At 45.7% G+C, this 138,681-nt stretch overlaps 1 protein-coding gene across 1 annotated transcript; it reads right to left on the reverse strand.

Moving 5' to 3' along the window:
- Positions 1-8,365: 8,365 nt before the first annotated feature.
- LOC103007287 (WD repeat-containing protein 49-like) lies at positions 8,366-119,081 on the reverse strand. Its single transcript, XM_057532717.1, is given in 25 exon segments — positions 8,366-8,375; positions 8,533-8,667; positions 8,834-9,014; positions 10,164-10,302; positions 17,656-17,846; positions 18,873-18,961; positions 19,570-19,632; positions 21,375-21,520; positions 22,516-22,667; positions 23,338-23,395; positions 23,398-23,435; positions 27,814-27,979; positions 30,429-30,488; positions 32,126-32,174; positions 32,898-32,949; positions 33,933-34,012; positions 34,432-34,578; positions 35,494-35,503; positions 37,811-37,884; positions 40,257-40,314; positions 40,317-40,407; positions 49,347-49,452; positions 51,229-51,321; positions 104,136-104,218; positions 118,827-119,081. Coding segments are annotated over 25 exon segments (2,526 nt in total).
- Between the last annotated feature and the right edge of the window lie 19,600 nt (positions 119,082-138,681).

The raw sequence follows: 138,681 nt of genomic DNA on the forward strand, positions 1-138,681 counted from the left end.
GGACATGAACCAGTTTGGATAAATGCTGTTTCACAAAAGACTGAATTTTGTATTTAATTTTCCCTTAGATTGTCACGTTATGACAATATTTCCAAAAATGTCTAGTCATTTTAGTAATTGAACTTCGAAAATTAAACCTTGAGTCTAGTTCATCATAAACACTGGTAAAGCCTGAGCAACAATTAACTTAATTTCTTGGGTAAAATCCCCAAAGTTGACTTGATTTCTATTTGTCCTTGATTCCTCATCAGAAAGAAGTGTAATATGCCCATCTCCAAAATAGCCTACGGAGAGTTACTTTCTGAAAGGCCAAAAAATAAATTTCACATTCAGTTAACGTGATCAATGAGCACTCACTTTTATCAGCAGCTTTCAAGGTATTTTCCCCTGTTACCACTTGTCAATTTATGTATATCCAGACTTCTGTCTTGCCTGTGGTATTTGCTGTGGAGGAATGTCTCACTATATGTAATCATAGCACAAAACAGTTGTGTCATACTTTTATGGGGGAGACTGAGTCTTAATATTTGGAGAAAGATTCCTTTTCTCAAAGTATTGAGTCGGTTTGGTTTGGTTAAGCTCTCCTGGTGGGCAGGATGATGAGGAAGTTTCCCTATGCTGTTGCTACTTGGCTGCAGCAGATGTGCGATGGTTCTGTGGTAGTGGTCTAACTTTGCTAGCTCTGGGTACTTCCTAAAAGACAACCAGTCAAAATTAGTTATTTTTGAGTCTATTTGCATATATATATATATATATTTTAAGTTTTTAAACAATATAAGCGTGTATAGCATAACTGAAAACTTTAGGATAAATTTAGCTTTTCTAGTAACTAGTGGTTTTGCTTTCCCAGAATTGTTCTGCTTAAGGACCGGTGGCAGTACGGTATAGTGGAAAGAGCACATTTTGGGGTAGGAAAAGATCTGGTTTCTTATCCAAGGGTCCAAGCTGTGCGCCCCGCCACTCCCCCCCAGCACTGTGGTTTTTAAGGCAGATCACCTAACTTTTCTAATCTCCATTTCCTTATCCAAATCTATAGAACATAACTGACCGAGTCCGTCTCTGATGTTGTGGATTCCTCTAAGGTAGGGTTTCTCAACCTTAGTTCTATTGACATTTTGGGCTGGATAATTTTTTTTTTTTAATTTAACACAGATTGTTTCTATGTAAAAATTGGGTATTTTGTTCATCATGGATTTTTTACTTGAATTTTTTTTTTTTTGGTCTGTGTGGCATGCTGATCTTAGTTCCCCAACCAGGGATCAAACCTGTGCCCCCTGCAGTGGAAGTGCAGAGTCCCAACCACTGGACCACCAGGGAAGTCCCTACTTGAATTTTTTAATTAAAGTATAGTTGATTTACAATATTATATTAGTTTCAGGTGTACAACATAGTGATTCAAAAATTTTATAGATTACACTCCATTTAAAGTTACTATAACATTTTGGCTGTATTCCCTGTGCTGTACAAGGTATCCTTGTGGCTTATTTATTTTATACGTAGTAGTTTGTATGGGCTGGGTAATTGTGGTGGGCCACGCTGTACACTGAAGAATGTTTACCAGCATCCCTGACCTCTACCCACTGGAAGGCCTTGTTGTGACAACCAGAAATGACCCCTGCCCCTTGAGGACTTCTGCTGTAGGAAAAGTGACTTTGAACTTCAAAGAGAAAGAAGTAAACCGGCACTTAACTGAATGCCTTCTAGTGAGCTTGGCTGTGCTCTGTGCTCTTAGGTTCACAATAATCCTCTCACTGTTTCATAGATGGCAAAATGAGGCGAAAGACCATGTGACCAAGTTAAAAGGTTAATCAGAACTTCGATCTGACTCCAAAGCCCGTGTTCTCCCCGTGGTAGTAAAGTGACCACAGCATGCACTTACCCAGGCGTAGAAGTTGATCACTGTCAAAATACACTTTCATCCTCACTGAAAACTGTTAATGGGAGGACTCAAAATCTGTTTTCTGAAATGATCCACAAAGTTCAATCATGGTAGGATCTGCGGTGTTTTCACCAGGCTGTATCCAGTTTTGTAACCCCATGATTATACGAAACACCAAAGCTTTTCTTTACCAAATACAGATTCTTAATCCAGTGTTTTCAAACCTGGTCAAGACCACTATTTTTCTTTAAAAACAGAAAGAGAGTAAAACAAAATAGCAGTGCATCAGAAGCAGGTGAGGTATTATTTCTTGATGCTTTTGTTAGACAGTTGCAATTGTTCATTTAAAAAACAAGAAACAAGCTTGGCTTTTCTTTGAGCGCTGGATTAGAAACAATGATTCACAACACTGGCTGCCTTTTAGCATTTCTCAGGGGCTTTTAAAAAAAATACACCCCCCCCCCACAAGGTCCTGATGGGACCTGGGCATCAGGAAAGCTTCCCAGGTGAGTGTAATGTATAAACTGAAGAACCACTGGACTTGACTATATGTGAACTGTCCTACGTGATAACTTTGTTATCTCAGCCTTAAGAACTTGCGGTTTCACTTTCTGAGCAACGATGCTGTATTCTGTAGATACTGATGCATGCTCACCCATTTACATTTTTCTGTACTTAGCCTTTTCTCACTGGCTATAGATGTTCACCACCCCTCACCTCAACAACCTCTGCACAAACATGCTCCATCCCAGAGGTTTCCTACAAATGTGCTTTTGTCTTTTATTATTAAAAATAAGTAAAGTACAGAGAATCGGGGAACAACCCCCTCTGTACTGAGTCCTGGCTTCAGCTGAGTTGGGGGCTTTACTGATAGTAAAGTAAGTGCTTGCGTGGCTTTTCCGTCAAACATACGTGGGTTTACATTCCGGCTCCACGTTTTACGATCGGCATGGCCTTGGCGTTGACCTCCCCTGGCCAGTTTCCTCTGTTAAGATGGGTTTGTCCCTCCACAAAGTAGTTGTGGGGATTAAAGGTGATGCTGGTGCAGAGAAGTGTTTGGTGACGCTGGCGCAGAGCAGACACCCAGTGAAGGGCGCCGTTAACGATGACTGAAGGGCTCCATCGTCTGTCTCCTTCTCGCTAGTTTTCTTCTCTGCCGTCAGCGTATCCTGTTTACTCCTCACCTCCCACCACTACACACACACAAACACACTGAGTTTTTTAAAAAATGTCTTCCCTTTCATGTTTTCTGTGGAAAGTGTGGCTTTTTAAATAGACACAGGCAGTCAGATCATGCCTTTCTTCCAGCTCGGTGAATGAACCAGCCACTATGGGTTTAGTGGAAACTCAGCATCTGCTTTTATTGCCCAGGGCTACCTCTTTGCTAACCACTTCCAGGCCGGGGAATGTTCTGAAAGCCAGATGGGGCCAGAAACATCTCTGGAGAATCTCGACTTGACAGTCCATAAGCAGGGAACACTATCTTCCCAGTTCCAAAGATGTGGTGATTGTCAGAATTGGTGAATTGTCTTGTTTACTAATGTAGAAGGCCTCTCTGCAAGAGTCGTTTTAATAATATCCTTTTCCCTTCAAACGACAACAATCCCAGAGTAGCATTCTTTTTTTTTTTTAATGCCCCACCTTTTAATTTAGAAAAGTTGAAAGCATAGTGCAATGAACACAGGACCAGTCGCTGCAACACCCCTACATCTTCACCACGACGCTTCTCAGCACAGGGACCTCCGCTTCCCAGCGCCAAGTCCGTCTTCACATCCAAGAGCCCTCCTGTGGGCACGATAGTATTATCAGGTCCAATGTCCCCAAAATGTCCTTTTCAGCTATTTTTCGGATTCAAGTACAATCAAGGATTATATGCTTCATTCGGTTGTCATAATCTGCCCAACACTTTTTAAATGGTATAAGTTTTGTTTGAGAATTTTGGGCATTTTACAGCAATACTATACATAAGCGTTTTGCCTAAAGGATAGCTTTTTTAGAGGAATTGGAAGATGGCTCCTTATCAGTCAAGTAATTTTTGTTAGACAGTACTTGTATCCACTTATATACAAAAAAAGCAGCCTTAAATGTGGCTCGTCAACCAAAAGGTTTATATAAATTTTGTAGAATGTACTTATTAAATTACATCTTTATGAAAGCTACTGGGGTGATCTAGTGATAGGGTCATAAACTTTCTTCCATTAGTACGCAATACACATCCAGGCATAAGCAGTCCCAATGCTTAACAGCCACAAAAATAAAATCTAGACCAACAAGGACTTACTGTATAGCACAGGAAACTCTGCTCAATTTTCTGTAATAACCTACATGGGAAAAGAATTTGAAAAAGAATAGATACATGCATATGTATAACTGAATCACTTGCTGTACACCTGAAACTAACACAACATTGTTAATCAACTATACTCCAATATAAAATGAAAAAGTTTTTAATTATTTAAAAAAAACTAGATTAGGAGATCTCTACTTTACAGTTGCTATGTTTTAATGGAACGTAAGTGTGTGTCCTGCACATAATTGGTCTACACACTTTCCACACACAGCTGATGAGTTCTGGTCACGCTCACCAGGAGTGGTTGTCTGGCTGGAATTCCTCTGCCCAGCAGCCCTGGGTCCTCAGGCGGGACCATCGTCTTCACAGCACTAACCAGGCCTCCCAGTTGGTGGCATGTGATTAAAGAGTTTGCAGGACACAGGACACAAAGCCCCATGCCCTTCCCCACCGTCCGTGCTGAAGTCTTGCTTCCTGGGCAGGGCAGGAAGCCCCCAGCAGATGTGCTGACACACATCTCCCTGTGTCAAAGAGTCCAGAGAAAACTTGTGATGGGTGCCCTCCTGGGGACAAAAATATGCCCAGAAGTGAGCTCTGTAAGAGCTTGGCCACTTCCATTCAAGCCATGGGTGGAGTGGAGGGAGGGGCATTTCTCAGAACAGGGGGCTGCAGCTCCCAGAAGAGTACACACACACACACACACACACACACACACACACACACACACACACACACACCACCGCCCGCCCCACCTCCATGGCCCTGCCCTGTATCTTCCCTGCCCAGGCCTCCCCAGGAATCTTGGCCAAATTTCCTGACAACATCCATTAACTCCCCCTGGGGAGCTCCCTTTATGTCTCTCCTGTTGTATTTAAAGCATTTATAGTGATCTCTTTATATTTCTTTCTCCCACTAGACTGTGCACTCCTTGAGGACAGTAACAGTTTCTTAATCCCATCTGTGTCCCCAGAGCTTAGCGTAGAGTCTGATACATAGATGAAATGTTAACTAAACGAATAAATGAAATAATTAATGGACAGGTGCTGGCCAGATCCCACTTTCTTTTCTTTTTAATTAAAAACATTTATTTATTTATTTATTATTTATTGAGGCTGCCCCGGTTTTAGTTGTGGCACATGGGATCTTTAGTTGTGGCATGCGGGTTCTAGTTCCCTGACCAGGGATCAAACCCGGGCCCCAACCCAGGCCCCCTGCTTTGGGAGACCGGAGTCTTACCCACTGGACCACCAGGGAAGTCCCAGATCCCACATTCTTGAGAAGGAAAACCATGCCCCATTCTAGAAACCATAGTGTCTGTATTCATTTCCTGAGGCTGGTGTAACTAGTAAACATAAACTGGGTGGCTTAAAACGACAGAAATTTATTCTCTTATAGATCTGGAGGCCAAAAGTCTGAAATCAAGTTGTTGGCAGGGCTGGCCTCCCTCTGAGGGCTCTCAGGGAGAATCCTCCCTTGCCTCTTCCAGCTTCTGGTAGCTCCAGGCATTCCTGGGCTTGTGGTCACATCTTCCTCTGTTTCTCCCTCACCCTTTCCCTTATGTGCCCCTGTCATCTCCTTTTGCATCTCATAAAGACCATTGCGATGGCATTTAGGACCCACCCAAAAAAAATCCATGGTTATCTCCCTATGTCATGATGCTGAACTTAATCACATCTGCAAAGACCCACTTCCCAATAGGGTCACATTCACAGCTTCTGGGGATTAGAACTTGCTGTCTGTGGCTGACTGTGATTCAGCCCATACAGCGCTCCACAGTGAATGAAAAAAGTATTGCCTACATCTTTCTTGCAATTTTTTCCTGTCTGTGCTTCACCAGAGAGAAATCGCCCAGATAAAATATGCTTGCTTTGTTTTGGTCTAGGAAAATTAAACGAGTAAGTTGAAACGTTAAGCCTTTAGTATTACCTCTGATGGTGATAAAGATGCACACAAATGACATCATTCTTCGTGAGAGTCCCCACGAGCAGGAGGTAGAAGGAAGAGGGGAGGCTGATAGGTGCGTTTCAGGATGGGAGGTCAGGGAAGGTGTGACATGTCAAACCACCCAAATTATTTCAGACTAGCAGATAAACTACAAAATATTCTCTTGGGGATCTTGAAACCGAGGAGAGGGGGGACCCAGGTTTCACCTGAGCTCAGCAAGGGCAGGGGCTGGTGTGAGGGATGGCGGGTAGAGGGATGGCCTCAGGGAGGGACCCCGAGTAGTCAGGGTTCAGGAAGCACAGAGTGGCCTCCAGGGTCTAGAAGAATGATCCTGGCTCCACCCTGAATCTCAGAGGGACCTGACCAAGCTTCCAGGAGCTGTAGCCAGCCTCCCCCCTGAGCACCTGGGGTGGAGAAAAGACCACAGTCCCTCCTTGATGGGCCCCTATTTTCTACCAAAGCATCCTAAAAAAACAAACAACTTGTGTTCTGAGGCTTAGCCAAGCCGTGCTCCTTTGGGTTGTCCAGGCAAGAGGAGAGAAGAGAGCCTCATCCTCTAATCCACTGCTTAGAGACCGGGGTCCTGACTAGACTTCATTAGTGATGGCAGGCCACTCGCACCAGGGTCGTCAGGCTCACGGACCCTGTCGGTCAGATCTGGGTAGGAGGAGGGAAGAGACGGCTCAGGAGCCAGGTCGGAGAAAAGTCCGATGTTTCACTCCTTTGTTTCATGACTTTGCCCCACTTTCTTCTAACCAGGCCAGACCAATTGGAAGGTGGTACCTGGAAGTATCTGGAACCCTGCTTGGCTTGATTTATAAGATGGGTTTTGTCCTCAACACTGCTGATGGTGATAAAGATGCACACAAATGACATCATTCTTCATGTTCTGAGGCTTAGCCAAGCCGAGGCTAATCCGATAATGGCATCATTTCCTCAGGGGATTAGTTAATAGAGAGGACACTGCCCTCAGCAACACAATGCTAATGCAGAGCTCCCGGTTTAAAACAGTACCAAGTAGGCAGTCTGGGACCCCGAGGATTAAACTCTAAATGTTTGGTCCCAAAATCAAGGATTAAAAATGAATACTTAATTTAAATAGAGAGAAATCCACTGTTGAAAGGTTTATAGAAAGCAGGGTGGAAAAAGAGGTCTGGACAAGTTAGGCTGACTGCTCAGAGGTCTAGAAACAGAGGTGGGGACGCCTGTTTGGGGAGCAAAGTTCTCCCCACTCCCTTATTAACAGCTGAGGAAATAAAGGCCCAGGGAATAAAGCAATAAAATGCTCTGGCCCGTCAGCAAGTTGGCGGCAGAGCTGGGACCGGGGTTCCCTCTCTGCCACTGGAGGCTGGATTCAGTGGGAAGGAGAAAACTCCGGAATCAAACCCAGGTCAGGAAGGAAGGAAGGAGAAGTGGGGAGGGAAGGAGGGGTGGGGGAAGGCGAAGGCAGGCAGACAGACAGGCACAGTCTGATAGTTTGAGGCAATGAGAATCGACCGTAGACCTTACGGGACAGGCAGAGGATTGTCTGTGTACCTAGCGTCCTCCTCTTCTCCCGGTGACAGTGACCACAGGGCCTTTGCATCTCTGTGGCTCTAGGAGAACAGCCATTTTCAAAGGACCCAGCCCCAGACTTCAGTTGGTTGGGCCGAGGTAAGTGCTGACCCAAGGTTTGTCAGCAAGTCCCTTTGCTAGGGATTTGGGACTTGGAACCCAAGAGAACTCGAAGTCCATCTCTCTCTGGAGCTAAAGCTGCAGATTAAACCTGAAGACTGTTGTGGCCATGCTTCCTGCAACACAGAGGGAACTGGTCTGCAGAGAGAGAACAGGCAGCATTCAGGGTCAAGAGCTGGAAGGACAGTCCTGATGGGGTTTTTAGGTTCCTGGTCATCGTTTTCCCCACAGTTCTAGGAGCCAATAAACTTTTTTTGCCTAAGCTTGTTTAACTTTGATTTCCTCTTGGGTAAGTCCTCACTGATGCGAGCATTCTGCGCAAGCACGAGCTGGAGGTGCCCAGGTCTGGGTTTCCGGCTGGCTGGGTCAGAGAAATCCTGGGGGGAAATCAGACAATTTAACTCGGTAGCGGAGCAGCCTCTCCCACGGAGCTGCTGGCAGTTCAGACACGTGTGGAATGTCAGTCATGGTGGAAGGTGAGGGCAGGGCTCCTGAAAAGCGCCTGGTGAAGATCCAGCCGTCTTGGCAAGGATGGTCTGTGAAGAGGGAGTGAGGCCCTGGGGCCTCGATGTGTGGGGCTAGAGGAGCCTGAGAAGCGAAAAGGAAGTCAGGGCAGGCTCACCCCTAATATTTGGGGGGTCCAGGGCAAGAGTGCAAATGGAGGCCCAGGTTTCAAAAGTTAAGTATCAAGTTAACAAACTGTGAAATACAATATTTAACACATGGTGAGTGTTTGTCTTCCTACCTTGGCCACTCCACGAGGCCCCGGAAGGCCGGTTTGGATGTAGAATTCTTGGCGTCCTCGTAGATCGGTGGTGAATGTGGCAATGTGGTGAGAGCCAGCGCCTGGCTCCCAGCCCCTGGCTTGCCCTCCTTCTCCCTGCACCCCAAGGTCCTCAACGTGCTTATGCATGCTCCCCCAGCCAGCATGTCCCATATCTGTCTGCGCCCGGCAAGCACCGCCCCTCAGCCACCTGGAGGGGCTGGGACCGTGTGGTCCCCCCTGTGGATGAACAGATCCCAGGGAAGCTGCACGGGCTCTGAACCTGGACCCGTGGCCACCTGGGCACAGGATCTCCAGGTCCTGGGACCTGCCGCATGGTCTAGAAGGGGGTGCAGCCTTTGGGGGGACGCTTTCTCCTTGGTCCTGCAGACCCCCAGCCCCGTGGGAGGGGAATGACCAGGACAGCGCCCTCTCGCCCCTCTGGGAAGGATACTGGTCGTGGGCTGACTCGAGAAGGGGTGAGCTGGTCTTAGAAAGTGCTGGACTGGGGATGTCAGGAGACTTCCTAGCTTGGCAGCATGGGCTCTCTTTACCGCAAGGTCTTTGTAAAATGATGGCTCTGAGTCAGAGGCAGAGATTAATAACCCAGTGTTTGGGGCCAAAGTAAGGTTCGAATTTTGAGGGTTTTTTTCCCCTTTGCTGTATGACTTTGGGCAAAATATTTAATTTCTCTGAGAACCGGTTTTCTCATCTGTAAAGTAGGGATGTACCCTCTCTAGGCTGCTTTGAGGATTAGATGATGTCCAGGAGGAGGTTAGCATAGTAGGTGCTCTATAACCAGCAGCTGCATTGTTATTCTTTTTCTGCTATTGTTGGGACCTCTGAGATGGCCTACAGCTTTTCAATGACTGCTCTAGGGCCATGCTTGGAAGGGAGAGGCCCACTGGCCTTCTGATTTTATTCCCTCTTTTCTGAGAGTCACTGCTGTTGGTAGTTAGGAGTGTGGGCTCTGATTTCCTCACGCCCTTACTTAACTGTGAACCATCGGCAAGTCACTTAGCTTCCTGGGGCCTCAGCGTCCTTGTTGGCGAAATGGGACCATAATAGCATCCATCCCTAAGGATGCCATTAGGAGTAAGTGAGATGATCCATCTAAGAGCTTAACCAAAGCTTGCCTGGCACAAAGCAAACTTTCAAAACTGTCTGCTATTTTTTTACCAACACCTCCTTTCTCTCTCCTGCTGTCCTAGGCCCAGACGTGGGCAGCCGCTGTTGTGATATTTGGGCTTCTGCAGAGTTGCTTTAGGACCCATCGGCCCTGTGCAATCTTCACTCAATGGAATAATGGCTTCCGAGGAAGAAAAACCTCAAATCCAATTTGTTTTCTTAAATCCAAGCTCTAACTGCTTTGGGAAGAAGCCCACGTTGGCTGAAATCATTTCTTGTTTCGTTCTTTTCTTGCCCCTGTGGGGCAAAGCTTAATCTCAGTCAGACTTTTTGATTAACCGGGGAAGAAGAATTTGCCAAGAAAAGAAAATGGCAGCCTGATTTCTTCCGAACTCAAACGAGGAAACTGCTGTGTGATCAGTATTCCTTTCGAGCAGCTTCACGTCCTTCTTTTTCTTGTGTAAGAAAACCTAAATGAAACCAACCTGCGCCGAGGATGGACAAATGCGGCTTCTCCCTGAGAGCTGACACGCGGGCAACCTTGTGGCACCAGAGGATCTGGTGATGCTGGGCACCCCCAGCGCAGGTGCCCCCCGGGCAGGCGTGCTCTGCTCCAAGGGCAGCCTGGAAGAAAAGAACCAGGTGAGTGTGGATTCCTCGGGCACCTGGAGGCTCTCTGCTACCTCCTGTCTACGTGTAAGCCCCGGATGGAGCCCTGGCATCACAGCACGTGGTCCACTAGCAGAGACATGTATACGCTCATCCTTTCTACTTGACCCTCTATCACCACCTCTGTCCTCCTGTTCATTTCCGAGCACCTTGGAAAGCCAGCTACTTCCACCCCTCAAACGCCTTCCTTTCATGGCCGAGTCGTTGCCACTGTCACCTCCCCCCAGCTCTGTGCTAACCAAACTCAACATTTCCCAGAGCCTCCCTTTCCTGCCTTGCCTGGGGCCTTGCCTCATGCCCCTCCTTTATTTCCCTCTTTCTGTCTCTCTTTATTATTATTATTTTTTTTGCTGCGCTGTGCAGCTTGCGGGATCTTAGTTCCCCGACCAGGGACTGAACCCGTGCCCTTGGCAGTGAAAGCGTGGAGTCCCAACCACCGGACCGCCAGGGAATTCCCTCTCTTGCTCTCTTTAATTTTTAATTGTGGTAAAACACACATAGCATAAAATTTACCATCTTAGCCACTTTAAGTGTGCAGCTCTGTGGCATCAAGTCCATTCGCATCGTCGTGCAACCATCACCACTGTCCATCCCTGGAAGTCTTGTCATCTTGCAGAACTGAAACTCTGTACCCCATAAAAAAAGAACTCCTCCTTCCCCTCTCCCCCAGCCTCTGGCAACCACCGTTCTACTTTCTATGAATTTGACGACTCTAGGAACCTCATGTAAGTGGAATCACAGCATTTGTCCTTTTACAATTAGCTTATTTCACTGAGCATAATGTCCTCATGGCTCATCTATGCTGTAGCAGCTGTTCCTCCTCTTAACGTTCCCTTTGAAGTGGCTGTGTCCTATCCGTCTTCCAGGTCTGAGTATGAATTCCTGTCCTCCAGGAAGCCCCGCGTCGACCCCCGCTGCTGGTGCTTCCACCGTGCTTGGCGCCCTCCTTCAGGGGAGAGCCAGGCAGAGAAGGGACGGAGCCCAGAGACCCCTCTGCCCCCACCGAGCATAGCTCCTTGGGGTACAGACGCCTCCTCATTCCCAGCTGTACCCCAGTGTTGCATCACAGCCCCATGCCCAGCAGAGAGGACTCAACAAATACTGCAGCGTAAATGTTGAACAAACTTTTGCTGACAATTTCCAGCACAAACCTTGAGGCCAAATCTGCACGTACTTGATCTATCAGGGGTACGAGGAATCTTAACCTTTGCTGGAGCATGGGGTTTGTCTCTAAGGCGTGGCTCTCCATCCGATTGCTTACCTTCTGGCCTCTCCTGCAACCCCACGTCATCAGGTCAGCACCCGCTGTCTCTTGGGGAGCCCAGCGGTGTCTCCAGCCCCTGTGCTGCATGCACTGACCCCGCCATCCTCTGGCCTCCTGGCGTCATGTCTCTGGACGTGGTTTCCCAGTCTGCCTGTCCCGGCCTCACTTCACCCTGCACAGCCTGAGAAGTGCCTACTCCTGGCCACCTCTCCACCCCTTTCCACTTAAGGAACCTCAGCCATTGTGCGTCTCAGCAAGTAACACCGGCGCCATCACTCAGGCCTGCATTCCGGGGAGGATTCCTGATTCCACAATAATCTGCCCACTGTCAATAGCTTCTACTTCTTTCCTTCCGATGCTCAAACAAAAGCCCTTCTCCAAGGCCCGGTCCTTTCACTGTTGGGGAATGGACAGAGGGTGGGACCATGTTCTTGCCTTACCACTGACCAGTGGCTTGACTTTGGGCAAATCACAAATCCCCCTAAGCCTCATTTTCCCCATCTGTATGTGGAGATAACAAGGAGTGTGTCCCCAGGAAGCTGTGAGAATGAACGAAGTAACGTAGCAATTCCCTACGTCAATGTCAGCAGTGGCCCTCGGTGGAAGACCCTCGACAGTGGTTGACGTTGAATGAGGCCTGTGCTATTGCAGGAGGATGGGCCTCACCTCAGTGGGGTGAGGTAACACTAACCTGGGTAGACTAATGCCAAGAGCCTCACCTTCCCCCTTCGCACTTTCTCCCTCCCCGTCCTCGGTGCTACAGCCAAGCTGCCAGGGAAAGCACCGATCTGATTTCCAGAGAATCCGTGTTGCTCAAAGAATCACATGTGGTAGACACTCTCTTAACTGAACTGATGGATTGACTGACTGTCTGTAAACACCCTGCCAAATGCCCACAGAATGTTCTAGACGTTCATGTCTGGTAGATGGCACTTCTGCTCCCAGTGGCTGAGGGGTTGAGTCGTATACTTAACAAGAATCAGCTGTATTTGTTCCCAAATTTGTGTGTGCCAGTTGTACATTTTATTGTGATTATAAATGTATTTAAACAAAATGAAAATTGATAAAATTAGTGTGAAAGAACTTTGTGAAAACTAAGATGAGTACTTGGAAAAGACTAGATTAAGGGTCATGTTGAATTGAGGATACATGAGACAACAGTTAAAGCTTGGGGGAAATTATAAAAAAACTAAAAGTATAGTACTCTCTCATTGCTTTGCAAATATCTTTAAGTTCTTGTTCTACTTTAAAAAAGCAGAAACTGAATATAATGAATAATGCATTTATGGCAGACTGTGCTGAACTTGATTCTGACTTGAAGAAAAAGCCTTGGCCCGACATCAAAAGATTGGGGATGAATTCTACTCTTGAGAATTGAACTAAAATGTTTATAGGGTGTACATACAATTTTTTAATGGTTCCTTGCCTTCAAATGTACATTTTTAAATTAACCCAACGATCACTGGTATTGATCCAGCTGGATGAAGGGGCTTCTGCTGTTCAACCTCCTGTTTGGGACCCTCTAAGCAGCCCCATTCTGGTCTCGTTCACTGCTCACATCTTCTACTTTCCGTTCCACTCATTTAGCCACTCACCAAAAAGTGAATAAGAATCAGAACCACCTCTGAGTTCAGAGATGACTTCCTGTGCTGCCTCTACTTGGAGCGGATGAAAGCAAGAGAGTATGAGCATCTGCTGTGGCCGCCTCCTGCTGTGTGTTTATGTGGTTGGGAAGCCTTTTCCCACCTTACATCCCATAGCAGTTTCAGTGCTTTGGATCAAACTGTGTCCCCTGCACCCCGACCCCCCCGCCAAATTCATATGTCGAAGCCCTACCCCCCAGTGTGATGGTCTTTAGAGATGGGGCCTTTGGAAGGTAATTAGGGTTGGTGAGGTCATGAGGGTGGGGCCCTTCGGATAGGATTAGTGGCTTTATAGGAAGAGGAGTGGATAGAGTTTGCTCTCTCTCTACCCATGAGGACACAGAGAGAAAGTGCTGGCCTGCAAGCCAGGATGAAGGCCCACCTGTGCTTGGAATTGAATTGGTGGAGACCTTGATCTCGGACTTCCAGCCTCCAGGACTGTGAGAAATAAATGTCTGTTGCTTGAGCCATCTAGTCTATGGTATTCTGTCACAGCAGCCTGGGCAGACTCACACTCTGAGGCAACTAAAGAGAGGCAACTAAGACCACAGCAGATCCTGGGAAGGTGTATAGAGGATGGCACTCATTCTGCTGCCGCCAACCAGGAAGATGCCGATGATGTCAAACCCTCAAACCCCAGACCCCGACACCAGCTGGGGTGAACAGAGGAGCCCCCTCCATTCCCAGTCTCAGACTCTAGCACACGGACACATTCACCATCTCATGAGATTGCAGACCCACCTGGGAGATCTCCAGGTGTACAGACAGGGAGTTTACATGACTCGCCTGAGGTCACACTGCTTTCTTTTTATTTTGGCCGCACCACGCGGCATGCGGGATCTTAGTTCCCCGACCAGGGATCGAACCCACGCCCCATGCCGTGGAAGCACGGGGTCTTAACCTCTGGACCGCCAGGGAAGTCCCCCACGCTGTTTTCAAAGACAGACCTCTGACCATAACCAAAGCCCATGACACGTTCTAATAAGCCTAGTGTTCTCCCAAACCAAACTTTGTTTGTGGCTCTCTGCCTCTTTCTTGCATGAAATGCATGATGCATGGTGTTTCTATGTGTGATACCCTCTGACTTTGATGGCATCTGAAGCATTTCACTATCTGACCTCCCAGAACAGAGATTGCTAGTTTTCTACCCCCAATCCATTCCTACCTTCCTCCTTAGTTACAGAACTCCCAGCCTCTCTTGCAGGGAGGTGTGGCCGTGTGACTAAGTTCTGGCCACCAAGATGTGAGCAGAAGTGTGCAGGACCTCCTGGAAAAGTCTGTAAAGGGAGATGGTCTGGCCGGAAGGTGCACCCCCTTTGTCCTGGACCCCTGTTCTGCAAGCCCCTGTTTATCCGCGCTGCCTGGAGTGCGGGTGGAAGCAGGAGGCCCCAGCAGCCGTCTGTACCTCCAGGCACCGTGAAGACAGAAGCCAGAGCTGAGATGGGGCAGAAGTGTGCACAAGCGGCCTGGGCTCATGGCCATGGAGCTGCTGCACTGAGAAACCGGGGAAGTTGGGGTGGCAGGAACATCATTGCTCATGCAGCCCCACGACCTAGATCTAAGTCTCATGATGAGAGGAGGGGCAGGGGACACTGAAGGGGCCGTGTCTATAGTTGTCTTGGTGACTGGGACTCAGGAAGGCTGGTGTCGGGGTCTGGGGAACAAAACTCCTTACAGAACTGGAGCGAGAGGCAGTATTCACTCACCCTACTTCTCTGTAGAACCCAAGCCCCAGTGCAGGGAGACGGCGGTACCCCGGACGCTCCCAGCTTTGGGAGCCCCAGGCCCTGGCCCCCAGCCCAACCCCTCAGGAGGTCACAGGGGCTGCACTGGACTCCTGTGGGAGGAACGGCGAGGTGGTCCTGCCTCAAACAGCTTGGTGGGCAGTAATGATAGCCACGGAGCTCAAGGGAAAGGACCTGAGAGGTAGCCCTTGACCACATGGGATGGCCAGACAAAATGGGGTCTCCTTAGAGAATCCCGAGCCAAGCAGGCAGGACATTAAACTGGTGAGATCTGAGCTGTGACCTCGCCATACTCACAGGCTGTGGGGCTTAGGGACAAGGGACTCATGCTGATTACAGGGTGGCCTGGGATACCTCAGCCAGGAAAGTCTGCCTTTTATTTCAGGAGGGCTCTTGCTTCAACCTGGGCGTTTCTTTTAGGCTGACCTGTCACTGCAAAATGTGTCCCATCCATGTGTGTCTTCTTTCACTTCAAGGATGGCGTCTTCTGGAGAGAGGGTTAGAGGTCTCTTCAGGCTGGAAGGAGATGGAACAGGTATGGGAAGAGGAACCCAGGATCACACTGGTGACAGGGAGCAAGGATAACTCGTCAGTTACATGGATTTTCTGTGTTAGAACAAAACCCCAGGCTGGCTGAATCCGTTAGATAACAGGAACATTTTCCCCTGAGCTTTCACTCAACTCTCAAACTACCAACTCATCTGTGATGTTTTCCAGGTGAATGGCTTTCTGCATTCAGTCAGCTTATGTTAGTTGTGGTTGTGTTTGATAGGCTGGCATCCTGGAAGAATCACTCCTGACATCCAGAATCCAATCAACACGTTCAGTTGTGCAAAACTGATGTGCAGAGAAGGATAACATTTTTAGGGCTGAAATGAAACTGAAAGATCAGCCAGCCCCACCCCTCATTTTATAAATCGGTGGAAGCCATTGCTGGAGGTCACACAGCTAATGAAGGCGAACTTCAGATTAGACCTCAGTTAACCCTAACTCGTAAACAGAGCTGCAAACACATTGTGTTTTAGGTTTTGTTTGTCTGTTTGTTTGGTTTTTTTTTGTTTGGCTGCGCCTCGCGGCATGTGGGATTTTAGTGCCCTGACCAGGGATCAAACCCATGCTCCCTGCATTGGAAGCGCAGAGTCCTAACCACTGGACCACCAGGGAAGTCCGGTCCAGATACACTACATAAGGGCTCCTCAGTTTCTTTGTGTGTGTGTGTATTTTTCTTGGAAAGAATTGACAGACTGCTTCCTGGGGTATTTGGAGTCAAGTTGGACAGAATTACAAACATGGAAGCACCTAATGGTTTCCCTACACAAGATCAAGGTCACTCATGAAGTCTGTTGCATCACCCTCTTTTACCTGTGGAGAGCGAACATCACGTGAGTTAGGTGTTTGGATTGTGTTGAAGTGAGTATCCTTCCTCCCCTCCTGCTCCCCTCCCCTTCCCCTCCCCTCCCCCTCCCCTCCCCTCCCCTCCCCCTCCCCCTCCCCCCTCCCCCCTCCCTCCATCCAGCCCTCCCTCTGCTCCCTCCTTCCTGCATCTGAATCACAGTCTGATTTTTCTCCGGGTCTGGTGTGGAGCCTAGCGTTGGACCTGGGCTTTCGGGCAGATCAGCACATTTTCCCCATTTGCTCCTTCCTTCCTCTCTTCCCACCTCCCCCTGTGCTTTTGTTTTCCAAATTACGGGCCTATCAAAATTAATGAACTCCTTTATTTTCTCTCTATTGAATGCTCACCAAAAACGATTATATGTCTAAATAGGCCGATGGCGCCAAGTGGATGCACCTGAGCCTCCTGGGAGCTACCAAAGCACGTGTTACAACCTTGGGAACCCTTGTGAGAACAAGATGGGGAAATGTGAGAGAGCCCTGACAAGACAGGAGGTTGTCTTGCCCGATGCTTGCCTGGTTCCTTTATTCCCCATTCTGAGCATGTCGGGACTCCACGAGGATGTCAGTGATGAGGATACACTGTGTGGTCAGTATTCCAAGGGGCTACCAAGGCAAAATCTAAGACACATGATTTTGCTGGCAAAGCAGGTGTCCTGCTTTGAGTTGTAACATAACCAGTGAGCAATAGCTCATGAAATGACCTTCTTTTCAATTTATTAAAGGGCAAGCCTTTCCTGGAAATCCATCTACTTCACTGAGCTCTAAATCAAGACTGCCTCTACCAGGGCCCTTTCAACATCTCTTGTCCCGACATTGACTTTCACAGACTCAGGCACTAAACCGACCCTTCCTTCCTTTCACTCGCCAGGAAGCCCAGCGTTAAAATGTATTTCCTAACGGTGAGCGTGTGCCGCGGGCTGGATTTTCATGTCTGTCTCTCTGATGTGACAGTGGGTCAAGCATGATGTCAAGTCTCTCTGTGTTCCAAGGCCACAGACAACAGCCTTTTTGCTGGTGAAAAGGAGGACAAAGTCAAGTGATGCTGGGAGATCAGCTCCCACTCCCCCCCCCCAACCCCCGAGGGACCAGGAAGCCCCCTGACCCTGGTCAGTAGCACGATCTTGGGACATATTTTTATTCCTGTGTTGACTTGGTTCTCTGGGTCATGCCTTGATCCTTTCAGGGTGCACTTTATAACCCGTGCTGATCTGCCTGGAAGCTACAAAGTAAGCCCAGGGGAACTGAATGTGCCAGGACCGGCCTTAGCACTGGCCTTGCCCTTCACCACTTTGTCTTCCTCCTCTTCTCCTGTGTGCGTGACAGGAGCATCTCCTTCCAGCGCTGGGTGAGCAGGCAGGCTCTGGGGATCTGTCAGAACTTCCCAGGGCACTCCAGGGTATCTCCAGGAGACAGGAGTGAAAATCTCCCAGGGGCTACCCTGCCCAAAGGTCCCTGGAAGAACAGAGATAAATTAATAGATAGTAAGCATAGGATGGGAGGTAACCTGTCTTCTCATCAGAGTGAAGCTTGGCTAGGTCTCCTTAACCCTTGCTAGGTCCACGTAATCAAATTCAGTTCTGCTCCTGTAGTTTCATAAGAAACGATTCCACGGCCATTGGCCCTGGAGACTCAAGCCAGAACGCCTCCTACAAAATGTATCACATTGGGGCGCAAGCAACTCAGCATGTACTAAGAACCTGCAGGATAAATCCAAAATCATTCTGGCACCTTCTTCAAGAAATATCAGCTAGGGAGACGAGAACCTGCTGAAACAGGTACAGAGTCTCTCTGAGCAGTAAGTCGGGTTCATTTCATCACCCCAGCTCACTCAGGCCAGGCCTTTCCCATTACACAGCTCCCCCAGTCTTGAATCTTTCCTAGCAAAACGTGATCACATGCTTCCGTACCAAATTCACAGCCTCCAGCCTCGCCGAGTTCTCTAAATGTAAATGTCTCTGATTTTGATAGTTTCTGTGAAAGTAAACTGACTTTAAGGTATACACTGGATTTTGTCCCCCTCCCCCAAATTCTTATGTGGAAACCCTAAACCCTAGTGTGACTGTATTTGGAGAGCAGGCTTTTATGGAAGTAATTAAGGTTAAATGATGTCATAAGAGAAGGACCTTGATCCAATAAGATCAGTGTTCTTAGAAGGAGGGACACCAGAGTATTTGCATTTCCTCTCTCTCTCTCTTTCTCTCCACCCCTCCCCCTACTCCCTGGGCCATATAAGGACTCAACAATTGGCGTCCATAAAAGGAGTCCCTCTGCAAGAACATATGAGAAACACACACACGTGAGAACACACGTGAGAAATGCAGTTCTGTGGCTTAAGCTGCCCAGTCTATGGTAGGTATTTTGTTATGTCAGCCTGAGGTGACTAATACACTTGACCTCGGAGAATCCACGACCCGATGGAGGCTCCGCCTGAGGCCCTGAACCGGGACTGAGCAGCTGGCCAGGTAGGGCGGTCCTTACCGAAGTACTCCCCGTCTGTGCTCCACAGGTGCACGGTACGGTCCAGGGAGGATGACAGCAGAACCTTTTCTTCTTCTATCAGCTCCAAACTAATGAGATAAAGGAGAGAGGAGAGATGCCCCAGGGTTGCTCCAGCATGAAAGGGACATCGGCTCAATGTGTCAATACTCCATTAACTAAAGTGGGAATATAGAAGGAAGCCGGGTTAATCTCCTGAATGACCCTTGGCAGCATCTTCCCCCTGTCTCCTACCATGCCACTCCCCCTCCACAGTCCCCAACTCCAGACCCAAGACATCAGACAAGATATACTGGAAACATCTTATGGACGATGCGGCGAAGATCAAGAGGTTGGAAAGAAACTTCCGGCCAGGGTTCAGGTCCCGCTCCAGCACTGACTCCTTTTAACTCCAGTGAAAAAAATCTAAAACTTACTAAGCTTTGAAACTTACCCTAAGATACCAGATCAATTCAAGGAGAACAATCATCCATTTACAAGAAAAATGAAGACTTCAGTCTCTTCCTTTACTCTGTGTCGGTAGCGTACACATCCTGTTCTCATCAAGAGCAGAATTACAGCACTGCTCTCCTCCTTTGGCTAATTCGGAGGGCTCCTGAGAGAATCCATTTGATCCAAGCTGTGAGAAGTAGTTGAACTCTTTTACATATTCTTGAGCTCTAAGACGGATGGTACTCACGATGTCACCATGCTGATGTGGACCCGCCAGAACATCACATCTAAATCAGAGGAAAGAGCACACCTGAGTATGGTGGGAGAGGTACCACCCTCATGCTAGATGCCGTATAACAGTCCCTACAGGATGGGGTCGGATCTGGATGAGCGTCCAGCAGGGAGAGAGGTACTGGTGTAGCAAGTCATTGGTCTTGCTACATTAATTTGATACATGTTTGTCAAGCACCTACTATGTGCAAGACCCCATGCCAGCTCCAAAGACATATGAAACGGGGCCTGTGCAAGGTCCTTACCCTATGGTTTCCTTTAGCACTTAGGGGTTGGTAAGCATGCAGGAGTACGTAAGTAATCAAATACGATTTTTAAAACAGCTTGGTGAAAGCTACGTTCCCAGTACTTGGAGCAAAGACCAACGTAAGGCTGATCACTCTTACTTCTAAATTCCCATTTCTCATACTTTAGCATTTAAACTTCTCCTGTGGTGGAACAGGAAAAAGTGAATAAAGGGAGGTATGTGAGGGAATTCCCTGGCGGCCCAGTGGTTAGGACTCCGTGCTTTCACTGCCGAGGGCTCAGGTTCCATCCCTGGTTTGGGGAACTAAGACCCCACAAGCTGTGCGGTGTGGCCAAAAGAGAAAAAAAGAAAAAAAAGGGCGGGGGGATGTATGTGAATATTTACTTCTAAATTGGCTTCACAGAAATGTAATGAAATATTACATAGCCATTTAAATATGTTAAATGTTAAATATGCTAAATAGACCTAAATATGCTTATATGGAAAGCTGGCCAAGAGATACAAAGAAAAAAACAAGTCCTGAAAATGATGTATTGTAGGTGTGTGTGTATGTGTTCCTGTATATGCATATATTCATGCATAGAAACTTTCTGGAAGGAAGTTGAAATTCATTAACAGTGTTGCTAGGATGCAGAAAAGGCAAGTTAGGGTGGTAGAGGAGGTCAGAGAAACAACTACTGCTTTTCATTTTACATTCTTTCACGCTGTTAGATTTTTTTTCTAAACATGAACACTTCCATAATTGTATGAAAGGGTTTTAACATTTTAAACATATTTTTGTTATTACCAAAGCACTATATTTCCAGAAAAATTAGAAAAGACAGATTTCTAAAAAGAAGAAAATAAAACATATCTATAACCTCATGTATAAAGAGATAACATTTGTTAAATCCTTGATGTATATATCTTTCCAGACTTTCAATCTTCCATATACTTCTTCATTTTAACAAGGGTAGAATCGTATTGCAATATTGTTTTGTGATCTGATTTTTTTTCATTTAACAATTTTATCATGAATATTTTCCCTGTGAATACATTTTCATATACAGCTTCCATATTTAATGACTAAATGATATTCCAGTGTATTATACCATCATATATTTAATCAATTCCCCTTATGTGGGACATCTAGGTTTCTCCATTATTTTCCTCTCTCTCATAAACAATATGTTGATTCACAACCTTATAACTAAATCTTTGTGCACGTTTCCTATTCTTTCTTTAGGCCAAATCCTTAGAAGTAGAATTGCTGGTTCAAAGCTTTAATGCACATGGGCAACTTGCCCTTCAGATAGTATACACCAATTTACCCTCCATCCAAGAGTGTATGAGTGCCATTTTCCTGTTGCCTTGCCAACACTGAATACTTTCATGAAAATATTCTTCTCTGATCTGTTCTTAAAGGGTTTTAAGAGACCCCTTCCTCACTGGTACAATTTAACTTTATCAACCAGAATATTTAACTAAAACTGAAGCTGTGCTCATCATAGCGTCTTACGTGGAGAGCTCATTACCTGCTCTTGGGAGGCTGCGGCTCTGGCCCCTGCAGACCATACTCCTCGATGTCGTAGACGTGTACAAAGCCGTCCTGGTCAGACACGTAGGCGCAGGCGTCCCCTGTTGTCACCGCCATGCTGCTGACCCAGGCTTTGTCTCTGGACTGAAAGACACACGCACAGGGATCATTACACACACACAGAGGGCCCGTTACATACACACACACAGGGTCCATCACACACATACACGTACACACACACATACACACACACACACACACACGGTCCATCACAGGTAAAGCTTATGTGTCAGACAATGGCAAGTGAAATGTTGTCTTCCGTTTATAGTTCTATTTATAGTAGAACTATAAATGGGAGACAGAACTAGTCACCGTGCCTGTATTAAACTTCCAGCGAGGTAGAAATACAGACAATAAAGCTAAGGGCTTAGAGCCCAGCCCAGCTGTTGTGTCACATAGGCTAGTGTCAAAAAACAAAACAAAACAAAACCCCAAACCTGAAGCATGGAACTTATTTCCAATCCACAGCCCAACTTCCAGGAGTGAAGTTTGCACTATTCGGCCCCGCCGAATAGCCTCCAGAAGGTGACAGAACCCGGAAGGAGGGGAGCGGGAGGAAGGGTCCCTGGGCGTTTGCGTTTTGTGGTTCCTGAGCTCCCTGGGGCTGAGTGTGGGAGCCTCTGCTCAGAGGCCCTGCAACCTCAGAACTCCAGGGCAGCTGCTGTGTCCCTTGGCTTAATCTGACCAGTTAGAACCATCAATTGGTGTATATTGGGGCAGGGGGTCCTCTTGGTGGGTTTTGGATTAAATGGCTCAATAGCTTCTCCCTTCTCCACTATCCTGGGCAGGCTTCCTGACGGAGGAGGCTTCCTTGGGCTGTGGAGGGAAGGTATGGAAGTTTGTGCTATGGTGATACTTAATGTGCGTGTGCGTGCGTGTGCGTGCGTGTGCGTGTGCGTGTAAGCACTTCCTTTAAACCCACTGTGGAACTTGCCTAGTCCAAGGAATTCTCCGGCACTTCCTTTCGGCCTGTCAGTCGTAGTTCTTGACCGGTTGGCATGTGAGTGTTCACAGCAAGCCTGTGAAGTAGGGGCCCCATGCATACCTCTTCCTCTCGGGAGCTCCCTAAATCTCCAGACTGTGGGATCCTCCTCTTCTCCCAGGGGGGGCGGCCCTGTGCTCCCACCAGGGAAAGCAGAAGCGAGGAACGCCCAGGGTGGAGGGTGGACAGAGGCGTCCGAGGGCACTGGGTGCTGACAGGCCTGAAGCTTCAGGGCTGGGCCGGGTCGGGCTGCGGGAGGAGGCGGGCCCCCTTGGGCGTGCGAGCAGACAGAGGAGGGGGTCCCCTCTCTAGCGAGGAGAATGCAGACAACCGAGCGCCCCGGGCTCCGTGCTCACGGCCCCAGCCTGCTCTTGCAACCAGAACAGCACAGGTGGCTGCTTTTACGCTGCAATTTAAAACAAAACCCTAGCGCTTTGCAGCAGGGCGCTGGCCCACCCGTTACGTTTCACCGAAGCCGGGAGGTCCTGTCATCCGTGTGACGTCAGCGAGCTAGTTAGTGGCGGAGGTGGGCCCAGAAGCCGTCTTCTAGGTCTCAGCGGCCTGGCTTCCACGGCTAACCCCCGTTACATAATTCTCGGCTCTTCTGTCAGCCGCCTGTAGGGGCTGGGACGGTCTGTCCCTCACAGGCTATGCTTGATATGTATCTAACCCCACTAATGCCATTCTGTGAGCCCCATGCCTTTCCAGGAGCCGTCAGGGGCCTCTGGGGAGGCGGCGGGGCAGGGATACTTGGCTGGGAGGGAGTCCTCGCCCAGCTGGCAGGCGAGTAGGCGGGGCTAGTCAGCCGGGGAGCTCCGGGGGGTCCTGCATGCCTGGGGACCCTGCCTCCTGGGACCCGGGCCTGCAGTGGCCGCGTCTTGGAGAAGCGCTGCACGGCCCCTGTGGGCTCCGTTCTCACCTCGGGGCCCGTTGGCCATTAGGGGAGTGGCGGCTGATTCCAAGTTGGCTGCCCTCGAATCTTCAGGAAGGTGAGGCAGGAAACGCTTCTGTCCGGGCCTGGAGACGAGGAGAGAGTTTCGGGTGCCCTCCCCATGCAGCTCCCGGCTCTCCTCTCATCCTCTCCTGTGGCCGCCCCTGGGCCTGCAGTTGCACAGCTGCCCCTGGACCTGGGCTGGAGCAGGCGAGGGGCACACAGGAGCGCAGGCGGCCTTCCTGGTTCAGAGCCAGCCCAGCCTGGATGGGGGGTAAGGTCTGATGTGAAGGCTAATGGCCCCTGTGGCCCAGGGCACCCCGGGGCTGCCCCAGGACCCCAGGACTTTTGCAGAGAGACAGGGATTGGGAACTTGGTTTGGGCTGGAGGGAGGGGCTGAGAGAGCTGGTAGGGCGGTCAGGGGCTTTGCCTGGAACTCGATGGGCACTTCCCAAGAGGTCCCCACTCCCTGGAATTCCTGGATTGGAATAATACCAATTAACCTTTATGTCACTTTTTACATTTACCAAGATGTAAAACCATGTGAAATCGCATGGTACTGGATTATTTGTCCCAGGGTCAGATGAGGCAATGGAGACTTAGTACAGTTAAAAGCTTTGCTCAAAACCATAAAGAATTCATTCCTTCCCCCCCCCCCCGCCCTTTTTTTTCCCCCCAAGTCTGTTACCTCCCTAGTAGGGACTAGGCATCATGCTGAGTGCTGCGGAAATCTGGGGGAGCAGAGAGCTGAATCAAACCAAAAAGAACTACCCCGAGAAATGAGCAAGGTTTTATCGGGGCGCATGGAAGAGGGTGGGGTTATTGTGTGTGGAGAAGGGAGGGGTCAGAGTAGGCTTCTCAGGGGAAGCGGCTTTGGATCTGGAATCTCGAGAGATGAATTGGGCCCTGGGCAGCACAGGGCCAGGGGAGGTCCAGGGAGAGAAAGACGTCAAGCTCTGATCTTCACAACACATCAAAGTGTTGGAATAACTTCTAAACCCATCTCCCTACTTCCCCACCTTCCACTCCTCCTGCTGAACTTGAAGCATCATCAACACAGGGGCCACCTCTGTCTTTTTTTTTTTTTTTTTTTGTGGTTGAGTGGCCAATGCAGAGAACATGGGTTCGAGCCCTGGTCCGGGAAGATCCCACATGCCGCGGAGCAACTAAGCCCGTGTGCCACAACTACTGAGCCTGCACTCTAGATCCCACGAGCCACAACTACTGAAGCCCGTGCACCTAGAGCCCGTGCTCTGCAACAAGAGAAGTCACCGCAATGAGAAGCCCGCGCACCGCAACGAAGAGTAGCCCCTGCTCGCCACAACTAGAGAAAGCCCATGCACAGCAACAAAGACCCAACACAGTCAAAAAAATTTAAAAATAAAAATAAATAAATAAAAAAAAATTTTTTATCAAAAGAAGAAGAAGAAAAGAAAAAGCCTCCCAGTGAGCTGACTAATTTCCTGGATTTTAGCCTGGTTGAAATCTCTTGGTCTCTCTCTTTCACTCTCAAATTCTTTCTTTTTGATATGGGGGAAGACATAATAATTCTCAATATGTATAAGGAAGAATGAAGCTAAAGTGTTGAAAAGTTGGCAGAAGGAATATGTTTTCAGCTCATTCAGCTTTGCTCACACAATTGCCTTTCTCTCTTAGCTCCTCTCTACTGAGAATGACTTCAGAAGATCTGTCCACATGGTTTTCCAAATAAGATGGCAGCCTCCTAGCCAAATCCCTCGTGAAAAAGACCACCGTGTTTTGTTTTGACCTTCCAGATGATCCAGTACTGCTCTTCCCGGAAGGCTAGGGGAACTTTCACATCTCTCCGCCTAATCTGTGCAACTTTTGCAATGTTGAAATGTGCATAATTGGGAACTAGGGCTGGCTTTGCATTTTTGGAGTAAAGAGGAGTTTTTCAAAACCCAACGGTCACATAACTTCAAGCAATAAATGCTGCGGCAAACAGGGTTTTAAATTAGAACTGCTGGCTGAAAGGTCAACATTGCATTCTTGGCCAGTGACTTAATTTTCACTTTAATGCAATGAAAATAAACCTTTAGAAGGAAATGCCACCACTTTTTCCCCAAAGATTTTTAAAGCTCTTAGGCACATTCAGAAAGAGCTTCACAGAAGAGTCTTTTTTATATGCAATAAAGGGGATAGGAATAGACTGGATAATAAATCTACAGGTAAGAATTTCTTTTTAATCTCGTGGTGTCCAGAGGTTTCAGCTTCTAACCACTGCCCTCCAGAGCGTCTTTCAAGCACAGCGAGGCTGGCTGCACTGCTTTATCCTTATTTTACCTGTTGGGCAGGAACATCTTGTCTCTGGATTCAGACCCTGAGCCCCTTGGGGGCAGCACCAGGCCTCACGTCTCTCTCTAGCCTTCTCTATGCATCTCCCATGGGGTTATGCCCTTGGGAGCGGCTCAAAGATATTTTCTGATCCAATGAGTCATGGGAGCTTTTCCTTGGCTACTAAGTCATCAAATGCCTAAAGCAGGGATTGTCGTCTGGGGCTCACGGCTCACTAAGGGCTGGCTGTTGGGCTTCAGGAGAGGCAGGAACTCCCCGGTTTTATGCAAAAATGCCCAGCGCTCTGTATCTCCCCTGTTGGGGCCCCATGGATATGAGGAGTGGGTCCTCTGGCTGTCGGCAGATGAGTGTCTGCTGATAGCCGCTTGGGAAGGATGAGGCTTGACTCTGCACGTGGGGAAAGCAGCGGTAGGAAGCCCATTTGGCTGTGGGTCCCCACCGGTTTTCCAATCCAGCACCACCAGCAATGAAACTGACAGATAAGTGGACCCTCTCCTGTGTATTTTCCACATGGCTCAGGACTTGCAGGGAGAGGGATGTGATTACCAGCCCCAACACCTAGCACTGGGCCTGGCACACAGCAGGAGCTCGTTAATATTCTTTGAATGAATAAGGGAATGAATGGACCCATGGTCACACCAGCAGAGAGAGAGGGCCATGAAGAACTGGAACCAGGACAGAAGAATTGGGAAGAGTGCAGTGGGACGGTGGGGTAAAGTTTTGCAATACAGCATACAAGTTAATAAGGATAGGCCTCAGTGGAGGCGGGGCGGCCATGGGCAATGTGAGGACCTGGGAGCCTGAGGCCACCAGAGGGGGCTGATGGTGAGGGTGGAATAAAGCCTGAGGCCACACAGATGAGTGACCATCAGGAGATGATGTCTGAGCCAGGTGGGGGAGCCAGCTTGCTAGCTGGGTGAAAGAAGCACGGGGAGGATGGTCTTGAAGGTAGAGGAGTAAAATCAGTGCTGGAAGAGCTGTACCAACAAAGCCCAAGGGGCTCAGCAGGAGAGAGAGTCTTCTAGGGGGGCAGTGGGTGAGGAAAGTGGTCCTGGAGGTGGTGGGCTGGCCTGTGAGATGGGCTTATTTTCCTAGCATTTTATTTCTTTATTTTTATTTTTAAAATTTTTATTGGAGTATGGTTTTTTTATATCTTTATTGGAGTATAATTGCTTTACAATGTTGTGTTAGTTTCTGCTGTACAACAGAGTGAATCAGCTATATGTATACCTATATCCCCATGTCCCCTCCCTCTGGAGCCTCCCTCCCACCCTCCCTATCCCACCCCTCTAGGTGGTCACAAAGCACGAGCTGATCTCCCTGTGCTATGCAGCTGCTTCCCACTAGCTATCTATTTTACATTTGGTAGTGTATATATGTCCATGCCACTCTCTCACTTCGTCCCAGCTTACCCTTTCCCCTCCCCGTATCCTCAAGTCCATTCTCTACATCTGTGTCTTTATTCCTGTCCTGTCCCTAGGTTCTTCAGAACCTTTTTTTTTTTTTTAGATTCCATATATATGTGTTAACATACGGTATTTGTTTTTCTTTTTCTGACTTACTTCACTCTGTATGACAGACTCTATGTCCATCCACCTCACTACAAATAACTCAATTTTGTTCCTCTTTTATGGCTGAGTAATATTCCATTGTATATATGTGCCACATCTTCTTTATCCATTCATCTGTCGATGGACACTTAGGTTGCTTCCACGTCCTGGCTATCGTAAATAGTGTTGCAATGAACATTGCGGTACATACTCTTTTTGAATTATGGTTTTCTCAGGGTATATGCCCAGTAGTGGGATTGCTGGGTCATATGATAGTTCTATTTTTAGTTTTTTAAGGAACCTCCATACTGTTCTCCATAGTGTATTGGAGTATAGTTGATTTACAATGTTGTGTTAGATTTAGGTGAATGTGAGATGGGCTTTGATGGACGGGTGCCCGGAGATGTGGACTGAGCTAGTTGAACTCTCAAGCTCCCCCCCAGCTCTGGGAATCTCCATCTGACAAGTTAAGCCTGAAACTAGGCCAATCCCTTATAACCGGGAAGCAGTCCAGAGCTGAGGTTCCTTTAGACAACATGCCAGGAGTCAGAGCCTGCGGGCCTGGGCAGAGCGGCTGTGGAGGCCGCCCTGCCCCTACGTTCTCTATCTTCTGCGCCATCAGAGGGGCTGGGGGTATTCAGCTTGCAGTGCATGTGCCCTGAGATGACATTCCAAATGATAATCTCCCCGTCGTAGCTGGAGGTGGCAAGGAGAAGAGGCGGGCATTGAGCCACACAGAGGATGTCCTCCTTTTGCCCGTGGTTCTGGGAAAGAGAGAGAGAGAGAGACAGAGAGGGACAGAGTAAGAAATCCAGTCCCCAGTCACCCACAGCTCGCTCCCCTTCATTGGATGCCTGAGACAGAGGAGACAGAGGGGCCCCTCCTGTAGCTGCCCCCATTAAGGACTGTCGCGGAACCTGCTGGCCCGGCCCAGCCCGGGGGGCAGGGACATCCCTCCAGGTAGGAGTCTGCTTGCAGGTCAGCCAGAGAGGTGCTGCATCTCCTTGGGTCAGTTTTGTCACCTTCCCCAGGGAGGTGTTACTCCTAGCAGCTTCCTTACCTCCCCATAATGCTGGCAAGCAGGTTATTCACAAGGAGCCCTCTTTAGGGCTGAAATCTTGATGGGAATGTGACAATGGAACCCAAGCACTGGCCAAGGGGGTCTGGCCTCCCAAGAGCCCCAGGTCTAAATTCTGGGGTGTGGAGTGCCTCAACTCAGTTCCTCCAGGGCTCCCGTCTGCCCCACACTGTGGCTTAGAAGTGCTGTTAGGAATTGGAATTGCCTATTCTCCTTGAAAGGAGGATTTAGGTATATGGATCCTTAAGAAAGATAAGAAACGAAATGAAAATGGTTTTGGTTTTGAGACCAGTGCTGCAGAGTTCAAAGAGTCCCTGGCCATTATCCTTTCCACTTTTTCACCGGGGTACAGTTTCCTTGTGAAAAGAATTGGCTTCTCCCAGGGTTGTAAAGATCTTCTTTCTCCCTTGCCCTCAGGGACTTCCCACAGAGAGGCCCTTGTGGACCTATCCGTGATCACCTAAGAAGCCGCTTCTGCTTGAAAACAGCTGGGAAGACGGTGGGTAGGACAGTTGGAAAAGAGCAGGTCAGTGGCCCTCTCCTCCCCACAATCTTCTGTCTCCAAATCTTGCCTCCTTCTGAAATTTGTGAGCGCTTGTGTCTGGGCTTCTCCTTCCCCGGTCCCACTGCCTGCGGAATGAAGTTTACATGCATTGGCCCGGCTTTCAGGCTCTGATTTAGCTTTCCAACCTCATTTCCCTCCTGTACCTGGTCCTCCAGCCCCTCAAAATATTCACAGTCTTTCCAAACAACATGCTTCTCAGGCTTCCAGACTTGGTTCACGCTCTCCTCCTTTCCCCTCATCTAGACGGCCTTTCCCTACCTTGACCTCCCAGAAAAATCCTAGTAATCTTTTAATATCCTGTACGATGTTAGAGCAAAAGTTAGTAGTTCCCACCTCTGGGTTTCTCCAGCATTTTATATTATTATTAAAACATTATTACATTAATGAATACATTATTATATCATCTGTCACATCGTATGATGATTACTTCCTTAGTTTATCTCCTTGACAGTCTGTGAGATTCTGGGCCGGGAATCACATTTTATTCATGTTTGTATTTTCTGTGCCTACCCACTAAGGATGGCACTATGTCAGTGCTTGATAAATAGGGGGTTGAAAGAGTTGATAAGTGAATGAAAAAACATTTGAATGAACTAACACTTCACTGACTCTTGCATGACATATGCCCTTGCAATGACCATGGCTTTCCTGGGGACATTTTCTGCAAACTCTGTTCTTTCACTCAACAATCACTCATCTGCAAACTCCACGAAGGCAGGGATCATGTGATGACCACTTGGCTTGTCACTGCATGTTCAGTGAACAGCACAGGCTAGGCCCACATTTGACACATGCTGGTTGAATGGCAGCATATTAGTTGGGCAGCTACTATAAACCAGGCCCTGAGCTACATCCTGGGAATACAATGGAGAAAACAGACAATGTCTGTCTTCATTGAGTTTGTATTCTAGTGACTTGTGGCTTTTGGAATATTTACAGAGGCATAAGGTACGGTTGGGTGGTGGGGAATGGTTGTGCACAAAGATCTTCCTTTCTTACTGCTTGTCTTAATGGCTTGACATCCAGACAGTTTTGAGGGAGATCATTCAACCCTGGGAAGCTGTAGAAAGTTGGGGGCTAATAAGAATCCTAAGAAGTCCCCTGGTTATGGGCCCCTAACAAGCCACAGGGCAGCAGGAATGTCATCTCTTAGGTTCCCTGGCCACCCAAGGATGGCAGAGTGAATGCATACGGGTTTGCATGCCAAGCAGAAGCAGGAAGTGGACGCTTCTTTGAAGAAAGTCACACGCATCACATCCTGGGCTGCAATTCGTGCACTCCAGGACTCCAGGCTGAACTCAAGGAGAGCTGTGTGGATTTGCTCCTGGGCCTCCTGCCCCAACCTGAACAGAGGCCATCACTCTTCCTGGAGCAGGAGCAGCTGCCTGGAGCTCAGCGCTCCTGGCTCCACCTGGACCCCAATCATGAATCCCACCACAGCAGAGGCTCTTGAGATGCTGTGACCACCCTAGGCAGGCCCGGAAGACCAGGGGTGAGCCCCAGGAGTGAAGGACATCCCCACCAAGTGTCACTGTTTGGGTGGAGAGTCGGACAGTGGACCAGGGCTCACCAAGTCATCCTGCCAATGTGGCTATGGCTTCCGGAAGTGATGAAAGTCACATGGTGTGTCCTGTATCCAAAGCCAAACAGGAGATGTTGTACAAGCAGTAAAATGAGCTGCCAGCACACTCACAATTTCAGAGAGAGACGTTGGCATATTTTACAACCCTACCCTTCACCCCATCAGTGATGTAGATTTTTGAAATGTCAAAGCAAATTCCCCTAGTGCCAGTGGGAATAAAAAGCAATCCACTCCTGACGTTTGGGTGATTGCATTTCAGCAAATCATATGCCAACTGACAAGCTCTTCTCGGTTGGTCTGCATAGTTTCGCCTCTGTAATAAGACCCATAGCTGATGCATGAGCTAAAACAAAAGCCATCAGCCCGGGAACCTGTAATACCAAAGGACAAATTCAACGCCAAGACCTCTCAGGCAGTCATGTCTCAAATCATCTGAGGATGCTAGGCTTAGGCTCTGACATACAGCATACTTTCAAATGAATAAAGAACTTACAATGTTTAAAGACTTTGGAGATCCAGGACCATCCAGCAGAGCCAGCAGGGGACATAAAATGCCACAGGTAGATTTAAAATGTAGTTTTAGTCAGCATTTTCATCTTCCCCTGTCTCTTAACCCCTTTTCCCATCTCTAAGCCATAAAAAAAGATATTTTTTTTCTACAGAGATGCTTATGGATGGCATTTCATCTCCTCTTCCCATTTAGAGAGGGACTACGGCATAAAGACAAGGTGGGAGGAAGAAGGAAAAAAAATTAAAGGGCTGGACAGTTGACAATCTGGTTAATCTTCAATTAGGGGTGAGAATATTCGAGACCCAGCTGGAAGCCCCTGCATGCTGGGGAGGAGGGAACATGGCCAGCCTGCAGATCCCCAAAGAGGCCCTCTCTGCCCCTAATAGTTTTCATACCCTGTACTTTGTGAGATTGTGATTTATAAGAAATATCTATTTGGTCTTTGTCCACATTCTGGCTCAGAGTACCTAAACCCTTGCAATTTCCTGAGTGATGAGACCATGCAAGCGCTTCACCCTTTTCCCATACCTTGCCCTCTGCATCTCTTCCATCTGGCTATCCCCGAGTTATACCCTTTTATAATAAACTGATAACCCAGTAAGTGAAATATTTCTCTAAGTTCTGTGAGATGCTTTAGAAAATTAATATAACCCAAGGAGGGCGTTGTTGGAACCTCTGATCTATAGCCAGTTGGACAGGACTTGCAAATGGTGTCTGCGGGGGGGTGGGCAGGAGTCTTGTGTCTTGTAGGACTGAATCCTGACCCTGTGGAATCTGATGCTCTCTCCAGGTAGATAGAGTCAGAATTGAGCGGAATTGTAGGGTACCAGCTGGTGTCGGAGAATTGCTTGTTGGTGTGGGAAAAACCTCCACATGTTGGAACTGGGTACAGAGTCATTACACTTCTTCCCACAGAAAAGAATTTAAAAAACTGAAACAGAAAAACTAAAAAGGTTTTTTAAAGGGAGGGAGGAAAGAAAGATGGGGGGGAAAGGGGGAGAGAGGGGAGGAGGAAACTCTTTTGTCCGTATCACTGCTTAGTTTATACCAGATAGAGGTATAAAGAATTTCTCCAAAATCTGTTTTTAGAGAGAAAAGAATCAACAGGGCATGGGGGTGGGGAGAAGTCTGAAGCAGGGTTTTGAAATATCATAATTTTGTACATTTCACTTACAAAGTACACATTTATTCTTCTATCCCATCCAACAGCTATGATACACCTAGAACAATAACAGACTATTACATTTTGATACTTAAGCTTATCATCTGTTTAAATTTTGCACAGAATCAGTACTGTGGCCTCATTTTGCTGTGTCCATGTGATAAATGAAGAGAGCAAGAAAATCACCGCTTCTGTTTTTTATGAAGAGCAAGATAAAATGTGATTTGATAAACTAGGGTCAGTTTTTTAACTGGTTCTTAAAGGATTAGGGAACAGAAGCAGGATACCCTGGTTTGTTTTCATGGTCTGCTCCACGAGCAGCTTGCCTTCCGGAGGATTATTTGATCCTGAGAGCATGGCTGAACCGCGGAGGCAAGGGCACAAACAGAAATTGATCAAGGATTGTTTTTAACATTTTAATGTTCAGGAGAGAATTTATTGGATTTTTATTCTTTGACTTATGGCTGCTGAATTTAACTACCCTAGCTTGTGATTTATTCCTTAATAAAGCATTTGGTGGAGAGATACACTGTTTCCTATCTCTACCTCTAAACCGTTATCAAAATGTGCAGAGAATTGTTTCCAATATTCTGAAAGAGCCTAGTTGCCTAAATTACCATCAGGGAGCAACCGCAGTTTGGGGAATTCTTTGACACATTTGCTTCCGGAAAATTCCCTTTACTATCTTGGTGTCCTCCTCCAGGACAAAGTTTGTATCAAAAAATATGTCCCACTAAATATCCAAGATGACCCTCTTATATTCAAGCTGACTAGAACTCCCTGATTTTGGCTTACCTCCAAGTAGGTATAATCACAGACTTCACTTTGCTTTTCATCTAGAAAGATAATATAATCAACTTAGAGTAAGCATTTTTCTTTATTAGTTCTTGAGTCAGTTTACATATATTGACTTAACCCAACTGATGACTGGGGAAACTTCAGCACTTACTTTTTAATTTTCAGACCACAGTTAGGTGTCTTTCAAGCCATCAAAACACAGCTGATGCCACTCTCACTGCCCTAAAAGGCTGATTCAGCCCTCGCTCAGCTATGGGAAGAGGATCACCTTCTTCCTGACAGGACCCTGCAAGTGCCTGGCACTTACTGGCTGAGTGAATGAGCAGATGAATGCATGAGGTCAAAGGCAGAACTAGGAATCACACACTCATTACTCTGCGTACTTTTTTTTTTTTGGCAGAGCCGTGAGGCATGTGGGATCTTAGTTCCCAGACCAGGGATCCAACCCGTGCCCCCTGCAGTGGAAGCGTGAAGTCTTAACCACTGGACCACCAGGGAAGTCCCTACTCTGAGTAATTTTTATCTTATTTACTTGGACTTCATTTGTACTGAGAGTTGAAGAACGTTTGCCTCTGATCTTCCCCCTAGTTTCACAGGCCAGAACTTCGGAAATCTTACCAAGAACAGACAAAGCACATGAACAAATGGAATAAGCAGCCTTGAAAAAAATCACAATGACACACAAAAGAGAGTAGCTTTTAGTTCATCTAGACTTTGTGATGTTTGACTTATGTGATTTTTAAAATGTTTTAAAAAGCTAAACTCTTTTAAGAAATGAGGCCTACACCAGGCAGTGAGGGAACAAATGCATGGGCTATAGATGGGAGAGCAAACATGTATATAATGTATGTCCTTCCTACATAGAAGTTTAGAGTCACTGGCAATGAAATGCCAGAGAAAAAGGATGTAGGATTGTTACATGCATCTTAGATTTTATCTCATTTGATTTCTTCTACATTTACTACAAATGCCTAATCTTGCATCATTATTTTATGGGGACCCTTGGTGGGAGGTGACGCACCATGTTTCAAGGTGTGAAGACAATGTCCGTCGTTGAAGCTCCATATTTTCAGACAGCCATCTCTGCCCCCAGTAAATAGCCTAGGAAACAGAGACCCCCATCAGGACTGCATGTCAGGGGTCACCCTGCCTAATGGTAAAAGATTCTGGAGGGACTTCCAGGGTGGCACAGTTGTTAAGAATCCGCCTGCCAATGCAGGGGACATGGGTTCGAGCCCTGATTGGGGAAGATCCCACATGCCGCGGAGCAACTAAGCCCGTGTGCCACAACTATTGAGCCCACGCGCCACAACTACTGAAGCCTGCACACCCATGCTCCGCAACAAGAGAAGCCACCACAATGAGAAGCCCGTGCACCACAACGAGGAGAAGCCCTCGCTCGCCACAGCTAGAGAAAGCCCACGCACAGCAACGAAGACCCAACACAGCCAAAAATAAATAAATAAAATAAATAAATAAATAAAATTAAAAAAAAAAAAGATTCTGGAGAAGGTACATACCCTCTTCCACTGGAGTCAAAGGTCAGACAAGGGATTCCAGCATTGCCATGAGCCTCAGTAAAATCAGACAACAGTATTCCTGTTTCAAAGTCCCATACTTTCACCACCTGTATCAGGAAGTTGGAAAAAGTAGCCTGGAGACACTGGCTATCAAATTAAAGAGAATTTGCACTTAGAGGTCTAGTGTCAGAGATATGAAAGATGAAAGTTTACCCCAAAAGTTTCCGTACTTTCAATACAAGTTGGTTACCTGAGTGTATTCATTAGCTAGGGCTGCCATCAGAAAATACCATAGACTGGGGAGCTCAAACAACAGACATTTATTTTCTCACAGTTCTGGAGGCTGGAAGTCCACGATCAAGTTGCCAGCAGGGTTTGGTCTCTTCTGAGGCGTCTCTCCTTGGCTTGTGGATGGCCGCCTTCTCATCGTGTCCTCACAAGCTCTTTCCTCTGTGCCTGTGCAACCCAGCATCTCTTTATGTGTCTACATTTCCTCTGGTTATAAGAAGACCAGTCAGACTGGATTAGGGCCCACCCTAACAGCTTCATTTCAAGTTGATGACCTCTTTAAAGACTCCATCTCCAAATACAGACACATTCTGAGGTACTGGGCGTTAGGACTTCAACACATGAATTTGGGGAGAACACCATTCAGTCTACAGCACTCTCTGAGAAGATTAGAAAATTTAGAAATATTGGATGAAAATCTCCTGGCCACCTAGACTCAGAGAAGATAGGTGTGGATTGAATTTTGAGCAGCAAAATTTATTGGCCATCAAAGCAAAGTTGAATGGGTAGATGACCCATTTTCTGGGGAGGATATTTAAACCCTCAGCTTTAAGACTTCACTCAGTCCAACTCATTCCAGTCTTGTAGTTACTTTCTTTTAGCTTTGAGCAGCTTTTGAATGAGAATCATCTTTAAAGGGAGGTGAGTAGCATCTGTCATGACAGGTTGGGGTAAGTGCCCCCCGTCCCCCCAGGAAGGACCTCCTCTGGGGCAGGCTTTCTGGATCCTGCACCCAGAGGCAGTGACAGTGTCAGAGGAGAAACACTTGAAGACAGCACTCTTTCTCAGGACTATTGAACGGTCCTTCTAGCCTGCCACTTTGTAAAAAAGGCTGCCCCATTGACATTAGAGAAACTTCTGGGTCTCCAAGCCAAAAACCAGACAGCACTGTTGTTGATTGCAAGTTGCTGAGATCAGTAGGGTACACTCTGCTTCCTTTCCTCTGTCCTTCTATAAGGCCAGGGTTCCCAGGGGTGTGTACAGCTCAGGGGCATTCATCTGTTCTTCTGAATATTTCAATAAACCCTTAGTGTTACTTTAGTGGTTTTAATCTTTACTTTACTTTAGTGGTTTCAATCTTTACAAATATCCCAAAGTTCCACAACATGCAGTGATTTGTGATATGGTTGAGATCCAGAATTGATTTAAGTACCTGACGGCATGGACGAATGAGCAGACAGCATGAGCTGGGCAGGATCAACACCCAAGGGAGGACCTGCCTTGCTGCTGTGTGATTAAACACAGCTTTTTTTTTTTTGATTTCCCCAAGAAAGCCACCTGCTACTGCTGGTAACGGAAGTGAAAAGATTGAAGACTGAAGTGAGCAAGGGAAACCTCTCTGAAAATGACTTTAGGGTTCTATTTACAGAATCAAGAAAAGTCTAAAGGTGCTATGTATACTTTTCAGGTATACCTACCTCACTTGCATTTTGTGGAGGGAATTTCATGCCATAGCAGGGCTCCTTTAAGAATTTCACTGTCCCAGGGACTTCCCTGGTAGTCCAGTGGTTAAGACTCCGCGCTCCCAAAGCAGGAGGCCTGGGTTCTATCCCTGGTCAGGGAACTAGATCCTGCATGCCGCAACTAAGACCCGGCGCAGCCAAATAAATAAATAAATATTAAAAAAAAAAAAAAAAGGAATTTCACTGCCCCATGTTGTTCTTCCTTTTGGAGATCCCATCCATTTAAATATTTAAAATGCAACCATGTCCCCAATTAAATATAACAGAATTTTGCTAGTAAATTTTAAAATAATTTAAAGAATATAGTTTTAAGCTCAGTTGATAAAAAATTTTTATTCTTATAAACTTTGGTATTACATATAACTATGTGTGTGTTAAGTTGCAGCTCATAAGTGATGTGCTGTAAACATTTAATTGAGCATTTATTAATTTTCATTGTACAGTTTACGAGGATTTTCAGAGGCAAAGTTGGTGGTCCCTAGCACTCTGCTTATACAACTGAATGAACACAGTGTGGTATAGTGGTATTCATAAATTCAGGCTTCATCAAGATCTTGGGCTATATTCTCTCCTCCACAAATATCAAGTGTAATGTGGTTTAGATGTCATGAATTGTGACGGTGGGCATGATGATGATTCAAAGATTTCACACAGCAACAGATTTGCAAGGTGAGCAAACACTCAAATCAATAATTTAATTCAGTAAGTATTGGAGAGTTTATTACCAGCATGTGCCTAATACAGTAATAGCTGTGAGGGTGTTTATATCTCAGTTCAACACCTACCTACCACCCACCACTGGGGGAGACGTGCATATCAAAATAATGCTATTGAGGGAGACAGACTGTGTTACCATGGAATTAGGAGCCCAGATGCTAACGGAGCCATTCATTCTGCCTGGGTGTGGGAGGGGATCTAGGATGGTTTCTTAGAGGAGCTGGTATCTGAGTTGTGCCTTAAAGAATAAGAACGGTTTTGAGAGATCAAGAAGGAAAGAAGAGGGAAACATAGATGCTCTGATCCCTGCTCTCAAGTGCCTGCAGAAATTGTTTAGAGGCGAGGCTCACACAGGTGAAACAGAGCAGGGCAGGAGAGAACACACCCCAGCAGCCATGGGAGGCACTAACTGTGGGTGATCAGGAAGAGGGAGGTGCCTGCGTGAGTCAGGGCAGTGAAGGCAAGTGTTTCCTGGCAGAGATAGGACTTGAGTTGGACCTTGAAGGATTGCTCAGGTGTGCGTAGGAAAAGAGGAGGAAGCAGGAAATTCTGGGGTGGAGATGAGAAAAGGTTGCACAGAGCCAGGGGCAGGAATGTGCAGGACGCTGAGAAGGTGAAGAGGTTGCCTTCCTTGGACTCAGAGGCGACTCTGATAAATTCGGAGGATAAATGCTTCTTTACAAGTTTGAACCCAAACTATGCAGGAACCCGCCTTCTTTGAGATGAATTGAGACTGAGTCATCACAAAACATTTTTGATCTACTTCTTTTGGTATTTAACCACTAATCTCTGGAGCAGAAGCTAGACAAGAACAGATGCAAAGACAGTCGAGTGTCACTGGGAGTGCAGCTCAAGTGAGCAGGCACATGAAGAGGACGTGTCTGGGCTGTGATGTCCCCGATCATCCCCACTGAAGGGGGGGTTGTACTGGCAGCACACCATGGGCTCCTTGTGGGAAACCACCGGGTGAGGCTTGAGGGGAGATCTTGCTCGTGAAAAACAGAGAGAGAGAGAGAGAGAGAGGGGCGGGGGGGGAGAGAGAGAATGAAAACCCGAACTGAGTATGTGACACGCATACCCAGGATGAGGCATCGATTGCTTTATTAAAGAATGGTTAAGAGGATAGTCTTGAGTTCAAATGATGGGTCTGCGACCTTGGGCAAGTCACTTAGCTGCTCAAAACTGTAATTTTCGGGCTTCCCTGGTGGCGCAGTGGTTGAGAATCTGCCTGCCAATGCAGGCGACACGGGTTCGAGCCCTGGTCTGGGAAGATCCCACATGCCGCGGAGCAACTAGGCCCGTGAGCCACAACTACTGAGCCTGCGCGTCTGGAGCCTGTGCCCCACAACAAGAGAGGCCGCGACAGTGAAAGGCCCGCGCACCGCGATGAAGAGTGGGCCCCGCTTGCCGCAACTGGAGAAAGCCCTCGCACAGAAACGAAGACCGAACACAGCCAAAAATAAAAATAATAAATAAATAATAAATAAAAAATTAAAAAACAACAACAACAACAAAAACCCTGTAATTTTCTTATCTGTTAAATGGGGATAATGGTATCTACTTTAAAGCATTGTTTTGAGGATTAGATGAGAAAACATATACACAGTGCTACCTCCATATCTATGGGGGATTGGTTTGAGGACCCCCTAGAATACCAAAATCCACGGATGCTCAAGTCCCTTATATAAAATGGCATGGTATTTGCATATAACCTATGCACATACTTTCATATACATCTCCAGATTACTTATAATATCCAATACAATTTAAATGCTATGTATATAGTTGCCGGTATGTGGCAAATTCAACTTCAGCTTTTTGGAAACTTCTGGAATTAAAAAAAAATTTTTTTTTCCATCCATGGTTGGTTGAATGTGCTGATGCAGAACCCATGGATAGTGAGGGCTGATGTAATGTCCTGAGCACAGAACCTCACATAACATAATGGGCGTGCAATGAAGAGTAGCCACTAACCGTGAAAACTGATACCACATCTCCTTGTTGGGGTAGGAGGAGTGTGACTTCGTGAGATTGCCAAGTGGACCTTCTTCCCTATTAATGTCCATCTTCCCCCAAACCAACACAAACCATATCATCCCATTCTGAATGAATGGCAGTGCTTCTCCCTCACAGCAGGGACAAGGCCAGGCCAGGTCCCGGGGGGCCCTGCAGCATGCCTCCTATGGGTACCCAGGTGCAAAGGACCCACCTGTGCCCTTGGACTTTGCCCCCTGAGCGACGTCTGGGAGGTCAGCACACAGAACGGACAGCCCTTGGAGTGAAGCCACCCAAACCTTTTGAACTCATTTCCTCATCTGTAAAATGGAATCCTTTATAGAAATTTTGTGAGGAGGAAGTGTGAGAAAGGATGTAAAATGTCTGGAGGAGGCTGGCACGTAGTAGACACTGACTAACCGAATGTTGGTGGCCAGGCTTCGCTCTCTGTAGTGCCCTGCGACGGTCAGCCATAAGCCTGGGCCACTAATAGACATCTGGGGGCTCTGAAACCTCAGACGTAGTGCCAGAAGATTCTTGGTGTGGGCGAATCCTCTTCAAGGAAGAACAGGACTTGGCGTGAGGACGATTAGAACTTAGGGGACCACAGTCTGCCCACTTCACAGATGAGGAAACAGCAGGAGGCCGAGAAGGGTCGGCTCACTTGGTCAAGACCACAAGCTCCCAAGTGACAGAGCGGGGACAGGCAGACAGTATCTGGCACCTAAGTGCTGGTGCTAGAAATGAGGCTGCTTTTGCCATGAGGTGGAATTTCAGACACTTGGGTCCAAAAAAAAAAAAGAAAGAAAGAAAGTTAATCCAACAGGCTGTTTGTTCTGCACAGTGATATCATGTAGAACAGAGAGCAGTTTGATTGACTGACGTTCCCGTCTTTCAGCTGGCTGCTTTGGCATCTTGAGTGAAGAGCCTGCCTCCGGGCCTGGCTGTAGTGATGGCCTGGCAGCGCCCCTGGGTGTCCCTGGGCGGCTGCCCTGCTTGGGGGATGGGGTCTTGGAGGCGAGCACCCCTGCAGCCGTGGGACTGCAAGTAGGCTGACGCCTCTGGACTGAATAAGCAGACCCCAGGGCTTCTAGGACAGTTTCCTACCGGGGGAGGGCTGGCGGGTGGAAGGGGGCTCGAGGGGTAGACTCCAGACTTTTGGATAATATAGGGAGGCGGTGTCAGAACAATTAGTGGGAATGTTAAAGAGAGCTCGCCAAATAGACACTGTGAGACAGGATGTGGGGCATACAGCCCAGGGCTCACACAGAGACCTTAGCTGTGGATCATTAAGTAGAAGGTCGACTACAGCTGCCCTGGGCTCTGCAGGACCTTCTGGAGAGCTGAGCGCTTGGGGCCTACCTCAGCCTCAGGTGCAGGAGGGCGACGGTGTCAGAGGCCACACACAGGGCTCTGGGGCGGGGAGATAGAGGCAGGCCCCGGGCCGGCCCCGAGTACCGCTGGCTTTGGAGGAGGCGGTAAACAAGCAGCTCTTGGTCTCCAGATCCCAGATCTGAGGAGGAAGTGAGGAGAAGAGATGGGAGCTCTTGAACAGCCTGCTTTGCTGGGTTTCCAAAGCCATCACCTATTGGGGGGTCTGGTTGGGCTTGAGGGAGGTTTAAACACTGCCCCGCTCCCGCCTCAACCATATGAAAAGTCGTAAAAGGGGTTTCTTCTCCTCTGTTGTTTGTAAAGGAAGCACGAAGTGGGCACCAAGTTCCTGAGCCCTGCTGCCAGGCCAAAGCTGCCCGAGCGCCAGGGACTCTGCGGCCAAGACACCCCAGAACTGTGCTTTACTCCCCCAGGAGGAGATGGCTTCTCTTCCCATGGACCCAGCTTCCACAGCGGGGGCTCACAGCATGGGTCTGACCTGGGGCTCGGAGCTACTGCTGTAGCAGTTATGCTCCCATTTCTTACTACAGGTCCTCAAAACCCGCCACTGGAGGACACGGGCTACAAACCTCGGGGCGGCTATTGGTTGAGAGCATAAGCCCCCTGCCTGGGTTGGAATCCCAGCTCTACTGCCTAATGGCTTGTGTGGCCTTGGGCGAATTACTACACTCGCTTTCCCTCAGTTTCTTCCTCTGTAAAATGGGAAGAAAAATAATAGTACTTACCTTATAGAATTGTTTTAAGGAATCTGAAAATTTAATAAAAGATAGAGTGCTAGAAAATGGTATAAATATGGTTAGAATAATAATATTATTGTTAATCATTTATTTTAATTGGCACATAAGCCATGCCATGGTTCTTGTGGGATCTTAAGATACTGTGATCTGATGAGAGCTGCAAGGGATGGCTGCATCCCTGGGGAGAAGGGGGTGGGTCAAGTGTAAAACTGGGAAGATCATGATCATCACAAAGGCAGCCTCGGTTAGTGAGTGAACATGTGCCCGGCGTTGTGTTAAAGGCTGTATATTTTACTCTTTGTTATGGGTTGAATTTTGTCCTCCCAAAATGTGTATGTTGAATAACCCCCAGTACTTTAGAATGTGGCCTTATTTGGAAATAAGGTTATTGCAAATGTAATTAGTTAAGATGACTCATATAGGTGGCCCCTAATCTAATATAACCGGTTTCCTTATAAGAAAGGGAAATTTGGAGACAGACACATACACAGGGAGAACAGCATGTGAAGATAAAGGCAGAGATTAGGGTGATGCTTCTACAAGCCAAGGAAGGCCAAAGGTTGTAGCAAATCACCAGACGTTAGGTGAGAGGCATGGAACAGATTCTCCCTCACAGCACTCAGAAGGAACCAACCCTGCCGATACCTTGATTTCAGACTTCCAGCCTCCAGAACTGGGAGATGACACATTTCTGTTTTTTAAGCCACACATTCTGTGATACTTTGTTACAGCAGCCCTAGCAAACCCATAGGCTCTTAAATCAACTTTGGGAGGGAGACATTATCCTCCGAATTACAGTGAGGTTAAGTGACTCAGCCAAGTTTACAGAGCTAGTAAGTAACTAACCTAGGAGTCAACCTCTGGCCCATCTGCCTCCAGAGCACACAGGAAAATGTAGATTGAACTGGGTGGGGTGTGCTTGGATGGGGTTTCTTCCTTCTTCCTTTGAGACTCGAGGAAGCAAATCAGCTATTGTGAGATTTGAAGACTTTACCCCTTGAGTCAGACTCTTAATTCTTGTATTTATACTGTTGATTTTCCTTTAGTTCTCCCCAGGAGTTAACACACTCATTTTGAGAGTTCCAGCCTATCTTTTAATCTGTGATTTTAGATCATGGCATAGAAGCGGGAGCAATGTATCCTAGGAGGTCAGCATGGGGGTGACAGTAGTGATCAAAGTAAAATAATCCCATGGAAAGAGTGACACTGAAGGCTGCTTGTTCAAGGGGCATCCCCACCCCCTGGCCCCAATCTGGAGAACTGATTTGTTTGAAGATTCTCTTCTTTCTGGGTAGAAAGGTAACACACATCCTTCTTATCAGTCACTTGTACCACAATGGGAATCCATTTACATGTTAATTTCTTCTCAGTGCATGAGCTAACATTACTGAGAGAAAGAGGGTTTTGATGAGGGGAGGACAGAGGGAATTCTGGAGCCTGGGAAGAGTGATCTCAGCTGGGATGCTATAGAGAGGGACCCTGACAAGGTCAGCGAAAGGAAAAGGTAGGGAGAGGCTCTTCATAGTGATGTCCCCCAAATAAAAACAGCTACAATAAATTAAGCACCCCGGATGTAGCTAGTGTCTCTCCAGCATCCTCCTGTCTTCGGTTAAGAGAATGGCTTCTCTGGCTGTAAGCGCTGGACAAAGGATCTGAGCCTGGTCAGTCTGCGTCCTTCCTTTAGGTTTTTCTGGCTGGAGCTGCTAGTAAGAGTAGAGTTGGGACGTGAGTTCAGGCTGTGGGCTTGGACGGGTCCTGGCCATTTGGAAGGAGAAAGCCATTCAGCAGTAGGTGTTGATGAGACCAATGTGAACCAAGGAGCAGACATGCAAAGTGCAGGCATACAGCATGAGAACCACAGTGCCATCTGTGAGCTCAGCTGCCCATGAGTCCATCTGTCCTAGGATCTGGTTTCAATAACCAATAATTTCTCCCCCCTTTTCGTTATATAAGTTTCAGGTATATAGTATTACAATTTGACATCTGTGTACACTACAGAGTGATCACCAGCCCAAGCCTAATTGCCATCCATCACCATACAGTTGACCCTTCGTGCATTTCACCCACCTCCCAACCTCCTTCCCCTCTGGTAACCGCTAATCTGTTCTCTGTGTCTATGAGTTTGCTTTTGTTTTATTTTGTTTGTTTTGTTTCGTTTTTTTTAGATTCCACATATGAGTGAAATCATATGGTATTCGTCTTTCTCCACCTGACTTATTTCACTTAGCATAATGCCCTCTTCATCCATCCATGTTATCAAAAATGGCAGGATTTTTTTTTATGGCAGAGTAGTATTCCATTTTGTGTGTGTGTGTGTTTGTGTGTGTCGCATCTTCTTTATCCATTCATCAATGGACACTTATGTTGTTTCCATGTCTTGGCTATTGTAAATAATGCTGCAATGAACATAGGGGTGCATATATCTCTTTGAATTAGTTTTTTCATGATTTTTGGATAAATACCCAGAAGTGGAATAGCTGTGTCATATGGTAGTTCTATTCTTAGTTTTTGTGAGGGGTCTCTATACCGTTCTCCATAGTGGCTGCACCAATTTACAGTCCCACCAACAGTGTGCAAGGGTTCCCTTTTCTCCACATCTTCTCCAGCATGTGTTCTTTCTCGTCCTTTTGATAATAGCCATTTCAACAGGTGTGAAGTGATATCTCATTGTGGTTTTGATTTGCCTTTCTCTAATAATTAGTCATGCTGAACATCTTTTCTGAGGTTTTGTCTCATTCTTTCAATTGGAACATATTTCTTTGTCTCCTCATTTTGCCTAATTCTCTATGTATTAAGTATATATATACGTATTAAGAATTAGCTATCTCTCCCAGTCCTGAAGGCATGGTCTTATTTAGGAGCTGTCCTGTGGGGCTCAGAAGTGCAATCCTGCCTGGCCACTAGAGCTGGGTGCTTAAGGGCTGTCCCCTACATGGGCTATGTGTGCCCTCTTGTTGTCGTGGGGCTGTGGCTTCCTTGGAGTGCTGGTGGGCTGGTAGCATTCAGCTGGCTGTGAGAGGCTGCCAGGAAGCAGGGTGGGCGGGGCTGTCAGTGGGACGTGCCCATTGGTGCTACCGGGTCACATGGAGAATTCCAAAATGGTGCCCACCAGCACTGGCATTAGCAAGGAAGCCTGAGGTCACGTAAATGTCTCCTGCCAGTGACTCTATCCCCAGGAAGCATCCCAAATGACTCCTGCTTCTTCAGCAGACACTTGAAGATTAGTAAATGGGTGCCCTTCGCCTATGAAACATATACTTTTCAACCTGGTGTTTCTGTGCTGGTTTTCAGGTTGGGTGAGGCCGTGCATGAGCCTTTTAAGAACGAGGTTTTTGTTGCCTGCAGTTCTGTAGTTTCTCTGGGTTTATTCTCCATTGGTTTTCAAAGCCGGGTGATTTGGGGGCTTATCTCTCCTGTGCAGGATCTGGGGGCTGGGGTGCCTGATGTGGAGCTCGAATCCCTCACTCCTCAGGGAAAAGCTCCACCTCTTTGGGGTCCCTCCCAGTGGTGCAGCTGGGGCGTGGTTTTCCCTGGTGAGCCCATATCTCTGTCTCTCCCACGCGTCTCAATGCTGTCCTTTTACCTTTTCTCGCGAGGCTCTGTCCATTCGGTTTTCAGATCTCTTTCTGAGGGAATTATTCCATTTGCAGTTGTAGGTTTGTGCCTGTGGGAGGACATAAGTTCAGGATATTCCTGTGCTGCCGTCTTGAACCCTCTTGCTTGTGTTTGGAGGGATGGGTTCCTGTCTGTTTGCTGGTTGTTGGCCTCTCTCTCTCAGCTTCTTATACACCTACATCCCTCATCCTGTTGCCTCCTCTGTCTTTAAACCAGCAATAGTGCACTGAGTCCTTCAAATTCTCCCTTTTCAGCTTAAACTGTTTCAGTTAGATTTTTGTCCCTTTGACTCAAAAGAATCTTACCAGGTAAGGGACTTCCTTGGTGGCGCAGTGGTTGAGAATCCACCTGCCAATGCAGGGGACACGGGTTGGATCCTTGGTCTGGGAAGATTGCATATGCCGAGGAGCAGCTAAGCCCGTGCGCCACAACTACTGAGCCCATGTGCCACAACTGCTGAAGCCTGTGCACCTAGAGCTCGTGCTCCACAACAAGAGAAGCCACCTCAATGAGAAGCCTGTGCACCACAACGAAGAGTAGCCCCGGCTCGCCGTAACTAGAGAAAGCCCGTGCGCAGCAACGAAGACCCAACACAGCCAAAAATAAATTTAAAAAAAAAGAATCTTACCAGGTAAAACTACTCTGCGGTGAGCACAGTTCATAAATTATCTTTTATGAACACAACTAATCTACAAGACGACCCTTTCTCCCATATTGCAGAAGAGTAAACCAATGTCTCAAAGAATTAAGTAACTTAGTTCAGAAGGATTGAGTACTTCACCCGAGGTCGTCCAGTTTGTGGTATTTTCAGAATTTAAACTCAAATCTGTCTGTCTCCAAGGCATTCTGCCCCACCTCCTCCAAATCTGTGCTTCCCTGTCTACAGTGTGAAGTTACTGGGAAGCGGCTACTGGACTAAGGCATTTCCCAGCTTCCCTTTCACCCAGAGTCATGAACTCGGCAATAGAATGTGAGAGAAAGTGATGTATCATTTATGGCTGGGATTTTTTAAGAGGCAGATATGCCTTCTCTATTCTCATACCCATTGCACCTGGATTAAGAGGAATCTGAGAACCTAAGTAAGGTGGGACCCCCATATGGAGACAGCCCTGTTCTTGAAGGGAGAAAAAGTGCCCCTCACCAGGGGCACTGGCACAGGATTGTTACAGTAGACAGAAAGAAACTTCTGTTGTTTCAACCTATGGAAAATATGGAGTTTATTTGTTACAGTGGCAAGCCTTACCTTAACTAATACAGCATGCTATCTTCCTTCCAAGAAATAACTTTCTTTCCATCCTAATTCCTGTTGACACAAAACAGCTCTCTTTGTGGTGTGCAATATTAAATTCACAGAAAATAACAAGTGAAAATGGAAATCTCAATCTGTCACTTTACTCTTCTTTAGAGAATGCCAGAAACCAGCAGACTCCTGAAACGTTTCGTGTGTCCCCATGATTTAGAGACATGAAATATTTGGGCTAAAAAAATCAATCAAAGAACGAAGACTATTTGATCAGGCATGCTGGAAATTTAGCTGTTTGGTTCCTAGTTGATTAGTTTTTATTTGATAGAAATAATATATTCTGAAATAAATTACACACCCTGTTTCCAAGATAGGATTTCAATATATTTTAAACACACTTTGGGAAGTGATTCAATATGCCTGAATCATCACAGGCAAGATGCTAATCTTGTAATCATGAGTTTAGATTGGGAGAAAATGGAGAGGCACTAGGAAAAGAAAATAGGATAGAAAACATGTCCTCACATACAGAATTATGATTATCTGATGGTGGCAAATTTCAAAAAAAAAAAAGTGAAATCTCCAACTTTGTGGCCTTGGCGGATGTCTTTGCATAAATTTGATTTTCAAAATAAATCAGAAACTGAAGTCCATAAATCTTACCATTTTAATCAAATGTTCTTGGAGAACTGAACTGAGTTTGGGTCCTGTTGTATCCCTGACTGTGATCTCAACACCTAGTTTTGTATAAAATATCCTCTTCATTGCCATGAGATAGACTCTAAGTTCACTACACAGAAGCCATGTTGGACCCTACAGACAGTAAAATCCCAGAGCATCACAGGGTCCCTGTGCTCTGTCTTGGGGGCTTTTCTCTCCTTTGCCCACTTTTGCTCCCTTTATGATCTCATCCACTTCAGGGTTTAAAGTTCCATCTAAATGCTGATTATTCCCGCATTTATATCTCCAGCCCTGACATCTCCCCTCAACTCAGGATGACTCTCTCCAGCACATCCACACCTGGGCCTCTGACCTTATGCTCCTCTCACCCACCATCTTCCTCACTGCGGTGTTTGGCTCAGGCCTAAACTCTTGGTGCTATCCCTGACTCCCCTCTCCCTCTCTCTCCCCTCTCTCCTTTAAAAAAAAAATAACAGCTTTATTGCTATTTAACCCACATACTACAAAATTTGTATTTTTAAGCGTACAATTCAGTGGCTTTTCGCATATTCACAGAGTTGTGCAACTTTTACCACTATCTAATTTCAAGAAGTTTTCAATCCTCCAAAAAGAAACCCCATGCCCATTAGCAGCCACTCCCTATTCCCACCTCACCCCATCCCCTGGCAAGTACTAAACTCATTTCTGTCTCTATGGATTTGCCTATTCTGGACACTTTATATAAATGGAATCATACAATACATGGCCTTTTGTGACTGGCTTTCACTTAACACTTGAAGCTTCTCAAGTTTTTCCGTGTTGTAGCATGTGATAGTGCTTCATTTCTTTTTCTTGCTGAATAATATTTCATTGTATGGATGTACCCGATTTCATTCATCCGTTCCTCAGTTCATGGACATTTGGTTTATTTCTACTTTTTGGCTATCATGAATAATGCTCCTATGAATATTCATGTGCAAGTGTTTGTGTGAACAGACGTTTTCAATTCTCTTGGGTGTAAACCTAGGGGTGGAATTGCTAGGTCGTAAGTTAACTCTGGTTAACATTTGAGGAACTGCCAGATATTTTCCAAAGTGGCTGCATCATTTTAAATTCCCACCAGCGACGCATGAGGGCTCCAATTTCTCTACATCCTTGCCAACACATGCTATCGTCTCTCTTGATTTTAGCCACTCTGATGGGTGTGAAGTGGTATCTCATTGTGGTTTTAGTTTGCATTTTCATAGCCGCTAATGATGCTGAGCATCTTGGCCTGTGTTTATTGGCCATTTGAATATTTTCTTTGAAGAAACTTCTGTCCAAGTCCTTTGCCCATTTTAAAATTAAGCTATTTGTACTTTTATTGCTGAGTTTTGTATGCTAAATGCAAGTCCCTCATCAGAAATATGATTTGAAAATATTTTATCCCATTCTGTAAGTTGTCTAATCACTTTCTTAATAGTGTCCTTTGAAGCACAAGTTTTTATTTTTGAGAAAGTCCAACTCATTTTTTTTTCCCCTTTAGTCTCCTGTACTTTTGATATCATATCTAAGAAATCATTGCCTAGCCCAAGGTCATGAAGATTTACTCCTATGTTTTCTTCTAAGAGTTTTGTAGATGTAGCTGTTTTTACATTTAGGTCTATGATCCATTTTGAGTTAACCTTTTTATATAGTGTGAAGCAAGATATTCAAGTCCAAAATCAAGGTGTGGATAAGTTTGGTTCCTTCAGAGGCCTCTCTCCTTGGCTTGCAGATAACCACCTTCTTGCTGTGTCCTTGCATGGTTGCCTCTCAGTCTAAGTGTCCTGACTTCTTCTTCTTGTAAGGACACTGGTCATATTGGATTAGGGTCCACCAGTATGACCTCATTTAACCTTCAATACTTCTTTATAGGCGCTATCTCTAAATACAGTCACATTCTAAGGTACTGGGGGTTAAGACCTCAACATAGGAATTTTGAGGGGACACGATTCAGCCCTTAACATCTATCAATCCTTTATTATGTGAGGGGTCAGTGAGCTGGTTTATGCATCTGTACAAAGCGGTGAATCTGATCTCCTTCCCAAGGTTCCAGCATTCCTTTGACTCATGGTGCTCTAAATCCCCACCCTCTGGCCCTGTGACAGTCCAGAAAAGAAGGTGGATGAGTCATGAAAACGTGTCATACTCACTGGAAAAGCATATGAGATGATGGATGAAATAAATCAGTGAGGTTTTTTTGTATAAAAAATAGTGTATTCCAAAGATAACAGAGTGACTGAGTTTTAGAGGTAGACAGGACCCTCGCTAGAAAAAGAGGTGTGAAGGCAAACAAAATGAAGGTGGCAATGTCGCTACCTCTGCCAGGGTCAGAAAGGTTTAAATTCTAAGCTTTATAGACGACGTTTCAGAAAGGGCCCACTCGCCCTAGTGTGTTACAAGAGAAGGTGATAACCTCTAGTGGCAAGGGACTGTGATTCCCTATGTCCCCATTCTGTCCCCAGATCCCCTTCTCCATCCCCCAACCTGCACTCTCCAAAGACAAAGGGAGTATTTGGACAGAACGCAAGCAGGGGCCTCAATGCAATAATGTTAACTCCTCCCAACAAAACACCAGGTATAGAAAGTTCTCTAAGAGGCTGCCCTTCCACTGCCTACATATTCTCCTTTTCCAAAGCAAATCCACAAAAGTAAATAACACTTGAGTATCTGCTAATCCAGAGGCCCCAAAGGCTACAGAGAGGGGAATGAAAACATGAAGGGAACACCTTCTCTGTCTGAAACCGCATTGGATAATGCATCAAAACATAAGAGGGCAAAGACCTTAATAGTGTTGTCAGTGGGCATGGAAAATATTTTGTTATCCTCAGCAGACACATGGATGCAGATCACTGGAGCCGTGTGGCTTTTCAGCATACCTGTTGGTTTTCTAGAATGGAAAAAGAACAGATGAACACCAAGCAGTTCTATCTGCGATTTCTAAATAAAAATGCAAGACTAAACTTGTCCCGGATTTGGCAGCTCTATTCAGCCTGAGGAGGGTTATGTCTCCCTCTGAAACGACACAAGTACATATCTTGTGTGATAAAAGGTCTGAAGCAGACAGGACCCAGTTATAGCAGCACAACTCCATGTGAGATGAAGCCCTGAGCTTGGTTTCTCCCATGGCTGACAATATCACTATAAAAGGAATAAACACAGAAGAGCGCAGCGTGGGGTTGACAGATTCCACGCAGGTTGTTGCTTTGTGCAGTATTCAGATCTGGCGTGAATGTCTTTTTAATAAGAGTTTATTTTAAGGAGCTCTGAGAGATCACAGTGCCCCGAGGGGCTCAGGGCTGGGTGTGTAGTGGGCGGGTGAGGAGGTAGGGAGAAGAGAAGCAGGGCTGAGGTCGAGGGGGAGAGAACAATGTCTTTTTATAACCAAGTCCCTGGAAACTAAGCAAATTGTTCTCAGTCTCCAGACACATGGGAGTCTAAGGTAATAGAAGTGAGTAGAAAAATCATGTTTCTTTCTTTCTTATTAGGCATCTGACATTGTGCTGAGTGCTCTACATAGAAGATCTCATTTGCTATCTTTACTATTACTCCAGGAGTGGGTATTCTTGTTATTGCCTTTATAGAGGAGGGCATGGAAGCTGCAGCCCTTGCTCAGGATCACTCAGCTAGAAAGGGACAGAGGCGGGACCAGATCCCACGTGCTCACTGCCACGCAGCACTGCCCCAAGGCTGAGAGGGACAAGGGTCACCTTGCAGTTCCTAAGTGATGCCTGTACAGAGGCTCAGCAAGGAAACTTGGCTTTCCCTAGATGACTGGTTCTTGTCCCAAATCCCACTATCAACTCTCCATTTCCCCCTCTCCTTCCTTCTCCAACACTTATCAACAGAAATGACACAGGCTTTTAGAAGCCAGGTTGCGTTTGAAACCTGTCTGCCACTACTTCCAAAAAGTTACTTAACTCCTCTGAGCTTCAGGTTCTTCCTTGGTAAATGGAGTTGATGTGAGGATTAGAGAGAATGGATATGGCGCATAATGCCCGGTACAAAGTAGGTACTCAATAAAATGACAGTTACTGTTATTTCCGAGAAAGCGTTACTGAGACTTGCTCTGGAGGGGCACACGTGAGAGGTAGGGGTCCAATTCTAGGGAGGATGATGATTACACATCGAAGGGGTGATGGCAACAGTTTGCTACCCTGCTACCTCAATTCCAGGCTTTCCAGAACAATCCCTGTTTTCTTAGGTCAGTTCTGCTACACCTCAGGGGTGGTAGAGTCCTTGATTCAGATGGGGTTAAACAACTCCAGTGGAGAAGTGAGTGTAAGCTTAGGGCCATCTGAGTGAGGTGCACAGAAAGGACATTGATTATACGTAACAATCCCTAATCGCTGTCTACAACTGATCATCATTCATTGTAGGGAAGATAGCAGTCTGATCAAAGAAAATCCGTCTGATCATGAGTGAATGATGGCTCCACACAATCTCTTTGTCCTTGCAAAGTATTTGCGTTTTAAGTGAGTTCCTTATTAACCCCAAAGAATGACTCTTTAACAGCCACAAGCAGAAGTTTTCCAGGCTCTGTGTGTCTGGGAGATTAATTTTGGACAGGGGTTCTTAAGTTATTCTAAAGGGGAATTAGTGATCCCCAGTCCTGCTCTCCTGTACTTACTAGGTCAAGGGCACCGTTGGTTGGAGAAAGACTTACCCAGGCAGATAAGGATCCTAGACTCTAATTATTCGATCCATTCCACCTGTCAGCAGCAAGTTCTTTCCTTTACAGATGAAAATGCCTTGACTCCTTTATAGATGCAAAAAACCGTTTGATCACATTCTGCTCGCCTTTGGGGCAAACCGAGGAACGCTTGGCCTTTTCTTGCTTTGACATCTTTTCTAACATCCTTTATCTCTTTCATCTTTTGCTTGGCAGTTTGTTGTTCCCATAGTGCACCCTAAAAATATTCACAGAAAAACAAAACACAGTTTCTTAACATGATCAGTCAATTTCCTGACAAGTTACTAATTTTTAAAGGTCTCGGGCTCACTTTCAGTGATGACTAGTGTTTTCTTCTTTTTCAACCCCAGGTGTTAAACTATAGATAGTCTGAAGAATGAAAATGATGTTGTAGGAAAAGCAAGGATTTCCCAGATCTATACTGCGTGCCAGGTGCTCGGCCAGAGCCTCTCCACACACAATCTTGTTTGAACCTCACAGAAACTCAGAGGGGCAAGCACCTTTACCGCTACCTTATAGGTAAGAAAACTTATGCCTGGAGAGGTTAGAAACTTGATGTAAAGAAAACAGTAGGGCCAAGGAGTGCGGAGAGCAGAGCAGCGTACTGCGCATGCCCCCTGCACACAGCACCGCCAAGGGGGTGGGCAGACCACCTAAGCCACCACTGTGGGCCTGACCCACTGATCCCTGCCCCAACCCCACCCCGCATCTAAGGAACCATCTCCCCCGCTTCGGGAAGCGAGCAAGGGCACCTGTTACTTGTTCTCGCTCCCTTCCTGCAGTCCCAATAAAGCCTTGCCTGAATTCCTCATTGGGCCTCTTATAAATATCTATTGATTAAAGAGTCCAGGGACCCGAGCTGGTAACGGTCTCACCCGAAGATGATCACACCCTTACCAGCGCATCTCCCGTCCACCCGTCTGGCTTTCCCCCTCCGACCGCAGCCTTGAAGGTGCCTAAAGGACCTTGGAGGAAGAAGGTGAAGAACATTTGTCTTCACCCCCTCTCCGTCCCTCTACCCCCAAATAAGAATCCTCTTCCGTCGTTTGTGACTTCAGCAATTGGCCGAAGGATAATTGGTTTGGTCTGTGTCTTGTGCCTGTTTATCACAAATTATAAGCTCAACTCTTTTCCGGGACTCAGGGAGAAGAATGTGGTACTCAGAAAAGTTCAGTCAAAGCGGGTGGAGGCCTCACCTCCCGAGGGTGGAGCTACTGCCACCCAGCGGACCCACGGGAGGTAGGACTGAGGTAGGCCTGCCGATTTCCCCGGAGAAGTGGGAAATCTCTAGCTTTCACTGGAAACCGCCAGAATTGTACATGGTGGTATCCAGCTTCAGAACATGCTTTACACCTGTCTGTGGCTGCTGGGCCCGTTATGCCTCTCAGGGCCTCTGGTTTAGGGCGTGTTGGGAGGATTGGGCAGGTGTCTGGGGTGGAGGAACGAGCCCTCATCTTTCCCCTTGTGAGCTTTTCTGCAGAGTCACGTGGCTGTTCTCCCTTCCATGAATTCCGACAGGGAAGCAGAGTCATTTCCGAACGACTGGGGTGTGTGGCTTCCACGTTATTTGGGGCTGTAGCCCGAGTCCAGAGCCACCCCTGGCCGGCTTACGGACAGCGAGTTGAGGGTAGGACCCTGCTCTCCGTGGCTTCTCCCCACAGGTGCCAAGGGCTGGGTCGGGTAGTGGCTCTGGCCCTGTCCTTCCTTCCCCCTTTAGCGTGCAGCGGGAAGGTAAACAGCCTTGAACTTGCAGCTCTTTCATCTGCCAGGCAGAGGGGAGAGGAGGGCAAGTGCTGAGTGTAGATAATTACTTCAGATGGCAACATGAGCCTGTGTATCTGGGTGGGCACTTGAAATGTCAAAGCAATGCAGCAAACCCTTCACAAACACCAGTTTGACACTTTCACCCCTCTTGTTATGAGCAGAGACCTGAAACGTCTAAGCAGGTGTGTCACTTTATTTTTATTTTTTTAAGCGAAGGGAGAGTAGCCAGTTCATTTGCATGATCTCTGGCAGTTCTTTACCAGCAGAGCCAGACAGAGATACATGTTTAAGTGGTTGTCATGGGAACCAGAGCGCATTTCTCTCCCCCAGGGTCTGAAAGACTGGATGATGAAAAGTTTAAGCAATCACCATGGAAACCTAGAGCAGATTCAAGGCGGGTTCAGATCCCAGAACACTAACTAGCAGCTAAGTCTTCAGGTCCTGGGGTCCTGGTGGAGGGTGAATTCTGACAAGCCACTGCAGCTTCAGGGCTGAGCCAGAGGTCACATCCACAGTCACGGGCTCAGAGCACGCCAGCGGGTCAGCGCTGAGGTGAGGGTGTCCCCCCAAAGCTCAGACCTTTACTCTTCCTGTTCTGAGATGACCTTGGGGCCTCTCCTGCTTACCTCTCCCTATATTTCATTCCCTCCACTCCATCCATTTCCTCAGTGTGGCAGGAGCCCACAGATCTGCTGTCACAAAATGGGACCCTGCTCAGGTTTGCAGGAGAGAGGCCATTCGAGGCCCAGCCTGGTCTATGACCTTGACCAAGACATGTCCCCTTTCATGTTCATGAATGACCAAAATAAGCAAGAAAGTTCTACCTTCCATCACTGCAAGTAAACAAATGCACTTGAAAGCACTTCCTATGCCGCAGAACCTCTGTGCTATTCTTGGTCTCTTCTGTTATGGTTTTTCCCTCTTGCTGGAGATGATCCCGTTTGGGAATAGCTGGCTGATCTGAAGCTGAGTTTTGAAGTCCAGGAGTATGTAAAGGGGGGTCCCTAAGGGGCTGTGGAAGGGGACCGACCAAAAGTGGAGACTGGAACTAATTTACAGGGGGTTGTGGGATGGGGTGAGCCATCTACCTTTTCTCCTGACAGGGTTATGGTCTCTAGTGACCACTCAGGGCTGGGGGTGCTGGGGCTGTAGCACATGGTGGAGTGTATGAGTGTGTGGGGCGGCGTGTGAGGGAACACATACATACCCGACTGAGCATGACACAGGTGTAGGACGCTGTGGGGATGTGTCGGGGGGGGGGGGGACGGGGAGACGGGAGGAGAAAGGCACAGGAGGAAACGCTTGGAGAGCTTGTCATTACAGAATCTCAGCTCTCCTGGTGTGAAATGCTTCAGAGCACTGCTTTGGGAGAGACATGGATTTGTTATGAATTCTGACTTCATAAAGGAACCCATTCAATAAATGTTTATCGAGCACCTATTTATGTGCCATGTGCTATTCTAAGTGTGTGGGACAAAACAGTGAACAAAACAGACAAAACCCCTGCTTTCGAGGGGCTTGCCTTCTGATGAGGAAAGACAGATCACAAACAACAAACAGAATAGATGAATTAGATATTATATTAGAAGGTGATTAGATGCATGGATTTAAACAAGGGCAGAACAAGGTAAGAAAAATAGGGATTGCCAAGGGCAGGGGCTGGGCTGGACTGTTCCAATATATAGTAAAGTGGACAAGGAAGCCTCACTGAGAAATGACATTTGAACAAAGACTTCAAGGGGCTGAGGGAGTGAGCGATGCAGACATTTGCAGGGAGAACCTTCCAGGGACAGGGACGAAACAGTGAAAAAATCCTAAATATATTCAAGGAAATTGTGTGACTGGCACAGAGAGAAGGAAGGAAGGAGGTAGGGGCAAGTCAGAGACATAAGGGTCGGGCTGACACAAAGGGCCCTGGAGGATTTGGACAGATCTGACTTTTTGTTTTACAGCATATCTCTGGTTGATGCGTGGAGAATAGACTATAGGGGCAGGATGGAAGCAGGGAGAGCAGCAAGGCTCTTGCAGTGATCCAGGGAAGGGAAGATCGTGGTTCTCACTCGATGGGAGCCGTGGGGCTGGGGAGAAGAGGCCAGATTCCGGGCGTATTACGAAGGCAGGGCCAACAGGTCAGAATAGGTTGCGAGAAAGAGGAGTCTAGGGCGACTGCTAGATTGTGGGCAGAGCCGCTGGAAGGATGGACTTAGAGCCAACTGAGACGGGCAAGACGGTGTGAGGGAGAAGATCTGGATTCAGGTTTGGGCTTCATTTTGATGTCTGTGAGATACCCAAGTTGGAGAAGTCCTTTAGAGATAGATCCGAGGCAGCTGGAAATACCAGACCGAAGTTCAGGGAGGGGGCCAGACTGGAGATGTGCATTTGGGAATTGATGACATCATCAAGCGAGTGATGCAGATGAGGAAGAGAAGAGGACCAAGGGCTGAGCTCTGGGGGCTCCAACATTACGTCATGGACATTACGTCACGCAGAGGAGCAAGTGAGGGACTCAGAGAAGAGGCAACGAGCAGGATGAAAGGGAAACCAAGAGTGGCTGGAGTCCTCAAGGCGAGTGAGAGAAGTTCAGGAAGGAAGCCAAGTGACCTGCGGCTTCACGTGTTAGGAGGGCAAGTGGGATGTGGCTTGGTCACTGCTTCAGCCACACGAGGGGCGCTGGTGGCCCTTACAAGAGGGATGTTGGTGGCATGGCAGGGACAAAACCGGGTTCGAGCGTGTTTTAGACAGGCTGGGAGGGCAGGCATAGGAAAGGGCAAGTAGAGGCAACTCTCCCAGGAGTTTTGCTCCAAAGGATCCCCCATATTCTCATCTTGGTACGACGCCGGGCACATCATAAGCGCCCAACACAGAGAAACTATGGATGCAGTGACGATGACCGGGGGTTGGGGTGGAGTGATTCTTTCCACAGCAGCGTCGTCTAGGTCTCTAGAGAAACTTCACAGTGGCCCGTGCTTTCCGTGATGTGAGAAGGAGGAAGGGGTAGACAGGGGCCTTACAGCAGAATGACGATCTGTGAACTTGAGCCGGACAGACCCTGGTGTCCAACTTCCATGTTGAACTGGAGAGGAAACTGAGGCCTGAGGTCACCGCTCTGAGAGTGGCAGAGCCAGGGCTAGAATCCAGACACCCTCCTTCCGGATTCATTGATTTTTGTTCTGTCACAACGAACACTGAACTCTGAGCGTCTTCAGTCTCTGAATGCTGACTTTCAGGTTCTTAGGATTCCTATCCATTACCGTTCTAGAAAACCACAGTTCCCTAGTTCCAGGAAAGTCTAATGAAAATTCCCAAGAAACTTCATACTCGCAGCACATCTCTTTCTAACATTTTGGTGATTTAAATGTCAGTGAATCAGAAATTGATAAAGGAAGCTTTCCTTGAAAGGTAAATGTGAGTTCCAAAGCTATGAATCAGAGGTGAACGGGGCCTCTGTCAGATTCCTGTCAAGAAAGAAGCAAGGTGGTGTTTCATAGGCGGCTGAGGCCTTGAACACGACTCATTACTGATTTTCCATGATGTTCAGTGGCCACTGGAACAAGATTCTAAAGGAAAGGAGGAAAAAAAACCCCTAAGATTTCAGCTTTCCCAAAGCTCAGTAATGCTCGGGCGCAGCTCAGCTGAAAGGCTTCATAAAAGAAATGGCTGTCACGACGTCTGAGTTTCTGAAGATGGTGTTAAATATCTTATTCATTACAAATGCGCTGTTTGGTGAAATCAGGCCCTTAAAATCCAAGAGTGGGGGTGGGGATGGAGCTGGGAGGAAGAGTGAGAAAAGGTGAGGGCAGTTAGGAGGGCCAAGAGAAAAAGGTAAAGATCGTCCCAGCAAATGAAATACCTGGAGAAGATCTCGTGTAGGAAGAGACCCAAGTCATAACTCCCCTCTGGGTGATGAACACCCAAGCCCTGTCTTCCCAGCCTTCCACGCCTCCTGTCTGCTGGGCCGGGCTGGGTAGTGGACATGCGTGTCTGTGTCTGGCCTCCTCACTTGTTCTTTTCTCAGGCTGCTGCTGCTACTGCTGCCACCCAGATGTGCAGGGACCCCACCCAGAGATCACAAAGAAGATCAAGGCGGACTCTACCAGCTACAACGTTCTCACCACCCTAGGGCGAATGATGATGGTTCAGAGATTTTTTCTGCTCAAGGGTCAGAATCTCCTTTTGAAATGAGGCTGGTCCCAAACAAGCCCCAGGGCCTATGGGATAGGACTTTACCAACCCAAATCTAGGGGATGGCAGGTAGAATACAGGCGTTGGGTAAGAAAAACTGGAGTCCAGTCCCAATTCCACTTCTTCCAGCTAAGTGACCTGATGGGCAAACTTCTCTAGACTTAACACTCCCTCACCTGTAAAATGGGAGTGCACACATGCATACCTCACCTGCTACCATGAAGATCAAATAATAAATATATGTGAGTGGTTCTCGACCGTGGTGGCAAATTAAAGTCACTGGGAAGTGTCTAAAAAATACAAATACCTGGGCCACACCCCTTGAACAGTACTTTTAATCTTGGCCACATACTACAATCCCTGGGAGAGCTTTTAAAAGCCCTAATGCCCAGGCTTTATCCCAGACCAATTAAGTCAGAATCTCTGAGGGCAAGACCCAGGTAGTGATCAGATTTTATAAAGTCCCCCAGAAGATCCCTAAGGGCAGCCATGACTCAGAACGACTGATAAATGTGAAAATGCTTTATAAATTAGTACGTGCCAAACACATGTAAGGAATCGTCACCAGTATCAACTTGAAAATTAAATACGATAGTGGTGATGTTGAATTACTGGATGGGGCTTTTCAACATGCTCTCAAGAGCTTCATAAAATAAAGATGAAGTTTTAAGTGTGAAGAATTAAGAAGAAGATCTTCAAGTGGCAAGTTATTACAAAACAATGATTAAAATAGACTATTAAAAAGTCTACAAATAACAAATGCTGGAGAGGGTGTGGAGAAGAGGGAACCCTCCTACACTGTTGGTGGGAATGTAAGTTGGTGCAGCCACTGTGGAAAACAGTATGGAGGTTCCTCAGAAAACTAAAAATATAGCTACCATATGATCCAGCAATCCCACTCCTGGGCACATATCTGGACAAAACTATAATTTGAAAAGATACAGGCACCCCTATATTCACAACAGCACTATTAAAATAGCCAAGACAGGGAAACAACCTAAATGTCCACTGATGAACGATTGGATAAAGAAGGTCTAGTGTGTGTATATATATATATATATATATATATATATATATATATATATATACACACAATGGAATACTACTCAGCTGTAAAAAAGAATGAAATAATGCCATTTGCAGCAACATGCATGCAACTAGAGATTATCATACTAAGTGAAGTAAGTCAGAAAGAGAAAGACAAATACCATATGATATCACTCATATGTGAATTCTAAAATATGATACAAATGAAACTATCTACAAAACAGAAACAGACTCAGACAGAGAGACCAGACTTGTGGTTACCAAGATGGAGGGGGCTGGGGGAGGGATGGAGTGGGAGATTGGGTTTAGCAGATGTACGCTATTATCTATAGAATGGATAAACAACAAGGTCCTAAACCATAACAGAAAAGAATATAAAAAAGAATGTATATGTATGTACAACCGAATCACTTTGCTGTACAGCAGAAATGAACACAACTTTGTAAATCAACTATACTTCAATTAAAAACAATTTTTTAATTAAAAAAATAGACTAATATAGAAAAGATAGGGAAAAAATTAGCAAAAAAATAGTATTTTCGTGATTAAAGAATGCCCCTCGGACTTGACATGGACACAAGTCGCCCTCAGCTCTTTGCAAAGGCAGACAGATTCAGTAGTTCCAGAGGTGGCCGAGACTCTGCATTTCTGACACACTCCCAAGTGATGCCCTCGTTGTGGGTCTAGGGATTACAAGCACAGGCTTTGGAGGCAGACCTGGGTTCAAGCTCTTGGCTTTCCATTTCCAAGTTGTGTGGCTCAGGGCAGTAGCCATTCTTCACTTTTTATAATCAGTAATCCCCCTCTTCCTGTTCCCACTTCTGGAAAGCACCCCTTCCCATACACTAATCATGTGGTTTGAATGGGCACTGCCAGGGTTTTTTGGCCCCTGCCCTTCCTCGGTCAGGTGGGTCATGATGGTCCCAAAGATGGGCCAAAACTGGCCAGTGAGAACGTTCCCAGGGGTGGTTGGACTGGGGCCCCGGAGTATCAGCCAGACTCTGTTGGTGGCGAGGCCGTGCGAGGCTGGGTTCGTTGCCATCTTGGGGGACACCATGCTGCTTTCCTGTCCTTCTTGTGTTATAGAAGACATCCAAAAAAACTGTCCTTTTTGCTTATGTCAATTTGAGTTTGGGTTTCTTTCAATACAGGGAAAAAAAAAAAAGCCCTGAACAATACCTGAGGACAAGTTACTTACTCTGTGCTTTAGCTTACTCACCTGTGAGATGGGGCTAGTAGTGGGATCTAATCATAAGGCAATTATGGAGATTAAATAAAAGAATACATGGAAGGAACTTAGTACAGTGCCTGGCACTAGGTGTTCTAGTTAGAATACCCCAGGGTCAGTCAGAGGTTGCATCTACTTCAGACCATGAGCTGGTAACCAGGGAATGATCCAGTGTAAAGGGATTGGTTCCCGGTGCTAATCTGAATCGCCGACCTCTTGGAGTTCATCCAGTTCCAGGACGTACAGCTTCTGTCTGGTCCAGACAAAATGACTCGCGTGTGAAGAGCACAGACTTGTCACATGCCCTGCTTCAAAGATACAAGACCTGCTTGGTCAAGTCCGCGCCCAGACTGCTGTGCATTTGGGGCTGTAAAAGGGCGGGCTGAACTGGGACCTGGGTTCTCCTTTCTCTGAATTCACTTGATCCAAGTCCAGCTTCCAGAAAATCCAAACGTCTTCAGTTTCTGGGTCTTCCTGCTGCCATCGCTGACAGTTGTTACATCCAGCATGCCTTTTGAAGTCTTAAAAATTCCCAAATCCCGCTTTATACGAAGGCCCCAAGACCACTCTTTTATGTCGATATCACTGTATATTTAATATCATGTGGCACATTAGGGCTGCTCAGATGGTACAGCCTGAGATCGCTTGAAGTGGACTTTGCTCTTATTTCAACTCAACAAATATTGATCGAGCTCTCGGCCTGTGGGAAGCCTGTGATAGGCCTGCCCTCCCTCCCTCCGCCTCCCCCTCAGCCTAAAGTGAAGCTTATAGAACTCAGCAGTGGGAGGATGTCCCATTTTGAGCTGCGCTGGGAATTATTACCGAAGTGTGGGATGCCTGTTGCAATGCAGAAATTCTAAAGGTGGGAGACAGCCAAGGACCTGACACACAAAGAGAGAACATGGCAAACTTAAGAGAAGCGTGAGCAGCACCTATGACTAGAGCAGGGGGCTTACGCTTGGAGCTTGCAATGACGGCTTTGATAGAATCGTAGTAGTTCAGCTAGAAATGAAGGAAAAAAAAGCTAATGAATGTGAAGATCACACAGCAGGTCAAGTAAGAGTTTGTAACAATATCCAAGACGTTCTCTCGACACACATTTCAAGAGGGAGAAAGGAGCCCCTGTTCACAGGACAGGTGCGTCTTTACAAAACCACACTTGTGTGTGGCGGTGTGGTGGGTGCGGAGCGCGGGGGCTCGCTTCCCTTTACACCAACTCCAGGCTGAGCAACCAGAACAAGCAACTCCTGGGCGTCCTGTCTGATAGACCGTGCGGAAGTTTCTACTACCTCGTTTGGATATTTCTGAGAAAATCAGAATGCTGCCCGCATAGCCACAGGGGTTTCACAGAGAAAACAGCATATACTTCACTGTAAATCAGACTTCAGTTGGAAGCTATGCTGGGTGTGGTACTGGGAAGGGTAATGGCCTCTTTTCCCCTGGCTTTGGAAATGGTGCGCCGGGCTCTGAAGCAGATGTGCTGGGATTGGGGAAGCAGAGCTTTTGTCAGGACCCTGTGTGGGGTTCAGGGCCGGTCTTGGGGGCAAGGAACGAGACTGGGTGGAATTTGAGGGGTTCTCCTCTCAGGCCTCCTTCTCCCCCTGCAGAAGCCCTTAGTAAGAATATGAGGACGGAGGACTTCCCTGGCGGGCCAGTGGTTAAGACTCCGGTGTTTCCACTGCAGGGGGCGCGGGTTCGATCCCTGGTCGGGGAATTAAGATCCCCTAAGATCCCACATGCCCCGTGGCGAGGCCAAAAAAGAGGATGTAAAGATGGGATAAAGACACAGCAGTGTTGAAAGAGCAGCATGTTGGTTACAAAGGGCGATCCCTGCTCATTTAGACCTTCCAGGCATTGTGCTTAGTTTAGAGATGGAGACGAAGATAACCCTACCCCGCGTGGAGTGCAGAAACCACAGACCAGAGGCTCCGGAGGAGGGAGGGTGGGCGTCTGGAGCTGGGTGTGGCACAGGCACCGAGAGTCCGTGGCCAGAGCAACCCACTGAGCCCAGAACCGTCCTCTGCCTTTTCTCCATGGGCACAGGCTCCCCAGAGGCAGCTCACAAGGCTGACCTCTCGGGAAGGCCCTGAACATACCCTCTGAGGCTCAGGGCGAGAAGGAAGGACAGGGGCTCCTGGGGAATTCTACCCAACAGGCGGCTCTTCTCTGCTGGGCGCCGTTTCTGTACGGCCCACGCCGGCTTCGTTTTCACCTCCCTCCACCCCTCCGTGTGTGGTCACCCCTCGGTCAGCACTGGCTCTGGATCTCAGCATTGTTCCTTCCACTTTCCAAGGCACAGAGGACTGAAAAAAGCAAGAGAAGACGGGCTGGCCGAGAAAGCAGGGTCTGGTGACCAGCAATTCAGTGGGATATAAGGTCCACACTCTACAAAAGCACAGCTCCACTTTGCTAAGTGGAAGAAGCCAGGCACAAAGGGTCATATATCGTATGATTTTATTTACAGAAAATGGCCAAAAAAGGCACATCTACAGATACAGAAAGTGGATTAGTGGTTTCCTGGGGCTGGAAGTAGGAATTGGAAATAACTGGATATGGTTAAGAGGGATTTTACTGGGGTGATGGAAATGTTCTTAAACTAGATTATGGTGATAATTGCACAACTCAGTAAACTTATCAAAACTCATTAATTGTACACTTAAAATGGGTGAATTTTATGATAGGTAAATTGTACCTCAAACAAATTGAAGGCAAGAATCTGGTTCCAACCACCTTCGAGAAACACATGGTATTACATGGCAAATTTACGTGTGCTTATTCAGTCAGATTACTGTTTTCTTTTTGTACCTAGCTTTCTTAATTCACATTTCCTTTCTACTGTGGGAGTGGTATTTTAAAAAATTTTTTTAATTAATTAATTAATTAATTTTGCCGCGTTGGGTCTTTGTTGCTGCGCGTGGGCTTTCTCTAGTTGCGGTGAGCAGGGGCTACTCTTCATTGCAGTGTGCGGGCTTCTCATTGTGGTGGCTTTTCTTGTTGCAGAGCACGGGCTCTAGGCACGCGGGCTTCAGTAGCCATGGCTCACGGGCTTAGTTGCTCCACAGCATGTGGGATCTTCCTGGACCAGGGATCGAATCCGTGTTTCCTGCATTGGCAGGTGGATTCTTAACCACTGCACCAGCAGGGAAGTCCTGGGACTGGTATTCTATTTTCTTCTCTTCGTGTTTGAGAATTTGTTGGTCTTCATCTTTTAGACAAATGCCATTTTCCTAGTCCAATTTTTCTTCCCCTTTAATTTTCCTTTTCACTTAGCAAATAAGTTTGATTCTTTTCCATTCACCCAATAATATTTCCTACCTTTCCTTTCTTGCATAAGTTTTCTTTATTAAAAATCTTCTCTACCTAGTTTAAACCTGATGTGTTTAAAAAGAGACAAGAGATGTTTATCCTCCCCCAGTGGAAGATTCTCATCAGTCCTGGAGGTCCCCGGCTCTCCCTCCTGCATGTTCATTCTTCATTTGGTTTCTGGACTGTCTTTTTTTTTCTTTCAATTTAAAGTGTACAGTTTAATGGTTTTTAGTAAATTCACAGTTGTGCACCATCACCATTATCAATTTTAAAACATTTTCATCACTTCGAAAAGAAACCCCATACCCACTGACAGCCACTCCCCATTCTCGCACGATTTCCTCATCCTTAGGCAACCACTAATCTGTTTTTTGTCCCTATGGACTTGCGTATTCTGGGCATTTCATGTAAATGGAATCATATAATTTGGAGTCTTTTGTGACGGGCTTTTTTCACTCAGCATAATGCTTTTGAGTGTCATTCATGTTATAGCTTGTATCGCTACTTCATTCCTTTTATTGTCAAATAATATTTCATTGTATGGATATATCACATTTTGTTTATCTATTCACCAGTTGATGGATATGTGGATTGTTTCTACTTTTGACTATTATGAATAATGCTTGCTATGAACATTCATGAACTAGTTTTTGTGTGGACATATGTCTTCATTTTTCTTGGTTATACTGGGCTGTCTTAACATAAAGGACAATGTCTTGCTTTTTTATGCACTTGGGAAGCACTAATTTCACTTCTCAGGGCCAGTAGAAATCTCAGGGAAACAACTCTCACGTCTACAGTCACATTATGGGTCCTAAGACACTTGGGTCATTTGAGTTGGCTCTCACTCCTACCAGAGGAATGAGAACAATCTACTATCTTCAGATCCAAAGGATACCTGGGATGGAAACTCCCAAACAAACATGCCAGGAAGTTCAAATTGATTATTTTCACTCACTTTTAGAAACCAGATATTTAGCATTCTTTGTGCCATTCTGGGTATCTCATGTGACATTTATTTTTCTTTGTTTTCAGCTAGGTTAATAAAGTTGTCTCAGGACCAGTGAGGACTCATTAAAGAATATATATACTGTTATGTATTTGACTGCTTGTGTGATACCCCTGGGGAAAGAGGTTGTTTGGCACTTTACAATTTACATTTACTTAAACTTTTTTTTTTTTTTTTAACCTGAGTAACCGAGTCTCCGTGCACTTTCCAGTGGATATACTTTACATTTGGAAAGTTGACAGCATCATTAATGTTAATGCTTGGCACGTTCTCAACTTTGGGCAGCTTCTTCCAAGTTCTAAGGAGAAACACATAAAAATCTCGAAAGGATAAGAATGAATGTCCCTCCCACATCCTGCTTACCCCAATCAGCAGCCTTTTTGTAGGCTAGCCTTCTGGTCAGGAATTGCCCCTCCTCTCCTTGGCTCATATAAATTCTTCCCATTCACTGTGACCTCAGTAAATCCTCCATGGGAACCTCACTATGTGCCAGACCATTTGACCGCTCCCTTTTCTGGACTCCAGGAGAGTTGAGCATGGAACTGATGCTTGATCCGTGCTGTTCTTATTTTCTCATCCAGATGTGTACAACCCGAAGGCCAGGGTGCTTCCTTCGGAGCCACATGAGGCCCGGTAGAGAGCAGGGCTCAACCAAAGCTGACCAGCCGAGGACTCCAACGGGTACCCTTGTGTGTTCCAGTCGGGGTTTGAACAGCCTTTAGAAGAAGATATTGGGCTTTCAAGGTCTGTCTCATAAAGAAGTGGACCTTGCTCATAGGCATCAGGCATGAAGACAGATGGGAAGGACTTACAGGTGACATCAGTGATCTCCATGTTATAAAAGCTCTGTAATTATCGATTAATTCACACAAAAGCCCTGGGGGACAGACTGTCCTTCCCACAGCCAAGCAGGAACAAAACAGCTGGTATAACAGAGGAATGATTAACTGTGGAGGTCCTGTGGTTGTCTACAGGCACTCTCTCTCTTCTTTCCTGCCAACAAAACCAAGGCAGAGAGCCCTTGATTTCAGGGGTGTCATGTTACTCAGTTCTGGCCAGTGAGATCAGGTGAAATCAGCAGAGCAGCTCTGGGAAAATATTTTGCTCCTTCATAAAATGTGAAAATAGTGTGAGATAGTCTCTTTTTCTCTATCTCTCTCATTTTTCTTTCTCACTTTTCCCTCTCCTCTGGATGGCATTGTTCTTTCTGATTTTAAACACAGTTGAGATGTGAGATATTTGGAGCTACAGCAGCCATTATGAGACCATGAGGCCATGGGCTGAAAGACAAAAAGCCAGCCTGCTAAAGATGGTGAAGTGACATGATGGAGATTGAAGGCTCTTGATGACACCATTGATAAGCTAAACCAATGCAGCAATCACCTATATCTTGATATTTTTGTTAATGAAAGAAAGATAAACTCCTTTATCCTGTTAGTCATTTTTTATGTTACTGTAATAGCAAACATTTATCAACTTCTTATGTGTCAAGCACTGTCCAAGCACTTTATACATATTAACTCATTTACTCCTTAACATAACCTTATGAGATAGGCATATTGTATTCTCTCTTTTTCTTATTTTTTAATTTATTTATTTTTGGCTGCATTGGGTTTTCGTTGCTGCACACGGGCTTTCTTTAGTTGAGGCAAGCAGGGGCTACTCTTCATTGTGGTGGGCAGACTTCTCATTGCAGTGGCTTCTCTTGCTGCGGAGCACGGGCTCTAGGCACGTGGGCTTCAGTAGTTGTGGCTCATGGGCTCTAGAGCGCAGGCTCAGTAGTTGTGGTGCACTGGCTTAGTTGCTCCGTGGCACGTGGGATCTTCCTGGACCAGGGCTCAAACCCATGTCCCCTGCATTGGCAGGAGGATTCTTAACCACTGTGCCACCAGGGAAGTCCCCTGTGAAGCATTCTTAATGGATAACTGTACACAATAGTCAACAATTGATATTCTCACAGTTTAACAAATCACAGAATTATGGAACTATTTAAAGCTGGGAGGCATTCACTGAGATGACTTTGAAAATATTAGAGTAGATGAACCTGGAATGGTGATCTATGTATCACTGAAACCTGTAGGCAAGATGTTTCTGTACATACTGCCAGCAGTTATAGAAGTGCATTGGCTTTCCCAAAGCAGTCCCAATACTGTTTGTTTTTCCCCTGGCAATGTTTTAAAATTATTAGTTATGTCATAATAAAATTCTCTGCACTTTTTAATTGCTAGCATGGCAGTATATTTTTTCATTACTTCTGACTACTTTTCAAGTATTAAGTTTGTAAATTTCAAAACACTCAAAAGTTATTTCTTGAGAATCTTTTGCAAAGAGTGGCCCTATCAGAACAATAAGAGACCCTCTAAATTGGCAATCACTGAGCATTCCTCTCGGTTTGGTTATAACACTTACTGGACTGTCACGCGTTGTAGAGGGGTGAGGGAGAGTCTATGTGAGGACTCACTTTCTCTCCAAATGAACTTCTGTCGGGGTACCCCATGTCTTGGACACACCTTTTCATCCATCTTTGCCTGAAGCAGCTCTTTACTACTGAGTTTTCTCGAACTTTCCATCCAAGCCTCCTTATCCTCTACTCACCTAAGCCAAAGAGTCAGACAGTTATAGACTGAGTAGATTTCAATCCCCAAACTTCAGAACTCCCAAGACCTGTTACTCATTTTGTGTCTGTTTTCAGATTACAGGCACTTCAGAAACCAATCCTGACTACCAGACCATCTCCATTTTGCCTGTGGTATTGTCTTTTTAAGATTTATGTTATGGTTTAGATTCACTTAGCTTCCATAACAAAACCCCAATGAATCTGATCTCACTGGTTATTGGAACTTCTCTCTTTCAAAAGCAGTTTTCGAGAAGCAGCTTAAAAAGTCTGCTATTGTTACTTTATGAAATGTCTGTTCTCCAACAACAAAGCAAATAACAAGCACTTCTCCTCAGCCTGCATATTTCTTTGTGGTACTTGGAGAATCCTTCAACTCGCCTTTTCTGTCAATTAATCTTCTCTTGTTTAAACTTCCCTCAAAGAAAAACTTTTCTGACCCACTCCCATTAACCTTTCCATAATACCATACATCATCTATGTTACCTTTCTCGGGATACATTTAATCTCTGAGAAGGAATTTTCGTGACAGAAAATGGGGCAGAAGAGAAAAACTGGCCAAGTTTACAGACTTAGATTAAGGAGATGGTGATGGTAATCAGTAATCAAAGTAACTGACTTGAAACATGCATTCATAACTCAAGAGATAAAACTTTAGGAAAAAACCTTTAAACTCCTTGGAATTACTGCTTGAAAACATGGATTCAGTCTCTTGTGCATGAATTAATTGATGGAGACAAAGTCTTTAAAATAAGGACTTGATTGTAATTTATAGTTCATTCTGATGATAGTTTCTGTATTATCCACCAATATTTTCTTAATTCAGACAAGAATCATATTATCTCCGTTTTTTTAATCTCCACCAAGCATAAAACAGAGAGATTTCCTGGGATACTTGTGACAAAAGCTGTTCTTTTTTGAAGGCGTCTACAGGGGAGATGTAAATAGTCTTTCCTCTATCAGTTTTTCATCTACTCTGAAACTGGTTTGATTAGATCCAGGTAACAGTTCTGCATAGTGCTGGCTTGTTGAATTTGAGTACATTTGGGTCATCAGCCAATTGTTCACCTTGAACTTCATCTTTCAGCTTGTCAAAAAGTAATCTAACACTTATCCAAGCACCAGCATGAATCACCAAAGAAGCAGAGACTGGAGGGGGCTGTCATTGCAACTGGAACCTCAAATCCGCTGCCCCCATCCAGGGTCCCCTGAGAGGTGGTGAAGTGTGGTACCTTTCCATACCTCACAAGGGCACGGCCTCCTGTCTCCATGGCTGTGGAAGGCTTATGCTACATGGGACTCTAGCTTCTAGCAAATGCACAGAGAAATTGTTTCACTCAATTTTGTGTGTGTATGTGTGTGTGTGGCTGTCGATTATAGGGCAAAACTCTGACAAATTCATTCTCTTTCACCCAGACGCAACTGAAGGATACTGTGAATTGTCTTGCTGTGACTCTTTAGAAGGAATAATTCCTAGAATTATTACCAGTACCTTTTCTTTTCCATTCCTCTCCCAAAAGTGTCCTTGTATTACATCTTCGAGCAAATGAATGAATACCTCTACTCAAAGCGAAGTGCGTGATGCCAGGTGAATCCCACCCAGGGGAAAGTTGAGTGACTCAGGACTCTGTTCTCACTGTGACTGGTTCAATGATCTCCTCTAAGACTTGGATAAATACACAGAAATACTGTTAAATTTATTGACGACCCAAAGCTGAGAGAGAGACAGAGCTAATCTACTGGATGGTATTATCAGTATTTAAAATTATTTTAACCAAATGCGATAAGGATGCAAAAAAATCAATGAAATGAAGTTTAGTAAGAATGAAAGCCCTGGATTTAGGTTCAGAACATCAATTTATAAGGAAAGGATGAGGAATACATGGCTCTAAAGTGGGAGGTATTGTAATATGCCAGTGGGTCAAGCATTGGTGGGCTGTGTGATACCTTGTGGTACTCAGTTCTGAGCACTTGGGACGTTGTCCAGAAGAGATGCCAGGATGACAAGATATCTCGAAATGAGGTTGGATGAAGGACAGCTAAGAAAACTGGAACAGTTTACCTGGGAGAAGGGAAAACTTAATAGTCATCTTCAAATAGTTGAAGATCATCTGGAATTTTTTTTTGGAAGTTTTGCTTGTTTTTCTTTTCCTTTTTTTTTAAATTTATTTTTATTTTTATCTAAGTTATATGCAGTTGCTTGAAGACTCAAACAGTTCTGCAAGAAGCTTGACCCCTTTGTTCATTTCTATCCCCAAAGGCCTCCACGTTTCCTTCTTTTAGATGATTATTTGGTATCTATTCCATGTCTCTAAATAGCATGTTTGCACTGCTTCTTCTTGGTTTTTCAGTTGGGGGTATGATCTTTTGACTCTGGACTTTCATTTGCTTAGACTTCTGAGTACTTAGCATTCGTATTTACCAACCATGTCAATCTCCTCTCGAGATATTCGGCTCCACCAGATATTCATTGCAATGGTTTTGCCTTCTTAAGGACCCTGGCCGCCCTATGCCTGGTACACAGTTGCCATCTTGGGTCTGCGGGGGAGGAAAAATAATTTTTCCTAGATCCATCTAGGTTCTTAGCTGAGACCCCACCCTCCCTACCACAATAAAAGGCAGATTAACAGAAGAAAATCAAACAAATTTAATAACATGTATACCTCCCGTATACATGGGAGATACACAGAAAAACTGAGTAAATCCCCCAAATGGCCCAAGTCATCACCTTAAATACCGTCTTCAGCTAAAGACAAAAGAAGATGTGGGTGGAGGAGCCAGTTATGGGAGATTATCAGGCAAAGAACAGTAAACAAGGGTAAGGTCATTACGCAGGTTTAAGTCATTGCTTTCTCCTGATGAGTATTTCTAGGGTTTTAGAACCATCCTCCCCTTCCCAGTACAGAGAAGGAGATACCCCTACAAATGAAGATTTCCCTTATACATGTAAAATGCTCTTACAAAAGGGTAACTTCTACTTGGCTTTCAGAGCTTCTCCTGTGTCTGCTGTTTCTTAAAAATAATCAGCCTGATATAATCCTTACGGCAAAAAGGCATATTTTGGAGTGATATATTCTGTTGCCCTTCAGGTCCTTCCTTCACCATCATCCTGAGGGTGCCAACAGCATCTCCTGTTTTCCTGTATCCTGGTTCTTCTTTTTTTCAGTTTCCCCCCTCATTTTATAGGGAAAATCCTTCAGTGGTTTCCTGAGAAGGATACATATATGGGAAGTACAATTTTGAAACTTTGCATCTTTGAAAATGACTTTATTCTACCCCCAAATTTCAATAATAGTTTATCTGGGTATAGAATTCAACACTGGAGACAATTTTCCTTTACATTTTTGAAGGGATTGCTCCATTGCTTTCTAGCTCCCAGCGCTGCCGTGGTGGAGTCCAAATCCATTCCTGAGTCCTGATCCTATGCATGGTGAACTGATTTTTTCCTCCTCTGGACGTTTCTAGAATCTTCTCTTTGCTCTCAATGTTTTGGAAACTATTCTCAAACTGTTTGTTGGATTATTTTCTTCCCTCTCTTTTCTCTTTTTGTATGTTTAGTATTTGGATATTGTACTTCCCAGATTGGTCCTATGGTTTTCTTATCTTTTCTCTTTTATTTCACATTTTTTGGTCTTTTTATTCTACTTTCTGGGAGAATATTATCTTCCAACCATTCTATTAAGTTAAAATTTTTAAATCACTATTTTAATATCCAAGAATTCTTTTTTTCTCTGGATTTTCTTCTGTAGTGGCATCTTCGGATTTAATGGATTTCATCTCTTCTCTCCGAAGAGAATAAAGGCATTGTGTCGTTGTTTCCTGCCTAGAAGGGGAAAGTACGGCTGTCAGCAATCTAGGAGGCAGTGCTGTCAGTTCTTGGGCCTGGGGGGGTGAGGATGTGGGTTCTGCTTTATGAAATATGTTGACTCAGCTTTTCCCACAGCTGATCCAAGGATTTAGTTTTTTGGGGTTTCCTAAGTCCCTAAGTCACTTACCATTTGTTTATCTGCTTTCCAACTTCCAAATTTTATTGCTGCCGTTTCCTCTCATTCACCCCATCCTTGTGGGGCAGTGCCTCCAAGGGAAAAAAAATCCCCTTCCTGTTGTTTAGACGAGTGTTATTTAGGAGGGAATAAAAGTAGATGCAGGAATTCAGCCTGCTCTGTTTCCTGGAAGTGTGGAACGCCTCTTTGGAATCACCTAAGGGACTGCGTTCTAATATTTGGAAATAATCCACATCTTTAAGGGCTGCCTTGTGAGGTAAGGGCTCCCTTTTCCTGGAAGGGTTGAGCCAATTTGGAATGTCTGTTTCTCAGGGTTGTGGCAGAGAGGCTTCTGCTTCTACTGGGGTGGTCACAGGTTAGATAAGATGCCTACCTGGGACTTTCCCACTCATTTAAAACTCTGATTACACTATTACTGATTATTCCAGGCTTGGAGTAATGTTCATGTCCAGATATCTCTGAGAAAATGTGCTTTTGTTTTTGTTTCATTTTCCGTACAGCTTACTCTGTACTTTGTGGAGGAATGGCCTTGGTGAAGAAATGACACCTGGGGGAAAGTTTGCATCTTTTGGTTCTGTCATCAAAAGGTTACAAGTGATAAGAAGTCAGTCTTCAGTCATTGTCAGGGAACTGCCTCCTAGGCCTCCCTAAAACAGCAGGAGGTGGGGACGAAATCCACTTCTGGTCAAACACATATGGTCTGCATGTTCCAGCGTTTCTCAAGATAAAAAAAGGAGACCCTAAAGCTAACCCAAACTGGATGGTGACAACACCAGAAAACAAGAGGCACTGAGAGATGCTTATGTATTGTGGAAAGACTCTCACGTTCTGAAAGGGTTCTCCTCAGTATTCTGCCAAACAGAGATCAATCATTTGCAGCCAAATGACATATCTGACAGTGGCTGGCAGGGAAAGATGAGTATTAAGGAACTTAAAGTCACAGCGTGAGCTACTGCTAATTAAACAGCATGACAAGAAAATAAAGCATGTATGAAATTATATTTGGTCAATGGGCAAATTAGGTGCCATTTATACAAATTTTTCTTATATTCAACTTTCCAGCCACACAGCCATCACGTGCGGTTGATATGTACACGTGCTCACAAGTAGTTACCTGAGTGCACTCCTTCAGCCATCTCCTCCATGACGGAGAAGTTAATGTCTCATAGACAGTTTTTAAGCATTTCTAGTGCTTAACCAATTTTAAACTAAAAACGAAATCCCTAGGATTCAAGATCTGATGAAAGAGCCAGCATCCATCCATCCATCCATCCATCCATCCATCCATCCATCCCTCATCCATGTCTACTAGGGGCTCAGAAATAAGAGCTCTATTTCAGTCCTCCAGGATTTCCCAGTCTGGTGACAGAGACAGACTGGGGACAGGACATTCTGACTCAGGGCTGTAAGCCCAATCATTGAACTACGCACAGACTGCTTTGGGGATGCGTGACTCCAAGAAGAGAGAAAGGCTTCGCTGAGGAGAAATGCTTAGTGAAGGCCCACAAGGGCACTGTGTTCAGGCAGGGAAAACCACCTACACAAATGCATGGCGTCATGAGAGACGAGGATGCCTGTTAGAAGCCCATCTGCTTCAGAACACGGCAGGGCTTGGGGGTGTGAAAGCGCCAGGAAGAGAGAAATCTGGAAAAAGAAGCAGGGTCCTCATCCTGAAGTGTTTTGTGGGTCACACAGAAGAGTTTAGATTTTATCTGAAAGCAAAGGGGAGTCACTGCAGGATTCTGAGCAGGACAGACACAGCACGGTCTCTCACAGTCTCTTCTGCTACCCCTGGTCACCATCATCACCACAGTGACTGTTCAGTGTGGAAGTCAGAGCAGGTCACCCACTGCTTAAAACCCTGCAGTGGGTCCACCTGCTACAAGGCCCATGTGACCAACCTCCCTCAGCTCTCTGCACCCCTTCCATTCTCACCCTGTATCTGTTCTGCTCCAGCCACATGGCCCTTGCTCTTGGTACAAGGGCCCTCCAGGTACATTCCACCTTAGGGCATGTCTCTGGCTGTTGTGTCTACAGGGAATGTGCTTCCCCCAGATATTCATGGAGTTCACTCCATCCCCTGCTCTGAGCAGATGCCAGCCTCTCACTGTGGCCTATCCTGGCCACACTACTTAAAGACACACACACACACACACACACACACACACTCGGCACTCTTGATACTCTGTACCCTGCTTGGTTTTTTCCTCTTTTCCACAGCATTTATCACCTTCCAAGATATCATGCAAAACATTATGTTTATTGTCTCTCTCCTCCCGTTAAACTCTAACTCTGTAGGGGCAGATATCTTTGCTTTGTTCACCAATGTATCCCAGCACCTAGAACAAATACTGAATGAAGAGAAATTAGATCTGCTTTTTTTTTTACAAAACCACCCTATGAAAATGCGGAGGTCACTGTGCAGGGATTCGATATTAGGGTCGCGGAGGCCGGTTAGGAGTTTGCTGTGATGATGACGACAGGTTGAATGGGGCAGTGGCCACGGGGAGAGAAAGGAGGGTCCAGGTTAGAGTTATTAAAGGGACAGAGTTGTCAGGACATGGTGACCAATTATTTGGATGTGGGAGCTAAGTGTTGCCATCCCCGGGTCCGGAGGAAGAGAGAAGACACGCTAATTTTTGGTGGATGGCAAGACACAAAGAGCTTTGTTTCAGACACGCCATCCTTCAGTTCTCTGTGGGGCGGGTCTTTCTATATTGCACAGTACATACTGATTTTATAATTTATGTATTTCCCGTCTATAGACAGCCCCTATGCAAACACATTCAATTTACCTCAAATTTTTACCGAAATCAAAAGAGTTGGTTACAATAATTTACTGCTTATCCTATAGCCATTGGCCTTCTTTATGGTCTTACTTGAGGCTTAAAAAACATCTGTATGAGGTATATCCAGATATCTTTCCCTTTTCTCCACTGTCCATTTTTACATGGACATCCAGAGGTGAAGTCTCTATATCACTACACCTCGGATGCCTCCTAACCTCCAAATGATAATGTCCTTAACTAGTTGACTTCAGACCGAAGCAAACTCACTGCAATCCAATCCTTAGGGAAACCACTCGATTTTTTTTTTTTTTTTTTAACGGCCCTGGCTTCTTTCCACTTCCTCAAAGCAGTAATCTCCTCTCATGATAAACTGTACCCACTTGCTAGAAACTCAGCAACTTTGTTCTTCCTTTTCTCTGCAGCTCCCAGATGGCCACCAGCTGGTCTGGGCTATTTCTTGCATTCTAGCCCCTTTATCCATCCTCTTGGTTTTCTTTTTGATCTCCTTGTCTCTGCCCTCCTCCTTCTAACAGGCACAATTTACCCCTCTTTGGAAGCACCTATTTTCTAAGAGAATTTGAGGATTTTTTTAGAGCAACACCTCTTTTTTCTTCTGCTTTTGTATTGTGCGGAGACCAGCTGCAGGGCTGTATGGGAGGAAAAGCTGTCTCTGAGAGCAGGATGAAGCCTCCCGCGAGAAAGGGGTCAGAACAGACTGTTTCCTGACAAGGTCACTGGGGGACAAAGGGGCCAGCGTGTCCCAGAAGCCACCCCTGGGTCTGCGGGCTCTGCTGGCCACTCTTGGAGGGCGTGGTGGGAGGTGTCCCCTCGCTGACTTTCTCACGGGCACCATTTGATCTCATTTCAGCGGATTTCTGTCCCCTTCCCCAGGACCAGAGAGGGTTGCACCATATTCTCAGTTGTCTTCAAACAGCTTTTAAAGGACTGTGAGTGATTTTCAAGATGACAGCCGGGAGAGCGCTTGCAATGACAAATGGCAGAAGTGAAGGTGAGGCGCCTGTGTCTCGTCTGCGTTCGTTGGGCCCGTGAGCTTCCACGTCCACGCGTCTGACAGGGGGTCTCTGCGAGGGCTGCGAGGTCTGGCTGAGAGTCTGTCTGTGCGGATGACGCCGCAGCGCTGGGAGGGGGCGGACACGCTTGGGCGTCCGGGCTGTGTCCGGGTGTGGACACGGCTCCGTGCGTGCGTGTGCACGGGGCCTGGGTGTGAGGCCGCCCACGTGCGCGGGGTCGGGGGGCACCGTGTGTGCCCCTGGCCTGTGAGCGGTGCTGGAGGTGACAGGGCCGGGCCTGCGCGGGGCACAGGGAGGCGGGGAACGCTGTCTAGGGCGTCTGTGAGTGTCTGCGCTGGGAGGCGGTGGGATGAAATCGGGAGACCGGCGTGGGAATCTGGGGGAGACCCGTGGGGCGCTGTCGCAGGGGGCTTGGGGTATACTTGGAGGTGCCTGTGGAGGACGTGGGTGCCTGCAAAGCGCCTGTGTGGCGACAGGGGGAAGGCGGGGCGTGTGTGCGTGTGACTGACGGTACCTGTCGGGCGTCTACGGGGTGAACGTGAAGGTGCCTCTGCAGGTGTGGAGGACCGTGGCGCATTCACGAGCTTCTGCACCTTTACCCGCGGGAGTCCTGGGGGGCGTCTCTAGGGCATCTGTGCCGAGTGTCGGTGGAGGGCTTGCTGGGTCTGGGAGCCTCCGCGGATCTCTGCGTGCCTGCGCTGCAGCTCGTGTGTCAGCATTCACCACACCTGAAAGTGAGACGGCCTCTGAATGCTCCACCAGGACGGCCCTCACCTCCATGCTCCCGTGTCCCCAGTGTCGCTGTGACAGGCCGAAGACAGCCATCTACTGAGGACCCACAGTCACAAGAGTGACAGCGCAGTGACTCGGAGTGACGTCTTCCCTGAGTGATTGAGGTTGTGGTGTGTGACCTTCCCCTGAGAGGGACCTGGGCTGTGACATCATCCCTGAGAGGGACCTGGGGTGGGACCTCCCCCGAGATGAACCTGGGATATGCCCTCCCTGAGCGGAACCCGGGGTGTGACCTCTCCTGAGAGGGACATGGGGTGTGACATCATTCCTGAGAGGGACCTGGAGTGTGACCTCCCCCTGAGATGAACCCGGGATATGCCCTCCCCGAGCGGAACCTGGGGTGTGACCTCCCCTTAGAGGGACCTGGGCTGTGACATCATTCCTGAGAGGGACCTGGGGTGGGGCCTTCCCCCTAAAGGGACCTGGGGTGGGACCCTCCCCCTGAGAAGGACGTCAGGTTTAGAGGCCCTGGTGTGTGACCTCCCCCGAGAGGGACGTGGGGTATGACCTTCCCTCTGAGAGGGACCTGGGGTGTCACCTCCCTCCTGGGAGGGAACCTGCGTGTGAGCCCCTCCTCAGAGGGACCTGGGCTGTGACATCCTCCTGAGTGGGAGTGGGGTGTGTGACCTCCCCTAAGAGGGAGCCGGCCAGGTCTTGCTGGCCGCTGCCTGTGTGGACATGGCCGTGAGGTCTCACCGCATCCAGGGGTCTCAACCACACACCTGGGATTCTCCACTGATCACAGCACGCACTTGTCATCTCTAGGACTAGCTGGGGGAGAGTGAAGACGAGGCATGTCCGGCACCTCTCTTTCCAGCATTTTCCAAAAATGAGCAAAAGAGCAAAGATGCTTGGATTTCAATCCACTTGGCTTCTGCTTAAGCAGAAATTAAATGTTCTGGAGAGATTGTGGTTTTCTCATTAGCCCAGAAGTTTAAAATCAACCAGTGTTACACCCATTCAGAGGAATCCATGTCTCCTCATCAAGAGGCCATTGGGGGCAGGGTGGGATTTACATTTAAGCTGTGGTGTTGGGCTCAGCATTAACTTTAAGCCTTTTCTGGAAGTCTGGGCTGCCGCTTGTATTTGCTCCCACGTTTTCAAGCGGGGGAAGGCCTCTCTCCTCCGCAGCTCCCTCCGCCGCCCCACATCTCACAGATGCTGAGTCAGCATGGGACTCAGCAGGCCCTTCCGTGCCCGAGCCTGGAGCCGCCCTTTAGGTTGAGTGACATCTCAGAGGGGACCCAGAGGCTGGGGCAAAGGCAAAACTGGCAGGGGGCAGTGACCAGGTTTACTTAAGTCCGGGTCCTGGGCGCACCTGTGCTCGTCTTTAGGGCGTCCGGTGCGGGTTTAAGCCGAGTCTGAATGCGGCCACAGGGTGATTTTACCAACTCTTTCTTTTGTTTGCAAAACCTGTTCCTTTGCAAACTTCAGTGCCAGAAGTCAGGGTTGTTCCTTCCAGACTTACCCCTTCCCACTGACTTCAGAGTACACCTCCTATTTTCAAGAAGCCCCACAGACGGCCACCCCTTCACCTCCTTGTCTCACTCACACATGGGGGTTTGTTGCTCCCTGGCAGGTGCTGGGACCCACCTGAGCCCCCCCTCCCCCCAGGACACTTCACGTTTGCCTCTCGGTCAGATCACTTGGTGACTAACCTTCCTTGCCCTCCTTCTGGATACACCTAAATGACCTCATCCGAACCTCAAAGCCCCTCTGGGAGGAAAGGTGGTGCAGACATTACTGTCTTTGGGTTATGGATGAGGACACCGGGGCAGCCGTAGGATCTGGCTACAGCCAAGCCTCGGAGGACAGAGCTTGGGCTGCTGTGTCCCATCACCTCACTCTCCTCTCTCGCAACCATGTCTCGAGCTCCTGCTGGGTGGCAGGTGCTACCCTCTCTAGTGGCGTTAAGTCTGTTGGAAAGACGAGGCGTATCTACAAAAGCGCCCAATGAGGAGGTGAAGAAGAAAGGCCCGGGTCAGGGACAGATGATGACGTTGCAGAGGGAGGGCTTTGTGCGGCAATCAGGGAGGCCTCGTGGAAGAGGCGGGCTTTGATCTGAGCGCTGAAGGTGGGAGAGGAATTTGAAAAGCTGGGATGGAGGGAAGGACACATTCCCAATGTGACGTTTGTAGCCAGGCAAATATGGCCTCTCCCAGAGGCTGTGAGGAGATGGACTCAGCGGGCCCGCCAGTGGCAAAGAGGAGCAGAAAGAGGGGCAAAGGGAGAGGTGATGGGAAGAGAGAAATCCCTGGTGACAGGGGATTCAGTGCCAGCAGCAGAAATGTCCCAGGAGACATACGGTGTATTGTTTTCTTGGTACCTCCTTCTCAGGCTACTTGGCAATGACAGGCTGACGACTCACCAAACCCGTCTCCCTCTGTGCTTGTTCACCCTTCCTGGCCTCCGTGGCAATCGGGGTGGTATGTGCCTGATTTTGGGAATCTGGGCAGAAGCGATCCACAGCACTTCCGGGCATAGCCCAAACCATCCCCCACAGGACCCAATCTCTTCCTCAAATGCTGCCTGGATGCAGAGGATCCAAGGGCCAAGGGGAGCCTGGGTCCCTGCATCACCACATGGAAGCCACCCACCAAGTACAGGCAGTGAGCTGTTACACGAGCAGGAAATACATTTCTAATGTGAGAAGCCACTGAATGTAGGGGCTTGTTTGTTACAGCAGCGTGTCCACCCTGACTGACACAGGCGGATGATGTTTTACCTGATACTCTGAAGATTTTATGTTTAGTTGCAATGTCCATCCTGACTTTCTGTGACTAGTTTTGGTTTCACTGCTCTATCCTCTGAACACAGCAGAATGATCTGATCCATGCTCAGAAAACATTTCTTGAATGAATGAATAAATGTACCAACTTTGGAGGTCCGTAGTGGTATCCAGGAGAGGGGAACATCAGAGCAGAGCAGGCAAATGAGTACAGCAGGGGGTGGGAATGGGAAAATTAGAAAGAAGAAGAAAAAGCAAAGCCAACCCCTAAGCTATCGTAAGAGCATTTTCTGGGTTTATTCTTTTACCCCATGGCAACAGTTACATAAAGAGATTATGTCCTTGCTTTAAAAAAAAAGTGCTATTCCCCTTCATTTAGAAATTAGACTTAAACTTCAATATTTACCTCAATAATTCACCGACAGAAGCCAAAAACAGAATGTTCACACATCCCTGCAACACAGTTTAAAAAAGAAAAGAAAAATAAATTCCCTTCAGAAGTAAAAAGCCAACACATTCCATTTATTTCCTGCACACTAAACGCTTGTGTTCCCTTGGCAGAAACAACAAGCAATCTTTTTCCATTTAAAAGGGAGTGGATAGTTTTCAGGTGTCTCTGTTTCTCGCCAGACAGCTGGGCTTTCATATCCAGCAAGTGGAGCTGCCATAACCTTGAGCGGAACATGAGCTTGGAGAGGCTGCCCTGTCCAAGTGCTCAGACCGGGGTCACAGGGAGCTCCTTATTGCATGTGACCATGCACTTGGAGGACCTTGATCACTCCGGGACATTTCTCCCAGTGGCCTGCACTTGGAACAGCATTTGACACAGAGAAAAACACTTGCATAACAGCAGGGCGTGTAGAATAGCAGAGCTTGCTGTCTCTCATATGAAATCAACACTGCTAGTTTGTTGATGGTGTCCCATGATGAAATATCTCCTTGAATAAGTGCCAGGCACTGCTCTAATGAGCTGCTTTGCATGCCTTATCTCATTAAATCTTCACAATAATCCTCTGGGGTAGGCGATTTTATTATTTCCATTTTACAGATGAGAAGACTGAGGCAGAAAGAGCTTGAATGGCATGCCCAAGGTAACAGAAGTCTTAAGTGGCATAAGCTCTGGGTTTGCTACATTTCACGTGGTCTCTGAGCTCAGGTGGATTAGCGCTGGATCGAGCTATGGTCTTAGCTGAGTTCACAGTCTGTGGAGTTCACAGTAGGTCATGTCATTTTCTTGCTCAGTCTGGATACAAAAGGCATCTCAGTGTGTTGTTTTTTTTGTTTTTTTTTAACCTTAGTATGACATACACCCAAAATTCTGCATCATGTGTCTTTTGTAATATTTTTTCAGTGCATAGTCTATTAATGAGAATTACATTAGTGTCACTGGGTTCTGTCACTTTTTCCTGTGATTACAGTACCATTTAGAAACTCATTTTATTTCAAGAAATCACGGTATACTCTTGCCCTCTTTCCACATCTCTCCTAGTCAATGTGTCATTTTCTTCCCCCACGTTCCCTCCTCGGAGCCCTGCAATCTGGCTTGTCTCCCTGTTCCTCCACTGACATTTTTCTCGCTACAGGCTCCATTTCTAATACATCAAATGCAATTCTCAGTCTCTCATCTTCCCCGAGTTCCCTGGATGTTCAGCTACTAATGAGCTCTTTCCTCCTGGACACCCCTCCTCCCATGGCGTCTCCTGGTTCCTTGCCCCTCTCAGCTCCTTCCTCGTGCCTCTAAGGTTGGGGTCTTAGTCCTCCGCTCTTTTCTTCCAAAACACACAGTCTCTCTTTCTCTCATGCTGCTGTAGTATCATAGCTGAGCTGTCTTCCCTAAGCTAGTGGCGCCCGTGTCTGCAGCTCTACCCTGAATCCCGAGCTGGGATTGCAGTTTCCCACACGACCCTGCATGTGTAGGACGTCACATTCTCCACATGTATAAGCCACACCGATTAGCCCATCGGGCTGGAACACAGCTCCCCTTCTGAGAGGCTCCGTAGCCCCCGGGGGCCTGCTAGTCTCTTGGCGTCTTGAGGACCTACGGTTGGATCTGGATAAAATGAGAAGGGCTGAGGAAGCCCGGCTCAGAAAGGGTGCTCCATTAAAACGGTTTTCTTGCACTTTCCTTCCCCCTCGCTCCCTCCCTCCCTCCCTCCCTCCCTGCCGGTGTTTACCTAGGCATCCGGCTGTCTTGTGGGGAAAGGAGCACCAGCCTTATTCCACCCCATCCACCCTGGGGCCACCTCCACTTAACCCCTCATCCATCGGGGCTGGAACAGTGCGGGGCCCGGACCCTGTCTCCCAGCCCCGTTTCTCCAGTTAACGACCCTGTTCCCTGGCACCAGATAAGTCTTCCTAACCCACGGCTCTCCCTCTGCCACTTTCCTGCTAAAGAAATCACGATGGTTCCCTGTTACCAATTAGATTAGGTTAAAAACCCTCTAGCTTGATTTCAAGATTCTCCATCAGTGGGGCTCCTCATTCATTCAACATTTCCACCCCTACACCCCAAAGTGGGAGCTCTTCCCTCCGGTCCGGTCCACCCAGCTGCCCCGCCTCCTAATCTGCCCCCTGTCTCTATGTCTTGCTCATATCAGATCTCTTCCTCTACCCAGAGTTTATATTTCCTTCAGGATCTAGCCAATCCATTGATTGCCTTGTTTCTCCCAGTCCAAAATGTTCTTCATTCCCTCTGAATTCCTCTAGCATTTATAGGCAAGACTGTGCATCCTTTAACTACCATTAGTAGGGTTTGTTGAATTCTTACAATGTACAAAATGGATTCAATCTCTACTAAAAATAACTCCAATAGATAAATAAATGTCCACCCAGTTTTGCAGATGATAAAACTGAGGTTCAGAAGGTGAATTTGCCCCAAACTGCATCTGGGATTTGAACCCAGGAAATCTGACTCCAAAGCCCACATACCTCCCAACTGCCCTGTGCTAAATACTCTGTATTTGTTTCTTTTTGTCTCCTAAAGGGTTCAATGGCAAAGATCATTTACTGTACTTTTTTTTTCTTCTTTTCCACTGGGCCTAGCTAAGGGTGGAGCACGTGGTATTTATTTAATAAACACTCACTTTTTTGGCTTCTGACTTCTAGACTTAAAGATACTGTGACCCCAAATGAGTTAAGCAGTTGGTGAAACCAGTGGTCACAGCAGGATTATTTGCTTGATAAACAGCAGATGATAATCAAGACCAGGCCTCGGTGACCAGTGACATCCTGACAATAAACTGCTTAGCCATGGTGGTTCCCCTTTTTCCTTTCCCTTTGGAAAAAAGAAAACCAGCGTAAAAGAAAACAAAACAAAACCTGAGCTCTCATTGCTAGTCTGAAATCATTTTGCTTCCAACTCTTATTCAAACCATCTCAGGGGCTTTGTTGACATTATCTGCTAATGACTGTAATCCCTCTTTCCAAAAGGAGAGAGGCACCAAGCTGTCAAGCAACACCTTTCTGTCCACAGAGGTCTGAGGTCACCTCCCTACTTGCTGCCAGGCCAGCTGCCTGCGCCAGGCCTCTGGGTGCATTTCTAAAGGGTAATATTTACAGTGTTGGATAGCTGGGCACGGTGGAGCTTAATGGGATTCTTAATAAAGGAGGCTTTCATTAAGACAGGGAGCACAGGCAAGGTGCCCTTGCTTTTGAGGAAAGGACGGCCCAGCACAAGACGAATGCTCCTTCCGGGCTTGAAATCATGCAGGTCAAGTGCCTTGTCATGCATTAACAGGCTTTTTAAGTTCCCAGGCAGATTGAGAGGAACGGCTTAGATAAATGAAGGCAGAGGAATCATGCGATCTGTCTTGGTAGCAGAAAACACTGAGACACAGCAGCTGCATTTAAACAGAGCAATTTGCTAAATGAGTGGTCGGCTACGTTCCAGATGGCCAACGTGACACGGGGCTTGGAGGAAGCCTTTATTCAACCCTGCATCTGTCTAGACTGAGACATGAAAGGCCAGGTTATAGTTGCTGCTGCAGCAGCAACAGCAGCAGCTTTGAAACTCTTACATAAAACCTGCTCAGTATCACCAATGAGGCAGCTTGGCCGGAGACCAGCTGGAGAGGATTCTGCAGCATGGCGTGCGTGCAGCCTCACGGAAAGCCAGCTTCTCTGCTGAATGACGGCCAGATCGGGATGGGGGCTCTCTCTGTGCACCTCCGCCTGCTGTACCACTTCGCCCACCTCCCACGTGCAGGGAGGCTGGTGATCTTAATAGGAGGAAGCACCAGGATAAGGTCAGAAAGCAGAAATATTGGTTGTGTTCTATGTGCCTTCTTTATGTGTACTTTTAAATCATTTCCCATGTATTTTGCCTTGGTTCTTCTAGTTAGGTTGTCAAATTCCCAACGTGGCTGAAAGAATATTCTTAGCTTTGCCTACGACCCCAATTTGTTTTCTCTTCTCCTTGCCTCTAGCACCTAATTCAGTCCTACTCCAGCACCTCCTTAGAGATGACACCTCAGAGATATTGGCTGAGGAGGCCAGGGGTAGACCAGATGACCACTCAGTTCTGGGGCTTCTGGGTCCATGAGACATGTTGACTGACTGATTTAAACTAGGTCAGGCAAAATGGGCATCTTGCCCAACTTTAAAAAATAGGCAGCCTTCATTGGGCTGGTATGAGGACCTACAGGAAGGCAGCTCTACTGACCTATTTCTCTCTGATAAGTTATACCCCACGCCTATTTAATTTTTATTATTGGATTGAAAATTTCCATGGGTTGAGGTTTTCACTATGTTCTTCAGCAGCCATTCAGGTCTCACGGCTGGAATGTTCTGACCGGTCAGTAAACAAGCCTGCTTCCCGCTCCCCCTGCACCCCACCCCATCCCCAGGACCCAGAAGCCACTGGGCCTTCACAGTGGACAGCAGCTTCGTTTTTTTCTGACTAAGGAGGAAAAGTTTAACCTGATGAATCACCAGCAGCACTTCCTGTGACATTCTGGGGGAAAACTACAGTTTGCTTAGGAAGAACTCCGAAGCACTTCACTTACTGCGGTTTCTGATCTACACAGACGTGGAAAAATTTGAGTTCTGCTCTATGCTGATACACCAAAGCTCTCTCACCAACACTTTTCTCTCTTACAAGTTTCCTATCATCAGGACTCTGTCTACCCTATAGTCAGCCCGAAATAAATGAATTAAATGAACAGGGCTGTCCTAGGGGAAATATAGCACTACCCCCATGCTAATCTCACCCAGATACCACTTCTTATGTAACCATCTCTGCCCAGTTTCCTCATCTGTACCACTAAGCACAGAAAATAATTCGAGGGACTTTTTTTTTTTTTTTCAGTTCTCCCAAGAATGGCACATAACTAGCATCATTCTAGATGCATAGGTGAAAAGCTAATCCATACATACAAGGGATGCTTTGGACATGATTGGCCTAGACCTTATTAATTGAGGTCTTTGTGGCAAGAGTCCAGGCTATGGAAAGGGAGTTATTTTGTATCTACAATATTCTAGTGGTAGATATGCCAAAAGACCAGAACAGTGATGTCACTTAACCCTGAAATAGTTACAAATCTGTTCAGGTCCTTGCAATGCGCAAATAGCTTAGAAAAGGTATAAAAGTAGATTATTAACCTTCTTAAGAAACAGGTTTCTTCAGACTCATGGACATAGAGAACAGACATGTGGTCGCCAAGGGGTTTGAAGTGGGGGATGGAAAGGAGTGACTGGGAGTTTGGGATCAGCAGATGTAAACTATTATACACAGGATGGATAAACAACAAGGTCCTACTGTAGAGCACAGGGAACTATATTCAATATCCTGTGATAAACCATCATGGAAAAGAATATGAAAAAAGAATGCCTATATGTGTATATAACTGAGTCACTTTGCTGTACAGCAGAGATTGGTACAACTTTGTAAATCAACTATACTTCAATTTTTAAAAATTAAAAAAAAGAAACAGATTTCTTAGTATGCTGAATGCAACACTGATGAGTATTATCAAATGATCTTTAAGTGCGTAATCCTGGGCCGGATGCAATAAAGAAAGAAGCCCAAGGATAGTCACTTATCGAGACAGCCTTTTGTGGTACGATGATGATGAATCAAGTTTCCCTTGTCTTTGTCAGCAGGTCGCCAGTGTAGCTTCCCTTGTGCTGAGCGAGTCCCCGATTCCAGGGATACGTGCCCATCGAGAAATATGGGCTTGAGGATATGGGGAGGGGGAAGGGTAAGATGTGACAAAATGAGAGAGTGGCATGGACATATACACACTACCAAATGTAAAATAGATAGCTAGTGGGAAGCAGCCGCATAGCACAGGGAGAGCAGCTCTGTGCTTTGTGACCACCTAGAGGGGTGGGATAGGGAGGGTGGGAGGGAGGGAGATGCAAGAGGGAAGATATATGGGAACATATGTATATGTATAACTGATTCACTTTGTTATAAAGCAGAAACTAACACACCAATGTAAAGCAATTATACTGCAATAAAGATGTTAAAAAAAAAAAAAAAAAGAAATATGCAAATAGTGAAGGCCTTGAAAGCTGCCAAAGAGTGGTTAGGTGACCTTAGGTGATAAAACAGGCAGAGCCAGTGCTTCTACTTCATAAATAAACTTACTTCTCTCTCAGGCACAACTCATAACTTTGCTAGATGGCAACATGAGCTCTTGAACGCTACCTTCACTGTAAGCCTTTTTTCAGCGAAAAGAAAATTTGATTTTTAAAATGAGCATCAAATGAAGACTCAATACTGTTTGAAAATGTCGAGACTTTTTAACATTCAAATCTAGCTCCACAAAAGAGCGACCCGTGATTGACATTTTATCATATTAAAGTGCTGTTAATTAAGAACCACAGCCACAAGCAAAAGCGATGAAAGCAGCAGACCCCGCAAACTCTTCCTGAAACAAAAACGCCAACTCTGATTTGCTTAGAACCTCAATCAAAGGAACACGGTGTACGGGGCTCATTCACTTCCGGTCCACTAGGGGGCAGTGAATGATCAGGTTTCCCCCAGGCGGCTTTCACGACGGTTGCTATATATACACCTGAAGTGTGGCAGGCCTTCTACGCAAAGTGAGCAGTGCGGCAGCGATGACAGGTGCAGGGAGCAGCCAGTTATTGCTACCAGCACAGTCTGTCAGAAGGATGAAGTGAAATGAATCATTTGCATTTTTTGCCAATGAACTTGCATTATAATGAGCAGGCAGTGTCGCCTGGATGGGCCCTGGCTTCGCCCCCCTGGCTTCTGCTGGACCGCTGCCAGTCACCAGGCTGGACGGCGCCCAGGACTAGAGCGCGGGGGACAGACAGAGCCCGGGAGCCGGATTGAACAGTCGCCTGGTGCTGGAGACCACAGGGGCACGAATGACCCTGCGCGGATGGGGGTGGGATTCCCTCTCCCATCCCATCCCGGTGCCAGCGTCCACTGGGCGGGGGGGGATTCCAGGCCTGGACGCTGCGCAACACACATCCAGGGACACCGTTCATGTCGCAGTCTGTGTGACTGGCGCCCCCTGGAGTTGGGCAGTGAGCGCAGATTCCCTGCTCCCACCGTGCAGGGCTCTGGTCTGTAGGTCTCTATAGGAGTGCCCATCTGCCCTCTCTCTGCTCCTCAATTTAAAAATTCTGCCTTAAAGGGCTCTAGGGAAAATAGAAAGGTGACACCCGAGCAAAATTAGAAATTGGGACCAGTGGATTTCAGTTCTGCCACGGTCCCTCTTCCTTCTTCCTCTGTCCCACTCTCTGATCCAAGGATCTGGCGCCCTCCTGAAGGTTTGTCTTTGTCCTGTTCCAATGTGCTCTTCAAAAAGATTCTAGGACATCACACCATCAACTTCAGTTGTGTTCACATCACTCTGTCTCCTCTTCCACCAGAATTTGCATTTAAACCTTATTTCTAATTGTGAAGCAAAATCCAGAGAAGGATTCCTCCCTCCTGGCCCCTTTCCTCTTGGCCCTGATTAACAGGAGCCTTCCCTGCCCAATGGGAGGCAAACCAAACGTGCGTTTCCCCCTGTGCTCCCACTTTAAAGCTTTCCGAGTGATTCCTTCATTCCCAGCCCCATTTCTTCACACATTTACCTGGAACATCCCTTTCGTTTTACTTAAAAACCAGTAAAGCACAGTGGTTAAATGCAGGTTCAGATCAGACTGCTTGGGTTCAAATCCCAGCTCTGTCACCTCCCAGCAGCATGTAAACTGGGGAAATGGCATGACTGCTCTGTGCCTCACTGTCTCCGTTCTCACAGAGGGCAGTAAGAACATCGCCTGGTGGCGATGGTGTGAGGATGGAAGGCACCGGGCACAGCACCAGGCAGAGGCCAGCACTCCGTACGTGTTACTTCTCAGTATTTTATATATTTGCCATAATGCACTATTTCCTCTTCTCTTTCCTCTTCTCAGTATTTTATATATTTGCCATAATGCACTATTTCCTCTTCTCTTTCCTCTTCTCTCACCTCGGCTTCAAGACACAGATGCTCCCACCCGCTTCCCTCCCCCTTGCTTCTCCCTGAAAGGATGGCAGATGGTCTTCTGGCCCCTGAATCAGTGCCGACTGCCCCCTCCTGCCCTCTCCTGCCCTCCACACACCTACCTGATCATCACCATAGAGAAGCAGGCACTTGTCAGGATCCTCGTAACTAAAGCAAAGAACGAAAAAAGAAATCATCTTCAGACATCAAGGACAACAACAGCGCAGGGGAGGGGGGGATCTGACGAGTGTCCTTTATGTCATGTCTGTGTTCTATTTGCAGAACAGTCTTGGAGATAGGCACTTGTTTACTTCGCCCAGATCAGAAGTGATTTCAGATTTCTCTTCGTTTAATCATCTCCTTCCACTGTGCAGGTTCATAATTAAAAGAAGAAATTTATTTATAAAACCAGTGCTGGAGCTGAGAGCTAACTATAAGGAGATGCTTAGGCTGATGAACCCTCTGTCACGTAGACCCCAAACTGCATCGGCCAGCCTGGAAGGAGACGCAGGGACTTCCCTGACATGGTCAGCAATTCCCTCGCCAGATGGGAGATGGAGAGAGTGAGGAAGGAGCGACTGGCTTCCCGATCCTAGTGTACAAGATGGAGAGCGGCCAGATTTTCATGGGGAAATGCTACACCACCCCACTTTGGGTAAATGGCTGGCTCCAAGGGTAGGTGCCCACTGGCTGGTGGCAGGACCAGAGGAAGGGAAACAGCTGCCGATGGAAGAAGACTTGAGCATGGGTGGAGCTGGCTGGGAGAGGGGATGAAGGGGCCAAGAAAGAGTAGGAGGAGGGGGTGGGGACAGTGGGCAACGAAGTGGCAAGACCTTGACGGTGTGACCTTTCCCAGTGACCCCTCAAATCTCAGTATCTACAAAAATCATTAAATGCTTGGTGCGGTTGGATTTCTTGTCAAAGCCAGTAAAGTGGCCTGGTAGATACAAGAGGTGAAGGCCTGCCAATATCTGGGAAGTATCAACACTACAGCTACAATGCTTGTTTGACATTATGCAGCTACATTACATTTTTTTGAGGAATATAGTTGATGTACAATATTATGTTAGTTTCAGGTGTACTACATAACGATTTGACACTTGCATACATTATGAAATGATCACCAGAAGTCTAATAACCATTTGTCCCCGTACATGGCTACATTAAATTTGACAAATAATTTGTCACTTTGTATTAGATTGATTTATTGCTCTTTTTATTTCCAAAGATAGAAGGGACCTACTAGACACATTTCTTTCTAGTGTCAGTATCAGAAATCTGTATGTGTCTTAAACATCTTAATTGTTAACTTATGGACACTATGAAGTGACCAATGAATGCTGTTTTCCTCTTTTTTCTGGCTTCTAGGAAACTCAAAGAAAAATATGCTATTCGTTTAAAAAAATTATTTAGGGTATTATGGAATATATTTTGTTCATTGACTTTGTCTTCCTATATATATTTTTTCCCTTCACCTTCATTCATCTGTGTGCATGTGTATTATCTTTTATTCTATTTCTCTATTCATTGCTGTAAGTGTCCCCAAATCCTCTTTTAGATAATGCAATTACTAATAAACAAAAACACAAATAAATACATTTTTGCCTATCCTGGAAGTTCTTACACTTTTATCTTTTGTTGCACAGAATATTCCTCAAGTTTTGCTGTCAAATCTGTTGGTTAATCTTTTCTGGACTTCTGTCCTTAGAGTTCTGTTTTTGCAAAAGACTTTTCTTCACCCCCATTTTATTAAGATGTTCTCTTATATTTTCTTCTAGTATCTACTTTAAAAATATTTAGATTTTTATTCAGAATCTATTTTTATATATACTGTAATTTAAGGACTTAATTTTTTCCCTTAACAAATAGCTAACAATTATTTGTTAGACTGTTCTCCCACTAATCTGAAATGTTTGTTTAATCAAATACTACCTTCCCTTTATACATAGGTCTGTCATCAATTTATTTGTCTCTCCTTTGTACAGGTATCTTTTCTCTTTCATTTACTTTAACTTAACAGCTTGCTTTGATACCCAGTAATTCCAGTCTTTTCTCCTTATTCTTTTTCAACATTTTCTTGGCTATTTTCACATATTTACTCTTCCAGATGAACTTTAGAATCAACTTGTTGAGCTTCAAAGCAATCTCTTAGATATTTTGAGTGAAATTCCACTGAAGTTGACATTTAATTTGGGGAGAGGTAAAATCTTCACAATATTAAAATTTCCCATTGAGGAACATAGTTGCTTCCCTTTTATTTGGGCTTTCTTTTACTCTTTTTTAGAAAGGTTGTTATTGCTCTAGATATATCTCACACATTTCTTGTTAAGGTTATTTCTGGGAATAATCAATGTTCTACCAGTCAATTCCTTCCTTAGACAGAGAGGAAGTGAGGAAGATAGTAAAGAGTCAAGTTCCTCACAGCCAAGATAGTCCTGTTATGACGCCATATTCACCTGCAAAGGTTTGACATACCTTTTCCCAGCAAAGACCAGTTCAGCCCATGTACAATGTTGGAAATACTATCTAAGAACTACTGGCAGTTGAATAAATTACAAAAAAATTAAAAAAATAAATTCTACACATCCCTCAAGAAGACAAAGTTCAGAGGCTCTCCACTAAGCTATCAAAAGGACCTGTTTGGACCCCCAATTTTTCTCTATACCTTATATTTTTATAGAAGATTTAAAATATAAAATTCAACTCCTTGCACACATTGCCATTCTCCCCAGCACAACGCTTTTCATAATTCTTGGGATTTGAATATCATAAATAATCTGCCCAGCCTACTGGTTTCTCATTTCCTTGACCTACCTTTTAATGGTCTTGTCTTCTACCATATTTCGGCCACTCACTGCCACGGTCGTACCCTTGATTTTGTTAGTAACACCTGGAACCCCTCCAGGATCTCTATTTCAAACATCCTCCCTCCAGTCTTTCCAATTCATTCGCACTATACTCCAGCTTTAACTTAGGACTTTCAATCCATTGATCCTAACACATTTGCACTGCCGCTGACCCTTCCATGCCTCATTTTCCTTCATATCTGGCTTAAATTCCATGGTCAGTTATAACCACTTCCTCTATATACCCCCAGCTCTCTCTTTTGTTGTTGCTGTTCTTTCTTGGCAAAAGTACACCCCTGATTCAAACTGACTTTCCACCCACCCCCTGCATGCACGCATGTGAAAATGTGGCTGGAGACAAACCACACCACTCTGCTGAGTGGTCCGACTTCAAATCCATGACCACAAACCACAAATAAGTTCTTAGTGCTTCCTGGCGGCCGTCCCTCATCTCCCACTCTCCAAGACCATTTCACACTTCCTCTTTTCTCTGAAAATCTCCAACGCCTCTTCCCAATGTCCATTCTCAGATGAGGATCTTGCTTCCTGAGTCATCAAGAAAATGGAAACCCTCAAAAGAGGCTCCACCAGATCCCAGCACACATGCACACACTCGCCTACATATGGACCCACCCATTCGGGCCTCCTTCGGGTCCCCGGTTCCTCCCTGGGGTCAGCCCTTCACATGTGCACTGGATCCTATCGCTTCTTGCCTACCCAAGGCTGCCTGCCGTTCAGCACTTCTCCCCTCTCTCTCCTGCACCATCCATACGTATTCTGCATCATTCCCATCAGCACACAAATGTGTTCTTATTTCTCTCGTTGGGGAAAATAAAAAACACTTGTCTCACAGTATTGTGAAGCAATTATACTCCAATAAAGATCTATTAAAAAAAAAAACAACGCTTGTCTCAATCTCCTTGCCCTACCAACTATCACCCCATTTTTCTCCTTCCCTTTACAGGAAAGGGAGAGAGGGGTTGATCCTGCCATCTCCATTTCTCTCTTCCTGTTCCCACTCAATAGCAAGCCCATCTGGCTTGTCCACTTTGGACAAAACTGCAGTGATTTCCAGTGGAAATTCTGGGTCCTCATCTTTCTAGCAGCTGCACTTGACGCTGGTCACCCAGGTTTGAGTGCCCAGGACTCAGCCCTTGCTCCCTACACATGAGCCATCGGCCTTGTGGCTTTGACTCCACCTCCTTATGCTAATGACTCTGACTCCCCCCAACATGCACACCCTGACCACCACGAATTTCTGACGCCCTCCCCTGGTCCTTCTTTCTTCATAGCACTTATCACTTTCTAACAGCCTATGCAATCGTCTATTACGTTAATGGTTTATTATCTGAAAGCCAGGCTCCACTAGAGTAAGGGTTCTTGCTTATTTTACTCACTAGCTAACATAGCCCCAGTGCCCAGAGTAGTGTCGGGCCCATAATAAGCTACAATGATCTCTGCTGCTGATGCTTTCACACGTTCCAGGCTGGCCATGCCCAACTCCCTGCACACACCAGGCCCCACCATACAGCCTCGCCTGCAACCCCTGTGGCTCACTGGTGCTTTTCCCTCCCCCAGCAGTGTCTAGTGAGCATTGCCTATCCCCCCAACCCAAGTACTTTCTAGTACCTTCTGTGCTATATTTGTTCTCCTTGGCCTTCGCTCCCTAACTCACTCCTTATTGAGCTTGCACATTGCCTGTCTCCTTCCACTAGGATGGAAGTCCCCTGAGAGCAGAGCTTTTATCTGTTTCTTTTCCTGCTGGGTCCCCACCACCCAAACAATGCCTGGCACGCATGTGTGGATGGGACTTCCTTAGAAGGCATCCTTTACAAAGTTCTCTGTGATCCACTCCCACACTTGTCACCGTGAGCGTGCACTGGACGACTGTCCAGCACTAGCTGGGTGCAGGGGGTTGGCCTGCACGCTGCACCCACAGTCCTCCGGGCGGCCCTCATTCACCCTCGTCTGCTTGGTCTCCAAGCCTCAGCCAATATCACAGCCTCACCTGGAGGTCACAGGGCTCCCAACACACACTCCCCACTGCCCCTGGCCTCCTTGATTTCCGAGCCTCAGTCACCAGCCAAACTCAGGGCAGCCTCTCGCCCGCTCTTGGCTCTGTCACCCTGTTGAATGAATGTTGGTGACTAGCGCAGTGTCTGTCTCTGGCTAGGCACTCCCCACAAGCCATTCATTCCTTCATTCTTCAAATAGTTATTGACTATATGCCGTGTGCCCAGTGCTGTTCTAGGCTGATGGAATATAAGAGAGAGAGGTCTTGCCATTGTAGAGCTCATATTCTAATGGGTAGGCAGATAATAAATAAATAGCCAAATAAATATATCATGTGTCAGATAACGCTACTTGCTATGGAGATAAATAAAGCAGGGTGAAGGAATAAGGAAATTTGGGTCTGGGGGTGGGAGAGTGTATTTTCATGGTCAGAGAGGCCTCTCGGAGAAGTGGGTGACACGGGATTGAACCACATGGATTTCAGAAAAGAAGGTCACTCCTGGGGGTGATGACAGCAAATGCAAAGGCCCTGAGGTGCACGTGTGCTTGGGGTGTTCAAAGAGCAGTAAGGCATGCAGAGACCCGGAGCAGGGTGGGTCCTAGTGGGGCCAGAGTGGCGTGGAGGAAGAATAAAGGGAGGAGGATTTCCCCCAGAACCGAAGGAGACCCTCCTTGGGCTGGGGGAAGAGTAAGAAGAGCAAAAGAACCACATGGGAGGGGCAGGAAGAGAGGGCTGAGGGTCCTAGTGGGCACGCAGCCCAGCTTCCCGGAGGGGCTGCCGGGGGAGCAGTGGTTCCCCAGGAACGTGAGAAAAGTGGCTGCGTGGAGCTCCAGGCAGACGTGTCACCTGGTGCAGAGTCTTGTGTACGAGACAGCCTCAGGCGTGAAGGGGCCTTGGTGATGGCTTCCCACCAATGGGCCCCCGAACTCTGGCCCCGTGTGGGTGGGGGAACCCCTGCAGTGACTGATATTATGGTGGGTGCTCAAAATAGAATTGAACTCGAGTTTCGGAAAATAAAGTAAGTTATACTTCCTGCACATCCAAGGTTACAGACTAAGATTCACACTTGCTCCGTTATTCTAAGTACATTAAAATCAGGGGAAACAAAGTGTCGTGCACCGCTGGCTTATCTTTCACAAATCTTTGCCCCTGGATGTTGGCATAGTTTTCTTACAACAAGACTTTAAAAAATGGAGAGAGTTGCCTGAAGTGGAGATCTCTGCTCTGCTCTGACTTACCCTGAAAGGAGGCTCCGAGCCTGCCTCAAAGCGTGAAATCACCGACTTCTCTAAGAGAGAGACTCCAGTGGTATTTCTGCCAAAAAAAAAAAAAAAAAAAAAATCCCAGAAATACATCCATCCTGAGTATCAGAGCCCAGAAATTATTCATATCACTCTGCAGCTCTGGCAAGAGACCAAATTCCTGGAATTCGAGGCATCTGAAACCTTTCATTGTGCCTCAGTACCAGCAATAGACATGGGCGATAACAATCTAGAAGGACTGAGTTTTTCAAAGGGGCTATCTTTGATTTTTTTTTTAAGATGAAAAGAGGTCCAATTTAGGACTGATAATTTCCTCCCTTCTTCAGAAATCTCTCTAGCTAATCTGTGTGTTTTAATCTCAGTAAGGGCAGCAAGGCTCTCATCTCATTTAGGAGTTAGGTTTAGAGGAGTTTTATCCAACTAGCTGCAGCCCAGGGATTCAGGAGAGCATTTTGTCACATCTAATAACCTGAAGCTTTCATACAATGCTTAGGACAGGGCCCCAGACCCAGGGCGTACTCAGCATATGCCGCTGGAAAGAACAGGGGGGCCAGGAAATTGGAAGCACCCAGCAGGGCTTGGACTGGCTCCAGATTTCATTTCTTTGAACCTTTCTAAATTGCAAAGCATTATGGTAAGTGAGTCAATTTCTGACAAGTCTTAGTATTCTAAATCCTAATGATCTTACCATCTCCATATTTTTTCCATCCGGATCACAGTAAACTAAAGCATAGACTACATCTCCTGGTTTTTCCCCTTCAAAATGGAGAGGATCGTGGAGTCCATTTATGAAAGGTGATGGGGAGACTGAGGCCAATGACAACTGTCCACTAGGGTTCATCAGTGCTTCTTTTTTTAGGTGGCAAAAGAGAGAAAGGCCAGCAAGATAAGAGATCACACTGAACATGTCCCTAGTTATTGATGTTAGATTCTTCCTCTCTAGATATCAGCCTTCCAGGAATAAAATAAGTGGATCATCAATGCTCCCAATTCATAACTCAGCTCAGGAAAGAAGGCAGGCTGTTTTTACTCAGTGCATGCTTGACCTGGACCAAATTGATTGTACTAAGGCACTGAAGGGTGGCTGGGATTCTGTCACTTATGTGAGAAGTGTCATCTGCAGCATCATGGGGATGCCATTATGGGATGAACCATGTCTTGAGAGAGCCAGCCATGTCTTAACATCAACCTGGATGAAAACCAGAAAACAACGGTGATGCTGATAGCTTTTGAACTTCAAAGAAGCTGGGAGGGAGTGCAGATCATACGACAAGCGTCAGTGTCCAAAAAGGCCTTGACCCACTGGGATACGAGCCAAATATCATTGATATTTGTTCAAGAGTGTAAGCGGAGCATAATCAAAGCTGTCTAGAGTTTGTGGGCCAAGTTGAAAGAGGAGAGACTGGAGGCTGTGAGCCAATCAACTAGAACACACAAGCAATTGTTCCCACCTACACTGGGGCAGTGACTACAGAAATGAGAGGAGAAAAGGGACAAGAATCGGTCAGTGATTGGAAGTAAAAGGTGAGGAAGAGAGGAAGCAACCACAGGGAATTCCAAGGTTCTCAATTTGAATGATGAGATGGAGGCTGTAATCAGGACAGAAAACATAGGAAACACTGCAGAATCTGGGCGGTGGGGGAGGGCTGTTGTATTTTGACACTTCAGTTTTGAAAGGCCTGTAGGATATCCACTCAAGGATGAACCTAGGATTTAGAGGACAGGGGTCAAGAAGTAGATTTTAAATCATACCAAAGCCATAAAAAGGAAAGATAATACTTAAGGAGATAATGTGGTAAAGGAGAAGGCCAAGGCTAGCACTTGAGGGGCTCTCAGCATGTGAGAGGGAAGAGGAGGACAAAGGCAGGAGGAGTTGGAGAACCAGAGAGGGCTCTACTGCAAAAGTCAAGGGAAGAAAAAGTATATGTCAACACAGTTTGGTATAATGAAGACTTAATAGAGGGAAAAGATTTGTCTCTTAGGATGTTGCTGTATTAGGTTCAGTGAGAAATAGTGAAGGCTGGCAGTGATGGTGTCATGGGCACATGGCAGAGGATGAGGGACAGGATGCTGTGAGTCCCTGAACGTGCAGGGTGAGGGGGCATGTCTCTCTTCAGGCCTTTGCTCCTGCTGTTCTTCTGTCTGCACTGCTCTCTCCCTGGTATCACCTTGGCTTCCTCAGCTCACTCCTTTGCTTGCTTTGGGTCTTAGTTTGAATGTCACCTTCTCACTGAAGCCTACCCTAACTACCTTACTTATTACTGCAACCAACCCATTCTCACCAACACACACACATACTTCCTTGGTGTTACTTTTTCTTTTTGTCCATAGCACTTATCACCTTCCAACATACTGTATCATTTGTATATTCATAACACTTATTGTCAATTTATAACACTTACTGTCAAACTCCCCTGTTCAAGCAAAAATTCCTTGAGGGCAGAAAATCTTATTTATATTGTACTTTGAAGGATTTCCAGTACTCACAACAGTGTTTGGCTCATGGGGGTCCTTCTGTAGTATTTGTTGAATGAATGAACATAGCTGACTATAATGCAAGGCAGAGGGTGATAATGCCTGGAATAGAGATATAAATAAAATAATATGGAGTACAAGGGAGAAATAGATAGCAATAGGATAATAGTAGGAAACCTCGATACCTCACTTTCAATAATGGATAGAACATCCAAACAGAAGATTAGTAAGGAAACACAGGACTTGAATAACATTATAGACCAAATGGACCTAACAGACATATATAGAACATTTGACCCAACAGCAGCAGAATATACATTCAGGTGTACTTTACACCTGAAGGAACTAAAAAAAAGAAGAACAAACTAAGCCCAAAGTTGGCAGAAGGAAGGAAATAACAAAGACTAGAAAAGAATTAAACAAAACAAAAAAAACAATAAAACTGAGTTTTTATTTTAAAGATTAACAATATTTACAAAGTTTTAGCCAGATTAACGAAGACAAAAAGAGAGAAGACTGAAATAAATAACATTAGAAATGAAAGAAGAGACATCACAAATGATACAACAGAAATAAAAAGGGTCACAGGAGACTACTATGAACAATTATATGCCAACAAACTGGATAACCTAAAAGAAATGGACAAATTCCTAGAAACATAAAATCTACCAAGACTAAATAATGAAGAAATACAAAGTCTGACCAGACATATAACTAGTATAGAAATTGAATTGAAAGCCCAGGACCAGATGACTTCACTGGTGAATTCTACCACACATTTAAAAAAAGAAGGCTAGTCTTTCTCAAAAACTTCCAAAAAATTGAAGAGCAGAGAACACTTCCAAATTCATTTCATAAGGCCAGCATTATCCTGATATCATAGCCAGACAGAGACACCACAAGAAAAGAATACAACAGGTCAATATCCCCAATGAATCTAGACACAAAAATCCTCAACAAAATACTAGCAAACCAAATCCAACAGCACACTGAAATGAACGATGGTTCAAGATACAGAAATCAATTAATGTGATACATCACATTAACAGAATGAAGGATAAAAATCAAATGGTTGTCTCAATGGATGCAGAAGAAGTGTTTGACAAAATTCAAAATTCTTTTATGATAAAAACTCTCAACAAACTGGGAATAGAAGGAAAGTATCTCAACAAAATAAAGTTTTCTTCCAAGAAATCCTCTGGGGTAGTAATATCATATCCCTTAGTATAGTGTTTTTTTCCCCCTTCTTCTATTGTTAGTTTACTTTATGTTCAAAGAGGGCAATGTCTTGCCTTAGGTTAGCAGACAAATTAGCAGTAAATCAAGCTGGGATTAAAAAAATACTTATTTTTTACATATTCATTTATTTAATCAAAAAATAGCTATTGAACGTCTTCTATGATCTAAGGGCTCTATTAGGCAGATACATTTATCACTCATCAAAAGTATTTCTCTTGCCTTCCGGTTTTGTTTTTATAGCTAAGAGTTTTAAGGCTGAGACATACCTTAGAGTGTGTCTACAGGGGTGTGAAAGCAACAAAAAAGAAGTTGTATGTGAAATTGTATATTAAAGGTAATAATAGAGTGAGTTTTGCACATGGCAATTAGTTTACAATGTGCTCCCACAAATGCACTCAGACACGATGATTAATGCTCCTTGGAGCCTTCAGTCTCTGTAACTAGCTGTCATTGTACTTACCAGAACACTATTCTCCCAGGATATTATGATAAATACCATGTTGGTTCTAATATTGCTGTAAGTGATTAGGTCTGGGTGTGAGAGGGGGTGGTGAGATGAAATGGAGATAAAATGCAAAGTTTATGTTCTGGCTGCTTAGCTGGAATTCAGTAAGAAACCAAGCCAGCAATCCTTAAGTGAGGTTTTGGGGTGACACAGAGACATCCCACCCACCCCACAACACATACCCATGCCCACTCTGTGGGGGTTATAAGTGCTGTCTCAAATTCGTTTTCTTTTGGGTGTGTCTGGAAGCTGAATATCAGAAGGCAAATGACAAAACGAGAAAACTAGTCTCCACATCAGAGGAGCAGGGTACCCTGAACCTCACCCCTAGTCCAACAGAGAAGCTCTCAGAGAATGACATCATCAACAAACAGTCCCATTGGTTGATGGGATTGGTACATGGCCAATACCACTGGCTCCATCCCAATGAACCCCTCAGTAAGGGAGGGGTGACTTGTTAGAGTATACAACCCAAGTCAGTAAATATTCACTGTCGTGTACGAAATGTTTGTGTCCCCTCAAAATTTGTGTGTTAAAACCCTAACCTCTAATGTGATAGTATTTGGAGACGGGGCCTTTGGGACGTAATTAGGGTTAGATGAGTTCATGGGGGTGGGGCTCTTGATAGGATTACGAAGAGACACTACAGAGCCCCTCCCCCATACATACACGCCAAGGAAAGGCCATGTGAGGACACAGTGAGAAGGTGGCTGTCTGCAAGTCAGGAAGAGAGCCCTCAGCAGAAATAGAAGGGGATGGCACCTTGATCTTGGACTTCCCAGACCCCAGAACTGAGAGAAAATTAATTCCTATTGTTTAAGGCACCCAGTCTGTGAGATTTTGTTGGGGAAGCCCCAGCAGATTTATATATTCACATTCACTAGAATGTGCTCTCCTTGAGGCTGGGTGTCCTGTGTGTTCAATCCCTGAATCCCTAGCCCATAGCAAAAGACTCCTCCTCACCCCCCAGCTCCAAGCCCCAAGAGTGGTGGGACAGGACAAGGTCCTCATGATGTCCTGGGATCACAGTGTCCCTGGAACCTTTGCTAATTTGGGGTGCTCTGCACTCAGCCCTCCCCTGTCAAGAGTTCACCTAATCATGATAATGGAAACCAGAATTTATAGTGTCCTTCCTGAGTGCCAGACAAGTACCTGACAAGTATTATCTCATGAAATCCTCCTAACAACCCAATGAGCTGGGTACTATTTTTATTTACCAGTTTTACAGACAAGGAAAACTGAGGCACAAAGAGTTCAGACCACCTGCCAGTAAATCCTAGTGAGATCTGATGTCAGAGTCTCAGTTTTTGATTGCTTATTCATTTTTTTAGAAGAAGTATTGAACAGCTATAATGTGCCAAGCCTTGTGACAGGTGTTAGACCTACAGTGGGGAACAAAACAGTTGTGGTTCCTACCCTCCCAGTCTAGTGACAGTCAGTAGACAAAGAATTCACCATCTATACTCATAGGCCCGTGACATGTGCAATAGGGAAAATGAACAGGGTCAATGGGCGCATAGTCAGATAAGGAGGAGGTGAGATTTAAACTAAGATCGGAAGGGAAAGGTGGGGGTGGGGTGGGCGTGGTGCTTCAGGCAGAGGGAACAAGGGCAAAGGCCCTGAAATGGGAAACTGCTGAGGGCATCTGAGTAACTGAATGAGGCCATGGAGGCTGGTGCTCCAGAGACCGGGAGCGAGTGAGGTGGGAGGGGGTCCGAAGAGCTTTGAGGCCATGGTGAGGGCACAGAAGGCCCGCGGGCGGTCATGCATTGTTCATGCCGCTCCCAGCACATCGGGACCGGAAGAGGAAGGGTGCTGGTTGTGAGGAGCACCTGTTCTGCTGGGCGCAGTGTGAGCGCCTACATCTAGGGCGCATGTCTCATCTTCACCACAGCCCTGTGAGGCCAGCCTTATCATCTCCGTGGTGCAGATGGGCCACCTGAGGTTGAGAAGGAAGACTGGACTTGTCCAGGTCCCCAGAGATGAGTGAAGGGACTGAGATCTGAGTCCACCACAAAGTCCTGCCTTCGTCAGAGTCCCCAAGCTGCCCCAGGTGGAGCCCAGCCCTGCTGCCCCGCCCCCCATGCTGGGAGCTGGGGTCTGGCCCGGGGGTGGGAGAGGCAGGAGGCAGGCCTGCCAGGCTGAGCTGTACTCGCTTTGCTGGGCCTGCACAAGTCCTCTCAGGACTGCCCTTTTTATTTTCTCATCAAAGTGGCCTTTCTTGAAAGCAGTGATAACACAAAATATCACTTTCAGGAAACTCTCCGAGATGGTGTGAGTAAAAAGCAATCAATCACTCACAACTCAATCATGTGCCACCCTCACTGGGCCAGGCTGGGCACCTGGGCCCCACAGCGCAGGGAAAGGCTCCAATGCCCTCTCCCCCGACCCCCCGGAGTGGGGGGCCCTCCTGAGGAGTCAAGTGCGCAGCCCTCTGGGGAGGAGTGGGACCTAGGGCAGGACCGCACATGCCCACGACGGGCGCTGGGGATGGGCTCTGCCTGGCTTTGTTCTCTGGGAACACACTCAGCTACAGGTTTGCTTTTCAATCACTTCCTTCTAAATCCATCAACTTTTCTCTGTATTTCTCAATATAAAAAATGATTGGCTACTCTGACTGGTGTGAGGTGATACCTCATTGTAGTTTTGATTTGCATTTCTCTAATGGTTAGTGATGTTGAGCGTCCTTTCATGTGTTTATTGACAGTCTGTATATCTTCTTTGGAGAAATGTCTGTTTAGGTCTTCTGCCCATTTTTAGATTGGGTTGTTTGTTTTTTTGATATTGAACTACATGAGCTGCTTGTATATTTTGGAGATTAATCCTTTGTCTGTCGTTCCATTTGCAAATATTTTCTCCCATTCTGAGGGTTGTCTTTTTGTCCTGCTTATGGTTTCCTTTGCTGTGCAAAAGCTTTTAAGTTTAATTAAATCCCACTTTTTAATTTTTGTCTTTATTTCCATTACTCAAGGAGGTGGGTCAAAAAAGATCTTGCTGTGGTTTATGTCAAAGAGTGTTTTTCCTATGTTTTCCTCTAAGAGTTTCATAGTGTCTGGCCTTACATTTAGGTCTTTAATCCATTGTGACTTTATTTTTGTGTATGGTGTTGGATAATGTTCTAATTTCATTCTTTTACATGTAGCTGTCCAGTTTTCCCAGCACCACTTATTGAAGAGGCTGTCTTTTCTCCATTGTATGTTCTTGCCTCCTTTGTCGTAAATTAGGTGCCCACATGTGTGTGGGTTTATCTCTGGGTATTGTATCCTGTACCACTGATCTATATTTCTGTTTTTGTGCCAGTACCATACTGTCTTGATTACCGTAGCTTTGTAGTATAATTTGAAGTAGGGGAGCCTGATTCCTCCAACTCCATTTTTCTTTCTCAAGATTGCTTTGGCTATTCGGGGTCTTTTGTGTTTCCATACGAATTGTAAAATTTTTTGTTCTAATTCTGTGAAGAATGCCACTGGTAGTTTGATAGGGATTGCATGGAATCTGTAGATTGCTTTGGGTAGTATAGTCATTTTCACAATATTGATTCTTCCAATCCAAGAACATGGTATATTTTTCCATCTGTTTACGTCATTGATTTCTTTCATCTGTGTTTTATAGCTTTCTGAGTACAAGTCTTTTGCTTCCTTAGGCAGGTTTATTCCTAGGTATTTTATTCTTTTTGTTGCAATGGTGAATGGGAGTGTTTCCTTAATTTCTCTTTCTGATTTTTCATTGTTGGTGTATAGGAAGGCCAGAGATTTCTGTGCATTAATTTTGTATCCTGCAACCTTACCAAATTCATTGATTAGTTCTAGCAGTTTCTGGGTGGCATATTTAGGATTTTCTATATATAGTATCATGTCATCAGCAAACAGTGACAGTTTTACTTCTTCTTTTACAATTTGTATTCCTTTTATTTCTTTTTCTTCTCTCATTGCTGTGGCTAGGACTTCCAAAACTGTGTTGAATAAGAGTGGCGACTGTGGACATCCTTGTCTTGTTCCTGATCTTAGTGGAAATGCTTTCACCATTGAGTATGATGCTTGTTGTGGGTTTGTCATATATGACCTTTATTATGTTGAGGTAGGTTCCCTCTATGCCCATTTTCTGGAGAGTTTTTATCATAAATGGGTATTGAATTTTGTCAAAAGCTTTTCCTGCATCTATTGAGATGATCATATGGTTTTTATTCTTTAATTTGTTAATGTGGTGTATCACATTGATTGATTTGCATATATTGAAGAATCCTTGCATCCCTGGGATAAATCCCACGTGATCATGGTGTTTGATCCTTTTAATGTGTTATTGGATTCTGTTTGCTAGTATTTTGTTCAGGATTTTTGCATCTATGTTCATCAGTGATAGTGGTCTATAATTTTCTTTTTTTGTGATATCTTTTTCTGGTTTTGGAATCAGGGTGATGGTGGCTTGGTAGAATGAGTTTGGGAGTGTTTCTCCCTCTGCAATTTTTTGCAAGAGTTTGAGAAGGATGGATGTTAGCTCTTCTCTAAATGTTTGATAGAATTCACCTGTAAAGTCATCTGGTCCTGGACTTTTGTTTCTTGGAAGATTTTAAATTATGGTTTCAATTTCATTACTTGTGATAGGTCTGTTTATATTTTCTAATTCTTCCTGGTTCAGTCTTGGAAAATTGTACCTTTCCGAGAATTTGTCCATTTCTTCGTGGTTGTCCATTTTATTGGCATATAGTTGTTTGTAGTAGTCTCTTATAATCCTTTGTATTTCTGCAGTTTCAGTTGTGATTTCTCCTTTTTCATTTCTAATTTTATAGATTTGTGTCCTCTCCCTTTTTTTTCTTGATGAGTTTGGCTAAGGGTTTATCAATTTTGTTTATCTTTTAAAAGAACCTGCTTTTAGTTTTATTGATCTTTGCTATTGTTTTCCTCATTTCTATTTCATTTATTTCTGCTCTGATCTTTATGATTTCTTTCCTTCTACTGACTTTGGGTTTTCTTTGTTCTTCTTTATCTAGTTGTTTTAAGTGTAGGGTTAGATTGTTTATTTGAGATATTTCTTGTTTCTTGAGGTGAGATTGAATTGCTATAAACTTCCCTCTTAGAACTGCTTTTGCTGCATCCCATAGGTGTTGGGTTGTCGTTTTTTCATTGTCATTTGTTTCTATGTATTTTTAAATTTCTTCTTTGATTTCTTCAGTGATCTCTTGGTTATTTAGTAGCGTAATGTTTAACCTCCATGTATTTGTGTCTTTTACAGTATTTTTCATTTCAGTTATTGTGTTGTTCATTTCTGTTTGTTTGTTGTTTAGTTCTTCTAGATCTTTGTTAAACATTTCTTGTATTTTCTCAATCTGTGCCTCCATTCTATTTCCGAGACTCTGGATCATCTTTTCTATCATTACTCTGAATTTTTTTTCAGGTAGATTGCCTATTTTCTCTTCATTTATTTGGTCTTGTAGGTTTTTACCTTGCTCCTTCTCTGTGGCATATTTTTTTGCCATCTCATTTTTTTTTTTTTTTAATGAGTGGGATTGTGTTCCTGTCTTACTGGTTGTTTGGCCTGAGGCTTCCAACACTGGAGTTTGTAGGTTTTTGGGTAGAGCTGGGTCTTGATGCTGAGATGAGGACCTCTGTGAGACCTCACCCCGATGAATATTCACTGGTGTCTGAGGTTCTCTGTTAGTCCAGTGGTTCGGACTCAGTGCTCCCACCACAGGAGCTTCGGCCCCTGGCTCATGAACCAAGATCCCACAAGCCGTGTGGGGTGGCAAAAAAAAAAAAAAAGCAATAACAAAGTAAAAAATAAAATTAGACTAGGAAACTAACAGATATGTTAGAAAGAATATAAAATAAAAATATAGATGAATCAATAACCATAAGGTACATCAGTACCACAATAGTAAAACAGAGGAGGAAGGAAAAGAAAAAAAAAGAAAAAGAAAGAAAGAAAAGAAAAAGGGGGAGGGAAGGCCTTGGCTGTGGAGGGTGGGGCCTAAGCAAGGGTGAGGTTTGGGTGGTGGGCGGGGCCAATGCTCAGGACCCATAGGGCTGGAAAATGCCCTGGGGGCTGTGGGGGATGGGGCTTAGGCTCAAGGAACAGAAGGGGCCCAGGCGTGCCCCCCACCCCTGGTCTCAGAGGGCAGGGGACCTCACCTGGGAGCCCAGCAGGCTTCCTGGGCTCGAGTGGGAGGGGCTAACGCCCTCCTCTCCTCTCCTTCTCTTCCCAGATGGCTCCTCCCACCTGTCTTTCCTCATCTCCCCAGCCTCCCTCCTATGCCCCCAGGACCCATGTGGCCTGGAGGGGGCTTTGGAGCGGGGGTACCAGCCTGGGAGCTCAGCAGGCTCCCCGGCCCGAGTGGACCAGGCGATTGCCTTCTGTTCCTCTCTCGCTCCTCCCGGAGGGTCCCTCCCGCCTGACTTCCCTGATCTCCCTGGCCTCAGGGGCACTGATCCTGTCTGGCCTCCACTTCTCCTCCCCCCTCAGCCCCCCCAACGTCCTACCGGTTCACTTGGGGGTTCCTCCCATCTCCCTGGGCGTCAGGGTCCCCCACCAGCAACAGGCAGGCACCCTAGTTGTGGAGAGACGCTAATTCCGTGTCTTCCCACACTGCCATCTTGACTCCTGAGGATGCTTTTTAAAATCAAACTGGGCTGAATTTAGAAATCCAAATTTGTTGCTTTTTAATAACTAACATTACTTATAAGATTATATATTAATATGTTAATAAGTATATTTTAATAATTAAACTTAACATTAAACTTAATTGTATTTAATAGCCCAGAGGATGTGAGGTTGTATTAACTGTTCACTAAGGTGATTGAAGCCTAGGAAACCAGGGGCTTCTAAATGAGGCAAGTTTGGGCTTGGGTGGAGTCGGAGGAGGTGGGAGGAGTCAGACAGGGCGGTTGGGAACCACATTCAAGCTCCGCCCCTTCACTTAGCCATGCCCCCAGCCCCTTGCTAAACAGCCTAATTCCTCAGCCTGGACACCACCGCCCCCATCACAGTTCACCCTCCTCCAGTGTTGAACTTTCTTTTGCTTCAACCTTGTTTTGGAGTTTTCCAAAATTCCTTCGCACCAAGCCGCACCCCCCTTGCCTTGGCCCATTACTGAGGTTGCTTGGTGCCCGGGACGCTGCACATTCATTTTCATTATGCTGCCATTGATGGAAACCTTCAGTATCTTCCTTCACAGCCTGAGACGCATTCTTTGAAGGCTCTCCAGCAGTGAGTATAGGTTTTTGTTTTGTTTTGTTTCGTTTTTTCTTTGTTTGTTTTTTACTGTGGATTTTATTTTTTGAAAAATAAAATCACTTTGGACTGAATTTTGGCGGACAATAAAGTGGCAATATTATTTTGAATCTAAAATAAATGGCGCTAAAAGGTAACATTTTCTCTCACTCTGGAAGTATTCCAGAAGAGGGCCCCGTCAGTTTGAGGCAAGGACAGTGTCATTGCAATAGGCCAAAGTGATAGCTTTCTTTGCACAGCAGCTTTTTTTTAAGGGCTTCATACTTTACCCTATTACCACAGATGGGTATGTGTCTGTGTAAACCCACACATGGAAATGAATTTCATAGCCCAGTGATTATTCATTTAGCCATTGAAGAGCTGCAGGCACTCACCAAGTCCCTAGGATCAGTCTGTTGTACTGTGGCATGCTGGTGACATCCGTCACCCACCTGGGCTTCCGAATGATGGGCTTGTCCTAAAGGGTTGAAGGGTGGAAATAAACAAAAATATGCCCTTTTAATGATAAGACAATTTCCATTGTCTCAAGCCACTCTGGCCCTTAATATGCATACTTAACATTATAGAGTTTTCTCTTTTTTTTTAACATCTTATTGGAGTATAATTGCTTTACAATGGTGTGTTAGTTTCTGCTTTATAACAAAGTGAATCAGCTATACATATACAAATATCCCCATATCTCCTCCCTCTTGCGTCTCCCTCCCACCCTCCCTATCCCACCCCTCTAGGTGGTCACAAAGCACCGAGCTGATCTTCCTGTGCTATGTGCTGTTTCCCACTAGCTATCTATTTTACATTTGGTAGTGTATATATGTCCATGCCACTCTATAGAGTTTTCTTCAGTTGACTTTCGCCCTCAACTACAGGCGTATCCCGGAAATATTGAGGGAGGGTTCAGTTCTAGACCACCGCAATAAGGCAATTCACACAAATTTTGTGATTTCCCAGTGCATACGGAAGTTATGTTTACACTATGCTGTAGTCTATTAAGTGTGCCATGTCTTAAAAAAAATCAATGTACACACCTTAATTTAAAAATACTTTTTTGTTAAAAAATGCTAGCCACCACCTGAGCCTTCAGTGAGTAGCAATCTTTTTGCAATAGTAACATCAAAGATCCCTGATCACAGATCGCCATGACAGATACAATAATAATGAAAAAGTTTGAACTATTGAGAGAATTACCAAAATGTGACGCAGAGACACAATATGAGCAAATGCTGTTGGGAAAATGGCTCTCATAGACTTGCTCGATGCAGGGTTACCACAAACCTTCAATCTGTAAAAAAATGCAGTATCTGTGGGATGCAGTAAAACAGGGTCTGCCTATATAGAGAACTTGCTATATAGATTTGAAGAACCACCTTTATTCCCTCTCTCTAGAGCGGGCTTATCTGGCAGCCTGAGGGTTATGGTTTAGCTGTAACTTCTAGAGCGGATGATAAGTTTCCTGAGGGCAGAAATGGGTGTCTGTACCCCTAGCACACAACACAGAACCTGAGCAGTGACAAGGGCTCAACTATTTGTTGAATGAGATAATAAAAGACTTTAAATATAGAATATATTCTGGAATGGGTCAGGTATTGTTATTCCTATCCTAAGTGTACTTCCCAAATGCTTCTTGCCTTCTGAACTTCTGATTCTGTGATTCTGTAAGTTCTCTAAGGAGAAACCCTCACAGAGCAACCTAAACTGAAATAACCATTAACAGGGAGAAAAATGGAAAATTCTTTTCCATTTGTCATTCATTAAGACATATGATAAATTACATGATGGAATCACGAGTAATTCATCCATCTGATTTAGAAGCAAAATGAGGAATTATCTTGCACTACATATAGAGATCATATTTTATTTGCATTCCATAGACTGGCAAAATCCAACATGAATATATTATATTCAAGGACACAATTTCTGTAATCATGCCACTTGAGGAGCAGTTTAAAATAGCAAATAAAATCAAACTGGAGCACTCAGCATCCTTATCAAATGAGAATCACATACAAAAACCCGCTTTCTTCTTTTCAGCTTCAGCTGCGGGGACCAGAAATAAACGGCCCCATCCTCTCTGATCATGATTAAGGTGTCATCAGGCGCAGAGAGAACGCGCAGCACAGGACCCCCATACGACAGCCCCTGCAGCACAGCAGGCAGCTGGAAGGAAACCTCTTTCTGTCGAGCCAGAGCACCAGCTTGCTCTGAATACACTAGCTGCAGGTATGTGCAGAAGCCATCCTGGTGAAGAAAGGAAAATTCATTAAACGTCTACTGTCTTTCTGACTTTCAAAAATTCTCTTTATCCTCAGGACATGGATAAGTCCTGACATAATTATTGGTTCATCGATGTGAACTTGGCTGCCAAAAACTCGGGGCCAATAACTGGGGTGCGCCTGTTCGGCTGGGGCTGGAAATCTGCTCCCCAGTGTCTCGCTTCCCTGCCCAGCCTCTCTGTCTAAAGGTGATGATGATGTTTGAGCACATACCCTATTCCATGCAATGTGGACCTTCACCTCCATTCTTGCCACAGCTGGATAAGGTAGGTACTGTTGCTCTCCTCGTTTTACAAATTGCGAAACTCAAGCCTAGAAAGGTTAAATAATCTGCCTAAGGTCAAACAACTAGTAAGTGGCTGGCCTGAGACTTGAGCCCCCATTGCTCTGACCGCACAGTTCCGACCCACAAGGATGTATGCCTCATTTCGAATCTCAGCAGTGCACGTAGGGAAAAGCAGACCTGCGGTCCGGGGAAGGGGTGGGCGTGCCTACGGGGCCTGGGAACATCTCCATTTTCTCTCCACTTCCCCCAAAGCCCTAATTCACTAGAGTCTTCCCTTCTCTTTCCTGGAATCCCGACTGTTCCCTTTCAAATCAGATGACAGTGAAAACACTTGTATTTGCTTTGGTTGGGGCACTGGCCCGAGGTCTGAATAGAGGTGAATGCTGCTCAGCTTGTCGTTTTAGAACTTAGTTCATCCTAGAACAATGGAAGGATACTGATGCACAATGGCAGAGAATTTTAAAAGCAGATGTCTCAGCTCCTCATTATCGTACAACCCAAATTGGGAAACATTAATAATGACGATGGTGATAACATTTGTTGAGAAATTACTCTGTGGCCGCCCCCGTTCTAAACACTTGCCGTGCGTCAGTGATCTGATTATCACCAGGGGTTGCTTGCTCACAGGATTTCTTGCTCACTGGTGTTTCACTTTTGCTTCTGGGTAAGGTGGCAGACGTAGCCTTCATTTCCTGGTTTTAGGAACGCCTTCTTGGAACTTGCCTGAGCTACTGCAATTCCTAGTTAAGCTATTCCAAGCATACCCTGACATTACAAGAACTTGAAAATTGTGAATATGCATGTCCCCTTGGTTCAACTTCAACTTGGCAAGGGTACTGAGGGGCATAGAATACTCCAGAAAGGCTCAGGACCAAACATTTTATACATTTTCCTCACCAACCTCAAGTCTGATTCACAAAACACAGCCCAACTTACCCACTGAATTCTGCCCACTGCTTCATAGCCTATTTTCACAAAAAGTTGTTCTATTTGTTCAATACTCTAGAGAGAAAAAAATAAATCTGTTTTTAGAGTAAACTATTCACTAGATTGGTGGGCGAGAGGATACAGAAGGAGGGGGGAAATATTCATTTTTCCAATTTTCATATTCAAAAATGCATACTACTCTAAGATCTCTGGAATGTTTGCTCCAAAACATTAATAGGACTGTTAACCTGAATTCAGTGCACTGACACCAAAACTCTTCCCCAGCAAGAGACTGAGCTCCTAGAATGTCTATTTTTGAAATCAAGCCTTAATTAGTAGGAGGAGCTGTGGGTCTCCCAGTGCATATGTTCCCAGGGGGTCCCACTCCACCCTGGTCAGTTCCAGCCAGAGGCCTGAACTGAGTTTCAGTCTGAGATACTGAAACTCAAAGTGTATCAGTATCTTTGAGTGTATCCCCACTTTGAGATGCACAGCAAAGCAAGTTCCGAGGACAATGGTTGGGATGGCGAGGAGACTCACTTGGGTGTAGCCAGGACAAAAAGATGCGCAAGTCATAAAAATGACTTTCAAGTGTTAGAAGGGTCCTTCTGTGGGAGAGAGAGTAGATTTCTTCTGTGTGGCTGTAACAGGCAGACTATAAGATGGACCCCACGATCCCTGCCTCTTGGTATTCAGGCCGACAAAACCCCCTCTCTTTGAGTAGCTTGCTGGTAACCAATCATAACTTCTGGTAGGCTCTCTCTCTCCCTTGCTGGCTTTGAGGAAGCTGGCTGCCATGCCATGAGCTGCCCTATAGAGACGCCTACGTGGAAATGGCCAACAGCCAGCAAGGACCTGAGGCCTTTGTCCAACAACCTGCAAGAAACTGAATCCTGGCAAAGCCCATGTGTCCTTGGAAGTGCACTGTTCCCCAGTCAAGCTTTCAGATGAGACCCTAGCATAGCTACCACCTTGATATAGCCTCACGAGACACCCTGAAGCAGAGAATCCAGCTAAGCCAAGACTGGATGCCTAACTTACAAAAACTGTGAGGTAATAAATGTGTAGTTTTAAGCTACTGAGTTTGTGGTAATTTTGTTCTGGTGCAATGGATAACTCAGAGAGTGGTGCAAAAGCTTAGAAATTGGGCTAATGGATAGAATGTCAAGAAAGACCGATTTTAGCTCATAAAGGGAAAAAAAACAAATTTAAGGTCAGAGCTCTCCAACCTTGAAATGGGCTACCTTATAAAGTATCGAGTTCCCTCAAGCTGAAGGTATTCAAGCATATGCTGGCTCCTGGCTTAGCAGAGAATAGAATTTATGCATTGAAGTGGTTATATACTAAGTGACCTCTAAGGTCCTTTCAAACCCCAGGATTCCGTAATGGTAGCTTCAATAGAGATGGTCAGGTTTTATGTCTATTTTGGGGAGTGAGGTGTTGGCTTTTCTCTTATAAGTCTCAGGGGTGTTTGCCTTTGCTCAGTGATGATACCAAATGGAAAAAATGAGATGATGCCTTATTTCAAGACACCAGGGCATTGCCCCTTGGTGAGTCGATACCCAGTGCCAGTGTAGGGGTCGTGAGGAGAGACCCTGGCTGTGGGACTCAGCTCAGCCCCAGTTCCCTCTACGTCATGCTCCAAAGGAGACATCTCACGCCCCTGGGTGTGGCTGCCAGCGCAGATATTACCATGGCAACTAGGCAATGCCATGCACATAATAAGTAACAAATATTTTTGGAATGAAAGTCCAAACAGACCAAAACAGCTAGAGGGATGGCTTCCAGAGAGACAAGGATCGGAGATGCAACAGGAAACAAAAAAGCTCAGGAGGAGGGCAATCACTGCCTGGGCTCAGGCTGCCCACCCAGACCACCCCTGTCCCCACAGAGCAGAGCCTGGGAGAGGTGTGGGTCCACCCGGGCACCTTGGGGCTCCGGACAAGGTGGCGTGAGGCAGGGGCCGTGCAGCGTTGTGGACCACAGTGGGAGTGGGCCCTCGGGCAGTACATGGGCCATCATACGGCCACTCCTTGGCCTTGCAGCACCGTGGCTCTGCCCAGAGAGATGCAGCCTCCCCCATCAGTCAGAGCTAAAGGGGCGCTGGGGTCTGCATGAACAGCCTCTGGCTCTGCCCTGGGGAGCTGCCTTCTCAGCATGATTATGTGAGAGACACTGGACCACTTCCTCCTCACATCACTCACTCATTGAGCGCCAATGGCATGCCAAGCCCTGTGTCAGATGCTGCAGCTTCAGAGCTGAAAGATGCCTTACTTGCCCTCATGGCATTCGCTGTCTAGCGGGGTCACAGCAAACCAGCAATGCAGTGCAGAAAACAGATTCTGTGTTACAGGAAACTGCGGACCACTCTCAGGTTAAAAGGAGGAGCAGCTACTTCTTTCTAGGAAAGTTCGGACAGACTCGTTTGAGCCCATGGTGACCGTACTGCGTTAAAGTCAGTCATTCATTCAACAGCATTTATTGGACATCTGTATGGGCCAGGCATGGTCCTAAATTCTGGGAACATAAGAAAAACCAGAATCCAGGGAGAATTATTACTCAGGCAAAAAATGGGAGGAGAGCATTCTAGGCAAGGGAACAGCACGTGGGAAGATATGGAAATAGGAAAATAGGGCATCACCTTCTCTGCTCCCCAAGGGAACCACAAGGTTTGGTGTAAGACCCCCATTCCTCTAGGTGGCACCCATATCTGAAATACTCACCCTGTATATTGTGCCCCTGAAAACTCAGCCCAAGGTTCATCTCCTCCAGGAGACCTTGTTGCCTCCCTGGTCTGCTTTAGATGCTTGCATAGCACCCAGGCTGAATTCTAGGCCAGCTCTGACCTCCCCGAGGGCAGAGCCCACTTGACTGACTCTGTGCCGCTAGTAAATGTTTATTGAATGAGTGAATGTGTGAGTGAATGAATGAATGAATGAGAGGAGAAGAGAATGAGTAGATCACTGACTAGGGGGGCAAGCATGCTAAAAATGCAGATAATTAGACTGCTTTGGCTAAAAAGATCTGGGATGTTGTTAAAACACCTGATAATTTATCCATTGAAAACACTCCTCTCTCTACCCCATAGTTTTTTGTTTAATATTATGCATACAGAGTAGATATTTTTAAAAGATGGGTGTTTTTTAATGATCACTTCTCCACAGCAGATGAAACTCTGAACACACATAAACTTCCACTCGAGCCATGGAAACCGAGGGCTTTGTAACTTAGAAGGGGCATTGGGGACCTCATCAGCCTACAGTTTGACAATGGTGGGATTTTGTTTAAACTCCAGGGACAAGATCATAGTGCTTTACCTTGAATAATTTTTTTCTATAGTTTAAGATGTAATCATGAAACCTTAGCAAGTAGAGCTTAAACAGCCTCTCCTGTTATCATATGTATTTTATCTTATGAATACAGCCTTGTTCATTGCTATGTTTGGAGTTTTGTGTCCCCGCCTCCCTGCCAAATTCATATGTTGAAACCCTAATGCCCAATGTGATGACATTAGTAGGTGAGGCTTTGGGAGGTGCTTAGGGCATGAACGTGGAGCCCTCAAGAATAGGATTTGTGATCTTACGAAAGAGACCCCAGTGAGCTCCCTCACCCCTTCTGCCCTGCTAGGATCCAACGAGAAGTCTGCAGCCTGGAAGAGGGCCCTCACCTGACCCTGAGGGCACCCTGACCTCAGTTCCAGCCTCTGGAACTGTAAGAAATAAATGCTTGTTATTTATAAGCCTCTCATCTTATTTTATGGGTTTTTTTTTTCTTTTTTTCTACAGCAGCCTGAACAGGCTAAGATATTCAATAAGATTTCATATTCTGGGCTAAAAACTGGGCTGAACAAGACTGCAGAGAAAATATTTAAAATCCTTAATTCCAGCAGTTTGGGGGTGGGAGAAGTGTCCAAACTCTTTGGAAACAACCCACGTGGAAATAACCAGTGATCTAATAAGAGCCTTTTTCTCCTTTTCCAGAAAAGTCTCTAAATCTTGTTGGCCTAGTGTACTAAGTAATTTAAAAATATTTTCCTATATGAACTGTTCAGTAAGTCAGCTGGGTGTTAGCAGAAACCACAGTTCAGAGCTGAGAGTGATTGTACAGATAGATCATTAAGCCTAATTGGTTCCTATGGTTGAAATTTTAACTGGGTTTCAATGATCCAACATTTATAAAACCCATTTACTTTCTTCTGTGACCTCATGCTCTGCTTCATTATGCATTTTTAAGTTTCCATATCCAGCAGCTGCCTTCCTCTCTTCTCATACTCCTAGGAGGGAAAAAGAATAATTAGCTCTGAACATAGTTGCATTTTGTTTAGTCTGGGAGTAAAAGTCCAAAGAATGGAATGTCTAATTGGACCTACCTGAACTCTGTCAACTTCTAGCATGCTCTCCCTTTTGTTCATTTCTCTGATGCATTCATACTTTGTTTCTAATTCCATTAAGAAGTGACAATTACAGAGAATTTATTCTTCATTGCTGTTTTATAGGAACTAAAAGGCGTGTACTTTTCACTGAAAAATCAACCATCAAAAAGAGAATCAAATTAGAAAGCTCACCTGCTCAATTCCTACCTGAAAGAGTGCATTTAAGTGTTGTAGCTCTTCAAGGGTCACTTGATGTTCAATCTCATCAAAGCAAAAAGAAAATAAATTAAAAACATATCATGCTAATAGTAATGCCCATAAAATGCAATTTCTGGAAACCCATAATTCCTCTCTCTATGGGAGGCCAATGGGGTGGCTAAGCCTCTGAGTAACACTTAGGCTATTCCAACCGTCATTGTTCCCAGTGTCTACTCCAATTCAGCCAATTCCTCAGCCCCAAGTTCTGGGGTAGGCTTGGGTCAACTGGGCTGGAAGGAAGAAAGGAAGGAAGGAAGAGGTGGCGAGGTGGTGGAAGGAAAGGAGAGGATAGACAATGACTTGGGAAAGAAAAGATCAGGAACGGGACTGATATGAGAAAAGGGAGAGTGAAAATATGTTGCCAGATCACATTCCAAAGACGCTCTCTTCCCTGTCAGGAGTCCAGTGCCTTAGAACTGCCAGAGTGGTGCATCCTCTGCTCATTGGTCCGTCTCACCGCAGGCTGAACCAGGAGGAGGCCCTGGGGGAACTGATCTGCGGCCTCTTTTTCTGGGGTAAATTTTCGGAAGCTATGGCCAGAGGCTCTTGGTACCCTTGGTGTTAGGGAATTTGGTTACCTTTTAGTCCCCTGTCCTTAGCTCAATAAATATATCCCCAGAGAATGCCTCTGCCTCACCTCCAGTCTCTTAGCTACTATCTCAACAATTTGGCTTTTATAAACGAAAATCCTTAAACTTCTGGCTTAGAAAGAATGAATAAACTGTCACCAGTGGGTAGAGCTGAGCTAAGCTCTGATGTTCTTGCACCATCTCCTGAGGCCCGAGGAAGATAGCAAAGGAGGAAATAGGCTATTTCCCCAATAGGATCATCTTCTGAGATCTCTCTGACCACCTCCAAGCTTCCAAGGTGGCGGCCTTTACCATAAAACTCAGACTGACACCGAAGCTCCTGGGAGAGCCACAATTTTGTAAAGTTGAAGCACCTTTCAAATTCTGTCCTAAATGACTCAATAATTACTTTTTAACTCGCTATCACCCAGGAACAAAATTGGAAACCTAGCTCTAGAACGGGAACACACTCCACCTGAAGTTTCCACTTAAAATTTCCCGGTAGGGTTCTTTTGGCAAGACCTGAGCCCAGGAGGTAATGTTTAAAAAGCTGACTGGGAGAAAGACCCCAACAATAGTTGACTACACGTGAAAGATGATTCCATCACACTGAGGGGCCATTTCCCCTCCCCAGTAAGAGATATTACCACTGAATGAATTCAACATTTTCTTAGACTACGCCTTCTCCAGCATCCAAAAGAGCAGTGAGAGTATACCAGGCTCATATCAGGCTCACACGCAACAAGTATGAGAAAAATGTACTCGAATCTGAGACCTATCAAGAAGATGGTGCCTCTCAGAGCATGTGACTTCTTATCCTTCATCCCAGATGTGACTTCCAGAGGGTGAAACAACTTCTTAAGGATTTGAAAATTATTCCCCTTAAGGTTGGAATACTATGGGAAAAACATGGTATTATTTCAATTTTCATATTGTATTTTTCTGAGCCTTTACAATTCTAAATACACAGTATACTTTATGGGTCTATACATTACATAAGACTTTTATTCCTAAATTTATATTCCTAAAAACACTTATATTCCTAAAGAGTGGTGACTCTAGATTTGTACAAAGCAGTCAAAACATACTGCATATATGTTATCCTTACCGCAGACTTCTATCCTTCCACTGCCCCCGAATATCTTTTTCTCTTAGCTTCAGAATTTCCTGAAATTTATACCATGATCATTACTTGTCCACTAACCACCTTATTATGTGAAATGGGCCTTTCACCCTTCTCTACCTCCATTTCTGAAAAAGAACAAATAACAAAAAATTTCCTACCTCCCAGGAGGGGGCTCCCCAATCCAGAAAGAGACTAATTCATCTTCTCTCCTTAAATTTACTAGAAATGCTTCTGCGAGAGTGAAGTGAATGCCATCATTAATAATAGTAACGAAGGGCATGAAACCAAAGCCAGTGATTATATAGTTTATGAAAGGTTTTACAGCAATTTTCAGTTAAGTATAAAATGTGACCAAAAAGCCTCACTCTCTCCCTTCACAACTTCTCCCCGGAGCCATCCTTCTATCCCCCGAAATATCCTACCCAGCCTGCCTCCTATTTGCTCATGACACACCTACAGCCTCGGGCACCTTCTGAGCTTTGCTCTCTGTTATCCTGGTCATTCTATTCCAACTTGGCCTCCTGGTTACACATACACGTGCTTCCGGCCTCCCCTCCTCCCACTGTCCACAAAAATAAGGAAGTGAATGAAAACCCTAACCTTAACCCTAACCCTAACTACAGAAGACTTTTCAGGGCTGCAGTACTGAATGATGTTAACTAAATTTCTGTTGCGCTTAAAAAATCAGTTCTTAAATCTCACAGCCCTAATCAAATTTTCATATGTCGTGACGGAATGCAAAAATCCAGTGATCATTAGCCAACTTCTTTTGAAACGGCAGCAATATAAATACGTTTTGGAGAAACACAGCTACAAAACAGAGCCATTATTGTGCTCTTCCTTGAAAATATAAGTCAGGCCTTCACATAATTGCATGTTTTTAAGGCAAATTTGGAACACAAAGCAGAGAAAACATATGTCCCTTTCGGGTACTCCTGTGTTTGGCAGGGCTTGAAAATTTGTAACTGACATCGACAGCCAGTCACATTGCATTACTAAAAAGCTTGAATGACTTGTTTTCCTACAAATAAAAACAGAGAAAACCCTGACTATTTCCAAACTATCATAGCTATAGTGACAGCCATAAATAATTGAGTCCACAGTTGTGGAGTCAAGTTTTAAACATACTGTCTATTGCCCAGCAATGCATTTTGCTGTATTCAAATGCATATTCAGAAAAAACTACCTGGATATTCTCTAATATCCTATATTGCAGAGGGTTCATGGAGCTGTGATTCTGTTTGTCCTTACACTGCAGTCTCCCTGAAAGCAAGCAGTTTTTATGATTAGAGTGGTTTTCCCATAAGGGTTCATTTGCCTGCTGGTTGCTCATTTGCAATGCAAATGAGCTCTCCTATTGTTACATCCCAACATTTCTTTGCTTCTCACTGTAGAGTCTCCTCAGTCCGGATGGTTTAGGGGTAATTTCACATCTATGACAAGGGAATTGACTAATTAATTGAATAAAGTATCCTTTTGAAAATCTGTTCCTTGAGTGTCTGTCTCTATAGCTTCAGAAAACAGACTGTTACGATTCCGTGGTCTTAAGATTCTAAAAGAGATAGTAACACCAGAAGATTTGAGGGGTTCTCCGGGTTGAAATTTAGGGGCTCCCATGGTGGATTGTCCTGATGAAGAGGAAAAGGGGAGGCTGTAGGGAGTTCTCCAGTGAACCTAGACTGTGAAAGTAATCTTTTTCTTGTGTGACACAAGATCATAACCACAGGAAGAAGGGTCAAAAAAAGGCCTGGGTGATTCTGCCAGGAACTTTCAAACTCATGATAAATGAGGCTTAAAAAAAAAAAAGATTGTCTTTTTAGCCATCTTAGGAGCAGGAAGATTAGAAGGTGGCTTCCATTTTAAACTAATGCAGCCTTAAACAGCATTGCCACTAACATCTAACCTTTATTTGAGCTTATTCTGTACAAGCTGCTGGATACTTTACACGCATGTTTCCATTAATCTTCATAACAACTCTGTGAGGGAGACAGTATTATGGTCCCCATTTCACAGATCAGGAAATTGAGGCACTGAGAGCTCAATTAACTTGCCCACTTTCCCACAACCAGTAAGTGCTGGCACCAGGACCTAATACCAGCTCCCTTTTCTGCTGCCCCGCCTCTGCCAGAGGTCCCCAGCCAGCTCCTGCGGCATCTCCCAAGAGAACACAGGCAGATGGGTAGACCGGAGGGGTGTGGATTTCCAGACCTCCAACGTCCACTATCACTCACGTCTCTTCTCTGGAGAGTCTAAAAATCAGAGTGGATTGTTTCAACCCAAGTGACTAGTCCCCTAGAAGTGAACCTCAAATTCCCCTTTACTTGGAGGCATTTTTACCTTGCTGTTTTAGTTATGATTTTATGTTATATGGTTGCAAGTACGGTGACAATTGAAGAGTCAAACCTCCTCCTTCATTCAGTGAGTATTAAAGACTTCCCACCATGGGGACATTCTACAGCTTCTACAGACTTTTTTTTTTTTTTAAGATTTTTTTTGATGTGGACCATTTTTAAAGTCTTTATTGAATTTGTTACAATATTGCTTCTGTTTTATGTTTTGGTTTTTTGGCCGCGAGGCATGTGGGATCTTAGTTCCCCGACCAGGAATCGAACCCGCACCCCCTTCATTGGAAGGCGAAGTCTTAACCACTGGACCCCCAGGGAAGTCCCCTCTACAAGTTTTTAAGAGGATCCAAATGGGCTGCAAGGAGCAACCCAAGCATTTCCCAGCTTGCTTCTCTAAATTAATCTAAAATGAATACTTTGCTGCTTTTCCAGCTGCTTGGGTAGATTCCATGGCCTCTCAGTGGTTAAAAAAAAAAAGAGAAATGCTTCTGTCAGCCTTAGCAAATAAGAATGGCAAAGCTGACCTTGCACGTGTGCACTGATCAGTTGTAGCAGTCGAGTGCTATGTTGAGAAGGATTCTGAGGCTCTTGGCAGGGAAAAGCCAGGATGGATTCGCTCAGTTTGCCACGAGCTTTGGAGGGAGGAGTGAGAACAGAAGCAACATACCTGTACTGAGAACAAGGCGATGGAGAAATAGAGAAGAACTGAGCTGGAAGGTGTCTCAGAACCGTTAGAGTCACGCCCCTTCCTTACAGCGGGGAAGCTGAGGATTGGAGAAGACAGGTCCCCAAGGAAGTGAGTGGTAGAGCCAAAAAAGTCTTCATCTTCTATATCCAAAGCCAGTACTGCATGAGCAACTCTGGCTCTGGTAGTTCTAATACAAATAAAAAATAGCTGCTGTGTGCCCGTTCTCCCACAGCTCATTTAAATACGTGTCCCTGAAGCCATGCCTTTTCCTTTGAAGTGGCATCATCGCACATCCACCTGGCACAGCCTTGATCCCACGCCAGCCCGCACAGACTTCGAGCCAGGAGCTGCAGATCCCGTCACCGTTCCGAGATGGCAACGAGGAGCCTCAGGCCTCAGAGGCAACCCCGTCAAACACAGCCCAGCTACAAGCAATACGGCCTGGGTCACCGCAGGCTCCAAACTGGCTAACCCAATCAGCAAAGGAGCAAAACCTGGCCTGGCCGCAGTCGGGGAAAAAGTCACCTTCAACCAGGAAATGCCCCATAACCTCTGACAAGGACTGAAAAGTTCTCATGGAAGCCTGGAAGACTGAAAAAGTGTTTGATGGGCAAAGTGACGGTCGGAGTACGACCTACACTGTTGAACTCTCTATGCACTGACTTGAGAGGTGACCAGAAATAGGTTGTTCACGAAGATCCTCATTGGCTGACATCACACGGGGGCAATTCGTTTCAAATTTTCTGACCCGTTTGACATCATGACTCAATGCACACTAGGTAACAAAAGTTTCACAATACACGACTTGTGCTTATTCAGAAGATGCACTCTGATATTAACTAATATCTGTCATTATTTTAGATGCCGGTCATATTCCAGCAAATCAATCTCCTGACCCATTAATTGATCTCGCCCTCACTATGAAGATCTCTGCCCTGAGGAAAGCTCCTTTTGATATATTATCTGCATAGGTCACAATGGCAAAAAGAACAAAACCCCAATTTTTTTTTTCTTCCCCACCATGCGGCTTGTGGGATCTTAGTTCCCTGACCGGGGATCGAACCTGGGCCCTCGGCAGTGAACGTGCGAAGTCTCAACCACTGGACCGCCAGGGAATTCCCTATTTTTTAAGCTCCTCATCATCCATTTCCAACCTCACTGTCCAGCATTTGTCCCATTTCTGCTCCTCGGGCCCCATTTACTTCAATCACTTGGGTGGCCTGGTGTGCTGTTTCCTCCATGTGGGGTGGCCTCCACTTTGTAATATCTTGGAAAAACTCCTAGAGATCCTTGAAGGCCCATCTCATATGCCGTTTTCTCCCAGAAGCCTTCCTTGTCCCCAAAAGCCAGAAGTCATTTCCCCCTCCCCGTCTCCCCATCAGGGGCATATGTCTTTGGATACACATCTCTCTCTCTTACTGAGCTCCTGTTTTCCTAAAACTTAGTCATGAGTCCATTATCTGTACAGATTTTTGTCATTTATTTTATTTACTTAATGTTTTTCTTTAAATAGACTTGCTTATTGTACATATTACCTTCTTTAGCTTCATCCAAAACAATAGTAATCATGAAATCATGGTTGGGTTCGATGTGCTTGTTAGATTTCCAGGGAGCATTAACATAAATACACTATTATTAAATTTTTAAAATCTCATTTTGGTACTCTAAAACATTTCCTTTGAGGAAAAACTGCTGGTTGTGTAAAGTCTTGAGGGGCTATATTTTGTTTAAATTTGAGTTTTTCTCTAGGGCTCAGTATATGATATTGCTTCATAAATGTTTGCCAAATTAAAATCAAATGAGATGGATTAATTGGAATTTATTCATACCCTTAACATATTAGCATGAATCTGATTTATCCGGAGAGGCAATTGTGACCTTGGGAAGCAAAGAATGAGACTGGAAAGGAGGTGGACCTAAGAAAGGAAAATGCTGATAGGCGTGGAAAGGAGAGAGGAAAGACACCTGCAGAAGCTGGCCCCGGCCTATTATAGGGGTGCTTTGCGAGGTGCGTGCACGCTGGGAAGGTCAGTTAAGGAGCAGCAAACAGCGGATGGGCCTGGATGGGTCTTCCGTGGGAAGAGGAGGCCAGAGCACACCTGATATGGACCCCAGCTTTAAACAGCGTCACTGGCCACGGACCCTAGGGGGCTCCAGCGCAGTCCTAAGCCCTGCGCGAGAGCCCGCATGGCCCACAAAGGTGGTCCGCTCGCCGCTCCCTCACCCTTTCCGTCCGCAGGCTCCGCACCAGGTCCGCGTGTGGAGGCGACACCCTCCTCCGGGCCACGTCCTCGGTTCCGACCGAGGGGCTGCGCATCTTCCCCGGGTGAGGCAGGCCCGCAGCAGCCAGGCTGGGGGGTCTGCTCTCCGCAGCCCCTGCTCCCCCGAAGGCCGAGGTCCGGCGGGGCAGGTCTGAGCTCGAAGCATTAGCGGCTCCCCCGGGATCGCCACGGCGTTCAGGGTGCTGCCCGGACCCCATCCCGAGACACAGTCCTGTCAGGGGTCTCGGTAAGGAGACTGGGTCCCCCTCCACCCCCATTGCCCAGGACCCCACGGCTAATTCCCTTTTGAGAAGCCACCTTCTCAGAGGTGGCACCAAAAGCGGGACAGGACTTTTGGGGGTGTGGAGGCAGGATCTCCGCCTTAATTGACCACGATGGAAGGCATCAAGCTGAGCCCTTCCCACTCTGCTTTAAGTAAATGGGGGAAAAAAAGAGACCCCCTGATACAGCCCCAGAACTACGAGTTTCTTAAATGTTTTCAGTTCTGAACAGACAATGTAACAAGTAGTCAGTAAACTATTAAGACAAAATCCGTGGAAGTTAAGGATTGTAATTAAATAAAGCTTACAACAAAGTGAATCTGTCATGATAATTTTTATTGTAGTGTGTAGTAATTAGGTATAAATGACAAGTTGTTTAAGCAGTAATTCTAATTACTATTAATTTGACAACACTGTTATAGGGGCTGCTCAGGAAAGTCCCCGAAGGTGCCTGGGATTGCTGGTTTTTCCATCTTAAGGAAACAGAGGCAATAATAGATTTGAGACTTTTTACTTAAGTACTGTGCCCTTTTGTATTTGTTCTCAGAGTAGTACTACTCTTTCTTAAACTTCCTTGATTTAAAGATCTTGCTTATTGGATCTTTTTGAAACATAGAGGTTGGGGGGGAAACTCATCTCTTTGGTTGCCAAATAAGGCAAAAGAAGTTTGTAATCTCATTTCAGCTGATTGGGTCCATATTTAGGCTCTGGGAAAAGGAAAAAAAAGGTAGACCAGTTATCCCGTCAGAGGCCCAGCTGTAGGCCTTAGGGCAGACTGTGTGTCCTCCTCAGGGTTCAGGATTATTGGATGATTAAGAGGGCCCCCTTTAGAGCATCCTGGATGTTGCATGTAGGAATTGAGTCCAGAGCCTGTGAAACTCTTTGAAGAATTTCTCACTCTTGGTGCCTTGAAATTTTATTTCTTTGTAACCAAAAGAACATAAAATCTGTCCTGGAGGAAAGACCACTCTAATAATGGCAGGCCTCACACAACGCATCAGGCTTGCTGGGGTCAGGTGAAGAGAGGGGCAGAGAGCTGGAAGTGAACAGAGTGGAGGAGGATTTGGATGAGTGGGGGAGGGGAGAAGGAGTAGGGATGGTTTTGGACATGGGGCATTTATTTATTTATTTATTTTTTAAAAATATTTTTCAGGTTTTATTGTCGGATTTGTAGAGTGGCTACAAGTGTGTATACATAAACATGATGTGATACAATTTTTTTAAAAAATTTATTTATTTATGGCTGTGTTGGGTCTTTGTTTCTGTGCGAGGGCTTTCTCTAGTTGTGGCGAGCGGGGGCCACTCTTCATCGCGGTTCGCGGGCCTCTAACTATCGTGGCCTCTCTTGTTGCGGAGCACGGGCTCCAGACGCTCAGGCTCAGTAATTGTGGCTCACGGACCCAGTTGCTCCGCGGCATGTGGGATCTTCCCAGACCAGGGCTCGAACCTATGTCCCCTGCATTGGCAGGCAGATTCTCAACCACTGCACCACCAGGGAAGCCCGACACGGGGCATTTAAATCAAGCACTTTGGACAACTAAAATGAGAGCACGAACCTCTGCAGTGTGGGGGGCTGAAGGAGAGAGAAGAGGTTAGGATATGGAAGTGTTGCAGACACGCAACCTTTTTTTCTGGGGTGGCAGAATATAGACATACAGCTACATGGATCATAATATTAAATTTCCCCAAATGAAATGGTTGTAATCATAGTGCCCATCTCACATGGTAAAAAGTGAAGTAAATGTTATAATGTATGTCAAGTATTTAGAGCAGTTCAAGGCACATAGTAGGTGCTCCAGGCATGGTAACTATTATTATTGTTGTTATTATTATTATTAAGGCCAGCCCTACTCCTTCTATCCTACCAAAGGCTGATCAGGTACCCTTGACCCTCTTGCCCACAGCTGATTAGAGGAGTAAAAGATGTCCATCAACCTGCGGACTATGGAAAAGATTAGCTGGGCCAGTGAGAGTCTCTCTCTGTCTCAGTGTCTAAACTAGGACTTTTGAAAAGTGTTCAGGAAATGGTGGGAAAATGTTCAGGAAATGGAGACAGGACAGACAGAAGCAGACAAGTGGAGGGAGCTGAGCTACACGAACAAGGAGGCCCCAGAGTAGAGCTTTTGAGCTAGTGCACCTTGGCTCCCAGATATCCTCCGAATCCAAAGCCACTCCCGACTCCGCCTCATGAAAGCCCAGTTCAGAGGCAGCTTTCTGTTCTCAGATTTCCATGAGATTCCCTGTCATTGCATGTGTGTCCTCACCACAAAGGCCCTTGACTTGAGCCACCTTGAGGGGATTTCTGTTTCTTCCAAAAAGCCAAATTGAAAGAACGAATTGTCTCTGCTGAGGGCTCCACACATGGTTCCTATTTCTTTTTCTTTGTTCTTCTCTGTATTCTATATTTTCTACAATAAGCCTATACAATCAACTTATAATATTCTATAAAGAAGACTTATTTTGTAACCAGAAAAAAAAAATGCTTCTTAAGTAAAAGAATTGGCCCACACATTCGCAGCAACTAGAACATTTGCCTGGGAAAGATCAGTGAACTCTAAGTCAGATCTACATCCAGTGGCTTTCTCCTTATCCAGTCCTGTGCCCTGACCCCTAAAATGAGAAAGTGGGTGAAGGAGTCTCTAGGTTTCATTTTGGTTCTAAACACTATTGCTATCTCACTTATTACCCAGCTTGTCAGAATCTGTACTCCTACACCTGTAGCTGGTCTGAGGAGGGTGGCTTTCTCCTGAGTCAAACTCAGAGTTCTGGAAGCAGTGACCCTTCAGAATGGGGGGGTGTGCATGGTGGTATAGCGTTATGAAACTCTTCATTCATTTCTCCATCCATTCTCTCACCTTGATCAGCATTTATTAAGTGCTTGACCTATACCAGATATTGGGCTAGACGCTGGGACTATGAAGACAAAACAGAGGACAGACAGGTGAGCCAGTAATTTTAACACTCTGATAAGCACCAGGTCTGTTGGAGCCCTGGAACTACACAGAGAGGAAGCACTTAATGCTGGCTGGAGAGGTCAGGGTGGGGAGGCGCTTCTCAAGGGAGAAGCCACTGGAAAGATAAGTATTAGTTTTCCAGGCAGACTAGAGGGGCAGTGCCTTCCAGGAAGAGACAGAGCAAGTCAAACAGTGGGGGTCAGATCTTGACCCCCATGTATCTAGTGTATGCCATACTCAGGAGGCTGGATTTTGTCCTTAAGAAAATGAAAAGCCACCTTAACAAGACATTGTAGGACCATTCTCTCTGCAGCACGAAGGAGAGAGATGGGGAGGGACAGAGACCATTTGCAGGAGTCTCGGAGAGAATTGCAGAGGGCCTGAACCAAGATGGTAGTGGGAATGGAGATGCAGGATGCGTGTCGGTAACAGGGTCCCATGACTCTGGAGGCTGGGGAGATGGAAGATGGCCCCAGCATTCTGGATGAGGTGAATGGGAAGAGGCTATTAGGAGAACATGGGGAGAGGAAAAAGACGTGCAATATAAGATAATTCATTCCACTGGGGGCATATTGAATTGAATCTCCTTTTGAGATATCCAAGTAGAGAGGTCCATCCAGCAATTGGAAATGGAGGTCTGGAGCACAGGAGAGGTCTGGACATGTCACCACAGGGGTCACTGTCGAGTGAGGTCACCACAGGGATCATTGTAGGGTGAGGAGACCAGGGAAGTCTTGGGTGGAGGGCGTCTTGTTCTCACTCAGAAATGTCAGTGTCACTGAAGTCCACATGCGCAGGGAGTGATTGTCAAGGTTAGTAATTCAGAGGTGATTGTGCACACAGCTTAATAAAGGATCAGAGCTTGGGGGTGATAATAGGAAATATGAAGCCAGAGGATTTAAGAACGAGGGCGATACGAGCAAGAGGCAACCTCTGGAGCCAGGCCTCCATGCTGGCCCTCGAATGAGGTTTGGGAGGCAGAGGTGGGGGTCCCTCTGTTCCTAAAGATCCAGGGCAGCCTTCACTGGCTGCAGAATCTCTCCTCTTGGCTGTCTTGCTGGCTCCTGGATCTCAGCCTGCCAAATGCTGCTCCAGCCTGATTTCCCCAGAATGACCCCCACTTTGAACCATCCTCAGAGCCTGAGTCCTTTTTGATTCTTTCTACTGTCCACTTTCCTGGAAGCAGAACCACCATTTGACCAGCTGCTCAAACTCAGAAGTTGAGTCATTATTTTCCTCTTTCTCACCCTCCATCCCCAGTCACCAAGTCATTCAGTCCTCCTACTACTTTCTGTTGCCACAACCCACAGCCTGGGTGGTTTCTGGGTCTCCCTGACTTTTGCTGCTCTCATCCCTGATCCTTCTTGACCCCAGATCCACTTTCCTGAAGCCCCCTTTCCTCACCCCATCCCTTTGCTTGGAGCCCAGGGGCTCCCCACTGCTCCACGGTCTGTACACACATGCCCCTCTCTAGTTTTCTGACCTTGGACAAATTGTTTAACTTCTGTGACTTTAATTTTAGTGTCTGTGAAGTGAGGAGGTTGGACCAGGTGATCTCCCAGATGCTTTTTATGATTTCTCTGCTGCACCTCGATGACTCTCCTCATCTCACACCTGTTAGGGTGTCTATTATCCAAAAGACAAGAAGTAACAAGTACTGGCCAGGATGTGGAGAAAAGGGAACTCTTGTGCACTGTTGGTGAGAGTGTAAACTAGTGCAGTCACTAAGGAAAACGGTATGGAGGTTCCTCAAGAAATTAAAAATAGAATGATCCAGCAATTCCACTTCTGGAATGCATATATATCCAAAGGAAATGAAATCATTGTCTCAAAGAGATATACATACTCCCCAGCTGACAGTAGCACTGTTCACCATAGCCAAGGTATGGAAACAACCTAAGTGTCTGTAGACGGATGAATAGATAAAGAAAATGTGATATATATGCACATATACATTATATCTTTAATGGAATATTATTCAGCCTTAAAAAAGAGGGGAAAAAAGAAAGAAATCCTGTCATTTGCAATAATATGAATAATGAAACTGGAGGGCATTATGCTAGGTGAAATAAACCAGACAGAGAAAGACAAATACTAAATGATATCACTTATATGTGGAATCTAAAACAAAAGTCAAACTCATGGAAACAGAGAGCTGAGTGGTGGTTGCCAGGGGCTGGAGGTGGGGAAATAGGGAGAGGTTGGTCAGAGGGCATGAACTTTCAGTTATAAAGTGAATAAGGTCTGAGGATCTAATGGATAACTTGGTGACTGTGGTTGATGACATTGTATTGTATTGATATAATTGAAATTTGCTAAGAGTAGAACTTAAATGTTCTCACCAAAAAAAGGTAGGAAAAAAGGACTTTCCTGATGGGTTCCCACCCCAGTTCACACAAACCCTGAGGCTTCTGGGTCTCCGCACGGTCCAGGAACACCCGGTGTTGGTTGCATCTAAGACCTCCTGCTCTCGTTGTTCCCACCTGAGGCACCTCCCTGTTGTAGCAGGTGTGCAAACTGACAGAGAAGCCTCGGCTCTAAGTCAAGGAGTGTGCTCTTCAGTGGCGGGTGTGGGATCTATTCTGGGTCTCTCAACCAGTCTGCTCTTCTTTGAATCTGACCAAGACTAGTCAGCGAGGTGGGGACAGATCATGTTATGGTATCATCAAAAATCACCTAATTCTTAACTAAATGTTTTCATGATTCTTGTGAATATCAGTGGCGCTCTCACCAGGAACATCTTATAATTCATAGTTTGTGTCCTCTCCCCCCAAATTCATATGTTGAAGCCCTCATCCCCAATATGATGATATTTGGAGATGGGACCTTTGGAAAGTAGTAAGGTCATGAGGGTAGAGGCTTCACGAATGGGAGGGATTAGCGCCTTTACAAAAAGAGACACGAGAGAGGTGATCTCTCTTCACAATGTGAGGAGACAAGGAGAAGTCAGCTATCTATAAACCAGGAACAGAACCTCAGCAAGGACCCCACCACACTGCCACCATGATGTTTGGGTTTCTACCCTCCAGAACTGTGAGAAGTAACGTTTGTTGTTTAAGCCAGCTAGTGTATGGTATTTTGTTATGGCAGCCCAAGCTGACTGAGACAGGCTCTTTTGACAATGAATTTAGGTTTGTATTGACATATTTAAATGGAGTCATCACAGGTCATTCCTGTGTGCCATCCCCTCCCCCCAGCCCTTTTAATGGGACCTGTCTGCCCCTCACCCTAATCCCAGTGTTTGTATTTGCCCAAAACCACCTTCTCTTTCCTCTTCATGCCTTCTTGCTTCTTGCTCTTGTTTTTCCAACCAGCGTACATCAGCTCCCGACATCTGATCAGGACCTCTTCCGGGGAAGACCCACTGAGCCCACTTTCCAGTTGACCAACCAGCCTGCCTCCTGGCCTCTGACCTGAGCATCCCTTTTGCTGCTCTGACCTCAGACCGTCAGCAGCTATGGATGGAGTTTCTCGTTGACTGCTCTAGTCCACACGGCTCCATCACACTCTCCCCACTCCATTCCCCAGCCTGCTTCAACACAGACATAGAAGGGATACTGAAGAAGTCCTGTGTAAATAGGAGTTTTCAAAAGCTGCGCAGTTCAGATGAGAACTAATCCAAACCATCACAGGGGTGCATTTGTGTGGCAGCCAGATCAGAGCCAACGCTAACTTCCTCTCCTCCCTTGGAGTCTGTCTGCAGAATGTGCTTCCCAGGCTGGGAGACATCAGCCTGTTTCAGATCACAAGCTGGCATGCCCTGGTTGCCCATGGCAACCCAGCTGCACTGGAGTGTTCGCATTTGTAAATGTGTGTGGGCTTAAAATTATATTATTGATTCTGTCTGGAAGATGATAGTCTGATTTGTATATAGCTCTGAATAAATTACTCATTATCCTTTACAGCCATCAGAGTATGAGTCTCTTTCTTTCTCTCTCTCTATTTTTTTTTTTTTTTTAATTTTAGGGAGACAGCAAATTGTGTCAGCAGATGTGAAATGAAAAGCTTCCCATAACAACCATACTAAGAAATCAACATCCAGGGCACCATCCCGGGAAGTAGTCTGGGTATTACTGAATAGATAAAAAATGGAATGAATTTGGGAGGGATGGAACCTATATTGGGTAGTCTATTTCAAAGGGACCATAAGGTATAGTTTGAGTTACAATGAAAAGCAGACAGGAGCAGGGAGAGATGCAGCCCCACCCTGGACTTGATCAGTTCAAGCTGAACACAAGCTTTCTCTTCTGTTTTCTTTGATGTGTAGTATATACTCGGGCAGATTGAAGTATTGTTCCAATTCAATACTCCTCCCTGTATCCATGCTTTTTGCCCTGTAGCTCTGTAGATCATCCCAGAAAAGCCCTTGACTTTGAGCTTGATCTTACAGCTTGCTTTGACTAACTAGCCAAAGTGGCAGTGTGCCAGCTCTGAGTCTTGGCTTTAAGAAGCTTCAAGAATTTCCACTTGCCCTCCTGTGTTTTTTGTCATCAGTGTGAGAAGAACTTCCCTTGAGTGGGACCCACAATGAATACATGTGGAACATTCACCTTTTCACCATCAAACCCAGCCAGATCGATGGCTTGAAGCACTACCCCAGCAATACCCAGCCCAGAGGAGCCACTTCAGCCAAGCTGCAGATGCATGCGAAATAAATTCTCATTGCCACCAAGATTTTATAGGTGCTTGTTATGCAGCAGTAGCTGACTGTTAAATCCTCCATCTTTTCAACATCACAGCCATCAGTGTCACTGATGTTGGAAAAGAAAAGAACAACATCCCTCAGCTCTTCATTTCAGTAGTTGCTGATCACAAGCTTTATTGAGAGAAAATGCAGATCATGCATCACAATTTCAATTCACGTTGGGCCCTCATTGTGCACTGTACCATTGAATGTGGCATTGCTACCAGGAGCCATAAGGAAGCCAATGTACCTGAGAGAAGCTCCAAGTAAATTGTAAGATTTCATCTCTACTCTTTTAGTGCTCATGGAAGTCCTGCCAAAAGATTGGTAGGCTTATGTTTGAATTGGGGAGGAAGAGTGGCATTATAACTCTCAGAAAGCACTGTCAATGTTTCTTTCAGTTCATCCCCAAATGAACACCTTTATCAGAATGTCACATGTTATTACCCTCAAGCTCTTTCTAAACTTCCATGTTTCCACTCTCCAGTCAAGGGACGTACCATACAAGCACACTCAGTCATTTTCAACAAATATTTGTTGAGCACCTACCGTGGGCTGGACACCTAATGTAGGAGCAGCGTGCTCGATGCCATGTTGAATAAAAGAAGAGTGGTTGTGATGGGCCGTTAGGGAGGGTAAGAGTCAAGACTGACTCCCAAACATCTGTCATGAGACACCTGGCAGATGGAGATGCCCTTTACTAAGATGGAAAATCTGGGAAGGGGCTGGTTTGGGGGAAAATAAAAAGTTCGGTTTCGGGCGTATTATGTTTGAGATGCTTCTGAGACATGAAAGTAGAGCCGTCAAGTGGGCAGTTAGATGTCCAAATATGGAGCTCAGAGGAGAGAGATCTGGGCAGAAGATACCGATTTGGAGTGTTGCCAGTGTGTAGATGGCATTTAAAACCACAGGACTGAGGGAGCACACACAGAGAAGAGAAGATGGCCCGGGCTGGGTGCTGAGGAATCCTAGTATTTTGAGGACAGGCAGAGGGAAGAGGAGTAAGTAAGGGGGCTATAAAGGGGCAGCTAGGGAGACAGGAAGATGGGCAGTGGAAAACATAGATTCTGCCCATCATTCCTACCCAGCAACCATCTTCCCCCAGCCCTCCCCTGCTAACGGAACTCTGCCTCGTGTAGGTCTTGGGGGTCATGCCCTTCATGAGAGGCAGAGCTTCTCCCCAGTCTCGTGGGGTGAATCGTGGGGTCTAAGACAACCATGGTAATCTGTTCTCCTTGCTGGTTTGGGTTTAGTCATGAGCATGTGACACAACTTTGGCCAATCAAGTGTGAGTGGAAGTCCACTGGGTAGTTTTGGGAAAGGTTCCCATGCTTTTGAAAAGTGAAGGAAGGGAGAAAACGGAGTGTTTTTCCTGCCTCAGGTGTGGCCTCTGGATGGAGATGCTGCAGCCATCTTGCAAACAGGACAAATGTGAGCCCCAAAGCCCAAACAACAAAGCTACAAAGGACATTTGTGTTAAATTACACCTTTGAATTGTTGAATTAACCAGCCGTGGAGCACTCCCTACCAACAGATTTATTTTGTAAGGTAATCAATTTTCTAAATATTCGGGCATTGTGGGTCTTCTACGACCTGTGTGTAGCTCTAAGCATCCTAGGTGGTACCTGTGGTTTCACACGACAGAGATCAAGGTGACTCATGCCTGCTGGTAATATGATTATGCCAAGGGCTTGAGGGTGATGTTATGCTCAGAACTTAATGGTTTCTTTTACCTTATTTGGGGGAATAGTAATTTCCCAAACTTTTAAGTGTATTGTTTGTCACTCTTAATACTGATTTAATATTATGCTTACAGTTTGTTTCTTTCAACAGTCAAAAACAAAATTCTTCTGCCAAGCTCAAAGCATGTTTTATCTCAGCAATCTCAGAAGAAATGGGTCACTTTTAATTATGACATCTCATCCACACCTGCTCAGCAAGAAGGATGCTGAGAAAGACTGAGCTGGAAATATTCTAGGGTTTATTTTCCAGCTAACATGGAAAAGATTCAGGATGGAGCAATGCAGGAAGGAAAAATAGATATCGAAGGGTCAGGACAACAAGAAAATGAGATAGAAACTTAAATATAAATAAAGTGCCCTGAAGTCAAGATGTCTGATGACACCTAGTGCCTTAATTAACAGATTTTAAGATAATGACTGTATATCTTCAAATGGTTTGGGCCATCCTTACAGCTCTTTGAATAGTGTTCTTTTTATTCAATTAATGCTTCTGAAAGAGCTTTAATTTTACATTAATCAAAAGCCCTCATGATAGTCTCAGGATTTACTCAAATTCAAGGTTTTTTTTTTTTTTAAGTGCAATTAAGTTATCAGGGCAGAGGCTCTGATTGCAGGGACAAAATTCCATAGCAACAGCTAGCTGAACACACTAAGCCCCGTGCACTGCTGCATCCCATGTTTGTGCCAGGCCGAGTGGGGCGCGTGGTCAGTCTTTACAATGAATGGGACAAACTTCCCTCTACCTTCCTCCTGAGGAGCAAAACCTGCTTCCTTGACAACGTAAATAGTTACCTTATAATACCCGTTTTTACTGCAAACAGCTCTCTTCCTGTACCCCAAGCAGAATTCTAGAAAATTCTATGAGATTATAAAGAAAAGAAAAGAAAAGGACGAAGAGAACGTTTTCTTACCTGTTAGCATGAGATGTTTCTAACCTTCCCAAAGCAGAACCTGCTCTTCTTCCTCTCCAGTTCGTGGTATCAGACAGCAAAATCTGCCAGGGACTCCTGTATTGATTAGAATCACATCTACTCTGTCCCCAGGGGCAATTACTGATGATCACAGAGATGCCAGGTGAAGAAAATCTTGCTACTTTCTTGCTGGGAGCAGCCAGTGCTGATGAGCTATACCCACAGTGGTGGCTCGCCCCTCACTGTGCCAGGATTTGTAACTGGAGCACCTGGGGAGGTTCCTCCCCTCCCCCCTCCCCCCTCCCCTCCCCCCCCCCCCCCCCGGGTGCATTAATCCCATCACATGCGAAGGTAATTGATGCTAACATGAAGCTGGGAGGTGGGGGTGGGAGGAAATGCCAGGGAGTGAACAAAGAGGAAAATAACTGGTATTAAAAATGCTCTCTTACCATCTTGTCCTGCCAGGGTGCAATTAATAGTAATTATATGTGGGTGCTATCCACTGTCCAAAACGGAACCCTTGATTACCCAATCCCACGCCTCCTCCACCTGCCCTGTCTCAGATAACAACTCTATTTTTCTAATTGCCTAGGGAAAAACCCTTGGAGTCATCTCCCTCCCCTCTTTTTTCTCCCAAGCACACATTCAGTCCACCAACAAATCCTATTTGTTCTACCTTTGAAGTGTCTTCAGAATCCAGCCACTTCTCACTTCTGCCACCAATACCTCTTAGTCCAAGCCACCCATGTCTCTCACCTGGACCTTGGCAGTACCTCCTGACTCGTCTCCCAGTTTTCATTTCTGCTCCCACTACAATATGTTCTATGTAGAGAGTGGTCTTTTAAAAACAGAAGTTGGACAATGTCAACCCTCTACTCGAATACCTGCCATGCTTCTCATATCATTCAAAGTAAAATTCAAAGTAAAATCTATAACCTTGGAGGCTTCTCTGATCTGCCCTTCTACCTGTCTGACCTCATCTCCTACTGTTCTCCCCTCACTTCTCCAGGACCACCTTGACCTTCTCTTAGAACTTGCAGGGCTTCTGCCCTTGTTCCCTCTACCTGGAAAGTCCTTCCTCCAAACATCCACAAGCTTCTCCCCTCCTCCCTCACTTCTGTCAGGAGTGAGCTCAGTGCCATGTTATAGAGGCCTTCCTGACCACCCCACTTAAAATAGCAACCCCCATGCCTCTCTGTCTTTAGCCTGCTGTATTTTTCTTCATACTCCTGAATTCAACATTGTATTATATATTTACATGGTGTATTATAAGTATGTGAAACCCACTTTAAATGAAAAGACACAGATGGGTTAAAAGTAAAAGGATGGAAAATATACTGAAACTAACCAAAAGAACAGAAATAGCTACATTAATATCAAAGTAGACTTCAGAATATGGAATACTATGGAACATAAAGAGGGACATTATAGTGATACAATGAAAAAAGGGATTTTCCTGAAACCCTACATAACTGATACATGCTAACAGGGCTACAATTGTCTAGAAAGGATGTCACCAGCCCCTTCTGGACATGGCAGGCACTCTCCAGTTCACCATAGTCCTCACCACTCCCTATGGCCTCACACCTGGCCCACTGCCCTTATTTCGGCCACCTGCCAGGCTGCTGTAGGCATTAAGTTGAGACTCTTGCTTGTGAAAATAGCATAATTACAATGCCATTGCCTCCAGGAAAGACCTAAGCCCAACATCGTTCCAGCAACCTTCCTGACCGTTCAGGCTGGGTTAAGCAAGCTTCTCAGAAATCCCATAACACCCTATGCTTGGCTCTATCATATGTCTCTTCAGAGTTGATTGACATTTCTTTCTGTATTAGTTAGAACACTGTTGACTCCCAGCTCAATGCGGCTTTCGTCAAAAGGGGACATGAACTGGCTCGTGTGGTTGAGGTGCGGCTGGACTCAAGGACTCACTCCAGTCTCATCAGGACCCTCCCTCTCTTTCATGCATCCTCCCCCATGTCTCCATTCTCTGGCTGGTTGTCCCCATGAGGCTGGAAGAAAGACCACGGGTAGCTCTGGATGTGTCTTACAGCCTCATAAGCACAGAGGAAAGAGAGCTCTGCCCACATCTCCACTGAGGAAAACCCGGGCTGGACCCCAACAGTTGCCAGAGAAGAGAGGTACCGAACATGGCCCAGGCTGACTGCAGTGAGTTTTCAGCTGACATCAGAACCATGTGGCTGGGGTTGGGGGCAGGAAGTGCCCCCGAAGTGGGGTACACCACCCCGGGCTGGTAAAATATAACATTGCTAACTTCTCTGTATTTCCCACTAGACTCTTAAATCTTTAAGAATGGTTATTCTGTCTTTGATTTTGGTATCTAGTACAGCACAGTGTCTGGCACAAAAGACTTTAAAATATTTTATTTTTATTTTTGGCCATGCCATGTAGCTTGTGGGATCTTAGTTTCCCGACCAGGGATTGAACCTGGGTCCTCGGCAGTGAAAGCTCGGAGTCCCAACCTGGACCAACAGGGAATTCCCAAAAATATACTTTTTTAAAATGTTGAATGAGGGATAAAGTTTAAACTGTCATAATCATACACCTTGGATTTTCTGGAACCATCCCAATTCATGAAATGTGATTACTTTTTAAAAGATGATTCTTTAAATGAATAAATTCCCTGTTTTATAAAGTGTTCTATAAAATCACATTCAGAAATCTTATTCAGTACTTGGTCACACACTCTGCTTTTGGTTTTGGTTGAGAAAAGCTGGCCCGCTGTGTTGGTTATATTCTGTTTGGCCTCCAAATCCCCTTAATACCCTTCCCTAGCCCACTCTGTGCCACTGGAGCCTGACCTTTTGGGCTGCATCTTCCTCAGTACCTTTCTGGTGGCATCCGTTGGGCTTGGTCAATGGGAGCCACTGGAGGAGCTCAGATTGTATCAGAGGGAAAGAGAAAGCAAGAGTGAAGTATTTCTTCCCCTGTCTCTCCCTTTTTCATGTCTCTGGCCATGGCTCTTTCTCTCTGTGACCACAGCCCCAGGGGACAGCTGCTCCTCCACGCAACTGGGTCTCACTGGGCTCCAATCACATTGTCCATTCAGGCCTAGAGCTGGTAACAGCTTCCTTCCATTGTTAGCCTCTGCAAACCTCACCCTCAGAAGTAGTCCGTTCATTCAAGCCCTATCATGTGAAACAGAGTGGATTCTGTTTCCTGCCTAGAGCCTAACTGAGCCATCCACTTAAACTTAGCAGGTACAACTTGCCGCTCCCCTAGGTCAGTGTGGCTTGCTCTTTGCTGTGCATTGGAATCACCCTGGGGAATTTTAGAACAGACTGCTGCAGGTTCCATCCCTAGATTTTCTGATGCAATTGGTCTGGGGAGTGGCCTGGATATCAGGATTTTTTAAGTCTCTCCAGGCCCTTCTATCGTGCAGTCAAGATTGAGAAGCATTGCTCTGGCTCATATGCCTCTTGTACAGACAGGAGATTTTTAACACGTAATGAAAACTCAACTACACATGCCCCATTGTGATTTTTTAATTTTTATTTTTTACAAATTATTGCAGTCTTCAGTTTAAAGTGATGTTATTTTTCTACTCTTCTATTTGTGAAAGCATTTTTTAACAAAATAGAACAGGTTTAACCATATTTGTAGATAAGGAACCAAGATGGCGGAGTAGAAGGACGTGCTCTCACTCCCTCTTGCGAGAACACCAGCATCACAACTAGCTGCTGGACAATCATTGACAGGAAGACACTGGAACTCAAGAAAAAAGATACCCCACGTCCAAGTACAAAGGAGAAGCCACAATAAGACGGTAGGAGAGGCACACAGTAAAATCAAATCCCATAACTGGTGGGTGAGTGACTCACAGACTGGAGAACACTTATACCACAGAAGTCCACCCACTGGAGTGAAGGTTCTGAGCCCCACGTCAGGTTCCCAACCTGGGCATCTGGCAACGGGAGGAGGAATTCCTAGAGAATCAGACTTTGAAGGCTAGTGGGATTTGATTGCAGGACTTTGACAGGACTGGGGGAAACAGAGACTCCACTCTTGGAGGGCACACACAAAGTAGTGTGTGCATCGGGACCCAGGGGAAGAAGCAGTGACCCCAGGGGAGACTGAACCAGACCTATCTTCTAGTGTTGGAGGGTCTCCTGCAGAGGCGGGGGGTGGCTGTGGCTCACCGTGGGGACAAGGACACTGGCAGCAGAAGTTCTGGGAAGTACTCCTTTGGCGTGAGCCCTCCCAGAGTCTGCCATTAGCCCCACCAAAGAGCCCGGGTAGGCTCCAGTTTTGGGTTGCCTCAGGCCAAACAACCAACAGGGTGGGAACCCAGCCCCACCCATCAACAGTCAAGCGGATTAAAGTTTTAACGAGCTCTGCCCACCAGAGCAACGCCCAGCTATACCCACCACCAGTCCCTCCCATCAGGAAACCTGCACAAGCCTCTTAGATAGCCTTATCCACCAGAGGGCAGACAGCAGAAGGAAGATGAACTACAATCCTGCAGCCTGTGGAACAAAAACCACATTCACAGAAAGATAGACAAAATGAAAGGCGGAGGGCTATGTACCAGATGAAGGAACAAGATAAAACCCCAGAAAAACAACTAAATGAAGTGGAGATAGGCAGTCTTCCAGAAGAAGAATTCACTGAAAAGACACTGATGAAAGAAATTAAAGATGATACCAACAGATGGAGAGATATGCCATGCTCTTGTATTGGAAGGATCAATATTGTGAAAATGACTATGCTACCCAAAGCAATCTACAGATTCAATGCAATCCCTATCAAATTACCAATGGTGATTTTATCGGAACTAGAACAAAAAATCTTAAAATTTGTATGGAGACACAAAAGACTCAGAATAGCCAAAGCAGTCTTGAGAAAAAAAACGGAGCTGGAGAAATCAGACTCCCTGACTTCAGACTATACTACAAAGCTACAGTAATCAAGACAATATGGTACTGGCACAAAAACAGAAATATAGATCAGTGGAAGAGGATAGAAAGGCCAGAGATAAACCCACGCACCTATGGTCAACTAATCTATGACAAAGGAGGCAAGGATATACAATGGAGAAAAGACAGTCTCTTCAATAAGTGGTGCTGGGAAAACTGGACAGCTACATGTCAAAGAATGAAATTAGAACACTCCCTAACACCATACACAAAAATAAACTCAAAATGGATTAGAGACCTAAATGTAAGACCGGACACTACAAAACTCTTACAGGAAAACATAGGAAGAACACTCTTTGACATAAATCACAGCAAGATCTTTTTTGATCCACCTCCTAGAGTAATGGAAATGAAAACAAAAATAAACAAATGGGACCTAATGAAACTTCAAAGCTTTTGCACAGTAAAGGAAACCATAAACAAGACGAAAAGACAACCCTCAGAATGGGAGAAAATATTTGCAAATGAATCAACGGACAAAGGATTAGTCTCCAAAATATATAAACAGCTCATGTTAAAACAAAATATAAAACAGCTCAATATTAAAAAGAAAAAAACCCAATCCAAAAATGGGCAGAAGACCTAAATAGACATTTCTCCAAAGAAGACATACAGATGGCCAAGAAGCACATGAAAAGCTGCTCAACATCACTAATTATTAGAGAAATGCACATCAAAGCTACAGTGAGGTATCACCTCACACCAGTTAGAATGGGCATCATCAGAAAATCTACAAACAACAAATGCTGGAGAGGATGTGGAGAAATGGGAACCCTCTTGCACTGTTGGTGGGAATGTAAAATGATACAGCCACTATGGAGAACAGTATGGAGGTTCCTCAAAAAACTAAAAATAGAATTACCATATGATCCAGCAATCCCACTACTGGGCATATACCCTGAGAAAACCATAATTCAAAAAGACACATGCACCCCAATGTTCATTGCAGCACTATTTACAATAGCCATGTCATGGAAGCAACCTAAATGCCCATCGACAGACGAATGGATAAAGAAGATGTGGTACATATATACAATGGAATATTACTCAGCCATAAAAAGGAACGAAATTGGGTCATTTGTAGAGACGTGGTGGATCTAGAGACTGTCATACAGAGTGAAGTAAGTCAGAAAGAGAAAAACAAATATGGTATATTAACGCATATATGTGGAACCTAGAAAAATGGTACAGATGAACTGGTTTGCAGGGCAGAAATAGAGACACAGATGCAGAGAACAAACTCATGGACACCAAGGAGGGAATGTAGCGGGATGGTGGGGTGGTGGTGTGATTAACTGGGTGATTGGGATTGACATGTATACACTGATGTGTATAAAATTGATGACTAATAAGGACCTGCTGTATAAAAAAATAAATAATATAAAATTCAAAAAAAAAAAAAAGGGAGACAACCAAGAGATATAGCTAGGCTGAATGATAAGGTTCAGACAACAGACTGGTGATAGTTGGGGGGTAGGGACGGCTGAGGGGAGGGGAAATGAGTGAAGGTGGTTAAAAGGTACAAACTTCCAGTTATAAGATAAATAAGTTTTGGGGAATCTAATGTACAGCATGGTAACTATAGTTAACAACACTGTATTGTGTTTTTGAAAGTTGCTGAGAGTAAACCTTAAAAGTTCTCATCACAAGAAAAAAAATTGCAACTATGTGAGGTGATGGATGTCAACTAAACCTATTGTGATCATTTTGCAATATAAACATATATCAAATCATTATGTTGTACACCTTAAACTAATACAGTGTTATATGTCAATTAGATCTCAATAAAACTAGAAAAAAATGGAAAAAATATCCTATTTATAAAACAGTTTTTTTCGAGAGGGTAAAAACAAAGAACAGATGTTTCTGGAAAGCATAGAAACGTACTTTTTGCAATACGATGTGTGTGTGTCGGCAGGGGGCAGTGAGTTTTGCAGGAGGTTAGAAGGAGAATCAGAAGGGCCATCAGGGTATACCACAAGAGAAAGAATTTCAGAATCATTATCTGTGTTGAAACACTGCTCTCTTTGAAATATAATAATGGAAGTACATAATTAACTCACGTCAAGTACATTGATCTGGTCTTGACAATCTGCTCTGAAAAAAGGAACATATTAAAGCACTCATTCACATCCTTTGGCACATTAAAATAAGCAGTGGCCACTGGCCTCGTGAGAACTTTTGAAGTGTTCAACGTTTAAAATGCCTTCATTATTTGGCAGTTTTTAAAATACAAAAGGACCACAACCACACTCTCCTGTCTTAGAAGACAATCACTTTTTAAATGCATCTGTCAGTGGTGATCAGACTTAATATTTTGAAGAGGGAAAATGGATTCTACCAAGCCTTTCATTTCATTTTGAGGGTTCCAGAGACGTCTCATCTAAATAAATACTGTGCCTGTATCTATTAGCTCTTGATGTATTAATCTCAGTGGCATGCAATGGGAAGCACTTATTTCTCACTCACACTTTGTGGGTCCCTAGGGAGGGTCAGCTAGGGTAGCTGTATTAGTCCATTTGGGCTGCTAAAACAAAACATCATAAACTAGGTAGTTTATACGCAACAAACATTTATTTCTCATATTTCTGGAGGCTGGAATTCCAAGATCATGGCACAAACAGGTCTGGTGTCTGGTGAGGACTTTCTGGTTCAGATGGCCATCTTTTCTCTGTGTCCTTACATGGCAGAAGGGAGCTCTGTGGGGTCTCTTTTATAAGGGCACTAATCCCAATCATGAGGGCTCTGCCTCATGACCTAATCACCTCCAAAGTTCCCACCTCTTAATACCACCACCTTGGGGATTAGGATTTCAACAGATGAATTTTGGGGGTACACAAACTGACCATAGCAGTAGCTCTCATCCACATGACTCTCATCCTTCTCCTGGGACCAGTGGGCAGCCCAGACTTATGTCTGCTAACATCCCATTGGCTAAAGCAAGTCACATGACCAAGCTCACAGTCAAAGGTTGGGGAGATACCTTCCAAAGAGTGTGGAGACAGGGAGAGATGAAGAACTGGGGACAATAATTTGGTTTACCACAGTGCCCAAAGAAAAAGTCTGTCTAATAGCGCGTGTTTATAAATGTAGCATTTCTGGCTCTAGAGTGGCAGTCACTTATCTGTTCTACAATTCTGTATGTAGGATGCCTTTCTGTTTCCAGCCAGATGGGAGGGTGCATTCATCCACAGGCTGTCTGCTGCGAGGCAGTGGGTGATAGTGGCTTTTCTTGGCTGTTCTGCCCTTAGAATACCAAAACTATCTCCAAAGAAGTAATGACAGGTTTGGGAGGAGAGTCAACTAGGTGAAGCAAGGGGATATTTTAGGTGGTGAAACTATTCTGTATGATACTGTAATGATGGATATGACATTATGCTTCTGTCAAAACCCATAGAACTTTACAGCACAAAGAGTGAACTTTAATGTATATAAATTTTTTTTTAAAGTCATTTAAGAGGTCAAGGATCCCATTTGGGATTCCCGGAGGACAGCGAAAGCTGAAGATGCAGTCGCAACACGTCTGCAGGGATGAACACTCCAGCCCCAGACAAGGCTTTGTAAGAGGATTAACGTAAAACCAAACCACGTTCACGAGGGATCCACAACTTGAACCAACAGAAATTTATTGAATATTCTGGAACACAGAAACTACAACAAGAGAGTCCATGCTATTAGGAGCCAACGGCACTCAGTCCATGAGTGATCTGACCCCTGCCCCTTTGACCTCTTTTGTATGACTGACCCTCTGCCCTGTCCCTAGCCAACTCACAATGCTTCAGCCACTCTGCCTTCTGACTGTTTCTAGGCCGTTTCAAGAAACACTTCAAGATCTTTCCTACTTTGACGCCCTTGCCTTGCTGTTCCGCAAGCCTGGAAAGCTGTTGCTCATCTCTTCACATGGCTGGCTCTTTCCCCTCTTAATGGGTCAGCTTAAATGAGGCCTCCTCACAAGAGCCCCCCCATCATAACACTGCTTACACTGTGTGTGGCACTTATATTTTGTAATTATACTGTTCATTTTGACTTGTTTATGATCTGTCCCTTCTTCTAGAATGTAAGCTCCATGTATGTTTTTTCACTACAAATATATTCCCATGACCTACAACACTGCCACATAGCAGGTGTTCAATAAATATTTATTGAATGAAGGACTACTCATTTTTTATTATTTGGTTTAAGATCCCGATGGAATATGGACCATGATTTGGAGAGTGTTGTGAGGACAGGAAGTCCCACTATATGCACTAAACTAAGAGAGAATCCACGTGAAATTACTGGTTGGCCACAGCTACAGTCCCCAGTGCTC

The sequence above is a fragment of the Balaenoptera acutorostrata genome, chromosome 18, assembly GCF_949987535.1.
Source record: "Balaenoptera acutorostrata chromosome 18, mBalAcu1.1, whole genome shotgun sequence".
Classification (NCBI taxonomy): domain Eukaryota; kingdom Metazoa; phylum Chordata; class Mammalia; order Artiodactyla; family Balaenopteridae; genus Balaenoptera; species Balaenoptera acutorostrata.